Below are 144,179 nucleotides of genomic sequence, written 5' to 3' on the forward strand. Positions count from 1 at the left end.
TCCAATACGTGCTCAAAATACGGCAAAAACAACACAGCCTACGACCTCGCGGAAAGCTCTTCAAGCTTATAACACGGTAAAAGGTCCTCCCACTACAATGTTTACATGAAAAAAAAAATGCCGGGAAACAGATAACAGTTCAGAGCCAGAGTGCTCAAAATACGGCAATAACAAACACAGCCAACAACCTTTGTGAAAACTATTCAAACTTATAACGCGGTAAAAAGTCCTCCCGATACAATGTTGTAATAAAAAAAAAACATTGGCCGCACGCGCGCCTCGCGCTTAAAGTTCAAAAAAACAAGAAGAACAAGACAAGCCCGGCGGAGCGTGACGCGCGCTTGGGGGCGGTGGAGCGCATCCCAGGCGGGGGAGCGGACCCTTTGAAGTGCTCCCAAAAAGCGGATTGCATGGCGGCACGATGCGCGTGATTGTACGTGTGCTAGCCATGCAATCCGCTTTTTGGGAGCACTTTTCAAACCCCCTTACAATGGTCTCGCTTTGCGATCACTTACGCGATAGCAAGGTCGAGACCTAAAAACAACCTACACACTTCCGAGCCCAACACTAGATGGCGGACTTATGCTAACCATGTATATCTACAGCCATACATGTCCCCAAACATATATATATATATATTTTCGTTTCTCGATCTCCGCCTCACAAGCTGTCCCACCTCTTAACACAGCAGTGCTGTGATGTGTGAATCTGGATTGTCAAGTAATATAAGTTTTCCAAGAGATTATACACTCACAGAGAATTACTCAAATTATATTCTCCACATCACAAAAATAAACGGTTACAAATGCGTTTCGGCACCTGTCCTTTATCGAAGTCAGGTGAGCCAGCGTCTTCCAGTCATTTAAATACACAAAACATAAAGATTGGCTAGCAGCCTATGATCATCAACAGAGTGAACGCACCACCCTATTGAATTTTAACTCATTTCTAGTGGGTAGAATGGCAGCCATTTTAGCATTTATAAAATAATTAACACCTATAAAAAGAAAATCATAAAATTTCTTCGAGGTTACATTGTAAATAAGGCTAAATCTTCCGTTAACAAAGGCCAGGTGTTGAAAAGCGTTTTGTCACAGTTTCTTTTTTGTGATGTGGGAAATAAAATTATAATTAGATCAATTCTCTGTGAGTGTGCGATCTCAGGCTGGAAAACACACACACCCCCCAAACCGCTCACCTCAATGTCTGCAGAACATTTAAGCAAATGATACGTCACTACCATCCATGCTGCGCTAGAAAAGTGGCAAAGGATTTTGCCAAAATGTAACCTGCTTGTATATTCGAATCTGTGTTTTTTTTTTTCTTAAAGAGTTGTAATCTCCAAACTATTCTTTTTGGGATTAGCACCACTCCACACTTCCACCTTTATTCATGATAGTCTTTAACAGTAATTTTCCATTTTGCTCCTATTTTTCTCCATTTTCCTGTGTCCCGTTAGAACTGTAAAACGGTCATACTGTTTATGATCCTCATCTCTACCGCCAATGTCAAGTATTTCTGGCACAGTGAGCATTTGCACACACATTTTAGCCTAACATTGATAAATAACCTTTGTTCTTAGAATTTTTAACATGACCAGGCTATTGACTGACATGCATGTCCACTGATGATGGCACTGGAAAGCGACTGCAGAAAAGGCTTCAGTAAAGGATAGGATAGGATGGGGAATAGAAGTACAGCCCGCTGGTAATATAGGATGGACACAGCAGATGTTTTCTCCTTATTAGCGAAAGGAGAGCCTCTTGAGTTGCATAACAAAATTACATATTTGTTTCACTTGATCTAGCAAAAACCTGTAGAAATTGTTTCCAAAGAAAGAGAAAAAAAAATATTTGAGACAAGCAAACAGTGCACGGTTTTATGATCATCTAAATTAATGACGTTAATAAGGTTACAGATAGCAGATTGACAACTTATTCAAATAAAAACTAAAAAACACCTTTGAAACAACCTTAAAAGAACTTGTATGTCACCAGAACAGAACCCCACTGTTGGTTCCAAACTATCTGCGGTGCAAAATTGTGGTCATCAACAATGTTGAAGCACTGAATGTAAGCCCACAAGGGGCATATGTGTTGAAACCTATGGTCCTCAAATACATTTAAGCTTTCAACTATATTAACGACCAATAATAGGCACCAGCTGCACTATGTATTAGCCAGATGTTCAAAATGGTGACTGATGCAACAAAGTTGTGCTGTAAAAGATTGTACCAGTATGGATGCTACCATTCAATTCAGTCAAATCTCAAAATACAACTCAACCTGTACCTGGCATTGCTGGCACCAACGCCTACAACAAGGCAAACAGTATAAGCTCTACCAAGACCTTATATGAACTGACTTAAGTTTACCCTAGAACCGGATTTATTCCATGGACTATTATGACTTGTGTTTCATAGTTAGGGTTCACATCATGGTAGTGTCAACAAAGATATCTTCTACAACAATTGATAGCTCAGAAGTTTACATTAACATTTCGAAAAGTTGCACTCCACTTGCAACTAACAGCACCCAGCAGAATTGTTTTTGTTTTTTTATTTAGCTTGTCTGGCATTAGGCGGTCAGTTTGAGTAGGAAAAGCTGACTTGCGAGCATGCCAAAAAGTGTAAGATGTTAAGGCACTTCCATAAAATAAAGTTCCTTATGGGTGCACGTATACTTCAGGAATTAAGAAGTAAACGGTAATCTATAATGCTATCCCTTAGGAAGGAAGACCGGAAGAGGCACAAATATGGGCAAAAAAGGAACAGTGTTTAAATAATGCCATTTCCATCTCCTATACTACTGGCAAACTGCGAGTATTGACAACTATCATTGTTATTATAGCTCAGCTTCAAACTTTGTAGTTTATTTCAATAACAAACACCACCAACCCATACTTTAATGTTTGGATTAAGCCCCTGTACTTTTACAATGTATACAAATCTGCAAACTAGGTGGAGCATGTCTTTGCAATGGAAAGAGTGGTTCTTGTATAGTGACTAAGGAAGTATTACAACATGCGAGGGCTGATTTATGTAATATTTACATTACAATCATCTAGTCATACAATTTTTGCAGGATCATCTTTCATCATCCTTCATCATCCCTAGAAATGTTGGTAAAACAGAAAGGAAGGCCACAAGTATCAACCAAGCTAATGCTTATACATAATGTCATGCTTGAATAAACCAGATGTTAAATATGGCAGGCCTACTTTTTTTTGTTTTTTATTATGTGAATCCACTGCAAGCTACACCACCAAGCAATTTTCCCCTCAGTTTTCATAAAAACCATATCTGAACTGTGGGCAACACTGAGGGCATGCATTTGCAATATGCAAGATATGGGATATTTTATTAGAAAGAGAAAAAATAAAATCAGTGCTTTGCCTTGTTAAGATCAACATCTTGACAAGCAAACAACTCCTCAATTGGTCTGACTGTGGCATTGAAGGAAATTACCATCCCCAGTCAGGGAAAATGCAAGCTAAAGTGCATGTTAATAACGGTTTTATGTGGATGGCTTGCCATGGCTCTTAAACAGAATCATCAGCACTTCACAAACCAACAGGGTCAACGCTGGTCTCTATAATGTTGTTTTGCTTCCATTCCCAAGACCTAGCGTTGGCAATCCCGGTGAAAGTGATCAGCATTGGGACACAAAATGGGCAAATAGAAGAAGCCAGCCAACGCACATAAGCTCCTGCAGTTAGCCTATTTTCTCCCCAATTACTGCTGAACCTTTGATACACTTTCCTAGCAATCAGGTTACTTTGCGCCGCATCGCTAGATGTGTCCCCCCCCCCCCCCCCCCCCGATATCGCTTGTGTTTTTAGGAAGGATATGTTGATAGCGTATGTCTTTGCCAGAACAAGATTGCCTTAAAGAAAATATATAGACATCGTAAAACAGTTTAGCATTTCAGAAAAGCAGGCAAAAACATATCAAGGAAAGTAAAACCATCAAAGGCAGCGAATGGAGAGAATAGAGTCAAGGATTTGGTGGGTGAAAACAGAGGACATGCACAGATTGTAAATCAAATGTCTATCAAGTCCTTCAAAACCTACAAACACAGGCAAGCCCATCACACTTTGCTGGTAGAAGTATTGCAGGATGTATAAATGAGGGAACTAAAACCCCAAATTGAGGATTAACAGCTGTATCAATAAAGGTGATGGTGCTATTCAGCAGTCCATTTTTCTAAGTATCCCAGTGTCACAGTTTGAAATGGAAACTCCTCCATACACTTGAGGAGGGCCTTGAATGATTGAACTGTGCATGCAGTGAAACATCCATGGCTCCTCCACGCAGCCTGCATGTTCCTGGGCGAGGCCTCAACACCTTAGGAAGAACCGTCATTTTCAGGATATTCAGCAGGCGAGTCACATGACCAGACACTGTTCACTAGCAGCACTTGGCGATTCCGACAGGTTTAATCCATCAAGGTCAAAGTTCAGACCCGGTGGCTAGAAGGGGAAAAGAAAAGTGCACAAGATATATCATCTGCCCCAAAATGAGGAAATCAGGAGAAAATATTGCAGGGGTCATTGGAGGCTTTTTAAGTTTGTCAGTGCAATTTTAAGCAAACCTGTATATAATTGGTATGAAATACATTCAGCTAACTATCCTTATCCGCCCCACCACCCAAAAGTGGGTAAATATAACAAGCACTGACAAAGCCAATTGGTCTCACCTATGCTAGAGCTCTTGGCTTTGGCAATGTGTTTAAGCAATGTACACCAGTGTGACTGCTGTTCGGCATGGCTAAACGTTAGTGGCATGGGGTGAGGCAGAGTGAAATGTGGCACAATGGAGTAGCGTAGATTGGGGTAGCGTGGAGTGGGGTAGAGTGAGGTTGACTGGAGTGGTGTAGAGTGGAGTAAATTGAAGTGGTGTAAAGAGGGGTATACTTTAGTGGAGTAGAGTGTAGGTAGATTGTAGTGGGGTAGATTGGGGTGGGGTAGAGAAGGAGTTCGGTAGATCGCGGTAGAGTGGAGTGAGTGATAGAGTGGAGCGGGGTAGGTTGGAATGAAGCCGGGTAGGTTGGAATGGAGCCGGGTAGGTTGGAATGGAGCCGGGTAGGTTGGAATGGAGCCGGGTAGACTGGATGGATTAGAGTAGGGCAGATTGGAATGGAGTGGGGTAGCTTGGAATGGGATTGTTTGAAGTGTAGTAGGGTATGTTGGAGTGGGATAGATTACAGTGGAGTGCAGAAGACTGAAGTGAAGTAGATTGTAGTGGAGTAGATTGGGCTGGAGTGGGGTGGGGTAGAATGGGGTGGAGTGGAGTGGGGTGTGGTAGATTAGAGTGGGATAGATTGAAGTGGAGTGTGGTAGATTGGAGTGGAGTGGGCTAGATTAGAGTGAAGTACAGAGGGGTAGAATGGGTGGATTGGAGTCGGTTGGAGTAGAGTGTGGTACACTGGAGTAGAATAGTTTGGGGAGATTAGAGTATGGTAAAGTGGATTAGAATATTGTAGTGAAGTGTGGGGTAAAGTGGAGGGGTAAAGGGGTTGGGTAGAGTGGGGCGAGGTAGAGTGAAGTGGGTGGGGTAGAGTGAAGTGGGTGGGGTAGAGTGAAGTGGGTGGGGTAGAGTGAAGTGGGTGGGGTAGAGTGAAGTGGGCGGGGTAGAGTGAAGTGGGCAGGGTAGAAGGGGGTAGGGTAGAAGGGGGTGGGGTGGGGCACAGAGTGCAGGGGAGGGGCACAGAGTGCAGGGGAGGGGCGCAGGGGAGGGGCACAGAGTGGCAAGCAGTGTCTTATAGTGGAACGTCATGGCATGGAGTGACAGGGCATTCAGTGCAGCAGAGTGTTGTAGAATTAAGTGATTTAGAGTGAAGTAGTGTAAAGTGGAGTGGAATACTGTGGAGTATGCATGCTGTGATAGCGCACTGCCATTACAGACAACACATTTTCAATCGAAAATGGCATTACATTTGAACAGACATACAGTTTTAGTGCGCACAAATTATAATGTGTAGAAATGTCACCAAGTGTTTTGATTTGATCATACTAAAATATTTGTTTCTACCACACGAACAAGGGATGCTTCTTCTAAAGTCCCTCAGCAGTCTACTGTATCAATTTGTCAAACCTATTTACAAAGGAGATGCAGCTCTGTTGCAACAAGTAAAAGACACACAATTGATGGACGGAATGCATAACAAATCAAAATATTCACCCCCAGTCAAGAGATCTGGGTTAAATCCATCATTCTTTTGCTCACCATGCCACCCCAGTTTAGACCTGGTCATATGCAAATCAGTCTTGACCCTGTGCCTCATGTGAACAGTCCAGCCTGAACTGCCAAGCCAGGTCCTCCCTGGACTGGAAACAAGCATTCTAGCCCAAAACCGGCTCTAGGATACTGGTTTCCAGTCCAGGGAGGACCTGGCCTGGCAGTTCGGCTGGACTGTTCCCATTGGGTGCAGGGTCAAGACTGATTTGCATAAGGCTGGGTTCACACTGGAATGGCGAGCAAAAAAACGATGGATTTCGGCCCAGATCGCTGTACTGGGGTAAATGTATGACATTGTTCTGCATTCTGTCCATCAGTTGTTCTTTTTGCTCTTGCAACCAGTAGCAGAACATCATGGCATTTGAAAAAAAGCATTGCTTGCCGTCTGTCAAAACACTGGATGAAATATTTTTGATAATGTGCCTTTCACATCAGACTCCTGTTGGATTGATACCACCACTTATCTCCATCTCTCGGTTATTTGGGATAGGTCTGGAAACGTATCTGGGGTTAGTTCTTATCTTCAGTTTACTCCTGCTCCCAACTAGCTCCGGCACAGAGTCTTCATGTCTTTAGTTGTGAAAATTGGCATGGGAAGAAAGAGGAGCCAGCAACATTTTTGCTAATGTTGTGCTAGACTATTTTAGACCGAAGCCGCACCTTAGACCTCCAATAAGCACTGCCAGATGGATTTCCAGCTCCTCTGCTTCACAACCCAATCAGAACTCCCATTAACTAGAGCAGCCGGTTAACTAGAGCAGCAGCTCTACCAAAATCTATAGGCGGCATAGGACAAAACTCAGCAATTCACAACCAAAGGCAATCTTGAGTTGATTATTCATTAAAAAACATAACCATCAACCATAACAGCAGAAGTTAAAGTGACTTACAGTACAAGTCAACACACAAAAGGATTATCTAGTAATTGTAGAAAAAGAAAAGCTGGTCTACATCTAGTGAAGCCATATGATCCCAACAATGGAAAGGGCTATTTCATACAAATAGATTTCTAAAATTTACAAAACAAATATAAAGTGCGTTGGTGTTTGAATGGAGAAAATGATCAGAGGCAAAGGCTAAAAAGCATCAAATTTCAATTATCCTATAGAGAATGACAAAAGAAAATTGATGGAGCCCAACTTGAATTTAGTTAATAACCATCAATCATGGAAGCAGAAACAAAAGACATGTAAGTCTCAAAACCAGGTCTAATCTATAACAGATGTGACCTAACAGAAGATTTAATACGTTTATTGCAATAAAACATTTTTGCCCAGGTCTTTGTGGATGTGTAGCATTTTTGATCTTCCCAGATCAAAGCAAAGTTTTCTTACATATTTAAAAAAGGGATTTTAAGAAAACCATCAAGCTTCAAACAGCCCTTGATCATGTTCTGGTTTAATTCAGTTTCTGGATTACATCAGACCAAAATCCAGAGTAATAAAAGAGCTAACTGCAAATTATCTTCCAAATATGTAATCCCCAACTCACTGTGACAAGCAAACGTTGTAGTACCCTGTGCAAGCCCCAATAGCTTTTTAGCAGAAGTTGTTTTATACCTAGCTGGTACTGAAGATGCACTTGCTATTGTAGATATCAATTAGACACCAACAGTTTATCACCCATTTTTTTAAGCAAACCGAATGATTGCAGCTCAGGTCTGCAAAAACGGAAGTGTCTAAATTGCAACAACTAAGCTCATGTACCTAGATTGTTAAAGATAAGATCAAGAAAGCTAAACACCTTAATCTTGCCTATTGTATGATTTTAAGTAATAGAAGCCTCTAGATTTTAAAGATCTTCTGGAGCTCAGCCACATAACATGGGCCTTAGCAAAATTTGTTTCTATATGTAAATAGACAAGACGCTGCCCTTTAAAAGTTTCTGGGGACCAACTGACGTCCTTGACACAAGTACAGCATCATCTGCATAGAAGAGCACCAGAATATCTTGGCTACTCATTTTTGGGGCATCCTGATTTAAATTGGTTGGATGCTGCTCCAGCCCACTGGCATAGAGTAAGAAGAGGAGTGAGGCAAGAACACAACCTTTTTGAACCTCTCTGGCTAATTAAAAACAGCTGGAGTATTCCCCATTGGTCTCATATCACACTCCAGCAGCAAAATCCTGATAGTTATGCTGTTAAAAAAAATAAATCGATGATGTCTTTATCAATGTCCATTAAGAACAAGATGGACAAAAGCTTAGCCCATGGACACAGTCAAAGACCAAGCTTAGGTCCATGAAGGCTAAATATGAAAATCCTCCTTTAGTGACAGATTTATTAAGATATATAATTATTTTTATGTTTAAAACGTTTTTATTGAAACAAAACAAACCATGGGGGAGGGGGATAGGAGGTTAGGGTACATATAATACAATCAAAGAAAAAGGGGGGCAACTCAAGAGGGTTGGCGATGGATAGCTCGATGGGCCAGGGGAAAAGCACAATAAATGAAAGGCTAAAAATGCAATCTGTGGAATCCCTGCGTGCATATCCAACACCCCAAATCTGAGCACTGAAAGCCAGCATCAACTCAACGAGGCACAATCCACCCCCCCCCCCATCCCCCCATTAAAGAAAGGAAGAAAGAAAAAACAATATCCCACCCCCCCAGTCCTATGGTCCCGCTCCAGATTAGTCCTCACCAAAAGGCCCCGCACCCCCCCCCCTCCCCCCCGGAGGGCCCCGTCTCACATGTGATCACCGGCGGCGTCAACCTGAGAAGCCTAAGATACCTCGGGCAGGTGAGCTCCCGGAATTCGGTGGACAGCAGCGCTAGAAAGGGTTGCCACAGCTCTTCAAATTGGTCTATCTCCCCCGCCACCGTAAGCGACAGCTTCTCCATTCCCAGCACATGCCAAAGCCTATGCAACCAGCCCGTGATGGAGGGGACAGTGGTGGTGCGCCAGTGGATAAGGATGTTCTGGACCGCAGACCCCAGCGCAATCGCGATCTGCCTGCCCCTGCGGGACTTCAGTGGGTACATTAGGTCATTGGGGAGGCCCAGCAGGACATACGCCGGGAAGCGCGGCAGCTCTATCCCAAAGTGCTTATCCACCTCGTCCAAAACTTCCTTCCAGTAAGCGGTCAGCACGGGGCAACCCCAAAGAATGTGTGAGAGGGTACCCTCCTGCCCGCAGCCCCGCCAGCACCCCTTGTCAGTGTGTTTATGCATTTCATACAGTCTCTCCGGGGTGTAGTACCAATAAGTGGACACCTTGGTAAAGGTCTCCGTAAGGCCCGTGTGGTACGCAGAGTGCCGCGCCCGATACGCAATTTTGTCCCATTCCTTGTGGCGGAGTGTCCTACCCAATTCCCTGTGCCAGCGCTCCCTCCCCGGGTTGTAATAGTGAAACGGCGGGGGTTGTAGGTACTTATACAGATCGGTAATTAGCTTAGCGTCGGAGGTCCGGGTGGCCAGCCACCTCTCATACGGTGTAATTTGACGAGCGGCGGTGTCACGCACTTGGGGCTGGAGGGCCCAATGCCGAACCTGCATGTAGCGCAATCTGTCCAGCTCCGTCAGGCCGAACTCCTGGCGGAGTTGCTGAAAAGGAATCACTCCCTCCGGGCCATAGACCTGGAAGAGCGCCCTGCAGCCCGCCTGCACCCAATGGGAGAAAACTCCCGGCTCCATCCCTGGGGAAAAGTCCGGGTTGCCCACTATGGGTGTGAACGGCGAAGGGAAGGTGGTGAGGCCCCGAGCCTCACAGACTGCATCCCACACCCGCAGGGGGACCCGCGTAACGAAAGAAGCGTAAAGGTTAGGGGGGCGATGGGCGCGGCGCAAGAATGGAACCTCTTGTAAGGTGCGGCCCGCCACTGCCTGGTCTTGAAAGAGCCAGTGTTTGTCGGACTCCCACCTGCTCCACTCCACCAGATAACGCAGCTGTGCCGCCTGAAAGTACTTACGGAGGTCCGGAATACCGAGACCCCCCGCCTCCGGAGCAAGCGTGGAGAGGACCCTCTTCATTCGTGGCTTGCGGCCCTGCCACACAAAGCGGGAGATGTCAGCCTGCATTTGTCGTATCCAGCCCACCGGGGGCTGGAGAGGGAGGGCCCGGAAAAGATACAGTATCTGGGGCAACACCGTCATCTTAACCGCCGCGATTCGCCCCAACCAGGACAGTAGGCCCTTGCTCCAGCGGCCAAGCTCCTCCTTGATCTTCCTGCTGAGGGAGGCATAATTGGCCGTTACCATCTCCGGCAATGTGGGCGCCAGCAGAATCCCCAGGTATGGCACCGTGGACGAGGACCACTGCATGGGGAAGAGTCGCTGAAGGTCCCTCCTGGTGTCCGCAGCCAGGGACACGTCTAACGCCACTGACTTGCTCATATTCATTTTGAAGCCGGCCGCACAGGCAAAGGCGTCCAGTACCAGGAGGCAAGCAGGCAGCGACCTCCTAGGGTCGTCCAAGGTCAACAGGACATCGTCCGCGTAAAGACTGACAGTGTGGACATACTGGCCCATCCGGACCCCAATAGCGTCCGGGTTATCGCGAATCCTCTGAGCAAACGGCTCCATGTAGAGGGCAAACAAGAGCGGCGAGAGGGGGCAGCCCTGCCTCGTGCCGCGTTCGATGGCAAATCCGCCGGAGCTACACCCGTTGACCCGTACCGACGCCGAAGGATGCTTATAACAGTTGAATACCATGGTGCGGAACCTATCCCCGATTCCCAATTTCTTGAGAACCAGCTCGAGATACGGCCAGTGAACTCTGTCAAAGGCCTTCTCCGCATCAACGGACAGCAACATCCGCTCCCCCGGGATCCGCGAGGCCTTCTCCAGAACATGCGTCACCCGCTTGGTATTGTCAACCGTCTGTCTGCCGGGCACAAAGCCAGCCTGGTCCGCCTCCACCAATCCGGGGAGGTGCGGACCCAGCCGGGACGCTAGAATCCCTGTATACAACTTGAGGTCGACATTTAAAAGCGAGATGGGTCGATACGAACCGCAGAGGGCCCGGTCCTTCCCAGGTTTCGGGATTACCGCGACCGTCGCCCTCAGGAGATCCGGTGGGATGGCTCCCGGTTCGGAAAAGGAATTAAATAGCCGAGTAAGGACAGGGGCCACCGCCGTGCAAAAAGTCTTGTAAAACAACGACGTGTACCCGTCCGGGCCCGGGGCCTTACCATGCTTCAGCCGCGCGATAGCGGAAATCACTTCCTCAACATGGATATCTCGCTCCAGGTGGTCCGCCTGAACCGGATCCAGCACCGGAAGGGTCACCGACTCCAAGTAGCCTGTGGCATCCCTTGGCGAGGAGGGCTCCTCAGCATACAACGCCTCGTAGAAGCCGCGGAAAGATTCCGCTACCTCTGCGTCCCCGGAGACGGCCACCCCGTCCGTGCCCACCAGTTCCTTCACGACGCCACGCTGCTGCGTGACCCGGAGCCGGTGTGCCAAGAGCTTGCCACATTTGTCCCCCCCAGAGTAGAAGGCATGTTTCAAGCGCAGGGCGGCATACTCCGCCCTATCAAGATCCAGTGCCGACAGGAGCTTCCTCGCAGCCTTCAACTGCCTCCACACCCTGGGCGCCCCCGTGCGGCGGTGGACCTGCTCGAGCTCCCGGACCTGAACGGTCAGCTCGTCCCTCTTCCGTTGCCGCTCCCTATTTTCGGCTGCGGAGATAGAGATAAATTCCCCCCGGAGGACTGCCTTCAATGCCGCCCACTGTGTCGCCTGCGAAGTGTCGGTGTTGCTATTGTGAGTTAGGTAGTCCTGTATGACCTCTCCAATGCGCTGCACTACAGACTTTTTGTGTAAAAGGGTATCCCGGAGGCGCCACACCCCCCGAGAGGGGGAGGCCGCCGGCCACTGGAAAACGCCGGTGACTGGTGAATGGTCAGACAGGGTCAGGACCCCGATGTCCGCCGCCGTGGCAGCAGCACGCATCGGTCCACTCACCAGAAGGTAGTCCAGCCGTGAGTAGGTGCGGTGTGCGTGTGAAAAGTAAGAGTAGTCCCTATCCGTGGGGTGCATGGAGCGCCAAAGGTCGTGTAAATCCATTTCCGCAATCCGGGCCTTCACAGCCTGGGACAGTTCCCCCGTCTGCGGGAAGCGCTGCGCCGATCTGTCCATCACAGAATCGAAGACAATATTAAGGTCTCCCCCCAAAATGACGTGGCGGTCGGGAGAAGCAGTGACATCCACCAACACGGAGTCTAGGAAACGTTCTTGGTGGTCGTTTGGGCTATAAACGGAGCCGACCGTAAACGCTATGCCTCCTAAGCGCATGCGATACGCCAGGAGCCTCCCCTTCTGTTCAGCACACTTATACAAAACCTCCCCCCTAAAGGAGCTCGCTAGAAGAATGGCTACCCCCGCCGTCTTGTTCGCTGCCGAGGAGAAGAACTGGGTAGGGAACTTAGCAGAGCGCAGCCTATGGCAATCCCGGGACAATAAGTGGGTCTCTTGCAAAAGGCAAATGTCCGCCTGCGTCCCCTCCAGCAAAGATAAGATCGCTCTGCGCTTCACGGGGTTATTCAGACCCTGAACATTAAGGGTCACCACCTTTAGGGCCGACATTCCTCTCGGGGATCGGGAACGCCGTGCAATGGGCAGTGGATCAGCGGGTAGGGCACGCGGGGCAGCCGCGCGGGACAAGCCAAAACAGACCAAGCGTGGGCATGGACAACCTCGGACAGGACCTCCCCAACCCCAGAACAACCCCTACACCCACCCAAAACACAACCCTGGCAACTAGCCAAACGCAAACTCAAACACCCCATTGTCCCAGTCAAGCCCCAAAACGGGCAAGTCCGTAGAAAATAACGAAGTGGACGTCCAGCCACTCACCTCCATCTGCTCCCCCCCGACCCCCCCGCCCCGTACCCAGCAGTTAAAGAAGCTAAAGGCATCTCCCCCCGGAGTGAGTGTTAGGCCGTCAAGGCCACGCCGGTGGAGCCGGCCGAGTCCCTGGCCGCCGCCCTCAAAGCATCGGCCATGTCCGCCCTGATGGTAGGGGAATCAGGACGCCCTGCGCTGGCCGCTGATCGTCGCCTCGTCGACCTCCGCCGGCTCCGTCTCTCCGAGGGCCTCCACGACGGTGTAGCTCCTTCCTCCTCCGCCGCCGTAAGCCCCAGGACTCCACAAATGTCCTGCAAGGAGCGTAGCTGGTGTAGCACCCCATTCCACCGGAAGATCAGGCGGAAGGGATGTCCCCAAGAGTACGGCGTCTCGTGTTCGCGCAAAAAGTCAGTGGCAATCCTGAAGGACCTGCGTTTCTGCAGCGTGATGGCGGAGAGGTCCTGGTAAAGCGCCACCGGCCGCTCCCGGAAAGTCAGGGGCTGTTTCCTGCGGGCCTCAGTCATGATGCGTTCCTTCAGCGGGAAGTCGGGCAGGAAGGCCAAAATGTCCGGTGGAGGTGCCGATGACTGGCGCTGCCGGCCAACCCTATGTGCCCTATCAATGCTAATGGGGAAGTCCGCAGCTTCCCCCAGTATCTCTCGGAACAGGTCCCGCAGGTAGCCCCCCAGATCGGACCCCTCGTCTGCAGTCGGCACACCACGCACTCGAATGTTGTTCCTCCGTGATCTGTTCTCAAGGTCCTCAGAGTGGGCCTGGAGCTCAACACACTGCTCCCGGAGGCGGAGAACGTCCTGTTGAAGATGGACTATCTCCTCCTCCCGGCGCTGGGCCTCCGTCTCCACCGTTTCCACGCGCTCGCCAAGGCCCTCCACTTCCCTGCGCACTTCCCGGACCTCGCTGGCCACCTCCCGCTTCAGTGTCTGGAAGTCCTCCCTGAGGGAGCTGAACAGTTCCTCCATAAAGGTCCTCGTGACGGGTGGCTCCCCCCCAGTCACATCCGCCGAGGCCCGGGAGGACCCCGGCGAAGGCTGTGTTCTGTCCCGCAGTTGCTGGGCCCTGCCAAGCATGTCCGGCAGGGTGCGGTCCCCCTTCTTCGAGCCGCCTCTTCCAGACATCGCAAGCACTGCGGTCGGGCACAGGTCCAGCCGCCCTAGGGATGCCCAGCTGCTGGCAAGCGCTCGACGTGGGTGTCCCCCCACAAGCAGAATCGCTGCGTCACAGGTGACAAAATGGCGGTCCAGTCCGGTCACCGCCAGCTGCGGGTGCCCATCCGAGACAGCAATGGAAACTACAGTGGGGGGCTCCTTTTCAGCACATCCCCCAAAAAGTCAGCCCGGCAGCAGCGGCGATCACATACATCCACCAGCAAGGGCTCCAGTGAAGGCCAACACCACTGATCTCTCGGGGACAAGATGGCGGCAGGGCGGGGCAAGGCAGAACGACCAGGCCCGGCGACACCGCCGGGGCCCCCAAAACGCACAGCAATCAAAGAGGTTCCGCCACCGGTTCCAGTCTGTCACACGCAAGGGCCCAGACGGGCCGCCCCCATCAGAAGGTCCGCCGTACTTCGGTCAAGGGACAGGGGCCCCGCAGTGCGAAGTGTCGCCGACACCAGACTGAGTGCCAAAGTGCCCGTCCTAAGTCTCCCGCACCGTCGGGTCCCCTCCCGCGGCTCCTTCACCCTCCGTCGAGCGACGGGCCAGATTCCCTCCAGATCGCAACTTTCAGCACCAGGCCCAGCCGAGGCGCTCGGACAGCACTCCGATGCACTCCGCCTCCCAGGCCTCCGTCGCTCTTCGAACTCGATCGGACCTTTTGGGGGACTGCCCCCGAGGCGATCCGAACCAAAGCGGCAACAATGTGCGCACCAGGTGCTCCGCCACGCTCCTCTCACACGCTGAGCCTCAGCGGGGGGAGAAAAGCGTAAGAAAAGGGCTCAAGCTCGGCCGGGCCGGAGGAGCTACGGGAGGAAGCGTCCGCTCACCCCGCCATCTTGGCCACGCCCCTATAATTGTTTTTAATAACCAAATGTTATTGTTTTTTTAGAGATGTCTACGAGATCATACATCCAATCCATGATGTTCCCACCACTGGGCCAGATCTTGTAATGCTTCTGTGAGCATCCTCCTGGGGGGATGGGGGGGCGAAATGGGTGGGACCTGAGACTTCCAATTATGTGCAATGTCTTGTCTGGCCACCAACATGGTCACTCCACTAAAGGACTGTTCCATCCTCCTTCTCCAAACCTCCTCCAGTAGACCCAGCAATACAATTAAGATATATAATTTAAGACACTGCTCAGTCATTCCAAGCGCTTCCCTAAAACCACATTGAGACTCAGTTAAAATATTTTTCTCCTTCGCCCAAGTGACTAGTCTGTCCACGAGGACTCTGCTGGATAATTTTACAATAGTGCCAATCAGGGAGGTTGCATTTTTGGTGCTTCTCTTCCTCTTTTTTAAATATCACGACAATTATTGACTCAGGGAAAGGTTTTAGGCAAAACGGAATTAACAGCTGCATTGGTGATAGCAGGGCCCAAAGTGCCGCACTTTTCTTAAAGAGGTCCGCAGGAACCCTCTTGGGGTCCAGGACCTTGCTGCTAGGGCTCCCATCTACGGCTTTAAAAATCTCCTGGACACCAAAAGACATTCTCTCCCCATCTCTTTCCATGATTATTAGCTCTTTTGATACTAAGTTGGGACAATAGATCTCAATGAAATGGTCAACCCAACTACTGGCGGTAATGGGAGAGACAAGTCAAATAGCAAAAACAGGATCAAAAAAGGGGCACTGATCACTTTCCAGAAAAAATCTTCATCATTAGGCATACTAGCAGGACAGGGTCACTCTAAGACTTTGCCCAAATTGCTCCTAATATCACTTTATTGCCATTCTTTAACAACTTCTACATCATGCAACGTCCTTTGTGCTACAAGAAGTGAATTTTAAAGCTGAATGTAAGTCAGAGGGGGGGCTCTAGAACAGGTGCTATCAAACCATGTGTGTTTTTCCCAGGAATTGGACTCCAACTCTTCACTCCTAAATCATTAACTACATACACAAATCATAAAAAAAAGCTTCCAAGAAGCAATTATGTGTACTTCCAGTAGGCAAGTTTCCACATCATTGTGTTGGAGCCTAAATAAATCACGTAATAGTTCATCAGAGTTGACCAAATCCCATTTTAATTTTTTTCCATTTTCAATAGCAATGCCCTGGGCATTATGATGGTCCTATTAAGCGATTTACCCTGACCCAAAAACAACTTATACGTAGGGGATTATGATCACTAAAGTGAGTAACCAGTGCCGAACCATGTATAATACAATCACTCATATTGGAAATGACAAAGATATAATCAATAACACTTTCTGCATCAGAGTTGAAAGCTGGAATACAATACTAGATAAAAGCTCAAGTAAGGCCTTCCCTTGTTTAGATATTGAGTAATATGTGACTTTGAAAGTTCTTCTCACCTAGGAACGAGAGTAGAACTAATAGGTCCCAATTTAATATTAAAGTCCCTCCCCCAAATAACAAAGGGCCCTTGACCAGAACAAGGCATTTTAATGGATAGACTACTTGTGATTGCTTTAGAGAGCTAAGAAATATTGTGGCAATTTGAGTGGTTAAAATGATTATAAAAATTAAAGTGAAAAATTGAACCATGATTAACAAAAATAACAACAGCTTGAACGTTAGACAATCCAGTAGTCTACAACCTCACAATTCAGGAATGATGATGACCACATTAAATTTCAGAACGGTGGCCCTGCCCAAAGGGAAGATTTGGAATAGCCATCAATATATGGTACATTGGGAGCCCAAGTGTCTTGAACTAGAACATGAAAAGCTGTAATAAAAGTTAAGACATTCTCTGTTATTCATTTTAGATCAATACCCAAGAAATTAGTCTTGCACTGTTATCAAATGAGGCTTGGGCATGATCCATTTGGGAATAGAGTAGAGGATATAAAACTACATTTGGATGACTACTAAGTAACTTTGTCATATCATTGATCAAACTTGCAAGCAAAGTTAGATGAACGTTAGTCATTACTGTCCACAGCAGCTAAAGGTAAGAATCTAATGGATGAAAGTGAGTTTTCAATACATTATTATTTAGAAGAGTCGCAACATGTAAATTAAGAAACATATGTGGTTTATAGAAATGACCCAAAGGAACGCAACTGCTTGACCCTAATGACCCAACCAAAGCATGCTAGAGAACAGCCTGCACAAGAGTTTGATTTTTAAAATGAATGAGGATGCAATTACCTTCACACTTTTTTTGGCAATTAACCAATCCAACACCCATCTAGTCAAAAAGAATATCAAACATAATAAGAGGGGGCCCTAAAATAGGGTTTGTTCCTAGAGACCGGGTCAGAACTAACAGAGAATGAGATCATTCTCACTGTGAACAAATGCCACCACCACCCAGAGACGTTTTAATGCATGGGCAAAGTGGGCTCTGGCCCAGGGCCCCAGCCTTTCAGGGGGCCCCCTGACAGTCAGCTCCATTCTCCAGAGTTTTGCCCTAATGACCTTGAATATTTCCTAAACAGTTTGCTTTAAATTCTGTTTTACTTTCATTTATTTCTTATGTACCTGATGTGTGAGAGTCTAGTACAGCCATTTTGCAGAGAAATGTTGGGTTTATGTTTCATGCAATATACATAAAAAACGTTTATTTTAGATCAAAACAAGGCCTAACATATAAGAAATGGGAGGGCGTCACAGAGATTATTTGCAGTAATATTGGTGAGCTGCTGCTGTGTTACAATATTGAAAACACACATAACTATCCCTGAATATTAGATGTAAACACATTCAGGGCCTTATTTATGAGAAGTGATGCATCACTGTGTGAAAACAGGGATGCGTCACTTCTTAGTGCGCCCTCGTTGCGACATGATGGATGTGTCATATTTACTGTATGACTCATCATGTCGCAAGGAGTTACAGATATGTCAGTATTTCTGACGAATCTGTATGCGCAAAAGTGATGCATTGCTGGGGTGTGTCTGAAAATAGAGCAACTCCAGCAATGTGTCCTTTCACATGGGGCAAGCCCCATGTGAAAGGGCCTGCATCAGTCTTATGCCTGCTGTGTGGCAGGTGTAAGATATTGACGCAATGGCGTCCTAGAAGTGGCGCACTGAGTTCTCATAAATTTCAATGCGCCACTTCTACGAGGCATTTTGCGGGGCAACACCCACCCTGCATACATTATGCCTGGCGCAGGTATAATGCGGTGCAGGGGTTTACAAAGTGAAGCATCTGCATAGATGCGTCACTTTGTAAATAGGGCGTAACATTGCACATATTTTATGCTGCCGGTGCGTCACAAAAAGTGACGCACCAGCGGCATAAAAGTGAAGCAAAGCCTCATAAATAAGGCGCTTAGAATTTGGACGAGTGTTCCTTTGCACTGTCAGGGACCTAATGAAATGAAATTGTGTATTTAATAAAGTGCGCAGCTACTCAGACTAGAGAGTCCTGGCGCATGACAATGGGAGGAAAACATGCGTAAAAGACCCATCAGTTATCAAAAAACCAGGTTTTTAAGTTCTTTCATGAAAAAGAGTAGGTCTGTGGTTAGTCTCAGAGACTCAGGGAGGCTATTCCACAATTTTGGGCCTAGAAAGCCGTGGGATCTGCCTCCAATGCGGGAACTGCATATTTTAGGCATGATGGCCAGGTTGGCATTGGAAGAATTTAGGGGTCTAGCTGTTGTGTAGCGATTAACGCGCTTATTTATGTAGCCGGCTCCTAAGCCATGGAAAGCTTTAAAGAAGATGGTCATCGCTTTGAAGCCGATCCGTTCTTTTATGCGGAGAGACTTAAGAATAGGGGTCATACTAGATCTGGGTTTAGGTCTCAGGCTGCTGCGTATTCTACCACTTGTAGGCGCTGGATAAGGGATTTGGGAAGACAGAGGTACAAGCTGTTGACATAGTCAAGCTTTGATGTCACCAGAGTCTGCACCACGATCTTTCTGCTCTCAAGCGGTAACAGAGGCAGGAGTTTTTTTTAGCATCCAGAGTATGCCAAAGCAAGTGCCATTTAGATTTTGAATTTGAAATCACTTGGAGAGTGTCTGGTCTATGACAATTCCTACGTATTTGACTTTCTCCTTTTCAGCGGGCGGGAGCGGCAGATCTTTTGGCCACCAAGCGCTCCAGTCAGGCGTTTATGGATTACCAAAGAAAACAACTTCAGTTTTGTCAGGATTGCACTTCAGCTGATTGATCTTAAGGCAGTTAAAAACCTTTGTGAGGCAAGACCTAATCATTGCCCCGTCAAAGTCGGTTCCTTTTTCACACGTACAAATCAGCTGAGTGTCATCAGCATAGGAAACAATTCCTCTACCAGAAATGCAAGGGGGATAGATATATATTTAAAAGGGTAGGACTGAGAATGGAGCCCTGAGGGACACCTACATTCATGGCCGGAACTGGGGATGAGAAAGGGGGGAGCCAGATGTCCTGAGATCTATTTGCCAAGAAGGATGACATCCATTGTAAAGGCGGTCCCCCGCAGGCCGATGTTAGCAAGTCTCTCCGGGAGCCTCTCATGTGGGACCGTATCGAAGGCCGCCGACAGATCGAGCAGCATCAGAACAGCCTTGCCTCCCTGGTCCAGCTTACCCTTGAGAAATCCAGTCACTTCCAGCAGAGCGGACTCCATACTGTAGTTAGCCCTAAAACCGGATTGGGACTCATGAAGGAGCTTCCCATCTTCAATGTGTTTTTGGAGGGCCTTGTTTACATGCTTCTCTAGTACTCTGGAGAGGGTCGGAAGACGGGAGATTGGCCTGTAGTTGGCAGTTCCGTCTGTTTGGCTTTAGCCTTTTTTATCAGTTGAAGAATCTTAGCATTCTTCCATAATTTCTGCATGTTGCCTGAGGAGAGAGAAGCATTAAAGAGCTGGTTTACTCTGGGGTTTATGGTGGGAGATAATAGGTTCAAGATATTCCCTGGACATGGGTCAGTAGGAGAGCCAGACTTAATGCTTTGGAGAGGGGTCAGTGACTCTTCAAGCTGAAACTCAGGGAAAGCTAGTAAAGATGTAGGATCCAAGAGGTGAAATTTGCTATTAGAACTAAGGTAGAAGGTCAGTTCTTCCTCCGAGATGTTAGGGAAGGCTTGTTGGATCATGGAGATCTTTTTGTGGAAGAATTCAACTATTTACTTAGACCATTCTTCAGTGCATGGCCCTTCCTTTGTGCCGGCTCTCAGGGCAGTAAATGATTTAACTATGCTAAAGATTTCCTTACTCTTATTTTGGGCATTTTCTATCTTGGTTTGAAAGAGGTTTTTCTTGGCTGCCTTCACGAGAATGTAATGAGCTTTTAAGGTGTCTTTATACACCTTCCTGTCCTCAGGTAGATAGGATTTACGCCATTTCCGTTCAATTGTTCCACAATTTCTGTTGCGAGATCTAAGGGAATCGTTAAACCATGGAGCTGGTGGGGCTGACCTCTTTGAGGAGCAGCAAACAACCAGTACCACTGCATCAATGTTGGTTCGGAGCCATGAATCTATTGAGAGGGCGTCCAAGTCGGGGCAGCCAGACAGCTCTGGTGAGGAACGAACGAGGGCGTCTGCTAACATTGGGATGGATATTTTATGGAACGTCCTGTAATTAGAGACCCTCTGCCCTGTGTTAGCTCAAGGGGCTGTGGCAGAGTTGGGAATGACGAATTTTAATAGGAGGTGGTCAGACCAGGTAATGGGAAGAGGTAGGCTTACTGATATGTCAAAGTTGTGAACGATTTGGTCTAGGGTGTGGCCCTTCTCATGGGTGGCCAAAGAAACAGATGGAAACATGTTGCAGGCCTGCAGCGCCTCCAACAAGGAAATTGTTTGAGGGTCTTTTCCATTGTCCATATGTATATTGAAATATCCCAGAATGAGGCAGTTGTTGGATTTTAAGGCCAGGGAGGTGGTGGCTATATTAAGCGTAGTAATAACATTTCCAATAGCACTGGGAGGTCTGTAAATCAGAAATCCAGCTATGCTATGATGGGGGGATAAGGTACAGCAGAAGCCTAAGCAGTCTAGTTTTTTATTGTAAATTATGGCAACACCTCCCTCCTTCCCATTCGATCGGTCCCTCCTAAGAATGTTATAACCCGTAGGGATGGCCGAGGTGATAGTAGGGTTGGAGGCTTCAGATAGCTAGGTCTCAGTGAGAAATAAAAGATCAGACTGTTAGTCTAAAAGTAGGCCATAAATGTATGGTTCATGCTTTTGTGTAGAGCGACAATTTAAAAGGGTGGCCTTTAAGTCCTCTGTTTTCTTATTGTTTTTACACTTATTGTTGCGTGGGAGGATATTGGGTGCAAGTTTCCAGGGCTGGAGGAGAGTCCAGTTGCACTTATTGCATCGAAAGTCTACCTCCAACCTCGGATCAGCAGCTGTACAGTGACATAATGGTAGCCGCCTAAGGCTAAGCAGTTTTTCCCTATTGCAATATAGTGGAAGCAACTCACCGGAGGGGAACTGGGCAGCATGGCCGGCGCCGAACGCCTCCGGGCGCAGACAGGCTTACCTTCGGCGCGCCCGCTGTGCACGTCCACTTAGCGCGTCCGTTTGCATCGGGAATATATAGGCTAATGCCTATGATGCAAACTGGATCTCCAACGCAGCTGAGGAAGTGGAAACTGCATAGGCATAAGTGAGGAGCCCGATAGTAGCCCCAGCCCTCCGCACAATCGGCGTATCAGCCGCGGCGGACCAGGACTGGAGGAAAAGCGAAATGCGAATCGGAGCATCTAAGGAGGTGTTGGCAAGCAGAATCAAGTAAAGTGCAAGGGCGCATAGGTTGGAGAAATTGTTAAAAAGCACAGAGTAATTCAGCCACACATATACAATTTAAAAAGTATTAAAAACGTACTAGCAGGGCAGGAAACCCTGAATCCTACACCTGTAAACTGCACATGTCCATTTACATCGGGAATATATAAGCTAATGCCTATGATGCAAACTGGATCGCTGAGGAAGTGGAAACTGCGTGGGGAACAGGGGCTCAAATTAGATCATAAATTCAAAGGTGTCCTGAACAGGGGCCCCCAAAATATGTTTGGCCCAGGGCCCCCCAAATCCTTAAGATTTCCCTGCCACCACCACAAAGACGTCCTTGGGTAGGTTGATGCCAATAGGGTCATCAATAGTTGTACATAAGCGACGTTCCACAACAAGAATATCTTCATTAATGGCCCTAATGGCTTTTGTCAAGAAGGCATCCAATAGCAAGGAATGTTTTTTTTTCCTTAATGGATCCCAGCACTGAAGGGAGCACAGGAACCTTTCTTTTCACAGTAGCTAAAAGAATGCAAAATAAGGCAGATGAAAAACAGGAAGGCCAGCTTCTTTCGGTCAGGGACAGACCTGCCCTTGGCATGGATGCAGCCCGCAGGTGCCCTGCGCTGATGGAGAAGTTGACACTATTAATTATGCCATGTTCTGTCAATAAGGGACTCTGGTCGGTGAAGTGACAAACACGCATGAGTGAGTCTCCAAACAAGCACACATTCCACACTGCGGGAAAGGTTGGCAATATTAATGGCACTCCGTTCAGAGAAGTGGCCTCCTACCTCCACAACCACCACCAAGGGACTCTAGTAAGTGAAATTCTAAACACAACTGAGCAATTCAACAATCAATTGTGTGTCACAAATGTTACAATCCCATGTTTCATCCCGCCCAGAGTGCTGAAATATTAAGTTTCAAACAGGAAATGCCTGTAGTTAATAGCAAAAAACCCCAAGCTTAAATAAGGAGGAGGGAAGTATCACCATTACCAATGTTCCCAAAACAAGATTATGAAACCATACAGACCCGGACAACAAACCTATCCTGGCTTAAAGTAAAAACAGAACCAGGAATAAGTTAATTTGGCCATCTGAAATGATTGAGGGGAATACAGAACAGAGGTTTTGAAACAAAATTGTGCTATTACTGGCTGAAAAGAAGAACATTTGAAATAAGCTGTCAGGCATAGTGCGGAAATGGGAGATAAATGTTTAAGTAAAGAAATTGTGTTCTGAACCCTCCTTTCCTTAACCCTATTAAATAGTCACTAGACTTAAACTTCTCTTCCATTAATCACTTCTTAACTTTGCTAACTGTGTAATCTTCAACAATCAATTTTAAGGTGTTGCAGCCAGCTTTCCAATTATACATTTTATTTTAGTATTTTTACTGTTCATTGCCCACATTATTGTTTCTCATCATTTCTGTGAGTCTCCTCTCTAAGCATCAAAAAGGTGTTGTACAAGATTTAAAACTATTTCACACATTTCTGTGGCTTGTCCATGATTATCGTTCGTAAATTTTCTATTTTGAAAATTGTCATACGAGACAACAGATGAGCAGCAAAAGCGTGCCAGATTAATACACCTCAAAACATGTCTTACATTGGATATTTTGCTTCAAGCCCACTGAAACTTTTGTTCTACAGTTGCATGCTATTCCGAGCCATTCAACGTGGCTGTTTAAAACGCACATTATGTTTCTTTGCTTCAGATAGGAAAATGTTAAAGGGCGCCAGCTGATAGCGTGGCACTCAAAAAACAAGAACTGGGTAATCCTGGTTATAAAGGTTCCTACTCTTCCTCAAAACACTCCTGGATTCCTTCCCAAGTGTGGCCTGTTGCAAATATCGCAGAACAAAGAGTGGGGCTAAAATGGGTGGGAGTGTGTTATTATGTGAAGGTCTACTGTTGTTGCTAGTTTCCCCAGATATGGATGGACCCATTAGGGAAGGACTAACAGTCAAGAGGCGGAGCTTTTGTAACAGATTATTAGGAGAATCGACAGTAGACTATTTTCCAGCAAGCGAACAAAGACTTGCATTTGTTTAATAGTACATTGTACAGCAGATCGTGGCATGTTTTTCTTAAGGAAATCCTAACAGTTGCCTGACGTTTAGGAGATTTCAGAGGCTTTAAAAACCGCACTGGCCTAGACTGCAAAATCTTGATGAAAAGATCTATTGATACATTCATCAGTTTATGTTGGATGTACCTGCATGATGGCTTCTGAATGGGAAGCTTACCGTATCAGCAGTTACAAATATTGACCAAGCCATACTGTTGGCTACAAGGGTAGAGGTGGATAGCTTCTATTGTTACTAAAGTGGTTCAACAGCCAAGTTCTTTACAAGCTTTCTAAAACAGTATAACTATTATACCTTGGTAGGTCTGCATTTACTTAGGAGCCTTTACCCCACCCTGCGTATGCAGTTTAATTAAAACCTCATAATCTTTCATGTTTGATCAACATTTCCCTTTCAGCACTGTTTAAGCTTCAAACCCCCAATTTTATTATTTTGGAGAAATAATTATACAGTGCCGAACTTAGGGCAGCAGATCACTGTATAGAGCAACAGGATATATATGACACGTGGGATAAAAAGAAGAGGCACGTTTATACGCTTACAATGAGATTGTAAGCCAATAGCCCTTCTCTGCTTGGAGAAGTAGGGGGGAGGGATATGGGGGGGGGGACAGTAAGTAGGTTGTGCAGAGGTGAATTTTGAGACTTTTCCTGAAATAGTACAGTGAAGGAGCAAAATCTGAGAAGCAAAGGGAGATCACACCACAGTCTTGTTCCATATGTATTTTGGGGAGTCATTTTGATTTCTAGCCAGCCAAGGAATGTACTCATAGTAGTGAACATATCAACCTGTGAAAGCAGTTTAGAGTTAGGTTTTCTCAAGTAGAGTGCTCTACAGATCATATAACAACCTTTGAAGGATTCTACCAGGGTGAGGAAACCCATGCAATTCTTTCAGGGTACGAAAGATACGTTCAAACTTTCTTTAGCTGAGGTACTGTATAAAGAACTGCTTTGATTGGTGTCAAAGATAGCTCTGGGAGCCAGGGAGGAGAGCATTGTCTCGGTCGATATACGACAACAACATGTACAATACTTTTCTTTGTTGTTCAGGTAAATCAAGACAATCAAAAGTATGCACAACTTGTAGTTCACTTCGATGACAAGTGGTTCTACGTTGGAAAAAAAACCCCAGTAAGAACTCAAGGAAGCGATGCCTGGGTGGCGTGGCTCGGTACCTCGAATTCACAGTAAGCAAGTTAATCTCACAACGTCATAAACAGGACTATTACAGAAATTCTGACAGCAACCATCTTAGAGTAGCTAGATTGAGGGGTCAGTCATATGAGCTGAGAACTCAAATGAAGACATCTGAAAACCAGCAGCACTTTGCCACTAGCACAGTGCATGTCAAGAAATGGTACTAAATATTGAAGACCAGAGAGTTGTATATTTTAAGACGTTAATGTATACAGAATCTGAAGTGGTTTATGGGCAGATGCATCTCGTTGGCGGTCAGTGCAGCTGAAAGCTGAAACCCAGAGGGAAATGAATGATGTGGTTTAAATTTGAAATGTGTCCCACTGCACACAACCCAACTATAGTGGATAGAAACACACCCTGCATGTTGGTGTGCAGAACTCGCACTTTTGCTGAATTTCTGGGGAGAACAGTTTGATAAATGTCTTTAAGCAGGTATTCTCTAAACTGTACTAGTACTATACAGTGTGATAGATCGAAGTTTGCGTCCCAAGTATAACTATTTTATTAATATTTCAAAAGCATACATATTAGGAGTTAACAAAAGAATAGAAAGTGAAGAAAGTGTTAATATTCTCAGTAGCAGGCAAAGTTAAATATGGGAAATTTAAAATCTGGCTTGAAGAAAACAAAAAGAGGCATGCAAAAGTGGTACACTGACAATAATAATTTGTTTATTAGTCATTGCCCTACCAAATACTAGGGCTACTGTAAGCAGAGATATTTACTTACTTTTAAACTGTTTTTTCTAAGTAGCAGACCTCACCACAGAGGGCAGCGGAATGCTTTATAACAAACTGAATAACAATGACAAAAGAACATCGAGATCACATGCAGGTCTCATTATTGTGGGTGACAGGTGGAATCAGAGGAAGATGTTTGGAAGGCTAACAGACTGGAGCTTTGGTGAGGTTCTTCTGGGAGTTTTACTGGGTCATGGCAGTGAGTCATAAGAATAGAGAGTCCTGCAATAGAGAATCTTAGATTCTTTAGATTGTTGTAATTTAAGTCTTTCTTCTTGTATTAACTAATCTGCTAGCTATGGATTGCTCATCTTTGGGTAAGTTAATAACCAAGGTATAGAACGTTTTAGGCAGTGGAGCACACAGTAAAGGTAATCCTGGCATTTAAGGCCGATTAGTGAAGATTGGCGGGTAAAGATTAAATGATGTGATTTCCTTGAGATAGTTACAAAAATTCTAATATATCCTTGAAAAGTTGGAAAAGCTCTCCAGATATCCTAAACTCAGTTGGCTTAGGAGGTTAACACATCATCTGCAAAACTCTGCGTGCTGCTGAAAGAGCATGTTTGAACCCCAGCCAATTCACACAACCTTTCACCCTTTAAAAGGCTGATAAATGGACTATTACTGAATTAAGAAACAGTGAAAATGAAAATACACAGTTTTGCGTAGCTATATCCAGGTCCAGAGAAAAACTATCATCATCACAGCATAAAGAAGAAGTATTTGTTTTGTTACAAGACAATCAAGAAACTAAGAGCTTTTGATATTTAGAAGGGTTAGATCAGTGGGGCCTTAGGCAGGTGAACAAAATCTACAATTTGCAGCACACTTTTAGGATACAATGATTATGTTAATTATGATTATTAAGACCTAAAGGAAGGTATTTTGAAAATTAACTTTGTTTCTGTGATTGTTAAACGTGCCGGGGTATTTCGCCAATAAACAACTCTTGACTTGTCTTTAACCTCTCCCTGGGTCACATTTTCCGCCTCGACCTCCCTGAACACTCGATGATCGAGAACATAAAATGGGAAGGTTTTCCAAAGTGATAATCCAAATATTAGCTGCATGCATATTTTAATGGATGTTTCTAACTGCAGATTCTTACCTTTAGCAGTTTTGGAACAGGAACAAACTTCATCCAACCCCTTAATTCCATTTAATGAAGCCCTGACTGAGAAGCTTATGGGCACCTGGTCTAATCCCTGTTCCTGCCCGCCAGTGAACAGAAAGGGTTGTCAGGCCGGTGACAGGGAACCCTGATTTATTTGATGCAGAATCCTACATCAGAGAGTTTGGTGGTTCAAGCTTTCACCAGTAGGGTGAACCCCAACAACTCTTTCAGTCAGAAAGGCCAGACAATCCCAAAGCGGATGTTTCCTTGGACCAGCCTAACCTGGAGGTCAATCAACGCTTGCTTCTTGTGGGGAGATATACATCTCCATGCTTTATAGGTCATAACTGGCGAGCAGCCTGCTTCAATGAGATCCGCGGGCATCTCCGAGGATGTGCAAGCCTCTTTAATGGACAAGCTGTTTGATGGGTCTCGCCCATTTGGTGAGATGGCAGATTCGGCATTGGAACTCTTTAACGTAAGCTGGGCCCCTGTGGGTTCGCTAGGTCTTTTTAACCCTGTGAGATAATAGTCAACAGTTTTGTCCCTTTTGAGGTTGCTCCAGAAAGTTGGTGAACCACCCACACCAAGGTCAACTGCCCCTGCAACAGGTACTCCAGTCCTTTCGGAGTCTGAGGCAGGGGCTGGATCAAGCAGACAAACCCAGGTCCTCCGGTCCTCTGCCGTTCGCCTCAAAGCAGCTTAAGTTTGCCATTAGTGGTACACAACCACCCTGAAGGAGGCAGGATCAGACATTTCTTCCAAGGGTGGCAAAATATTACATCCATCAAGTTGGTCCTCCAGATAGTCCAATGAAGCTGTGCCCCACTTACCATTTTTGACCCGTCACACCTTCCACACACACATCTAAAAATCTCGGAGGAGCACTTGCCCACCTTGCTTCAAGAAGTGCAGCCTCTTTGGTCCAATGGAGCTATAGAGGGTCGTGGCCCAGGAAATAGGAGACTGGCTGTAACTCCCATGTTTTCCTCATGCTGAACGTGGTGAGCCTTCGTCCTATTTCAGATCTTCACCCTCTGAATACCTTTTTGTGGAAGGACAAATGGAAGATGCTCTCACTGACTCAGGGTCTTTCACCTGGGCCCAGGCAACAGGATGGCAGTTTTGGACCCGCAGGAAGCTTACTTCCATGTCCCTGTCTTGCAGTTCCACAGATGCTACTTGCAGTTCATGGTTCCCAGTGCTCCTGGCCCACCATGCTCCTCTTCAGCCTCACTGGTGCCCCTTGGGTATTCACGAAAGCGATGGTGGTGGTCGCTGGAAACCTTCAGAGGCTGAGAAACCCAGTTTTCCACAGCCAGGCAACTGGCTGTTGAAGGTGGGGTTGCCAGAGTTAATTGTAGACCACTTTTAGATGATGGTGAATCTCCTTACATCGCTGTGGGTTCTTGATCAACAGCCCAAAACCACACCGATTCCTTTGCAGAGACCCTTTCATTGGAGCCATTAGGGATACGGTGGGGTTTCTGGCCTTCCCCCAACCTCAGCGAGTTTGCAACAGTTAATCTATGATCCTGATGTTTCTGCATCAGTCCTGGATATTGGTGAGCGTGACTCTGAAGCTTCTGGGCCTCTTAGCACCCTGATCGTCGACTATGCCAGGTGGCATATGCAAGGTCTGCAGTGCAACATGAAGTCTCAATGGGCCCACCACAAGGGGAACCTATCAGATTCCATCAAGTTTTAAGACGAGACTGCAAAAGGTGGCAGACCCTTCTTTCAACCCTAACCAGAGTGGATGGTGGTGACAGATGTGTCACTGCTGGGATGAGGAGGTCATCTGGGAGAGGTGGAGATCAGAGGAGAGGACTTTTCTCTAGCACAGACCAGTGCCCACATCAACCTGCTGAAGTTGCAGGCCATCTGCCGGGCACTGAAGGCCTTCCTACCATCCATCAATGGGAGGCTGTGTTCAGGTGCTCAAGGACAACACCACTGCCATGTGTTAGTGCAAAAACAGGGTGGGTGGGGTGGTGGATCCAGTGCCAGATGGTGCTTGGTCTCTGGAGTTGGTTGGACAGACAGCTACTTTCCCTGCTTGTGAACAACCTGAGGGATCTTTGAGCACCAAGGCAGACAAGCACAGCTGCCGGTGCCTGGAGGATCAAGAAGGGCAGTTACACTCAGAGGCATCTTCCAACAATGGGGAGAACCTTGGCTTGACCTTTTTATCACCACCGAGAACGGGCAATGCCAAAATGTTTGTGCGCTGGAGTTTCCAAGACGTCTCTCTCAGATACTCATTCTGGATAGAGAGAAGTAGGGACTCCTGTACACCTTTCTGCTGCTGCCTAGAATTCTAAAGCAGACCATTAACGACTGGGCCCCAAGTCATCCTAGTGGCTGCAGACTGGGCAAGGGGAATGACGTGCCTGGAGCTTCTGAGCATGAACATCTGTCCCCTAATCAGGCAACTGATTTGGGAGGATCACCTGTTGCAGTAACTTGGCAAGGCCCTACGCCCAATCCGGCGCAATCTGCACCTCCATACATGGAGATTGAGTGGTGGCAGCTAACTTCATTTGATCTTCCTCTTGAGGTCGAGGGTGTCATCTTTTCTGCACGGCGTCCCTCTACAAAGGATGTCTATGCTGCCCACTGGTGTGCAGCCTGGTGTGACACCCACATTATCAACTTGTTACAGGCCAAGCTGTTGGATGTTTTGTTGTTTGTTTTATCCCAGGCCCAGCAAGGACCTGCTGTTTGCACAGCTAAAGGTTATTTTGGAGCCTTTTTACATTTACCAGACCAGTCGTCCTTGTTAAAATTAACTGTTGTGATGAGATTTCTAAAAGGTCCAACTCATTTGTGGAAGAGGTGTGGCGCCGCGGCCAGGGCGACTGACTCCGGAATCTGGGGATCACGGTTCGATCCCCGGCGCCGGTGGCAGATTAGCCCAGCACCCATGTAACTCTGGGCAATAGCTTACTTAATCTTCCTGACGGCCCCCAGCGCCTAGAGACCCTTACGGGTGATTGTTCGCGCTTTACAAATGTGGATATTATTATTATTATTTGTTTCCTCCCAAACCCTTTGTGATGCCTCAGTGGGAACTTATTGTGGTACACCCATTCCTCATGTGCACGCCATTCAAATGCATCCAGAGTTGATCACTACGCCTCCTGACTCTAAAGACTGATTCTGGTCACTGTGATTTTGGCTCATCAGTGAGTAAACTTGTGGTTCTCTTGGTGCAGTAAACTTATACCACCTAATTCCGAGACAAAGTGGTAATGTAGACCACAACAGCCTTTTTACCTAAAGTGGTTACTTATTTTCACAGTGGATAATCCATCACTCGTCCAAAGCTTTTTGCGCCACCTCCCCCCTCAAAGGAGGAGGATATAATCCATCAGTTGGATTCTAAAAGAGCTTTAGGCTTTCACATCAATTTCAACAAGGACTATTGAGTGGACTATCAGCTCTATGTGCTGTTCTCTAGGGTAAAGAAAGGCAAGGCAGTGCAGAAAAGGCTGTCAAAATAAATAATCATTTGTATCAAGATCTGCCACACGCTGGCCAAGCAGCAGCCACTGGAGGGGTTGAGGTCCTATTCAACCAGGGTGAAGGCTGCTACCACTGCACTGGCACATGGAATGCCTGTACTTGACATCAGTCAGACTGCAACGTGGGAATCAGTACACACATTCACAACGCAGTACTGCTGGACAGACAGCTCCGACTAGCAGGGCATTTCAATTGTTTGGTCCTACAAGACTTTTTGATCTGAGCCATTCCAAAGATCCACTGCCTTTGGAGGTACTGCTTTGTTATATATTATAAAGGTAAGGAAGCTGCAGGTATTAGTATTCATCAGAAAAACAGATTAATATCCTTTGGCAATGTTTTTTCTGGGGGATACTCTATCAGATGCATCACCGCACTCCCAATTCTGTGGAATGGTCTTGCTTTCAATCTGAAAAGGTCCTAATCTAGGAATCTGCACACTGGTATAGCTGATTATTTGTGGGCTGTAGTAGTTGTAGAACTCATGATGAGCTTCCATTGGAATGCTAACTACTTCAGCCTATTTAAACACTCCTTGAAATCTCATTTGGTTGAGATTAAGCTCAACCAGCGAGATCCCCTTTTTCACCACTTTGAAATTCCTGTGTCACTTTCAGGACCATTTACCCTTAAAAGTATCAAACTCTTTCATTAGAAGGCCACAAAAGCTCTGATTGGTACTTTGATCTCTTGATGGTTGACTGATATGCACACATTGTTTAAACAAGCTGTAAATGTTATATATATATATATATAATGTGCTGTGAAAATTACTGCAAGGCGCTTCAACACTTAGGGGCCTTGTTCAAGCCAAAAAAAAAGAACTTAAACAAATAATGTTTCATAAAGCCATCGTTTAACTTTTTTTGACACCACTCCCTCCAAATCAAAATAGGTTACTCTAAATTTTAGGATTTTATTATAGTACCGCTTGCAATACCAATGGAAAAAGTTGTGACAGAAAAACACATTATCGACCATCATCTTCTCTGTCGCAATCCATCACATTTTGATTCGATTGCAGCAAAGAGATGAAGACAGACTGAACATTGGTGTCTATTTGAATGAGATCGGTAGAAAAGCTAAAGAATTGAAATTTATAGTTTGGAAAAAAAGTTTAAAAAAAGCAGGCCAGTTAGAAAAAAAAACTTACAAATAGCAGGACATTCGAATTAGGTTAGATTTAGGGTAAGGGTAGCGTTAGAATTGAAATATGGATTAGAGACAGGGTTGAGGCAATAGTGTTTTTCACCCTCAAAAAGCATGCCCTGTGCAAAGTGGAACGTTACTTGAATGTTAAAAACCAAATTGCAGAATGCTAAAATTACAATGCGAGTCACAGCTGTATCTGCAACTCACATTGTAAGCAATACAATTCTCTCGACTAAAAGAGGTAAAGAGCTTTGCACATGTGTGATTCTCAAGGAAATGCATCTATGGTTTGGGACGAACACAAAAGACGCAAAGCGCTGAAAAGTTAACTGACTGTCCATGTCAGTCCAGACCCTTCACACAGAGTAAGCTGTCCACGAGGGACTGTTTCCATTCCATTTGATAGATATTGGTTTCAGAGGTGAGATTGTGAAGGTTAGTGTAAACAGAAGCAGTCAGCAATCCTATGCATTGCTCCAAGATCCCACCTAATGTCCCTTACAGAAAAACCCTCCTTTTTTGGGCATTCCCAGCATTCTTTTGAGGGGTGGTGCTGCAATTCTGTCTCATGAATATTGTTTAGCCACCATTTCTGCATGTCCTTTCGACCAGCTTCTTTGAAATGTGTGATATAAATACACATATAAGCCAGCAGAAAGTATTGCCCAAGTCTCAATTGAGAGCTGTGAATACAGAAATGCAATGCACCCCAGTCAATATTACATTTGTCTAGGTTTACGGGTAGTGTAAAGGAGAGGATGAGGTTCTGGGTTAAGGTCAGAGAGCATGGGTTTGGCTATATAACAGCATAGAGAATCTGATGGTGTTGTGGGCAGTGTGGGGTTAACATTTAACCAAAATTTACGATTTGACAAATGGAAAATATTTCTAACATTTGGCATGAAGCTTAACTTCCAAGTCAATCTGAACTTCAGTTTTGCAGTTTGATTTGAACTTTTGCCTTTTCCAACTCCAAATTTCTAATTTTCAGCCTAGGTTCACATTGCCCCGCCCTTGATTTCCTCCACTACTACAAAATCTGGTAAATTATGGTGCACAGAAGCATCTCTCAGAAACTTGTTCTGCCATTCAGAGACTTCTTTAACCATAGAGAACCTCAAGGGGAGAGTGGTGCAAAATGACATCCCAAGTCTCATCACCCACACTGTCAGCAGTATGCTTGAAAAGCAACACAACTTCACTAAACGCAAGATACAATCCCTAAGGATCAAATAAGAAATGAAAGGGGCCACCTCCGGCAATCAAACCAAAAGTGAAACAAAGGCAGCCAACCAGGGCATGGCAAGAAAGACGTAGAGGTTGCTTATGAGGGGCAGTGTTGAAAGTGGACTTTAAAAAAACAGAACATCTCACCTATAGGACATCAAAAAATTAATTACACCTGGATTTCTGGACAAGTGTTTTTCCTCCTATAGCAATTCCTCTTTACCGGGTAAAACGATTTGGTTCAACAGTCAAGTGCTCTGAGCCCTAACATAGCATCAAAGGGAAGCACACTTACCGTTTCACCAGCTAACTCCTTTGGAGGATGCCCCAAGTCTTGAAGCTGAAAGCAGACAGATTATGAGAGGGAATATTTGAATAAGGAAAACAAAAATAAATGTAATACACCCTATTACTGCCACGCTCCACCCCTATGTGTGCAGATAACACTAGTACACAACCTAGAGCAGACAGTTACTCATGGCAACGGCTTAAGGGTCTGCTACCCGTGACTTTAGGTACAGTCACAAAGTTTGAGGTAAAGGGAAACTGGAACGGGCAGAGTAGTATCAAATGGATTCTCATTCTGAATTAAAGGCCAGTCAAATTAAGACTGCTAAAGATAGGCACAAAAGAGCTAAAATGTCCCATTTATCAGATAAAAATGCTATTTAAAAAAAACAACAGTGCCTCAATCAGGTTCATTGTTTACTCTTACATTGCATCGGCCTTTTACCGTCTTCGGCCAACAACTATGTGAATCACTTCATTGTAATCTTCCATTATTACGGCTCTGAGGCCAAACCAGATACATGGTACAAGGGCTAATCCAATTTACAGCAAAATGTTCCGCCTCTTGTAAAAAGGACAAGAAATGCTGCTGTTGCTAGCTTTTTAACCTTTTGCTTAGTCATTCATCTTTACATCGCCTCAAGTGCTTGAATATCCCCACACCCTTTCAGAACCTTTACAAAGACTAGTGAGGATTCCTTTTTAATACCGGTTCATGTAATAATGTTATCAATTAACAATTATATATGCTACATATTACATGTGATGCCTTTCCAGATGGGAGAACGAAATAGTCTCTCAAAAAGAGCTAGAGTGGGCGCATCGGTCCATTATGGGTTCTGGAGTAGTGTGCTACTCGCCGAAAAAGCGATTTGGTGCCTCGTCAGGGGTAGTAAGCGCTATATAAAAGCAATTACAATACAATACAATCTGTATCCAGTAGTTATGACGAATCCATTAAAGGTTTGGCTACAAACACTTAGTCATAGAGCTTCCTTCGCTCATTTCTTTAGAAGGTTTTAACATGGCAGATCCAGTGTCCATATGGAGACGTGCTCCCAGGACATACACAATGCCTCGATACAACAAGGGCCACTTGCTCCATCACTCACACAGAGAGCCACATTATTTACCTTTTGCATTAGATCCAGCACCAGCTCAAACCGGGCCTTTTGGGCAACTTCGCTGTCACTGGGCTGCTCCGATTCAAACTGTTCGCAGATTTTGCCCATGATGCTGTGCTGCTCCTTGTATTTATTGAATTGCTCCTCAGGCACGGCTTCTCGGTGGGTTTGAAGCCACTCTGGATACTAAGACATGAGAGATTATTAATGCAAAGTTGGTGCCTCCATTTGGAAGACACTCAAACTTGTGAAAACTATAACAATGCCTTAAACAAGGAGAAAACCATTTTGAGGTTAGTAATTCCTCTAACAAAAGCTCCACCATAAATACAAATAACAGCTTTATTATCAGGAAGGTAGCAGGTCTTCCTGGTATGGGCCACCAAGATCTGTAACAACAAAATATTCAGAGATGTAGACAATCATCATCAGCTTCAGATGGGTAGTCAAAACCAGATAACATCCTCAGTAACAAGACCCCATTCCATTTCGGGCTAGCCCATACGCTCATTCGCTTTACTGAGTTCCACAGGGCTGGACTAATGAAAAAGTAGGCCAAGCACCACCTTGACAAACACTGGCATCAACCGACCTCCCGATATTGCAATGCACGAACTAAATGAAAAGTAAAATGGTGAAAATAATGGTGAACTGCAACTGCCAGATGGCACTAGAGCCACGCAACTACACCACTGAAGGATACAGTCATATATTTTGGAGTCAAAGTTAGACAAACTAACCTCGCCGTTCTTTACATACCTCAAAAATGGCTTGGGTTTTATGCCATGGACAAAGCTACAAATATAAAGGCAGCGAGTCCTACCAGGATAAAGAGTTAGTTTTTTAGGTGTCCGCGAATGTGTGTCTGATGTTTAATGTGTGTCTGTGGGTGGGTCAGCTGTGTGCAGTATCTGCATATGTGGATGTGCGTGTGTGTACATAAACACTTGTGTGTGTCATTGCGGTGTGTGGGCGGTAGTGTATGTGTGGTAGCATATCTGCCACCTATAACGGTGAAGTGCATGCAGGGTTCCTCCTGCACAATTCATCTCACATGAATAAATGGGTTTCTTGCAGCACCTTAATATCAGCCCCAATATTTTGCCACTGTGAAAGCATGGATTGTCTTCTGTTGGATAAACTGAAGCTCCGGTGTTAATTCAACTACCACGTTAACCCAAGAGTTGCTGCGTGTACATATCTTTCCTAGGTAACCCTTCATCACCCACTTCCTTGCAACAGTAAAATCAGACATGCCAGAGAGGCCTGTCTAATTACTCACTAACTTTAGAACGATCTTATTAGGCAGACACCTCATAATTATATCTGTAACTGAAAAATGAAGAGGTTTGCAGAATTTTGTGACGTCTTGGGATGAGGCAGGGTCAATTACTTGATTGCCGATTTAAGTGGATACATTACTAATACCAATACCTCAAAGCACAGTTCCAAAACTCCTTATTCATTTTTAAAATACTCGAATCCTGTTTACACTCTATTTTATATACCCCTCATTTAGATCAGCTAGCCCTTGTTGTTCCAATCTAAGGCAGGAGTAATGTTAAAGCTACCAAGATGGTGACCGGAACGGACACGGAGTAAGGGTGCTCTGTGTCACAAGCCCCCCCGGCACCATCCTGACAGCTCCCGCCCTACACCGTGGGCAACAACAGATCAGCATGGCCCCACCTGGACAGGCTCCGCCTGTAGCAACGATGGACTGAGCGTTTTTCCGGAGCCCAATTGCTGCATAAGGAGGAGGACATATCACAACTGCATGCAAGCTTGGTTCAGAAAGGCAATAAACACTCTGCTCATTATTGCAAAGATCCCCCACCGGATTTCAGATGGAACGAACTGCACGATTAATTCAATCAATCAATCAGGATTTGTAGAACGTGGCTGCTTTACCCATGAGGGTCTCGAGGCGCTGTGGGGTACTGCTGCGGGATTCAGCTGTACGTTCCTATTGGTTGAACATCCATGTCTTGAGGTCCTTCCTGAACTGTTGGAGAGACGGGGTTGTTCTGAGATGTAGGGGGAAGGGTGTTCCATGTCTTAGCTGCCAGGTGGGAGAAGGAGCGGCCTCCACTGTTCGCCTGACAGATGAGCTGGGTACCTGCTAGAGAGAGGGATCTAGAATGGAGTTCTCTGGTAGGTTGGTGGAAATTCATTCATTTATTGAGGAACGCGGGTCCTTCATTGTGTAGTGCCTTGAAAGCGTGGGATTATTCGAAAAAACAACAAAAATGATATGGAGGAACAGATATCCAAAATAGTCAAAATAGGGTACAAATAATTACTCCTATATATTAGTTCAATGTCCAGTCAAATTCATACATATTGTTTTCAATAAGTCACATTCATTATTCATTCCAGGTCAAAACCATAATTTCTTAGTTCTAATCTGGTTAGGACAAATAGTCTTTTTTTGTTTGTATCAACTTTAAAGAGAACAATCAGACAAAAATATATACACCATACATATACCAGACATACAAAATTACAACAGATCAAAAAAAAAATATTGATTTCCTAGACCCCCAGTGTCCATTCCAAAAATACATTGCGGTCCACTGTAAGGTAATCCTTTGCACATTAGAGGTATCCTCTCTACCTCAAAGCTAACTTTATTGTGTGCAAGTCCGTTATAATATCACAATTCAATATTCAACCGATTCCTCCTTCAGTTGTCGACGCGTTTCAGCCATACTACTTGGGCCTCATCAGGACAGGGGTACGAGGAACAACTAGAAAATATTATGGTCGTGCCGGAGTATAGGAGAGGGGCAAATCCTAACGTCACGTGGAGTCATCTCAATTTGTTAATAATCCAGCCCTACTTCTGCGGCTGTAACAATCCTCCAGTGTAACCTATCTCCGCTACAGGGCTAATCTTAAGCCACAAACGTGCCCTTTAACATTCATTTATTTATTGCGGCCCCATTCAAAGTATCTCTCTCTCTCACTACCGTCTCTGCGTGAGCTGGAACACTTTACTGCGGGCTCCGTCAGCATGGGTGAGCAGCTTGAACTGGCATCTCTTCGTGACTGGTAGCCAATGGACTTTCCTGAGGTGAGGGGTGATGTGGGTCTCTCTGGGGAGGGGGGGGGGGGTTAGGGATGGGTATGGCTGCTGTGTTTCAGATGGTCTGGAGTTTCCTCAAGAGTTGCTTGGCCGATTACTTTGTAGAGGAAGTTGCCATAGTCGAGTCTGCTGATGACGAGGGCTTGTGTGACACTTCGCCTGGTGTTGATCGGGAGCCCACTGAGGACCTTACTGAGCATTTGTAGGTTGAGGAAGCAGGCAGAGGGGACAGTGCTGGCCTGCTTCTTCATGTTTTAGTGTATGGTTGCAGAATATTTACTGTCCTGACCATCAGTTTTGAGTTTGCACACCGAGGAGGTATATCATCATAACAATGACACAATATAAGGGTGGCGGGTTCACGGAGGACAATGTGAGTTTGGGTAGTGTGGACAATGTGGGTTGGAACACATACATAACATGACAGGATGCCTAACTGCGCGAGTACCAACATACAATATTTCCTAGAATATTCAGGGAGTGGCCACCCTTGGTGTCGCCATATGATCCATTTCTACCCAAGACCTGGTTGGACACATATCTCTTTCTTACAAGAAACACATGACCGCCATGGAACCTTTTAAACTGCAACAGAGATGGTGAGGTCAGATCATTGGCACCTCCTACTCAGCATATGCCCAGAAGGGGTCCTCATTTGGGTGGCTCCAACGGTCCCTTTGACAACCAGTTAAACAGTGATGGATCCAGACAGCAGATATGTGGTAGTGGTGGTGACGCTAGATATGGCACCAATTGCCCTATTGGCGCTTTTTGCAGCCAACAGTAACCAGCAACAGCTCTTAACACAACTGCTTCCCATGACAATACAGAACCTGGAGGCACCATCAATATGGTGAGGGGACTTCAATGATATACACAAAATATCCTTAGACAAGTTGTTACGCCCCCTGCAGGGGATGGCAGTAATTAGAATGCCTGTGCCTTCAGGAAGTGGCACACACAAAGACAACTACATGACATTTGGTGGTCCATGAAACCCATCACCAGAGAATACCAATTTTTCTCCCCGGTATTCCAATTACATACTAGGATAGATGTACTCTTGGCATCTCAGGTCCTATCTACCAAATACCTGGGCCGCACACTGCCCGACCACAACCCCCTTAAATTGATGGTGCAATGGGGCAGAACGTGAGCTGGACACTGTACACGCCGGCAGTACAAGATAGAGTATTACGAGACACCATAGGCACACATTATTAATTATTTCAAGGAAAATAAGGGGAGGGCCTCAAGCACCTGGTCTATAGATAAAAAACCTCCTGTGGGGTAAGACACGCTGCAGATTCAACTCCTTGACCACGAGTGTGCCAGACGGGCAGCGGAGGTACGGGTGGAGATAAAAGCGGGAAACAGAGAGGAGGTCCCTCCACTCAGGAGGGATCACAGTGAGGTAGAGGCCAGACTTGTGGGAAACTAAATTATGCAGCGAGAACATGTGGTGGGGTATAGGGAGGGGCCAGTATTTTCATGGCTCCTAAAGATTGCAGTCCCTAGGCCCCACATAAATGCTATTAGATCCCCAACTGGGTAAGTTTCGAACATGCTGTCTGAAATTTATAAGGGTTTTTTAAAAACATTTTTTTTATTATTACACCTCCTTCTATCAGGAATAACTGGAACAAGCCTAACCCCCCCCCCCCTTGCAGGAGTACCTGGAACCTTCTACCCATCCCAAGACTTGGTCTCCTACAGTGTCATACCCTAGACAAAGTACTGTCTGTTGAGGAAATAATCCTAGCATCAACGGATAGCATGCAACAAAACTCCTAGGATGGATGGACACCCAGTGTAGTTCTTCACCACTTACAGAGCCACTCTCACTCCAAAAACATATCAGGGTGTACCAACAGGACAAGGACGAGGGCCAACTCCCACTGTCAATGCGAGAGGTGACGATCGTAGTCCTTCCCAAACCAGGAAGGAACCTGTTTGAGCTCTCTTCTGAATACAGAATACAAGTTCCTCGGGAACGTCATTGCAAATGGCTTTTACCATAACTGCCTACGCTCATTCACCATGACCAGAACAGTTTCTTCCCAGGGAGAAATATGTTCTTAAACGGAAGACGTCGCTTTCAACTCATGGAAGAGAACCATCAGGCAACACCACGATAGAAAGCCTTATCTCTTGCCGTCGAGAAGGCATTCAACACCCTAGACTGGCTCTACTTGATAGAAGTGTTGATGAGAATGGCACTTGGCCTGGAATTATTGCGCTGGATAGCCCTTCGCTACAACACTCCAGCAGAGATCTCTCTGCCCATGTGGACCGGGTGGCCAAATAGGCAGAGAGATCTCTGCTTCTATTGAGGAATATATGTCGTTACTACGCATTCCGTTGCAACGCATGCCTTTACCACGCATGCGTTACAACGGAATGTGTTTTCCACGCTTTGCCGTTACCTCGATTTTACCTTTACTCCGCTTTTTCTTTTTTTGGGGGGGGGGCCAAGCCCCCTTTCTTCTTTTTTTTTCCTTTTTCCGCAGGTCTCCGCCGACACTGAAAACGGACTGATGCTTTTTTTCGGATTAGGATGACGTTGTTCCGTGATGACGTTGCTTGCGTGGTGAAGATGGTCGTTGAAGCATCACGCGTTGTGAAGACGTTTACGAGGTAAGTGTATCGTTGTAAACGTAATGCGTAGAAAATGCTTCGTGGTAAAGGCTGTTTCCCCTATTGAGATACATAGGTATGCCAGACAGGGTTATCCACTTTTGCAGATCATTTTGGGGCTGGCTCTAGAACAACCTGTGGGGTTATTTTGCCTACAGGGCCCGCAATGGGTCAAGGCAATGACACTGTCTTAAGTCAAGTCAAAGAAACTTTATTCGATCCATTTAAAAATACCGATCATGAAAGTAAATTGTGTTCAAATCAATTTGCATATTTCCTAATTTGATTTTAACACCAAACATGCTAAAAAGACTAATAATATTAAGAATACATTTCATAAATACTACTTAAAAATATCCGCGTTACAGTTGTATTAGTAAAACTAATAACCAGTTCATTAAGATTCACAAGGCGTGTACTGAACGGTTTTCCTTCTCCTTAGACATGCCAATAAAAAGGTAGCTAATGAAAAACATACAAATGGATCCGAAAGTTTCTCTAAGTATAATAATGCAGGACATTGGTTAAAATTCATTTTCTTTAAAATTCGACATAAAAATCTGGTTTGTTCGTTTTTATAAACCCCGCAGAAAAAAAAGTACATGAAGATCAAACTGCTCTGATCCACAGTCACAGGGGCAAGGTACCAACCCAGCATGCCTAAATCGCTTCACAGGGAAGCCCAGCATGAGTGGGATTAGATTCGGCCGAAATCTAATCAGGATAAATCTGTGCTGCGAATTTCTTATATGCTCTAAGTATGAAAAACCCCCAGCTGGTATTACCGGGGAGGTATGGTACAGCATCACAGTAGCTTGGGAGTAATTTACATTTTGGCGCTCATGTATCAATTTTGCTAAGAATATAGACCTCAATTTCCCCTGTGTTATCATATTACACAAACCCAGGTTAACAAAAGGTTTTCCCAACCCTAGTGACATCAGTGAAGATCTCACATACCCGAGCCAGGAATTTTACAAGGATTATCCAGATCTATATCATTATTAATTATGACCTGGGTCAAGTTCACTGTGTCCCTGCACCAGATAGAGTGCTACAAAAGTACCGGGGCAATCTTAATATTGTCAATCAAATAAGGGATTTCTAATTCAAGATGGTAGTTGTAATTTGAATATGAAATTGGGACGGCATACAGTTTCTTGTAGAATCTATCCTTCAAAGTTTTGAGTTGGATTACCGTGGCCATACCCCTGCCCCATAAGTTGCTGCTGTTACTATCTTTGCCAGGTATCCCTTTTGTATTGTCGATGGTGGTTTAGACCCCAGTCTTTTTGCAAAAGTTCTGATTGCTTCCATACCCTGCTCCTTTACTAAAACCATGTTATTCACCATAGGTGCCCATGACTTTATCGAAGTGTACCCCTAAATATGGAAACGAGTCTACAATCTCCAGTCTCCGTGAACCTATTATAAAGTTTTGGGATCTTCTTGAAGATGGGGTCCCTGTCATAAGGACAAAGGACTTTGATTTGTTCACCTTCAAACCCAGTGAGGACATGAATACAACACAGGCAGTTATTAGGCGCTGAAGGGACACCCCTGTTCTTGCAATTAAAACTGAATCATCGGCGTATGCTAAAATGGGTGTAGGAGTGGAGCCAAATTTGGGAACGTCTGGGGTTACTCCTAGGAGAGCTGCCTCAACTCCATTGGCGTATACAGAGAATAAAAAGGGGGCGAGGACACAGCCCTGCCTAACACCTCGTTTAATCTTAAATGGACGTGTTAACTCTCCCTCTTTTCCAAATCTAACACAAGCAGTGGCGTTGGAATACATTTGTCGAATAAAACAGATTATAGCCTGATCCACCCCCAACTTCTCCATTATTTACCAGAGTTTTGAATGAATTACACAGTCAAATGCTTGACTTAAACTCATAAATGCCATAAAAGTCTGGCCGGGCTTCGCTCTAGTGTATTTCCCAGTAATTAATGATAAATTGAGGCACTGGTCTATAGTGCTGTCTCACTGTATGCCGATGATGTGTTGGTGTACCTTAGAGATGTGAACAGAGAACTCCCCCAGTTGATGAATGTACTAGAGGATTTCAGTAAGGCCTCAGGCCTAAAAAGAAATTGGGCGAAATCCTGCTTTTTTCCCATGCACTCCCTTACGTAGCCAGAGTGGGAGGCACTGCCTTGCCTGGCTGTGGAATGATGCCCTGACACGTTCCGGTAACTGAGCGTGAACGTTTATCACACGGACAATGATCTTATACATGGCAATTTGGGAGCCGTGGTTGCAGACATGTGCAGCTAATTAGGATTTTGGAACTCTCTACCACTTTTACCAATGAACAGGGTGGCAATACCAAAAATGCTGCCATTACCGAGATTATTGCATAATTTCTCTGCCCTCATGGTTTGCTTGCCCAAATGCTTCTTGTGCAACTTGGGCACCGTTCTATCGGACTTGATTTGGGCACCCGATCAGAAAAGGGTGGCGCTAGTTAATCTCTATGCTCCAAGGGGGACCTGGAAGTCCCGAACTAGGAGCGGTATTATGCAGCCGCACAGCTGCAATAGCCGAAGTGCTGGCTCTCAGCCACCCCCAGCCCGAGCGGTGGATTCTACAGAGGGAAGTAGAGGACTGTCCTATAGCAGACTGGATTATCAATCCCAGACGGGTCACTCAACACCCCTGTCACTTGGTCAAGACATCTAAGCATTGCTGGCACACTTATGGCCAACTTAAGCAGCGCCCACCTCTTGACTCGCTGAACTTACTGATGTGGGTCTACGTATGGTGGCCAAACACCACAACACAAGAGCATGGAGAGAGGCCTGCCTCACGAAGCTTGGCAACATTAATGTCCAGAAAACCTTACTGTCCTTTCAGGAACTTGTTTGGTCTGGAAGAGGGACAGTTTCTGTTTTATAATGCATGGACAGCTGTGTAAGGCACGCTGTGGGGTTGGGAGCGAATGGAGCCCGAGCCCGACCCTGTCCCACCCTTGCAAACCCTGCCCATGCATGGCAGTAACAGGTGAGCGGCTGCATCACTATACAGAGGTAAACAGTGTTTACAACACTGTCAGAACAATAAGGTGCCTTTACAACACAGTCAGTTCAACAGCCGCATTGTTACCCCGTGTTTCATGACAACGCAAGTCATTACAACGACTTGCTTTAGGGAACTTTCGGTGTTGGATTTTAAATCACCTGTCAGGAGGAGGATTTCCATCAAATGGTATGGGCCTGCCCAAATATTGGGCGATTCTGGGAAGCGGTGTCGCCTAACCTAATAGAAATTACTGGCTGGGCACTACCAGTTGACCCCCCCTGTGGTGCCTTCTGGGAATCACAATCTGCACATACAAGAACAAATATGCTACAAAATTAATTGACTTAGCATATGAACTATTGAAAAGGCATATAGCCATGGCATAGAAATCCCCAGACGGCCCCCCCCCAAGGCGGCTTTGGCTACAAGACCTGCTCAAATGGTTAATGTAGAGTTCCCAACCTAGCGCACATAGATAACACACTGGAGGAATGCACCACAATAGGACGCTTGAGACATATCTAGAAAACCTAGCAGCTAAGTCCCCCTATAGCTGCAGGCTAATACTACCATGCCTTATCTTCAGAGAGATGGGGACTTTGAGCCTGGTATGCAAGGTGAACAAAGAAAAATGCAAAGCCAATAGTTATCGCCTTTGGAACATATTGGCTTTGCCAATGTCTTGCGGCGATGCTACACAGCATTGAGCTTTTTCTGCAGGCTATGCAGCACTGTATGGAGGTCGTATCATTCCACTGCTGAGTGCATTTGTAAGGATGTATGCCTGCCAACTTATCAATGCAGGACTGTTTGTTTTTAATTTTTCCGTTCCAAGATGGCGGAAGCCACTAGGATTGGTAAATTAAAACATTTAAGATTCATTTAGCATGAAAGCACAAAAAAGGTCTCTGGGTTGAGGGGTTTTCAGAGGAGTGAATGGGGGTTAGCAGATGGGGCACGGAGGGGAAAAATATTGTACAAAGAAGAAAGACGGGCATGGAAAGAACCACACATGCAGACAAAAGCGCAGATCTCGGGGAGAGACAAAAATAGCATTGGGGAGAATGACGATTCTCCAATTACTATGCAGAGAGAATCTTAATTTCATTAAAGACAACGGAGGCTAACATTATGCACATACTTTTATTTGCTGCCCAAACATGCAGCCCTTTAAAGAACATTTAATACATCACAAAGTAATAGAATGTTCAGACAAGTAGTGCAAGTATCCTGTGCACTGCATCATCTTCCTCTTTTAGCTGCACAATCCAAGTGGTAAATCGCTTCTTCCTCGGTAAGAGAAGGTTATTACGCATTATGATCTAAAAACAGAAAGGATTCCCACAGTAAGGAAGTATTGGAAAGAGTAAGAATGCAGGGGAAAAAACATAAGCATTATGCGTAATGAGTTAAAACATTATTAATTATAAACAGAATACCAAACAGTATAAACACAACGTTAAATGCAAAGAAACCCAAGTTCCTCGGGAGAGAAGGGTGGGATAATGTTATCCTCCGTTGTCTTTAATGAAATCAAGATTCTCTCTGCATAGTAATTGGAGAATTGTAATTTCATTACAAGACCGGAGGCTACCATTATGCATGGTTAAACCAATCAAGGCTACATTATCAACATGCTCTACTGGTCGTAAATAAAACTGAGCGAAAGTACTAGTATTAGACCGGTCAGCAGCTTTAAGAATCTGTGAGGGAACCCCCTGCGCATCAAACCTTAGTAGCCATAGCGCCTCTTGAAGAGTGAGCACTAAACCTAGCGAGAACTACACCTGCTTCTTTCATAATTGAGCAAATCCATCTTCCTAAAGTAGCAGTTGAAACTGGTTTATGTGGTTTAACATAAGGCAGGAGTAATTGATCGATGACATCCGCTCTATGACTACGAATTTTTATGTCCTACTCTTTCATGCAGTTAACCACACACAGTTTTTCACAATAGTGGAAAAAGGGGTAAAATATGGATTTCGACACATTCTTAGTTCTACTCCAAATGTCGAAATGAACACCTTCAGAAGAATAGAACCTGTTAGAAACTTCAAGGGGAATAATGTCAGAAACCCGCCTAAAGAAGATTAAGCATAGTAAAGTAGCAAGTTGCATGGAGATTGGCATGAGAGAAAGTAGGGTGTTGTCTTGCCAATTACAGAAAAGTTCAAAAATCAAATTGACATTCCAAAGACAATTATAACATGATTTAGGGGGCATTCTTAACCTAAACCCTTTCATGACTCTTTTAATTAAGGCATTACTACCAATCGCTAAAATATTTATCAAAGCATGACCTGAAGAGATTGCGGATCTATAACAGTTTATAGTTCTGTAGGAAAGACTTGAATCAAAGAGATGTGCTAAACAGTTAGCTATCAGTTGAACAGGGTCTTCCACAGGATCCAAGTTCCTCTCCAAGCACCAACTACACCTCTTTTTCCAGATGCCCAGGTATCTTTTCCTAGTGCCCGGTGCCCAAGACTCCTCCAGTAAGCTTTTAGCCTCCCCTGGAAGGCCAGGATATATCTCTCTGAACCCCTGAAATCCTCCAAGCAAGAAGGTTAATTTTCCCTTCTAGAATAAGAGTATGTTCCTCTCCGTCTGGGCCCAGACGTAGACCCAAGGATGCAGGGATAAAGCGTGGAATGTCTATTGAGAGTTCCATTGCCCCGGGAAACCACACCTGGGACTCCCAAAAGGGAGTTATTAGAATGATATTGTTGAGTTCTTGTCTCGCTTTCCATAGCACTCTCCTCATCATGGAGAAGGGGGGAAAAGGCATACGCCCTCATCTTCCCCCAGTCTTGTAGGAAAGCATCCACCACCAGGGCATACGGGTCTGCCTCCAGTTGAAGTAGGACTGGACCTGACAAGTTAGTCTGCTGGCAAGGAGGTTCAATCGTATTGGGCCCCGAAGATTCTCTATCAGGGAAAAGAGCTCTGGATGTAGCATCCAGTCACTGAAGTCTCTGAAATACCTCGAGTTCCAGTCTGCTCTCACGTTTGATACCCCTGGGATAAATTCTGGCCAGAGAGTAATTTTGTGTTGCCAGCAGAAATACCAGATTTGAGCTGCGAGATCTTATAAAGTCTTGGATTTGGCTCCCCCAAACTTGTTTATATAGGATACAGCTGAGAAGCTGTCTAGATGAATCAGGGTGTTGGAATTCACTAACTGCTCCCTGAAAATCATTAGGGTATTCAAAACCACTAGCATCTCCAATTTATGTGAAGAGAGTGTTCCCCTAGTGTCCATTTTCGCCAGTTTCCATTTTTCCTAACCATGCTCCCCAACCACGGTTGCATGATTCTAGAATGAAGTCCGGCAGATTCCCAAAGATGGCCTTCCCATTCCAAGCTTCTAGGTTTATCTTCCACCATAGAAGGTCCTCTCGTCTGGCCTTGGAAAGGGGTAGCATGTCCCCGTACCAAAGACCTTTCCTTAAGCCCCATGCCTTCAATATCTGGAGGGATATGTAGTGGAGGGGGCCTAGGGAGACTGCCTGAATTGATGAGGAAAGAAGACCCAGAACTCGTGCTAGGTCCCTCAAAAGGAAGGAATCTTTGGATAAGACTGACCTCTGTTCCTTCTTTATCTGTAATACATTTTTGTATGGTAAAACTAACTGTTACAGGATGGTATGTACCTTGAAACCAAGAAATTCTAGTTCCTGAGAGGGAATCATGACAGACTTCTCTGCGTTTATAATGAATCCCAAGTTTTCCAAGAGACTTGTAGTCCAGGATAAGTGAGTTCGTACTTCTGATTTGCTCTGCTACATAATGAGAATGTCCTCCAGGTAGATAATGAGTTGAGCTCCTCTTTCCCTCAGAAAGCTTACCACTGCACGGAGAACTTTGGTGAAGCACCATGGAGCTGAGAGAGGCCAAAAAGGTAGACAAATGAATTGATAAAGAGTTCCCTTCCAAAGGAAGCGGAGGTACTTCTGGCAGTCTCTGTCCATAGAAATTGTAAAGTAGGCATCCTTGAGATCCAACTTTACCAGCCAGTCTTGTGTCTGTAAAATATCTCTTAAAAGATGGATACCTTCCATCTTGAATTGTGTGTAGACCAAGAAGGTGTTTAACACTTTGAGGTTTATTACTGGACGCCAGCCCTTGTCTTTCTTTTCTACCAAAAATATTGAGCTTATGAAACCTTTCTGTTGCATCTAGAGTGGCAACCCTCTGTAAGGCTCCTTTCTGTAACATTTGTGACACTTCTGAATCTATCAACTTTGCTTGATCTACATTCCCACACATTTCTCTGGGGATTTTCTTTTGAATTGGGGTATCCCAGAAATCTATCCTGAAACCCGACACAGTTTCCAGAACCCAAGGGTCTTATGTAATTTTTTTGCCAATTGTGGGTAAAAAAAACCTTAGTCTCCCCCCACTTTTAATGGTTTGTAAAAGGTAGTCCTGCTCACCTTAGTATCCTTGGTTAGAAGGTCTTGATCTTCTGCCACGGGATCTTGCACCTCTTCCTCTTTGAGGGAAGAAATTGGAGTTTTGGCGAAAACCTCTGGTGTAGGCAGAGGGGCCTCTCTCTTCTTGTAAGAAGAAGTTGGACCTGTAATTTCCATGGCTGACAGTCGGTCCTCTCCTGTCAGCCCGTCTGAAAAGGGGGTGTGAATTGAATACTCTTCTCATGTTATTTTGAGCCTTACTAAAGGCTGTAAATGTTGAGATGTAGTTCCCCAGGGATTTCACGAAGTCATCCCCAAAGAGAAGTCCTTTTGCATTGCCCATATCGTCTTTGGAGGACAGATCAGCCAGTTTAGGATTCATCCTTAATAGGACAGCTTTACGTCTCTCTGTAATTAAATTCGAGTTTGCGTTGCCTAGAAGGCATATTGCACGCTGAGACCACCATCTCAGGAGGTCGAGGTTCACTGGGGTGTTATTTCCCATTGCTTCTTCGGCCATGTCCAAAATGAGTGTAAGCGGGCCGAATACATCCAGGAGTTTATCCTGATATTGTTTAAGACATTTCTCAATGTCTTTTCTGGGATCTTTCCCATATTTAAAAAGGAATGTAATTAATTCCGGGTCCAGGTTGGGAGTGTTACAGACCTTGTCCTCAGTAGAGGGCCAGGGCCATTCATTTCTCATTAAATTGCGAGTCTCCTTGTCAAGGCCTTTCCTGGCCCATTGATTGAGGTATTTGGCTACGTGGTCCATAGGCCATCAATCAGCACTGTGAGGGTGCCTAATAGTGGTAGGATCAAACATCTCCCCCCAAAGGGATCTTTGATCCCAGGGGAAGTAGAAGCTTGTTCGAGGTCATGATTAAGCATATCGGTAGTATCCAGGGTATCTCCTGGATCAAAGATAAACTCATCCAGTTGTGAGTCCTCAAAATAAAGGTAGTCCGCACAGGGGTTAAGGGCATCACTTCTTTCTCTTGTGCCACGCAGGTCACTTCTTTCTATCATGCCGCTATCGGCTACTTTTCTTTGGGCCCCTGAAAGGTGGCCTTTTGCTATTGTGCTGCAAGGAGCACCAATCCCTGTTGTAGCGCGGAGGCTACCTGAGTCAAAGGCATGGTTAGAGGCCTGATCTAAGTGCTTCCTCTTTTGGGAAACCTTTCCCCATTTACGGGGTTCTGAGGTAGAAGGGGAGTCCCCATTTGAGAGGGAGAAAAAAAATTCTCCTCAAGGGGGGCTTACCCTCTTCCTCTTAGCTAATGCGGCGTCCACCGCCTCTTTTACCGAGGATCTGAGTTCTCCTCTATAATTTTTTTAATTTTTTTATTTACCCCCCATATTATCCCTGTTTTGGGGGTTAATAGTATCAGAGTCCATTATAAATAAATTAGATAATAAATACTATGTCCCAAAAATATTACACATGCGTGAAAAAGGGATTATTCAAGTATCACTCATTTGTAAAAGTTGATTATGATGCTTTTTCCTCCCTAAGAAGGTTAAAAGGAATGGGTAATAAATTGAAACGATAAATCACCATAAGGGGGAGTCAACGCACTGAAAATATGATTAAACTGCTCTGGTGAAGCTGTGCCTGTAACTGACAACTTTCAGCTTGGGCGCGAGCTGTTGCCATGGTAGCATCCCACCCGGAGTGTCAACAGAGAGGAAGGACCTGCCGTCCAGGAAGAGACACTCCGGACGAGATGTGCACAATAGACACTGTTGCCGGGACGCATGTTGTCCGGTTACCAGTGAGTTCCTTTGTTGCGGGGGGCCGAACCAGTCTGCGATGTGCATTTTTAAGCTTGTTGTCTTTTTCGAGGGGGCGCAACGAGAAATATCTTGTAATCGCGCCCTCTGTAAAAATAGACCAGTTTGTGACGGAAATACTCCGCCCAGGGATTAATTTGTGGCGAAATTACTTTACTGGAAACTATTATAAAAGGAAGCCTCAAACTTAATAAAGGACAATAAAACGCTTGTAAACATAAGCCTAAAAGGCCTTACCTGGCCCTCTTTACAAGGGAGGGTGTGCTAGAACAAACCAAATTGTGTATAAATAAGACACAGTAGCAAATTTTAGTTAAAACAAATAAACATCAATTTGAACAATTAAATAGTAATAACCATTCCATAAATGAGATAGAGAAGAAGCCAATACTTGGTATTGGAAAATATACAAACTATCGATATTTAAGTATAAGACAAACTAAAAGTGTTTCAAAATTGAGAAACAGAGCTGAAATACTTATCTTGATGGGCAGCTAATAAAAGAGGAAGATGATGCAGTGCACAGGATACTTGCACTGCTTGTCTGAACATTCTATTACTTTGTGATGTATTCAATGTTCTTTAAAGGGCTGCATGTTTGCGCAGCAAATAAAAGTATATGCATAATGGCAGCCTCCGGTCTTGTAATGAAATCATGTGAAAGTGGCAGCAGTACAGGGAGACGCACACAAGGGCAAGAACAATATTGAATGTGAGGGGGTTGGGAGGAGAAGTACACAAGAGAGATGAACAAATCCTTCATGGAGTGCCTAACAAGGAGAAAGAAAAAAGGTCCCCAAAAGTGATCAGATGAAGCACAAAAGCCAACCAATCAGAAAGATGGTAAAGAGACTTTGCTCCAGGATGAAATAAATAAAAGACGGACACACTGGGACATGGAAAGCCCCTGAATATGAAGAAAACAAACGAGTATTAGAAGAAAACCCCTTCAGTGGTAAGCAGTGGGAAACTCCTGTACGTTCTGGGTAAACCCACAGATAGGTATTTTGCCCCAGACACCTTGCGCTGCCTGGTAGATACATCCTAAAAAAAAGTAAGGTTGAAACAAGCTATGTTGTCCTTTAATATCTTAGCATCATTAGAGCAAAGACAGGATCTTGTGCTATCCATTCCACAACACTGATTGTCAAAAAAAGGAGAAAAAAAGAGCACAATCTATAAAAAAAGGTACAATGGAGATAAATGCTATCAATAAAGGCTAATATGAAAATATTAAGAAACTAGCTGAAGCTGCTTAATTGGAGGTAGAGGAACTTTGCAGGAAACTGGGCTTTTGTTGCAGTTATCCCACCACTTTTTCCCCCCTTTTCATCTAATAGATTTTCAACTCTGATAGTGCACCAAGGACAGCTAACCACACCTCAGTGCCAGTGCTCCTTCCCCAAAACGAGGGGTTGTCAAATTGTGCTACAATTGGCTAAGCTATAAGTCCCTAGTAAATGGTACACCAGGTACCTAGGGCATGAGTGCTAAAGAGGATCCCAAAGGGCTGCAGCATATCTTATGCCCCCCTAAGGGACCCACACACAAATTCCACACATACTGCTACTGCACACTGCGTGATATGGTGCAAACCATGAGTGAAAACATGACATTGCACACTCCTGTGTGTCATGCTAAACACACTGCATCTAATGTAAGTAATTCACCCATATAGCAAGCCTTTGAGCCCTAAAGCAGAGTACATTACATTTTATGTGAGGACATATCTGCATGAAATGTTATGCCCCTGTGATCCCTAGTTCTATTACTGGATATTGCAAGTAAGCAGGGAAGCCATCTTAAGGTATGTACTGGGCACTGGTCAAACGTTGGTATCAAACACCCCGTATTAATAAACCCACACCGATTCCAGTGATGGATGTTTTAATACAAATGCAAAAACAGCTGATGGACAGAATGCAGAACAATGTCATACATTCACCCCAGTACAGAGATCTGGGCCTAAATCCATCGTTTTTCTGCCTACCATACCATTCCAGTTTGAACCCAGCCATATGCAAATCAGTCTTGACCCTGTGCCTCATAACGATGGACTGGGGGTGAATGCTTTGCCAATGTGCAACATTCCGTCCATCACCTTGTGTGTTTTGCTGTTCACCCTATGCGGGAAGGGTATGCCCAGACGTGAGTCCTGTGCTCACTACGCCACTGGAGTCAAGCTATCCTGGCTGAAGAGGGGTGAAACCCCGAAACCGGTCCTAGGATGCTTGATTCCGGTCCAGGGAAGACATGGTTTGGCAGTTTGGGTTGGACTGTTCCCGTGAGGCACAGGGTCAAGACTGATTTGCATATGGCCATGTCTGAACTGGGGTGGCGTGGTGAGCAAAATAACGATGAATTAAACCCAGATCTGTGACTGGGGGCGAGTGCTTTGCCAATGAGCAACATTCCGTCCAATCACTATTTATTAATACATGCACCCAGAGAGTACATTAAAGGGACCTACTGAAACCTACCACCCTACCAGTGCGCTGACTGGTCTAATCCAACCTGCCACCACAGGCAAGTTTCTGACACAGTGGACTCACGGATACCGCCTGCAGCCTCTTTGTGCAGGCCCCCTCTACCACGAGTGTCTCCGGTGACCAAAACCCGATGCCTCAGAACACCTTGCACTCAGCCAGCCCTGGCCTAGGAGAAGGGGAAGGGGAACAAAGGTGTCCCCACGTGCCCAAGCATCATGAGACCGGATTTCCCTTTTTGATTCAGCCGGATATAAATTGGTGTTAGAATTGTTTAGTGAGTTTGTGTCTCACTCACTGTCTTTGTGTGTGCAATAAATGCTTAGCACTACTCTCTGATATGCCTAACTACTCGCCCACACTACCACGAAAGAGCATTTGGGATGTCATTTGCATCTCTGTAAACTGGTTGGGGTTGGCCAGGACACAGTGTACCTCTTTTTGGTCCACTATATAAAGAGCCAGTGTCCTACAAACTCCCAACCCCCTCCTCTTTTACATTGGTTTGTTCTTTTTTAGTATGGGGAACACCCCTTATCTATAATATATGATCTACTGGCGGTTGCCAGTAGATAGTTATAGTTAGGACCGAGTTCCCATAGGAAATCTGAAAATTCTATTTTGAATAACTTTGGCGCCGGTTGACTTATCTTCGTGACATTTTCAAAACTAATGGGGCGCTCCGCTCCTACCCTGAAAGTCTCGGGGTGATTCGTCAAGCGGGGGCTGAGAAAAAAGGGGGGGTCCCAAAACGCGTTTTCCCCATGCATTTTCCCATAGGACCTTTAGTCGAAGGTACAGCCCGAACGGCTGAACAGAATTACTTGAAATTTGGCAAAGAGGTAGTCCTCAGGTCAGGCATGTGCCTTTTGCATATATGGGGTCAATCTGTTCAATAGTTCCTGAGAAAATTGCAGTTAAAAGTACATAAATATCTATATGCGCGCACCGTGCGTGCACGGTGCTCGCACTGAGCGCGCACCAAATGTCCGCGAGCGTAATTCTGATTGGTGGTTAGATGTCAGTCAACATTCTAATCGGTCGAAATCAGGAAGTGTCAGATGCCATTTTGTGTGTGACAGTGAAAAAGAAAGGTGGAGAACGTGAAAAGGGGGCAGGGTAGAGAGTTCCTGACCCCCTAGCCTTTGTCAGGGGGTCCCTGAAGGACCCCGAAGGGTGAAAAAAACATTTTTATTTTAAATCGCGGGGTGCGCGCACGGTGAAAAACCCTTAAAAAAAAAAAAAAACATTTTAAACTGTTTATAGAAGATATTAACTATGCTGTTCAACTTTATCCAAATTAAAAAAAAAAGAGCTGAGCCATTCCATGTTACAGGATACAGTCAATCTATAACTATATACATAGGTAGTTTATTGTAAAATAAATATATAAAAAATATAATACATACATAAATTAGCATTTAAAAAACCTTACAAATTCACTGAAAAAACCATAGGTTTCACACACGTTATAGTTAGAAATTAGCATTTAAAAAACCTTGCAAATTCACTGAAAAAACCATAGGTTTCACACATGTTATTGTTAGCTGGACATTTCACTCGTAAAAAACCATTGAAATTCCCCCGTTATAGTTAGTTCAACTATAACTCGCGCGACCGCAATCCACTGCTGATGACGTCACATATTGCATCACTCATGACATGGTCAGTGACATCACTCATGACATCTCAAATGACATCACTGATGACATCATCCAGTGAATATGTGTCTTTATGAAAAATAAATATTTTTTATATATGTATATCTAAAGGTTAATGGAAGAATAAATGTGTAAATAAGTGTCTAAATGGATGTTTTTTTTTGTAAAATTAATTGTATAACTGACTTATTAACAGTACCTTAGTGAATACAGTGATGTAATATGTGACGTCATCAGCAGTGGATTGCGGTCGTGCGAGTTATAGTTAGCTGAACTAACTATAACGGGGGAATTTCAATGGTTTTTTACGAGTGAAATATCCAGCTAACTATAACATGTGTGAAACCTATGGTTTTTTCAGTGAATATATATTAATCTTGTATTGCAACAACACCCACTTTGGTTTCCTTAAATTAAATTCCTCTGATGAGGCAGGGAATCTCATTTACTGCAATTCAAGTTTTAAATGCCATTAAGTGGCACATTTTTATAATTCTGAAATTTCAATTGAACTCCCCTCACTTTAGAAATGTATATTCTGTACAGTATCCACAATGTCCAAACCCATAATCTATACAAAGCAGAGTACTTCTGTGAATTATGTAGTAGTCTACAATAACCTCCAGTGTAGCCAACTCTGTATTTGCAGTGTCTAACTCTCCACTTCTTTTTAACAGTCACATGCTGCTATTATCTCTAGCTCATGTTGACTCTTGACTATACGAAAAGCGTCCTGTTTACCCCTGGAGCTAAGTCTTTGCTATAAAAATATTTAAAATAATCTCAGCAGAACTCTGTCTTTTTCAACTTGGACGCATACTCTGGATATGGCATTTATTGGGACAAATCCAACCTCTATCAAATGGGAGATTGTAAAGACATACATTTACAGTTGGCTGCCATTAAACAACTTCAGACTGGCTTCAAATATTTAGGAATTAAGATAACAGGTTAAGAATGTTTCCTGGGATGGGACTCTGAGAAGATGCAGTGCGATTGAGCACACTACCACTTTTACTTATGGGAAGGGCCGTAATTTTCAAAATGATTACCTTGCCCAAATTGCTACAGGTGTTGCAAAACAGCCCCTTCCCAATACCAGAGGGTGCCTTCAACAAAATAGAAAAAATACTGAGAGAGCTACCCTGGAATAAAGGCACACCAAGAGAAACCTTGAAAACACTGTAGCGTTCAGTCTACAATGGAGGATTAGCAGTCTCAGTTGTGAGGGCTTACTATAGAGCCATGCAACTCCAAATTATTAACAAATAGGGGTTTACACTGCATAGTGAGTGGGCAACCATGCTAAGGCGAGTGGTGATGGCGCCACCCACGCACCTCCCCTATCTGTTTGTAGGGGAAACACAGGTCACACCTGCCCACCCCTACCCGAACGACCCTAAAAGCATGGTACGATGCGACAAAGGCACTGGGTTGGAAGGGGAGATCAACCCTAGCCCCTGGCCACACCATTGTGGAAAGGGACGACGATGAAAGAAATAGGCTAGCTGACAATCTTCAGACAGTGGGAGAGGATTTGGATAGAAATGCTGGCAGACGTAATTGAGAAAAGATAAAATCAATTGAGGACATGCAGGGAGAAAATGAACATTCTCAAAAGTTCAAATATCTCCAGTTGGCCTACGTGTTCAGGGGTGAGGATGTTGTTGACAGTGAGATTCATGAATACAGCCCACTGGAACTTGGGGTGCTGAGAGGAAAGATAACTAACACATCAACATCCTAGCTATAGTGGCTTTCAATTAACAATACTCCCGACGGCTTGAGAGGTCTCCAAGACAGATGGGAGGCAGACTTGGGGGTCATGGAAGACACTGACTGGGAGGCAGCATTGATGCACCTTAGGGAGGTGGCCATCCAGATTAGGTGGAGACTGGTCCAGTTCAACATGCTGCATCGGACATACTACTATAGGAGCGAGTTGTCCAAGATGGGGAGAGCACCTAACCCAGATTGCCCAAGATGTTTCACGGGAAGGCGTTGTTTACAAGGATGGGGGTCTATAGTTCTGCAGACATTCAGGACCTGCCCCAGAGTTCAGGGAAGATAGTACAGGAGAACTGGAAGCAGTGGATATCCCGAGGATGCCCCATACGGTCATTCTGGGTATCCCAAACGATGTAGACCTCCCCAGGAAACACATTTATTTTGTATGTTGGGATGTATGGTAGCGAAAAGAGATGTGGCAAGGAGGTGGGGTCCAGCGCCACCCTCAACCAACCTTACATGGGAAGAGGGCATGAGCAGTTGCATGGCTGCCCCAAGAAATTTGAAAAGGATTGGGGTCAATGGCAGACTCATTATGGATTCAGTGAAGACATGGAAGAGTCAACAGGTGAAGCCACACCGCAGAATACACAGGATGTGCCCCCTCAGGGGTTCTAACTCATATCACATTCATACACCTTTGAAAACGTTGTGCGCATTGTATGGTGCCAAGAAAAAGCAATTACGAGTTTATTTTTTTGTATATGGAGCTGGTACTGCACTAGAGACTACATACAGTCAGTCAGTTAAAACAGTATTAACAGCAGGAAAGATCTCTCAAAAACTCTCAAGTCGTAAGAGCAGAAGTATAAACGTGGTATGACAGACACCAACCAAGACACAGGAAAAAGTACTGCATTTTATGGAAGCAACAGCTCTCCAAATGCTGTAGCTGCAGTTACAAACCAACTGCTATACAAAATGCAGTGCTTTATCAAGTGAGTGGCAATTAAATTTTTCAGTTCAGTTCAGTCACACATTACTTTTACATATATTTTTGCGCAACTAGGCATGACTTGTAGACCCCTGTTCCTCAACGCTGAATCAGTTCACAGAGTAGACTTCCTACCATGCTGCACTTTGGCACTAAATAGCTCGGAGACATATAATTTTACTCAGGAACCACACAATTTCACACTTGCTATTTAACAATAATGTAAAATTGCTCTTACTTTTTCAGTGATCTCTTTGAGAGATGGGTAGAGTACGTCTTTGGAGAGCAGGTTCTGCATAATGTTTTGCATAATGGGAAGGATGTTGCCCTCACCTTCTCCTTCATCCAACCCGAGGCCTTCCATCGCTCTGGCTACTTCTTCCTCAGACAAGCTGGAATTCTTTACAAATCAGGAAGTAAGGAAAGACAACACATGCATGACATTTCAAACACAATTCCTTTCAGTGGAAAACAGTGTAATCTGTGCATCAAAGTTAATGTCCACACAAGTGATTACAACAAACAATCTTTTTCATCTAAGCATTCAGCTCCTAAAGTGTGCTTTGCACACGAGGGGGGCGTGGCCAAGCCGCGGTCAGAGATGGCTGCGTTGCTCTGAAGCTCCACCGGCCGTGTTGGCAAACATCCTGTAACCCACTACTTAGAGTGATTCAAGGCCTTTACAAATGCTACCGATAGTTGTGGACTGGGCCCTGGACATCAGGGGCCCCTCGCCGCCGGATATTTCAGCCTGAAGCGAAAGTTACGACTCGGGCGGCGTCACTGCCCGTAAATCCAAAATGGCGACGCCCGAGAGTGAACGACGGCCCGGAGAGAGTACAGTGGCGCTGCAGTGATCAGCAGGACGTCGAACTTCTGTAGGGAGGTGAGCTGGCGGGGGCGGACTGGTGCGCTACGTTTGGGAAAGCCTGCGGACACAGAAGATCGCTAGAGGGAACTCCATAGGTCTCCGGAGGGCGGATTCCGCTACGACTCCTGAGCTGCGCGCTGACCCTGCAATTGAGAGGCGCTGGGACTGTGCCCGCATATACGTCTGCTTGTGAAATGAGCACCAGCGCTGAGATTCTGAAATGTAATGTACATAAATTGACTGCCGGTTTTGCCCCCTGCCGGTCTCTCTGCCCATCCCCCACCTCCATGCCGGGGGTGCCTGAGCCACTGCATTCTCGCCTGTAATGGGTCCACCATATAGCGTACTGCACGCAGCCACACAGTGAGTACTCCTGATCCTTGCTGCCACAAGAGGTTATGACACCCTCAGCGAACTGTTATCCTATTGAAGTGTGCCAGCTCTTAAATAAAGACAAATAAGCGTGGGCAGCGCCGGCGCCCAGGGATTGGTGGCACTTATATGGGCATGGGCCTTGGCATGTCGGAACCTGGGAACAAGTGAAATCGCGCTGTATGGCCGACCATTGTGGGCGCTGTTTCTAACCTATGAACTCTTAAAGGCACCTTCATGGCGTCTGTGCTCAGCCCTGTACACTCTCTCCTGGGCCTATATAGACAGGCAAATCAAGGCATGGGCTGCAAAGATCCGAAACAACGCCTGCTGCCATTTGAAAAGGTGACAGACACAGATCAAGAACAGCCTAGCGAGATGGCGGAGGATGGACGGAAGGCGATGGCCCCCCGAGGAGTCCGGAACTCAGATGGGGGCCCTCCTGCAGGAGATGCGTGCTGGATTCGAGGCACTGGATGTTCACTTTGACGCATTGGATAAGAACATTACAGATATGGGTGTCAAAATCCAGGCACATGATAGACGCCTTGATGTAGTGGAGTCCTGCACCTCTGATCTTGAAGATGGCGTGGCGCAATCCCTCAAGCGGCTAGAGCGCGTCTAAAAAATCCTCAAAGACGTGACGATTAAGAACGAGGATTTGGAAGCGCGCAGTCGCCGAAATAACGTACACATTCTTGGGATACCAGAGTCCACAGCTACTGGCCGTATGGACACCTTCGTGGAAACGGTCCTTATAGACTTATTTGGTAGGGAGGCGTTTACGGCTGGCTTTGTGGTGGAGAGGGCACACCGGTCTCTTGGACCCAGGTCAAATCCTGGATGCCCTCCCAGACCGATAATAGCTCGTATCATGAACTTCAGGGACCGAGACACGGCACTGCGTATGGCACGTGAAATTGGCGAAACAATTTGGCAGGGCTCAAAACTTTCACTGTTTCCCGACTTCACCATTATGGTACAGGAAGCCAGGAGGAAATATACCGGGGTTAAGGCCACCCTGAAAAACCTTGGACTGAAATATGGAATGTTATACCAAGCCAGGCTCAGGGTTGAAATTAATGGGAAGGCCCGCATCTTCGACAACCCTACAGAAGCGCAAGAATTCTGCCACAAGTACAAAGCTAACAACGCTTGCACTAATGAAGAACACAGAAACTCCCCCCGCCCGCTGAGTGGGCCGGACGCCAGTATGGATCTATTCTCCGGAACGGGCCATGGATGAACTGCATCATAGTTTCCATTCTCAGATATTGGTTAAAGGTGTATACTTCTTTTTAGTTCACGTTGCCTAATGGCGGTCGGGGCGTTGTCACCACCCTTGGTGATCATTGTAAAAATGCTATATGTTGTATTAATGCACATTTTATGGAATGCTTTTTTGGTAATATTGTTGTTCCATATCTTCAGTTCTTGTTCAGCAAAGAAGGGTTTGCCTCCTAGGAAGGGCAAAGAGGCTGGGTGGGGGGGTGGAGGAGGGAGGGGTGTTAAAAAAAAAAAAAAAAAAAAGTGTGCTTTGCACACGGTAAGTAAAATGTGATTTATTCTTCAATATGGATGGTCAGACTTATCGAGTGTCTGTCATTAAGACACATGAGACTGGACAACAAAAATGAATAAAGCAAAGGTGCCTTGAGTTCAAATCAATGTTCAGGCAACCATTTGAAACCAACAGCATAATGGGTTCAATAAACGTTGTCTGCTGTAAGAAAAGGGGACTTCTGCAATTGCTAAACATTTAAAAGGTAGAGGCTTACCTGCAAATCGGTGGCATTTTTGGCCAATCCTGTAAGTGTGTCCTTCAAACAGGAGGAAAACTCCTGCTGCGACGTTGGATCCCCACCTGTTGGGTAAAAGGTGGATATGGTCAGAAGAAATAACTGCACATGGTGAAATTCAAATCCTTAAATATTCCACCAACCACAAAAATGCAACATTCAATAATCTGAATGTTCTGAGAGGCAATTATTTTAATAAAGCATTTTTTTGGCAAGACAGTCCATGTAGGTGCACAATTGATAAGCCTCTTACATCTTCCTAGTACACCAAGTTTGAACAACAACTAGACTGATGTCTGACAATCTTCTAGTGCGAGACTTGAAGTGTTATAAGCAGTTTTAGTCTCTTTACCCCTTGTATTGCTACAGTAATAGAAAACAGAGGTCAGGATTCTAATTACAAAGTCAGTGATATCTGAACCTCCATGAACACAAAGTGATTCCCTCCTTCCACTCCTCTCTATTTGATAATTATAAAATGTTGGTTAGTGCAAGTATATGGAATGCTTAGAAAAGTGGGGATACCATCACTTCTCCCTAAACTGCAAACCACAGTCAATAGACAATTCAAGCTGATGTGCGAGTCATCTTCAAAAGATAGGACAGCGTACTCTGAACTCATTTAATTGGTCTACAAGCCTTACTTGATTAGAGAAGGTTACTGTGCCATCTTAGAAAATTAACCCGTAGAGGCTCAGAAACGTGTCTGTGTGCAGAATGTTCACCCATTGGTGGGCGATTATGATTACCTCATTGTGGTTGTATATCCCAACTGTTTCAGGGTTCTTTGATTAGGAGGTCATATGTCAGTTTTTTTGTGTTTTTTAAATAATTTGCAGGCATAGGTACATAAAAAGCTTCAGTTATTTCTTCTATGCATCTACAGTTGGTACAAATGTTCCACTTTCCCAGAAGCCTATTTAGTTACAAATCATTCCTGTAGGCGTTTGGAGCACACTTTGACTGTGTTACTTATAGAGGTCTCCTCCTAAAATCAGGTATCCACCTTAAATTACTACAGAGTGAGCAGCTTTACAGTGTTGAAAAAGTGTTCATCTGGGCATCTTTTTGCAGTCTTTAACATCTCAGTCTTGTCGAAATTGCATCCAGACTACAGTTTTCTCTATTCACATGTTGCGGGGTACTAACATGTTGGAGGGGTCCCGCTAAAAGTCACTTTCCTGAACTGATGCTCCTTGAACGTCAGCACCTGTGCACTATCCTTGCTATAAGTCTTTGTGATTTTGGGCAACATCCTCAAACAAGCATTGGCATAGCCAATAGGTCTCACTTTTGGGACCTTATAAGTATTTAGTTATGCAGCACAACATCCTTGGTGCAACAACATCAACTGTTGCATGTTTAAACACTTATAAGGTCCCAAAGGCGTGACCGATTGGCTATGCCAATGCTTGTTTATTTACTTAAGAGCCTGCTGTTGCATTGCGGTAAATAATAATTGTGCTTATGGGAAGGAGACACAACATATAGTGCTGCGAGGGCTTGGCTTGGAGCAGGATGAAGGCGCAATAGAAGTCAGACAAAGTGTTGGTGGGAAAGACAGATCAGCTGAAGGAGTGAGTGTATGACAGCAAAGAAAGGAGGGAGAAGAATAAACTAACGCGATAGAAATCAGAGCGGCTAAGCTTAGGTTTACCATGGTGAAATCAGTTCTTGTTCTGAGTCAGTTGATACCATTGACTCAACAAGCCTGAAAACAATGTTTTTCAAAATAATATAAAAAAATAACAGAGGTCTGGGCGTTGCAACGGGAAGCAGGCTTGCAAGCAAATAGGATGAAACAACAACAAAAGGGAAAAGCCACAAGGAACAAAAGCATTAAAAATGCAATTAGTCTCGCCTTCCATGAAGTTAAAGCCATTTGCTTTGCTATATAATACCATTAGCAAAGCAAATGGCTTTAACTTAATCAAAGGCGGGACCTATTGCATTTTCAATGCTTGTTTTATAGAATGTGGTTGTAAAACAATGGGAGAGGCGGACCAATGAGGAGGCGTTTCGCGCTGCCCTAGTCCGCCAATGAACATGCTGAAATTTAGATTCACACTAACCGGAAAAGAAGGAGCAAGATTAGAGTGACACTGACAGATGTGAAGAGGTGTGTATAGTGTGTGCAGAGCGAGACATTGTTGCATAGGGCTAGGAAGGATCATTTTTAAAAAGTGAAGGTCCCTCACAATTGGCTCATGGACGTGAAGGAGAGTCAGGGGCAGATGTCACAGAGAGGTTGAGTTTGAAAAAGTGTTATAAAATGGCCATTGGTCGATGTGAAGAGGTGATAAAAGGTCGACATGTGAGGGGCGTTGAAAGGAGAGGACTACTCTGAAATGTGAGTAGTGTGGGGCGGGAAGAAGAAACATTTACAGATGTGAACGGTGAGAGGTGAGCAGCTGGGCAGATGAGGGCACCCGTGGGAGAGCAGTGTTCTGTGTCGGAGGAAAGTGTATGAAAGGGGTAAAGCGAGAAGCACTGACAAATGTGAGAAATGTAGAAACAAAAAGTACCATACGCGGAGTGTAGCGGAGAGAAGCAAATGCGTCCCACAAATGTAAGGAGCGTGGTGAGAGAAAAGGGTTTCAGGCGTATAGAGGAAAGTGAAGCGGGAAGGGAGACTGACAGAGGTGAGAGTGGAGGAACATAGGAAAAGCATGTTGGACAGATGCGAGCAGTAAGAGGAGGTGATCAATGGCAGGTGGGTTGAGAGAGAGGCAAGTTATGCTGACTGTTTTGGGGACTATGGAAGGCACAGAGACGATAAGACCAATATGTTTACTGTATGCGAGGAGTGTGGGGGCAGAGCTGAGCTGTAAGAACAAGCCCGGGAGTTGTGTGCGTGCAAGTGCGCTAAAAGGAAATTATTTTGAAAAAGCACACGAGTGGTGCGTGTGCGCACGGCGGAAAAAGTGAAAGCAGCTGCAGCGTCCCGCAAGTGTAAGGGTGTTCGCGACCATGACGAGAGAGGAAAGCCAGATGGCGCCTGTGCGCATACCCGGGCGTGTAACCGCACGCTTTAGGCCACACAAAAAGCGTGTGGTCGGATTTTAAGCCCACTTACAAAAAGTCTCTGTGGAGTAGCGCATGCGCTGGCTCAGGTGAGACCTAAAAAAAATCACCAACAAAGCAGCCAAGCTAAAATCTTGGACACTCGATAAAGCAGACCTGGCCGGGAAAAAGCACGGCTGGACAGTTTTAAAATCGCACACTAACTGGGGTCCCCAACCATACCTTACGGGCCATATTTCTCAAACCATCCAGCATTTTTTTCTATTAATTCGCATGGGAACTTTTCCCTTAAAAGATCAGGTCCCGCCCTGGAAACAAAGCTGGCCGAACTTCCTTTGCCGTTTAGGTGGCCAATGCAATGAAAGCCTATTACATCTTCTGTGCATTGGCCCTGCAGTTAAACAACTTGGACAGAAAAACCTCTGCCATGCCTTTCGGGCACTCAAGATAAAATCCTGCCATAGTGCAGTGACGACATTATCGAATAGTAAATCGATCCAGCTTTCCTGCAGGGCCGCCAAGTTCCTATTATAAGCGAACAAACTATGATCAGCACATTCTGCTATGCTAGATAAGGAATTGCGCCTACAGGCACAAACACAATTGACAAAGTAACTGGAACTTGTCAGCCAACCTAGGCGGCTATACCTTATTACAAGGTAATACACAGTTCTCATCCATCAAAGGGCCCCTAGTCCTTAAACATTCGCCCGGACAAACCTATACCTGTCCGGGTTCGCAAATTTCTGAGGAATTCTAACCAGAAGTTGGCATAAATACATCCAGGGGTTTAAATGGGTCGGTACTCACCGGTACGGAGTACTGGCACTTCCAAATGTTCCACCCGTCAGTACCTGCACTTTTCAATAGTCAGGGAGAGACCCTGCACTGATGAGTAGGCGTTCAATGACCATTCAGTTGAAAGTGCATTAGTGTCCCCCACCCTGCCCCTTTGCTGGTTAGTAATCCACTCCCATTTGGGTATTGCACTGGCCGTACTAAAAGCAAGTGGCAGGGCAACACAATCCCACACCTTCGCCAAAGCTGGCATTCCATTCATGTTTTTTTTTTCTTCATCACAGGAGCTGATTCCCTTTGTGTGCCCCTCTAACACTAATCGCTGCATTTACATGTTAACAGCAACAGATCAATGGGTAATGAGTGTGAAGGTAGCCCTGCCCAAAGAGCAATGAATAGCAGGGAACGCTGCAGCACTCCAGGAACTGGATCTGGTTGGGGTAAAAACGAGCTAAACATAGAAGGAAGGGGGAGGGAGGAATGTAAAAAAGTGAGGTGACCGCTGAAGTTAGGATTGCCACTTTTTTTCAGATAAAAATACCAGATATTTGTTCAGTCTGAAATGGGTGCCTAGAAATGGTATTTTATCACAAATTTGTGTAAAGTAAAAAATCTGCTGTATTTCTTGAAGTAATTGGTTTAACTATTGAAGAACCACATGCGATTTTCATCGATTCGCCTCTTTTAATGCCGGGAAGCAGTCTGATCAAGAGAAATGAAATTACCTTTAGCCTGAAATTTAGTTTAAAACGCTGCTTTGCAGAATTTACAGGGCCCCGACGGCAATTTGGGCAATTGCTCTTGCGTGCAAGCTTTCATAGCTTGGAAATATGAAATACTTTTGTATTTTTGAAGTGATTAAATGATTTATGCTTTTATTTACTGGAAAAAAATATCAATCCTGATTAAGCAAGGGTTATTTTTTTTTTTTTAACAAGCCTTTATTTAAAAATACAGCCCTCAACAGTAAGCATGCTCTATCAGCAAAAATAACAAAATATAGCACAACAAAATACTGGCCAGGTGGGAAATTTAGGGTATGGGTACATCATGGAGGGGAGAAGAGGAGGCAAGCGGGGGAAAAACAGTGACAAAATGTAAGAGATTTGAGGAGAGAGTAAGCAGGAGGTGGGAGTAAGAAGGATAGAACCAGGGAGAGAGGATTAAAGGCTGGGTAGAAATGGGAGGTGAATCGAACGGAGAGGAGATGTGGATATAAAGATACTGAACCAGCAAGAGACAGGAGTAGCCTGACCATAGGGAAAAGGGCAGAGGCAATGATTTTAATGGGCCTGTACTCACAGGTACTGAGTACCGGCACTTCTTATTTTTATCACTATAAGTACCAGCACTTTGCTACTGCCTAGGAGAGTACAAGTACACATGAAAGGTAGGCTCATTGGCTGCTGGTGAGCACTAGGCTGTCCGAGAAAATGCTGTCTCTGACAGCCAATGCACTTCTGTAGTCCTAAGCTCAACCACTGCTGACTATTCAACATAAACTCCTTTGAATGTGTGGAATGCTTTTGTGTACATGTCTGCTTGTTTCTTTCTGTGTGTGTGCACGCTTGAGAATACATAGCATTGTGCCAAACAACAACAAATAACGGTATTAAGAAGTTGCAAATATTACAAAACAAGAGTTAACATACTATCCTGTTTGGCTTTCATTTTGTGTAACGATTTAACCTGTTTTGTTTACATAAATGCATTTCTGTTGCGTTTTGAGATGTGCAGCAACTGGAATAGAAGCCGCTATGTATCATCATGTCTTGCCCTAAGTCCCGCCTAGAGCCCCGCCCACTTGCCACAACTCTAGCTCATTTTAACGAGTACCTGCACTTATTTCTTTCCATTTAAAGCACTAAATACATCTGTAATCACCGGGCACACTTGGCAGTTGTGCACTTTAATGGACACATCGGTCTCAAAGTATGAGGACATTTCTTTTGCACAGCATGATGTTTTAACAATGAGGTTTTTTTAACAATGTTTTAAGCAACTATTTTAACCTTCCTGTGTGGTTTGGCTTTTGCAACGATTTCAATTAATCTGCAAAGAAATGTACTTATTGCTAGAAAAACACCTTGAACATAGATAAGTACTAATTCTCACAGCCGGTATGAAATATGGAATTCACAGCTAATGCAAGACGTAGATGGGGTAGCTGTACTATGTGTAGACTGCATAACCCGAAGGCGATCCAAACCCGATTGAAGGACTGGGTTTTATGCTTGCATCGAATACGTGCCCCTGAATAGTACCACATGCAGAAATCGCAGCCAAAATCCGGTCTGGCTTGAAGTACAAAGATAAGCAGGAACAGTAAATTCCAGAATCTAAAAGCACAGGGTTGCCGTCATCGGAAACTACGGCATGGACTGGGTGCAAAATTCACAGCCAGGGTTAGATCAAAAACCCTCAACAAGCACTAGAATCAGAACTAACAGCAGGTTCAAGGTCAAGAGCTGACACTGCGTACTGTATGAAAAAGACATACCCGGAAACAAAAACTGGTTTCGTAATCTAATAAAAACCAGTACCATATTTAAAAAGTGAATGTGTAATGTAAAGTGGTCTGTTGTAAAGTTCTCTACGCCCCTCGGCCAAGTTCTTGTTCTAAATAACTACAAAAAAAAAATCAAACATAGAACTCAGACGAAGTGTTAGATTCATACTTATAGATCGAACACTTAAGTTCTTACACGGACTGTCGGAAATTCAGCCTGATGCCCACGATCCTTTATTGATATTTTTAATTGGTTGATATTCGTCCCTAATGTTAGTACTTCCGGGTCGCTTAACAACCAATCCGTTGGTATTAAATAATCAAGCAGTTGTTTGGCAGGTAGCGGGACTAGTAATGTGTAAAGTGACGTTGGATTTGTAGGATCTCAGCCAATCATGGTGCGCCGAAACAGAGTTCCGAAAGCGCTCATTGGCTGTGGAGTCAGCACAAGAAACACTTCAGTCCCCACGTCCTTTCTAGCTAGAATGTGGTATTGCTTTGCAAGGATGTGTTGTTGTATGACCTAAAATGACAGCCGGGCAAGCCTTTTTTTTTATGGTGCTTTCAGTCCTGCCTACCAGTGGTGGTGCCGGTCAAGGGTTATCCGCAGGGCTTTAAGTGAGGATCTGGTCTCACGGTTAGACTGCCGAAATTGGAGCTGGGCAAATCACTTAATCTTCCCGTGTCTACCAAAAAACAAGCAATGGCCGTGAAAGTAATGCGGCCGCGAAAGTGAAAGTAATGGCGAGCGATGCGGGAAGAGATAAAAAAGGCAGATGGCGGCTGCGCACGTGCACGCTCACATGCACGCAAGCTTTAGGCCACCAACAGCCTGTGGCAGCACTTCGAAAACCCACCTACTAAATGTCTCGCAGAGCAGCGCATGCGCTGGCTCAGGCGAGACCTAAAAACTTAGCCTATGTATTAGAATAAAACACTAGCAGGACAAGCTTGAATAATCTCGGTTTGTGCCAAGCTGTAGCCTACAGCAAATGCATATAGGACCTCCATTTTTTTAGTGCTTTCATTTGAGCACCTCTATCATGTAGAAGCAAAGCATAAAATAAAACAGTTATGTGTCCACTCACCAACTTTGCTCGCAGCCTCCGATAGCTTTTGGAACTGCTCCACCAGATGTGGTTCCTCTTGCGCCAGTTCTTTCATTGCTTTCTCAAACTCCACTTTGGCTTGAGCGGCCATCTCGCTATCAAACAACTCATGGAAGAATTTTTCCTGGGATGCAAATATGGCACCCTGACAAAGAAACAGCATTTAAAAGGGAAAGAGTGGCTAATGAATATTATGGAATATACACAAACAGAACATAAAACCTCTCAGTAGTAGTCACAAGGATTTTCTGAACATCTAATGGCGAAACAATTGATGCATATTTCTGCAGTATGATTCAGAAAGTCACAATGCTTCAATAAAATCCTCCATTCTACAGAAATTAGGAGGTGTTAGCATTTTTAGACGGTGGGGGTTCATGGACAGGGCCAGATTGAAAAAACATTTCTCAGTTGGCCACTCTTTGGAATGTCTACAGAGGGGACTAGCCATTTGAAAATAATAGAGAAGGAAGCATAGTGATGCATTGCAGGATTTTTATTAGCACATTATTACACAGACAGAATTTGATTTGTAGTTACTGAAAACAGAGGTTTAAAAAAAATGTTAAGTACCTAAAAGAAAGGACAAAAGAAAGGCTCTCGAAAGTATTCTTTTGTAATGAGACATTGCCTATCGAGTACGCACCTCCGTTAGCCAGGTCCTGGTGCCATGTTATTATATTTAAGATATATTAGGCACATGGGTTGAAAGTGCACCAGTAAGATAGTGAATCTAGCTCTGCTTCTTGGACTAAGGAGTGCATCACTGTGGCCCTGGGTGACTGCGGATATTTCTCACTACAGCAAGTTGAAAATATGTATTCTGTTTATTGCTTGTGTTCTACAAGAAGTTCCAACATATTAGTGGACCGCCTCGAAGTTATCAATGTCTACACGGTGGAACACACTATCTAACACCAGTATACTGGATAAAGGTACTCCTCAAGTGTCTGGCCTAGAGATTAAAAATATTTAGAAATAGGTTTGCATAATAGAATGATAAAACTGGTAGTCCTACAGATGTATCGGATGAAGACCCTTTAAACCTTCGATGAATCAGAATGTCCACCTGAAGTATTTTTTTGCCACATGGTCGTAAAATGTACTATTGGATAGTTGTAAATAATATTGAAGTTAAATAATATTGTTATGCCTTAAATTCCAATACCAGTAACATGTGCCCCTTAAAGAGATAAATGCTTTCTGCTCTGTGATGATGATGAATTGATTACAAGGTGCACATTATATTTTCAACTGCTTTACCACTTTTGTCCTTTTGTTTTATTGTACTACTTATTTTTTGTATTACACGACTATTGGATAACATTTATCAATGAAATGTGGATGCTAGTTTAATCCGTGTTTTTGTTCTTTGCACATTATTTTGACTACCCAGATATTTAAAACACTTCTCAGATATTTAACTTTCACATTTACTCTAGCTAGAAGAACAATCAAGCAAGACTACCCAAGTGGATGGTGTGTGTTTTCAAACGTATTGTTCTAACAATAACATTTAAATGAAGCTTCTTGAATTTTTTTAATTCATAAAACTTCCATAGGACTTTGTAGATTAGTTGTGTTTAACTGTTGCATACTTCTAAAGAGTACAACAGAGACCCCAGCTAAATGCATACCTAGCACTCTAGTTTTTTCTCTGTTTCGCTGCAGACAGTATTTTCACAACAGGACTGTCCCAAGGACACTGCCATCTGTCACAATATCAGGTAGCCCTAACCCAGTTTAATAGCAAAAAACTCAAAGACATGACCTGTGAGCATGTTCAGAATTCTCCATGTGGAAGGTGGACTGAAATCAAAGGACCAGTGTTTACATCTTAACTGGGCGAACCAGCTAGCTCCAGAAATAAATAAGCATTGTCTAAGTCAATTGGTCTTGCGTTGCAAAGAAGTTAGCAGACTTTTTGGCTTTTCCAATTCTTGTTGCTGATGCGGAACGAAATGCCAAAACACCCACTGCCGCATGAGGACTTATGTGCTTCTCACTGTACCTTTTTAATTCACAGTTAAAATATGGTGGGTGTTCATCTTGGGAGTAGTTAACTAACATAAAAATGGAGGGTAAACCACATTATAAAAAAAAGGAGCAGTTCAGTGACAAACTATCGGTTCCTCGAAAAATGAAAGCAAAAAGGTAAAAAATGGTTCAGGAAGGTACTGGAAAAGCAAACAGTGGAGTGGGGTAATGGGAACAGCAGTGTGGAAAGCCTGGCAGCAGGAAGCATCAAAAACCAGGGAGGGACGGAGAGCTTTTGGGAGGAAAAAAGCTAAGTCAGACAAGAAGAGAGGAAGAAACCGTCCAGCTGGACCAGCAGCGACACAAAGAGTGGGGTGGCAATGTGTGGGAGAATCAGCACACAGTAGAGAGCAAGAAAACAAAAGCACTCCCATGGAATGCTGAAAGAAAAAGAAAGAAATATTTCTCACTACTGCAATCCGTTATAGGATACGAGTCATTCAATCAAAAGGATGGTAAAGAAAATATGCTTCAGGGGAAAGACAACTACAAGAGTAAAGAAAGACATCAAATAAAAATCAACTAAATGAAACCGATAACGCCAACCAATCACAAGGATTGAGATGACCCAAAGCCCACTCTTAGTATGGTACTGCTTTGACAACAGACAGCTCTCTGTGGGAGAGCCTTAAATATTCGATTTGGACTGCATTACTTCTCACTGAAGAGGCTGTGTATAGGCCACAAAGTAAATTCACTCCTTTCAAGTGACTCCACAATACACTAGATTGTATTTCCTTCTCTTGCCATGGAGTCAGATTGCCACCTCTGCAGTTTCCGGTCTTCACTTACTTTTTTTTTTAGGTGAGAATGCATTTAACATTTCTTAGTTCTCTGAGAGAAAAAGAGGTTTCGTGTTATAATAAATTGTATCAGAATACAAACTAAATTATTTGTAAAGTACTAATATCACTCTAGCATCTTGGTGCTGCACATGTCCCAAATGACCTATAAATTTGTATGTTTAGGCATTGATATGACCTGCACTTTAGTGGAAAATTTGAGATCCTACCCTTCTAAGATACTCAGCAACCGAGCTATGTCTCACACCAAAGAGAAAAGAGGCTGTCAGACACAAACCAGTCCCCCTTAAGCACAAACATTGCTTATGTATTTTGGTAGACAACTAGGCTACAAATGGGAATGGTTTAACAGGCCAAACATCACAAGTGTGCAAACAGCATAATTGGATATTAATACAGAATCAATCATCTGAAGGCAGGGCCGGACTGGCCGTAGTGGGCACAGGCATTTCTCCGGTGGGCTGCTATGATGGGGGCCGTTTTAGGGACCCCTGGGGGCTGTTTTTGTTACCGGGCCGGCAATATCGGCCCCCTGTAACAAAATCGGTCGAAGCCGGCCGTAGCAAACAGCTCGGCCGCACCCCCCTCCTGGGGGCCAGCCGAGCAGTTTGCCAGGGCCGGTTTGGGTTCCCAGTCCAGCCCTGTCTGAAGGCAAGACCCCATTTAGCCATCATCCAATAAAAATCGGGGACTCTTGTGCAATCACATATCTGGAGGCAAGTTCAGAGCATAAAGTTGTAAACGTAAGAGTTAGAGATCTATACCACTGTGAATTAGTAACTTCCACACCTTTAGATGTAAATTCTTTATTACACGTAAATTCCTTAAACTGAACACTGTTTACTCAACACCACAAACCTGTTGTTTGGGTCCCAGCATATAATTTGCACCCTTGTATCACGCTATCAAGTGTCCACTCAACCTACTCTTAAAGATCTTCAGCTTTTATTTTAAACATCTGCTTTAACGACAATACATTCTAAAACTTTAGGTTGTGAATGATATTTCGATCTCTTACTTTGGCTGCATCCCCAGCAGAATTCTTTGGGCCATCATCAACCGAGGTATCAGCTTCCGGCTCTGAAGCAGGCTTGGTCTTCTCAAAGTCATCAAGAGCACCTTTGAAAAGAAAATCAGCGAAGTGAACAACTACACAACATGGTGATCATATTAGGAAGACCAACATTTGTGAAACAGTAGAACAGGGTGTTCTAGCACGATGCCCATTTTCTAATTTCAACCTACAAGAAAATTGACTACCACTATTTTATTAGGGCAAGTACATATAGGCAAGTGCATTCTTAACTCCCCATCTCATTACCTTGATGATATATACATATCTTCTGTATCTATTTACAAGATATATCATCAGGTGAAGTGATAAGAAATTAAGAATAGTGCATCTATGTAGGAAGCTGAATATAAAATGAGATATATTGTGCAAAGAGTCCAGTGGTTCCCTTATAAGTGGAAAGGGCTTGCTCTAGCAATCCCAAGGTGCTCTTCTAGGCGATAGTGTGGTTGAGCAGCCTTAGGCTTATCAGAGAGGAGTGTTAGACACATATCTTTGCATATACTTAGCCACTAGAATTAATCCAATCAGGTAAGTGCATTTTTGATCTAAATACTTATGCATTTAAAAAAGTCGACACTTAGGATAATATTGCCGCTTCTGAAAAATGCACTAAAATAGAGAGAATAAATACAGCACTCAGGTAAAGTACAACAATTTACGAGACCAATCTCTGGGACTTAAGGTGAGTGGAGGGAAAGGTCCAAGGCAACATCAGCCAGACACCACCTGCAGCACTAGGGCGGCCAAATGCAGGGGTGCAAAATAGCCTCAGTGCCCAATGGAAGTCGATAGGGATAGGCCTTTGCCAAAAAAGGCTGCAGGCTATGACTGGGAGGCCATTCGGTATGAACTAAAAGAGGGGCTCAGGCTTCAGGACCGGGATGCTGGAGAAGGGGGGGGGGGGGGGGGGGGTAGGGACACCTTCGGGCTTCTTCTCCACGGGCCAGGGGCGATGGGTGCAGGTGTCCTTAGGCGTCGGGTTTTCCTTACTGGGAGCAGTTGTTGTAGAGGAGGCCAGTGAACAGAGACTGCAGGCGTCGTCAAGAAGTCCACAGTGGGGAGACCCAAGGTGGGCTTAGAGTCTGGAGGGTCTGGGGGACTACGTTAGCACCGTTGGTCCACTTCAGCACGAGCTAGGTGGCTCGGGTGCAGTGGCGTTTTCTGGCGTCAGGTTTCTGCGGTCATGGGGCCTCACAGCTCAGTCTTTAGTGCCTGCAGGGGGACAGGTTCACTATCCCACTGGAGTTCTTAGTTTCAGGGTGAAGTACTGGTGGGTCTCCCAGGCTTTGGAGACTCCGCAGCTGCAGGACAAGTTGGCTTTTGGTACAAATGTCAAATTCAGCAGGCAGGCCAGCAGGGTTGGCGCCAAGTCAGTTGCTGGATCTTCTGTTCTTGCTCTTTGTGACTCTTCACGTCCGTCCTCTTCTTTCAGGTCATCAGAATCTGCTTCTCCACGGCCAGGGGCTCCCCTAAAAACTGAATATAGGGGCGTTAGGGGAGTGTGGGGTAGAAGCCAATGGCTACCTAAGCTTGGGGTCAATACACCCCCTATATGATTACTTCCTGTGGGAACTGGGCATAACCCTGTCCCAGAATTCCTTTAATTTGCCATCTTCAAGATGGCTAACTCTGAAAAGTTGTGTCCATTTCAGGTAGTCCACCTTAGGGGTGGTACTAGTCTGAGGGTGGGCACGTATTCCTGACTAGATAATTTTATCACCTGTCCAGGTGCCAAAAGGCTCAGGACAAAGAGTCAGCTTCCTCTCCTGTGAGGGAGCCAGATGCGCATTTCAAAGGTGGTGGCTTTGTTGAAGCTCCCCTGGTTTGGATTGCTAATCAGCAGGTCATCCTGTGGGAAGGGGAGTGAACACCCTCTTCCCAAGCAGGCTTTGTTTCTGATCTCCAGAGCAAAGGTCCTCACCCTTGGGGGTCAGAAACTTGTTTCTGGCAGCAGGCTGGCAAGAACCAGTCAGTCAACTCACCAGAGGCTGGTAGGTTTTCAAGGGCACCTTTAAGGTACTCCGTGTGTGCATCAGTGTCGGTTCATTAATACGAGATGTTTGATACCAAACATTTTAAGTGAAGCCATTGTGTAGCTGGGGAGCTCGTTTTCACAAGTGTCCAGCACATTACTCAAAATGGCTTCCCTGTTCACTTGTACTGGCAGCAATAGGGCTGACCAGCACTGTGGCATATCTGCTCATGTAGTTATGCCCTCACAAGTAGTATAGTGCACCCTGCCTTAGGGCTGTAAGGCCTGCAGTAGGGGTGATTTACCTATACTCCATGCAACGTCTGTAGGCATGTTACACAGGGCTGTGTGCCATGTTGTGTTTTCACTTGTGTCTGCACCAAGACACGCAGCCTGCAAGGGCAGTCTGTAGGTGTTTGGTGAGGGGTCCTTTAGGGTGGCGCAATTTGTGCTGCAGCTCTTATGGACCCTCTTTAACCTCCTTGCCCCAGGTATTAAGGGTACCACTTACAAGGGACTACAGGGAGTGCCAAAGATATTGCCAATTGCAGTACAATTGTACAGTTATTGGGAAAGAGATCTGGTTAGCAGGGACCCAGTGCATTTCCAGTCGAAATCACATGAAATACCAGGCAAAAAGTAGGAGTGACCATGTCAAAAGGAGCACTTTCCTACAATCCATAATCACCAATATATACATACCTTGATGATATAGTGGAAGTTGATATTCTGCAGTTGAAATTATTGTAAATTGGTATTTTTTACTTTGGTAGTCTGATCTACAATCATATGACAGTACTGTCTAGATCACGCTCCTAAAGCGAAACCTCATTAGTAAGACTGAACTTGGGTCTCAAAATCCTGTTACTCCAGTACAAACTCCAATGAACTGAATTGAAAATATGTGCTAGTTTCAGTGCACTACTGTTTCATGAGAGCCATGCCCATCTGTATCTGTTCCCAGAAGTCACTAGATGCAACTAAAATCTGCAACAATCTTTGCCAGCCTCGAACCTTGGAAATATTGTGCAAACCACGCCTAAACAATAGAGCGCTGTATGAGGTTAAGAAGCACAATTTCATATGATGAAATTGGCTGAGAATAAATGCATATTGTCGTCTGTATTTAGCCTGGATCTCTACTAGTCAACACCAGGTCACAATGTATCTCAGCACTAATACCAAATGCATTTCCTTCATCAACAAAATACTAATTCTGTCCTTTGTCTGACACCCGGTGGCAGGGGATCTTGCTACGAGTTTCAGAGTGTTTAAATGTAGGTTCAGCTCTCCGAAGACAATAGCGCTTCTGTAATACTTTTTCGGTGCTCTAGTCCCATTTGTAAGCTAAATGTATACTGTACAATCTTTGTACTTGCACAACTAGAATATACAAGTTTGTGTGCCCCTTTTAGGCACTTTCAATAGTTGCCCTCAAAGATTATAATTAGGAAAAGTTTCATTTACAAAGAACACAGTTTAGCGTGTACCAAATATTTGAGATTGAATGTCCAGAGTTCGATATAGCAGACTGAATGCAATATTGTACATTTTGATGTTAGACAAACCTTTTCTAATATGTGCAACACAACTCTGTTGGCTCTGGATCTACTGCAATCGGATCTGCCTATAGCATGCAGGGCACATTTTTAATCAGTAGACGAACTAAAATAGACAAATATTTCAAGCTCAATAAGATTAAATATTATTGACGTCTAATAAAACACCCATTTTCAATAACAGTGAAAACAACTCAGTGGTACATGCTTAACAAGTTGTCAATATTGTCAGCAAACTAATTCATATGATCCATTCACTTTTAGGCAAACTAGTTTTAAAAAACTACTTTGCTTCACCATTTGGAACTTACAGCACAAGCTGATACGGTATCAATGTAAGCAATGGTGCATTTCCATTGGAAAGAAAGGATCTAAGTTGCGTGGCTTTCTAATTGCTCTCCAGTTTAGTGCCTACAAAGTAAGGCAAGAAAATCTTCACTTTTTTTTTTTAGGTGTGAGCACCCGCAAACATGCATTAGAAGCAAAATGAATTCCCAATTTCAAGACTTGGTTGTATGACGTTACAACACATTCTGTTTCAACGCATGCCTTTACCGCGCATGCTTTACAACGCAAATGTTATTACTATGCATAACGTTTACCACGAATATGCCTTTACTACACATACCTTTACAACAAATTTGGTTGTAAAACCATGAATGTTGAGGGAATATTCGTGATAAAGGGTTTTTCCCTGACTCCTGTCTGAGTCCTAAAACCGGTCTCTTGCCCCCCCCCCCACTCGATCTGGCCCCCAGTCCATTTTTAAAAAATACCCCTCACCTGTACCCCTGCACGACCCCCCCCCCCCCCAACGGCCCTCAACCCTTCTAACAAATACCCCTCCCCTGCAAGCAAGCAGACCCCTGTGCGACCCCCCCCCCCCCCCCCCAACGCCTGGCCACCAGCCCATCTAAAAAATGACCCCTCCCTTGAGCGATGACCCCTGCGCAACTCCCCCCCCCCCTAAAAACAATTTGCATGAAAATACAAATATTAATATAAATAAATAAATAAAAACGACAAATTAATTTAAAATCCCCTTTACCTCTTCAGAGGCACGGCGCACATCGTTAAGAGGAAGCGAAAGGGTCTCTCTGTTTCCTCTAACAACGCTGATAGCCTCCACCCTCCTTGCCACACATACCTTTACAACGTAATTTGTTGTAAATGCATGCGTGGTAAAGGCTATGAGTGGTAATGGTGCATGCGCTATAACGCATGCGTGGTTAAGGATATGCGTGGAAACAGCCACGTTGTAATTGCCGTTTCCCTCACGACTTTGTAGTAAACTCACAAGACATCAGGCGGAAGGCAATCCCCATGTATTTGTATCTCAAACGTATTTTGATTTATTTATATATAATGAACTTATAAGCTTTTGTTTACTTCAGAGTGCAAGGTAATGTCTGCAGTCTCCATTCCGAAGAAAGGGAGAACACTTCCAATCAAGTGGGATTAATACCGGAGTGATCTCCACCCATGAGGTTTGTTTCTAAGTGAGGACCAGAGGCTTCAGATTATGCTTCCTCTTTCTTTGCTGTTTATTAACATACTTTTCAGAGCAGTTAATTACATTTCAACATTTGAAAAAACTACATTTCCAAATAGTCTTCTCGTGACATCAACAGTACACCAATCAGGCCATGACCCTGCAGGTATAATGACTAGGCACCATTTCTATTCCCCTTTCTTTGCTGCTCCGCTCAAAGGTAAGTACCCATTTGTTTACTCTTCTGGTCATAACTCTTATTCGGTCAGTAAAGTGTATTCCTTTACTCGCAGTCATTACATATGATCCGCGCACCCTATGGGCTTGTTGCTGCTGGACTTACACCGGATATTGGTGCTCATGAGGCTAGAAGCGGAGCGCTAGTCGCTCCGACTATCGTCCCATGTCTAGCTTGCCGTCCGTGCGCTACTCGCACTGCGGGAGACCCTCCGTACATCGGGTAGAGGGGGCCATGATGCCTCGCAAGCAGAGCGCCTGATCACTGAAGGGCCTGTCTAGTGCTTCCCCTACGCCTGCATGGGCAAATTACAGGCTTTGTGTCACTTTAACGTAGCTCCTGCGGCCTTATTCTATTTCCTTCTGACCAGGGCTGCCCCCATCCCCCTCAGCTGCTTGTGCCAGCATTACGCCGGTCAATCACCCTTACACAATAGTAAAAATAACAAACGATGGGCAGAATGCTGAACATTGCAAACATTCATCCCCAGTCACAAAGATCGGGGTTTAATCAGTCGTTCTTTTGCTCACCATGCCACCCCAGTTTAGACCCAGCCATATGCAAATCAGTCCAACTCGAACTGCCTAGCCAGGTCCTCCCTGGCCGGAAACAAGCATCCAGGGACTGGTTTCGGGGCACGCCACCCCAGTTTGAACCCAGCCTTGACTCTGTTCCTCATGGGAACAGTCCAGCCCGAACTGCCAAGCCAGCACCTTCCTAGAATGGAAACAACTATCCTGGACAATTTTGTATTGCATTTTCACCCTAAGTGGGAAGGGTATGCCCTGACATGGGTCCCGTGCTTGCTACACCACCGGTTTCAAGCTAGCCTGGCTGATGAGAAACCGGTCCCAGGATGCTTGTTTTCCGGTCCAGGGAGGACCAGGCAGTTCGGGCTGGACTGTACCCAAGGGGAACAGGGTCAAGGCTGATTTGCATATGGCTGGGTCCAAGCTGGAATGGCAATCAAAATAACGATGGATTAAACCCAGATCTGTGAATGGGGGTGAATGTTTGACAATGTTCAACATTCCGTCCACCATCTTTTTCTGCAGCATTACACAATGTCATGGCAGGGCGCCAGTTTTTTGATAATGAGGAGGCATTTGATAGTGAGGATTATCAGACCCTCTTTGAAGACAACCTGGTTTAGGCCTTCGATGACTCAGTGACACACTCAGTAAATAGGGCTCTAGCAGCCGCCCTCCAACTCTTCACTAACCACCTCCAGCGAAATGCCCTTAACTCTGCCCCACCACTTGCCCTCCCCTCGCAGATAGTGACCAGCTCTCCGAGGACTGGCCCCACATTGCCACCATGACACACATTTCATGGTCATACTCTGCATGCAACTTGCCACCAGAGGAGGTAGTCCCTTCTCCTTCACACGACCCGGACTCGGAACCCCCCTCTTCACCTCCATCTGACACCGATGACTACCTCCACACTGCAAAAGCGCTGAAAGAACCTGCGTGACTATTCCCGCCCCTCTATCTCCACCCAACTCCCCCCTAGACTCCTCTGGATTTTGACTCAGACTCATCGTCCACCCTCGCTCTTCGGCCTGGGCCCTCCTTTCACTGGTTGTACACTATGTCCATGACCTCATGCGTAAAGGTTACAAAAATAAAGTCCACAACAGGCTACGTTCAGAATACCCACTGCCCGACGTAACAAAGGCAAAGTCACCCCGGAACTAGGCCCCAACCTGGTAACCTTTTTAAAACAGTCTTCTAAAGACCCAAAGAAGAGGAACAGGTCATAGAGGGTATGTCAAGATATGGTTCTCGACTTGACAGGGCCCCTTTGCAAGATAGTAGAGATGGCAGTTACCGGTAAAGAAACGGGCTTCCCTCCATTGACCCAGACATATTAGCAGGGTGACCCAGATGGCCTTGTGCCTTCTGGGAAATGTTAACTGCGCCCTTTTGGCAAAGCGCCGCAGATCCATTCTCATTCATTTAGACCAGAAATTGGCGGAGCTAGCCAACGTTGAACTGGGCCCAAAAGCAAATTGTCTCCTCTTCGGGCACAAATTTTTGAGAGACACCGGTAAATTTGTACTGATTTTTACTGCTTTAGACAAAGCACCGTCTTCACTGCAGAAAGTGTTCCGTACCAAACCCCTTTCTGGGCAGGCCGGCCGATACAGAGGGTGATCCACCAGCCATTCATACTCTTCAGGCCTTTCCAGAACTTACCAAGGCGAAAACCTCTCCTACAGCGTTGAGGCACGCTCCTCCTTTTATACCTCCAGAGGCCGTGGAGGGTGCAGCAGTTACAACCAAAAGGTCCTCCCAGAGGCCAAGGAAACTTCAACACCTCCTCAGGTGCTTCAGGTAAGCCTCATTTGTTCAAATAGGGAGCAGGTGTGAGAAGTTGGCCTGGTATATGATGTTCACTAGTTAAAGTGACCACCTTGTACCATGCCAAGCAACCCTTATGGTGTGGTTGTAAGTCAACCTTTTCGGACTAGCTGCCCTAGTGGTAGCGTAGGCTAAGCAGTCTTTGAGGCTAAACTCGTTAAAGCGTGTTAAGCAGGCTGTTTTACCAAATGTAACCCCCTTTTATACCGATGAAAGGACACCACACAGATATATATTCAAAATATATATGTATTTATTTCTCAAAGTAACCCCTAGACTCTTTATGAGCACAGGAGCACAAATCGTTAAACAAGACAACGTTATAATACACAGAAGTTGCACTTTATATGGATGGGCCCTGGTGGCCACTCAAACCATATACTAAAATAGTGGTATAAGTACCACGAACAGGAAAGGGAAAAGGCCTAGGGCCTCTAGAATCGCTGGGCCTACAAGGAGCTAACTTTAGTTAGTGACCAGGAGGTCCACGGGTTGCGTGTGCAGTGAGGAAAGTCACACGCGTGCTCCCATAGGTTTTCAATGGGTCCGTAAAAGTTTAAAAGTTACTGCAGAAAGGGTCTTCTGGATGGACTACGATCTCAAGATTCGAAACACAGACACTAGAGATGATTCTCTACACTTGGGCACCGGAGTGCCAGCTTTACCTCACCCACAGGAAGCGGGTGCATAGGTCTCGAAGTGCGTCGGGTTTCTTCTATCGATTCAATGGAGCCTGATGACAAAGATGCTGCAGGCGGTCGGTCCAGAAGAGCTGCGTTGGATCCAAGAGTGGATCGGAGTTGTGGAAGACCTGAAAGCAGAGGGGACAGTGTTCACAGTCACTAGCCAGTGACCGGCGTGGCACCAGGTAGGTACCAGGCGATGTCAGGTGCAAACAGGTGGTGAAGGGTAGCTTGTCTCCGCAGCCACGTGGTCCCTGAAGGTCGACGACGTCCAGGAGTCGGTTCACGAGCTGTCCCACGCAGGCTCTCGCTGGCGGCGGTGTCGGCGACTCAAAAGAAGCAAACAAGCCTTGGCAAAGGCAGGAGTCGTGGAAAGAGAGGAAAGCTGATTGTTCTGACCAGCAAGGTCAGAGGGGCTGCTCTTTTGGAGAGCAGCTAGGGCCAGTCTGGAGCAACCAGACCAGCGTCGTGGATTTCAAAATAGGTCGCCAAAATGGCCACTAGCCAACGGGCCAGGGACCGGGCAGGCGCGTCGAGATGCAAAGTGCAGAGGGGCCCCACGCAGATCGTGGAGATGCTGGAGGGCTCACCTTTGGTGCAGATGCTGCTTGGTGGTTGGGCTTCTCAGGACCCAAAGCACAACTTGGAGGGAGCCTCTGTTGTTGCGCTTGCAGCTTGTCGTCGGTCTTTCAAGATGGCTGGCTCCACGTGTCTCGGTGCCTCCACGGGTTCCTTCTTCTCAGGGACTGTGGATCGGGCGGTGAGAGGTCTGGAGGTCCAGGTCTTGTCGGGCTCTGGGCTCGGGCTCCGGCAGGAGGCGGCGGCAAAGCAGACGTTCAATAGCTGGTTGGTGCTTGCGTTAGCAAGATGGTCACTCCCTGACCATAGGGGAGATTTCCTTCAGTCCTCTGTGCAGCAGAGCGTCGAAGTTCCCGTCTTCTTCTTGTGGTTAAGTTGATTCCAGGATGTCTGAAGTCTTAGGACACAGCTCCTACCTTTAAGCGGATTCTAGGGGCCGGACTACCTGCTAGGTCCCTCCCTAAGGGTGGGACCAGGAAGGGGGGTGGTTACACCCCCAATCCTTTGTCCAGCTCGCCCCAGGTCCGGGGCTGGTGTGCCCCAGGACCGGTTTGAACTGGCATATGCACCGAGGCTCCTTGTGAGCCTCAGGCATGTCTCATTCCATTCAAGCCCTACCTGACCAATACACAAAATCCTGTCTGGGGTGGTGCTCGCACCTCCCCTGGCAGGAAACCCTTTGTCCACGTCTCCCAAGCTGGAAGGACTCCCAGCAGCAGGAGGGCAGACTTGTATCTGTGGTGGCAGCATCCATTTTGTGGAGCTGAGGCTATGTCTGATTTTACCCGGGTTTCAGGTACTGTACATGTCGTGTCCCTCTAGAAGGGTGGAATGCTAACCCCGTCGCCAGAATTGGCGAGGGGTTAGTATTCCAATTCGTATGACACCTTACTCGACATGTTTTGATAAAGCCAAACCAAAGATAGCATTTAACCGCGAGGTTCATAATGCACTTAAGAGTATATGGTATGACGATATCTGGAAACAGTAGAAGGAAGTGGTTCCGACCACTGCAGACAGGCTCAGCTCATGCCAGAGCACCATCTCACATGGAACCAAGCACTCTGCCTTCAGGATTGTTAAGGCCTGCCATAGGAGTGACTTATAGGTTAACATGTGTCCCATTTAAGGTTAGGCATAGGTATACTACACCTAAGTAAGAGGTGGTTACACCAACTTACCCCAGCTGAGTGATCAGCCAGTTGTGTCAAATTTGTTAGGCCAAGCCTGGGGTGGCATAATACATGCTTCAGCCCCTGGCAGGCCTTAGATACACCAATGCCCTGGGTACCTAGTGTACACTGGTACAGGGGCTCACAGGGTGATCCAACCAATTGGGTATGTACCTAGGGTACATGGAGTCCATTTTAAAGAGAGAACAGCCAGGCTGAGATCCTGAATGGCAGGATCTCAGGCCAACTAAGTCGAAAAACCAGCTAGACACTAGGCAAAAATTTGGGGGTAACCATAGTCAGATATCCACCTTCCTACAGCAGGACACAGAGCTTCCTCCCCAACTGGTATTCCATCACTTGTGGGTTCTGGAAAACGTCTTCAGGTTCAAAATAGAGTTGTTCGGGACACCTAATAAATCCTTCTTCCCGTGAACTCTCCTTTTTTTCCCCTTTAAGATCAGTCTTTTATTCTAAACGAATTAGCCCAATTACTTCAGAAAGGGGAAATTAGTCACTGTCACCCCAATCCCTCGGGGGGTTTGCAGCAACATCTTCATGGTCCCCAAAGAAGAGAAAGGCTCGCATCTGGTCATCAATTTGAAGGATTTGAATTCCTGGACTCTTTAACATCACTTCAAAATGAAGGGCATTCATCTCTTCAGAGCTCTCCTTGAGGACTGGGACTGGATGGTCTGCCTCGACCGAAAGGACGCATTCTCTATTCCCATTTTTCCCCCTCACCACAAATTCCTCCAGTTCGGGTAGGACGGCTAATGGTTCCACTTCAAAGTCCTTCCTTTCAGTCTGTCATCCGCACGAGGTGCTTCATCAAAGTGATGCAGCTAGTGGTAGCGCAACTTCGTGCCAGAGGAGTGCGGCTTATCATACATCTAGACAATATCCTCCTGATGGCGCAAGACAAGCACATGCTGTTGACCCATCTTTCTTGGACCATTCAGTTGCCCCAAGATTTGGGTTTTCTGGTTAATCGGAAGAAGTCAATTCTTTACCCCTCCAAGTGCTTAGAATTCCAAATAGATTCAGTGTTGACCCTCCTTTCTCTACCTCAACCAAAATTAAAGCTGGTCCAGAAGGATAGTCTCATTGAGCGTTCTAGCCAGGATCGTGGGCCGGTTAGCGTCCTCTATACAAGCAATATTCCCAGCTCCCTTGCACAACCGAGACCTCCAGTGCCTCAAGACCCACCGTCTTCTACGCGGTATCTCCTTTTCAGAGACAATCAGTCGCACACTGGATACGAGGGCAGAATTACTATTGCTGGCTCAAACACATGGCAGCCTGGACTGGCAGAGCCAAACGTCGTGATCAAATCCGATGCCAGTCAATAGTATAGGGGAGCAGAATGCAGAAATATTTCTACTGGTGGGCAATGGAAGCCTGAAGAATCGCAACTCCACATAAATTGCCTAGAGCGGTTAGCGGATTCATTCGCCATCAAGACTCTTGTGCCTCACACTTCCAGCTGTTGTGTACTATGGAAGATGGACATCTCTGCTGTCCAGTAAATCAACAGACTGGGCGGGACAAATCCTGGGTTCTGTGGAGATTGACAAAGAATGTTGGCATTTGGCCTTTACCACTGCATTACATTGATTGTGGAGCATCTCCCAGGGCACAAAAACACTGTAGCCAACTGGAATTCCAGGCATCTCCGGGACGCTAGCAAGTGGAAACTACACCTGTCCATTTTCCTATTACTCCAGACAGTGGGCCCCGCGCGACACGGATCTGTTTTCCTCTCGTCTATCCAATCAACTTCCAAAGTTCTTTTCCTGGCATCCGGATCCGATGGCTCTGGCCACAGACGCCTTTCTCTAGGACTGGCATGGTCCCCTACAATATGCCTTACCTCCTTTCCTCTTGGTACCATGAGTGACAGCCCAGTCTCGCATCCAGCAGACAGAACTAGTCCTGATCACTCCACTATGGAGATCCCAACCATGGTTCCCATTCTGATGGAGATATCCTGCGATTGTCTTTACCAGATCACTCACTTCCCAGATCATCTTCTGAATCCATCCAGGCTTCGTCATCACTTGCTAATGCACGGCCATCTATATTTCATAGCATGGCGCAGTTCAGGAACCCAAAATTAGAACAGTGTCTAGACCGGGGGATAGGAAGATGTATAGATTTGAACCACTGAACCACTGATCTGAAGTCCCACTCTCTCAACTTCACAATAATAAGGTTACTTGACTGGGATATTGCCCCTCTAGGAGAAATAAACTACAACGGGGACTAAAGGGTGAAATCACCAGAATAGCTTGATCACCATGGCATGCAGGAAAGAGAACCAAAACATGCGTAGACACAAGGGTATTGCCAGAATGAGAACTAGCAGATTCAAAGAAATTCCGGACAACTTGCTGACCACTAAGAAAGCTGGAAGAGAATGATGGATTTATTAGGGATATTGTATGCTCAGCATACCCACATGCAAGTTCATTGGAGCAAATAACCTTGCTGCTGCAGCTAGGTCCAAAGAACCAGGAAGGCAAAGGGCGCCATGTTGCCCAGGACCCCGAGCTACATCTAAACAGATATCAACATTAAGTTGAGAGGAAACCGTCAGCATGGTCCAACTAAACTACACAGAGGACACAAGCCTCTGAAATGACTCATTCTCGGATACCTGACTAAGTGCTGCACACCAACTTCAACTTGTTAATGAAAGCAGACAGTCACAAGTCTTTGGAGGAAACAGGGGTCATTGTATCGGAGTCACCATACCACCCGCAACTCTCTTCCTCCATCTCTGAGAATATTACAGCACCCTGGAGGGTACCTAAAGGAAAACTTTGGATTGGCTAATTTGGAAGGTTGGTTTTGTTTTCAGAATTGTGATGTCTGGCTTCCAATTCCTTGTAGGATAACTTCAATAAGATGGGAAGTCTTTTGTGCCACTGTCTGTGATGCAAGTTTCTATGGGCAGCAGTGGAGACCCCAGGCATATACTACTCCACCTGAAGTTCTAGTATCTACACAACTGAAGTTTATCAACTCCCTCCTCAACAGTGCAGAACAATTTATTGTTTGGAGTCTGGAAGGCAGGACATGGTCATGTGGACACCATAGCTAACAAGTCCAAGGGTGCCGAAATACACCATTCTAAGAGGAAAATCTACATTTTTGTTGGTATTATAAAAACGCATTATTCGATCACATACATTTTTAAAATCATTAAGAAACACAACAATATAGCTACAAGCATATAAATGTATTAATTTCAACATATGTAAAATCAGGAAGGCATGGCCACAGATTACTACAACATAACATTTCCATGCCTTTACAGCAAAACATAAAATAAACAGGGGTTTCTGTATTAGAACCACAATCACATTGTCTCTTAGCCCTAAACCTCAACACCAATCTACAATCAACCTATAACAGAAGAAAAAGATAAAATCACTTCTGCATCAGTACGTTATTGCTCATTGCATGTTGAAAATGATCACAGGTTGTGAGTAAATGGACATATCTATGCAAAGAGAAATACACCTTATATGATTTTAGTGGATAAGTAGTCCATATTGGTTTCTCAAAATCAAATTTTGATTTGTCGTTGAATACATGTATTTCACAAAAATCTTGTCAACGCGCCATTGCCTAAGGGGGTCCTTATTCCCAAGGTATCCAACCACTGCTCACAAAAATGAGTATGTATCAGTTATATATTGACTAATTGGCATTTTAACTAGAATGGATAAGCGTTTTGAGAAAAAACTTCACTGGGTGTGGGTCAACTTATAGTATTCGAGAAGTTTACTGATTAAGAATTCAAGACGGGATAGGTGTTCCACCATTATTCACATAGATGAATTAGTTATGCATTACATATGCATTGTGTGTTACATCTCTCAAATTCTCAACACTTCTGCATAAACCGATGCAATGCTGCACCTTACGAGGGAGAGGCAAACTACAAATGAACACTTAACCAAATGCCAGTACAAGCACACTGAAGGTTCAAAGTATTGAGAGCAAAGTCCAAGGAGTTGATTCTGTGTCACTGTAGCAACGCGCTTCCAAAACCATGAATAAAATAAATAATAAAAACACACCACAGTAATCCGCTATAGATACGACTAAGCACACTGCAAAAACGGGAAACCAGGCATTAATTTCACAACCCAATGAAAAAACTTACAATAGTTTGCCGAGCTACCAAAGAATAATTCTAGACCTTTATGGGCTTCTTGTCTTTCTCAAAAACACCATGTTTAGAGCAGGAGCGTTGTTGCTTTCATTTGCAATCCGTGATAAAGATGTGACAGGAGTCAGAAGGTGGCTATGAAGTTTAATAACTGTAACCCTCAATTTTGGTCTTTAAATTGCACTACAATGTGGACTAGCAACGCTAGGAGATCACATAATGCAGTACACTATTTGATATTTGTTCCAGTTTGTATCTCTCGGGTTGTTTGTTTGCTGAGTTGGGGGTGTGCTGCTGTTCCCCGCTGCGAGCCTTACCTGGTGCGCCCTGTGTGCCTCGACATCTTGTTTCTTCTGTCCTCCGCCGCCGCCAACACCTACGCGGCCGCTGAGTGGGGACATACTACAATCCCCAGCAGCCTGTGCGGCAGGAAGCCCGCTGACAGCGTTTCCCGCGCCAGGAGGTGCTTAAACACCAGGCATCTCCTCGGCAGAGCGGGTTGTTTGTTTGCTGAGTTGGGGGTGTGCTGCTGTTCCCCGCTGCGAGCCTTACCTGGTGCGCCCTGTGTGCCTCGACATCTTGTTTCTTCTGTCCTCCGCCGCCGCCAACACCTACGCGGCCGCTGAGTGGGGACATACTACAATCCCCAGCAGCCTGTGCGGCAGGAAGCCCGCTGACAGCGTTTCCCGCGCCAGGAGGTGCTTAAACACCAGGCATCTCCTCCGCGTCGCGGGACGCGCGCGGGCGACGCCGGGCTAAGCCCGGGCAAAGGGCGGGCCCTCTGAAGCCCTCAGGAGCCGAAGGAGGCCGGGTCGGGCCCACCCCATTGACTTGTTATCGCTCTGATAGTGTATGGATAGATCTGGTATGTGCGGTTATCATTATTAGAAGTGTCACTATTTATTGGCTGGTAATACAGAGACTATTGTGCCCTTTGCCTTTAATTGGTTGTGCAGTTATATCATCGCATCATGAATGAGCCGTCTAAAAAGGGTACCCTTGATAGGTATTTATTGAAAACTAACTCTGGTTCTGACCGGGATGCTACTCTTGCAGAACTTAGGGCTAGGCGTCGCTGCTCTATTGAGCATATTAAAAATATGTCATTAGCTACGGCCACTCTTTCTGAAGCTGCCTGCCCAGACAAGAATGTCTATTCTCCACAAGAGTCCCCGCAACCCCTGGGTACCAATGACTCCTCAACTTGTTTTAGTAATTTAATCGTAAGGGATTCATGTAATGATTTGTCCCTAACTGCATTTCCTTCTCCTATTGATATAAGTAATATCCCGGCTGTACCAAATGAGCTGTTGGCTCAAGTCATCGAGTCGCTACCCCCTACTGACATTGCATCTAGCCAGCCTACATTGTCAGGTCCATTGCCCAGGAAAACGAGGAAGATAGATTCTGAGCCACGTAAAAGCAAAAGTAAAAATTCATCTAGTAGTAATTCCACTGTAGCTTGTCCTGGAAAAGATCCTACTCCTTGCATTGTGAATTCATCTTCTCCCGGTAGTATTGCTTCTTGTTTAATTCAAGATGCAACTGCTGTGGATTTATTGGATAAAATTGATAAACTATTAAATACACTTATGTTGCCAATTGTTGAGAGTTTAAAGACTATCGAAAGAAGGTTAGAGAAAGTAGAAACTCTAATGGGTAACAAGAGGGACCTAACTATGAGCTCTGCAGGCCCCCCACTTACACTTTCTACTGTCTCAGCTTCTGTCACATCATCTTCTAATTCACCATTAGGTGAGATAGTCTCTCAACCTAATATAAGTATAAGCAAGGGAAGGGATAGCTATGCAGATAGTACTATTAATTCTAAATTATCTTGCCCAACTATGGCTAGGAATAGTGCAGTAGTAAACATCCCAAAGCAAGGGGGTCCATTGCCTGATAAACCAGGTCACAATACGGATTCCTCGGCTAAGTTACGAGGTCCGTTTTCTATTAATTTACCACCAGAAGCTGTCCCTTTGACAGTTGTGCTTGCGGGGTTCCCACGTTAAAAACAGATGCTGCTGAAGGGTACCTACAATTAAAAAACAAGGTCATCCATTGGCTAGGTCAAAATCGCCCTCTTCCTCCGCATATCAATGGGGAAATTTTGCACGTAAGGCGCCTACCTTGGCTGGGTAATACACCAAAAACCATAAACGGGGATGTTATCCTAATTAATTTTAGGGATCCTAGAGCTGTTGCTCATATTTTAAATTGGAACACACACTATAGGAGGTCTCTTATTACAACATGGGAACTAACCTATTTTTTCCCAAGACCAAGGCCAGTTGCCTTCTCTGATTTGGGGGGCTTATCTAATACCCAATATACTCCCTTGATTCCTCTGAGAAATAGATTCGAGGTGTTAGAAAGCTTAGAGGATGTAGATTGACTTAATAACTATAAGTCTATGACAGTACCATCTGATGAGTCACTGACCAATACACATATCCACCGCAATGAGCTCAGGACTGTACCATTTGCAGCAGGGGTAGAGTATAGCTCCAACCATCTTATTGACCCTGATTCGCCTACACCAGATAATGTCATGGTCAATACCCAGGATTTAACGGGGAATCTATTCTCATGGAATATTGCTGGGTTGACCTCCAAAGTGGAATCCATGGAGTGGATGTGCTATGTTAATAAATTTGACCTATGCATATTCCAGGAGACCTGGTCTTGTGAACCCTGTTTCGTGCAGGGATATTTGAATTACTCTGTCCCTGCGGTAAAAGGCCTGAGGGGTAGACCAATGGGGGGCTTAACAATATGGGCTCGCCAATCTTTAAAATTGGCCATCAAAGTTGTTGATACCAAAAACAAGGATATACAACTAATTAGATTGGATTCAGATAAGCTGGGCAGTGTAGACATCTACAATGTTTATGTTCGGAGCAAGAGGAGAGGGAGGTCTGAGGTATTAGAAGCCCTGGTCAGTCTTATTGACACACAATCGTCGAACAATAATATTATCATTGCGGGTGATTTTAATAGCACATTTGAACCCCTGATAAGTGATGACGAATTGTTTGGAGACGAGGAGGATCGACTATGGGGCGTTCCTAAACTAGAGCTCCCTCCCATTGCGCGCTGGACTGCTGATGCTATTGGCCTAAACGCCCTATGCTACCAAAAAGGACTAAGAGCCCTAAATGGCAGGACTAGTGGAGATAGGAATGGTGCAAGCACATTTGACAATGGCCGACATAACAGTAGAATTGATTATGTGTTATGTAGTTTAAAGCTATGGCCATTGATATGTGATATGATGGTCGAAGGGAGGCTCGAGAGCGACCACAACCCCTTGTGCCTAACGCATAAATGGTGGTCTCACATCAACTTGTCCGCAGGATCTCCTGTGCCCGTCCCCCCCCCGGACTGTTCCTACTAACGACATGCGGAGATTAAGATGGGAAAAGGTAGCAATTAACCATCAGGCTATTGCTAGCATCAATAGTCATGTTGACTCAGCTATACTAGACATAGAGTATTGTAACACACTTAGCAATGGCTTAGACAAGGTAGAAGGAATTCACAATTCTCTTTTTGATATAATCAAGGGATATTTCCTTAAACCTGTGAAAAACAAAGGTGACAGAGCTCCAAAGCCTGCTAAATGGTATAACGAAGAATGTAGGGAGTCACGACTTGCTCTGGGTAACGCTATTAAGGGAGGGCAAACAGCTTTAATTCAAGCTGCTAGGAAAAACTATAAAATTAGTATCCTCAAGGCTAAACAAGCTTGGGATGAGCACCATTGGACTGAGCTAAAGGCAGCTAGTGACAGCAGGGATTCTCGGCTGTTCTGGCACATTGTTAGATGGGGAAAATCAGGTGGCCCTGAGTCCCCTCATAACAATGTCCCTGAAGCTGAATGGATAAAATTCTTTAAAAATCAATATGCTGCTTTTAACATCGTAAACCCGCACGAGACAATTAGTGTAGATCTCCCAAAAGAAAATTTCTTCTGTCCTGGTGAAATTATGACGGCCCTTGATACGGTTGCTTGTGGTCGTGCCCCCGGCCTTGACGGAGTGCCAGCGGATTTATTTGTTAATGATAAGGAGCGCTGGTGCTTGTATATCCATCACCTTATTAATGCTATCGCTCTGGGTGTAACAGTTCCAAAATCCTGGCAGGGTGCAGTAATTATCCCTGTCTTTAAGAAGGGTGATCGATCCCTGCCGGGCAACTATAGGCCTATAAGCCTCATAGATACCATCCAAAAGGTAGTGGGTCGTGTGATCGTCAATAGGCTCCTGGATTGGGCGGAAGAGACCAATGCCCTTTCAACTTTCCAGGCTGGCTTTCGACGATCCACAAGTACGGTGGACCAGGTCTTTCGTTTTACCTTGATACAATGGAGGACGGTTGTGCTCGGCAAAGGAAGCCTGTATGCGGCCTTTGTCGATTTACGGGCCGCTTTTGATCTTGTCCCCCGACTAAAGCTATGGACGGTCCTTCAGAAGCAGGGCATTCCAAGCGATTTACTATCTATGATAATGAGGCTTCATGAATCTAATTACGCCAGAATCCAGTGGGGTGGTTTAGGTTTGGTAACTTCGGACTTCCCTGTTGAGAGGGGCGTCCGACAGGGTTGCTCGATGGCCCCAGTTCTTTTTACACTTTATATTAATGATGTTGTAACACGTATGACTTCTGCACAAGTGGATGCTCCTTTTTTAGATGGGATTAAAATCCCCATTTTAATGTTTGCTGATGACACGCTCATCCTATCTAAAACCCCTAGTGGATTGCAGTGTGCTTTGTCTATCTTTGACAAATTCTGCGGTGAGTACGGCCTAGAGGTAAATATTGCCAAAACTAAGCTGATGACTTTTAACCCTTATCGTAGTTCCAAGACAAAAATTACCTTAAATGATCGACCGCTAGAGGTAGTGAACAACTTCACTTATTTGGGTATGCACATATCTAACACGAAGAGCTGGCGGCATCATATTGAAATCGCAACAATTAAACACAGGCAATTGGCCGGTGCAATTAGCTCAGAGCATAGAAAATCCCTGACCAAACCTGTAAAACCTGTTTTACAGGTTTATGAAGCAAAAGCTCTGGGTTCTGTACTCTATGGCGCAGAGCTGTGGGGTTTTGAGAAGATGGCTGCTCTCCAATCTTCAGAGAATAAATTTCTTAGGGGTATAACAGGTGTTCCCAAAAGCACTCCACTGCTGCCCCTCAAGTATGATTTGGGCAGAAGAGCCATTTTAGATTTGGCGCAGCTTCGTCCAATATTGTACTGGCGCAGGTTATGGACAACTCCTGCGCTTTCTCATTATGCAGGAGGTTTTTTAGACATTATAAGAACCGATGTCCATCATAAAATTGGTTTGAGCACACTCTGGGACGATCCTGTAGGTTCTACCTTCCCTTCTAAAAGTACACATAAGACTATCTACTGGGAGATGGTCGCCCATCGGCATTGGAGTAGCTCCAGCACTGGTAACATGACTGGAGAGTTCCTAGAGGCCAAGATGTATCCTCATCTTGAACCTTACTGGGACATTATAACAAAGCCCAGAGACAGGAAGCTTCTTTTCCAATTGAGAGCAGGTGCACTCCCCCTCAGATCTTTGACGTCAAAGTGGGAAGTGGGATCCAGTGATGGCTGTCCTGTTTGCGGTACTAATAAAGAAACCATCGGACATTTTTTATTTTCTTGTAAAGCTTATGCTTCACCAAGGCGTATATGGCTGTCCCCGATGTGCAAAAATATAGGAACTACTAGTAGCACTACGTATTATATGCACCAGTACATTGACCTGGATTTCGGTTGCCACTGCAAAATACCTAGGTTGGGCGTGGATGATTAGACTGAGACTGCTAGTCGCTTGACAATTCTCTTGAACAGGGAGAGACTGCTAGTCTTTCGACTATTCTCCCCCTTGCTATTTCTTGCATTTTACTACTTGTACTCTGTTTTTAAAATTATTGTTAATCAATTCTTCCTGTTTTTAATAATCAACATCCACTGTTATTAATGCGGAATGTTTTACCCAGGGTTTTAAACAAGTCTAATTGGTTGAAGTTAACAAACAACACCTGTCGCTAAATCGACTACAACGTTTCCTTCACGGACGTTATCAAGTCAGAATTTGTTTATGTATGCATGTATCGAATCATTATTGAATTTAATCGTTTTTTAACTTATTTTATGAAATGTATTATCGTAATTGTATTTTGCTTTTATGAATGATATTCGAATAAAGCATACTTTGACTGACTGACTGACTGTATCTCTCTGTACTAGGCTTTTTTACTCTAATGCAAGAAAATATCCCCCAGTGTTAAGTTATACCAAGCCCATTTAAGGGGTGGCAATATCGAAAACGTTGTGGTGTTCCAATTCTAAGTGGGAGTCAAGATTCTGTGAGTGCTCTAAATTGAGGTGGGAGTATTGTCTATCCAGATTAGCGTGTTAATGGGACAAAGGCAAATGGATATCATCCAGCAGGGGGTAGAAGGTGGATAATACATTGTGAAGGATGCCAAAAAGGGTGTTTTATCCTGTAGACTGCATAAAGAGTGAAGGGATCAAAGTTATGGGTGTCCATTAAGGGCACAATGTAAGATGAGGAAAAAAGGGCTTCCCATAAGATATCCAAAGGGAGACAACATGTGTGGGTTGCTCCATTGTGTATGTGGACCCCCTTTTATACAGCTGTCTCAGGTAGCCAATTATGTGACCGTTTGAGGTGTCCGACTGGTGGATATTCTACAGAGTACTAAAACTAAAGCAAGGACACGGACATCCAATGGATCAACATCCGGGAACAGAAAAACGGCAGCAGAGACTGCCATCTACAGAGGAAATTCTAATCTCTTGTGTGTCCCATGGAGGACCATAGCCTCCTTCTAAAGTCATAGGCAAAAGTCTGCACCTATGACCACGCCAGCTATGAGCTATTTAGCTCACTGACGAAGAAGGGTAAGTCAATCTACTCACCCTTTCTACTTCTTAGGTGCTCTGGAAATAAGACAACCTACTCACACGCTGGTCCTGATGAAGGCCACCTGACTCATATGAGCATTTATTGGGCGAAACAGGTCTACCTTCCACAAGGTCCTGTGGACCAGTAACTAATCCACATAAGCACCACCAATTCTTTATAATCATATCCCTCTCCTGAAAAATAAAAGGTGATTACAGGAAAGGAGATATTTTTAACCACTTTTCACGACTGCCATTACCCAGTCTCCCTACTGGTGGAGGGTGGTTAATCACTTGGAGAATGGAACCCTCAAGTGATTACGACCCCATGATGACACTACTCACCTTACAACAAGAGTGGAGAAATTACATATTCCGCATACTGTTAAAGTGTGTTTGAGGATCTCCGATAGAATTTCTTTGAGACTCTGGTCTATTGACACAAGTTATTCATTCCCCATGAACGATAAGATTGATAATCTGGAAGCTGAATGAATTGTGCTTCTCTCTCCCTGTTATTTTTTCATGAGCATCCAATAGAATGTCAATTTAATGCTTTCTTAGCATTGTTGAAGTGCCATCTTGTAATGGTGCCATGCAGTGCTTTAAAAGTGGGATGAAAGTGGTTAGGGGAGTGAGGAAGGTAATCTAGAAACGATGGCCAAAGAAGCGCAACTAAAATTCCTTACAAAGAGGAATGCTCAATTTAATTAAGGCTGTGTCTTAAAACGTATGAACTAGAATCCTGCGCTTCGCATGGCATGCTTTCTGATCAGTATTTGAGAGCCTGTCTGTGAGCGTAAATCAGTATTGCATACTGAAACATCACAAGAAGGAACAAACACCAAAAACAAGCCAGAACCGTTTGACTTTTTACCAGCTCTTGTTAGCCGTATCAGATAAATGAGTAACAAAGGTTTAGCTTTGAAGTGTTCCAATAAAAATAAAAAAACAATCTGAGCGGGTGAACCAAGCATTAAGATCTATAGATCTATAGGGGGGGGGGGGGAATAGTGTCTGCAGCACTCCTGTTTGCTCCTTCAATGCACTTTCCTCGTAAGACACTTACTTACACCCTTTTTTTCCCTCCCGGTATCTTTCTAAAATCTTCCATCTGCATAACTCAAACGTCATGCCTTTCTATTCACCGCTGTCTTTTTACTCTGTCCTTCTGCATGTACTTCCTCGCCTCATTTCCCTTTCACCATGCCCTCATTCTCTCTTCCCACACCTTTAAACACAGCATTTTATTTTCCTTTGAAGCCGTCAACAGCTTTCTTTACCCGTTTCACAAACTTTAACATTAAATTGTGATTACAACTGGTACGCCTGTTACCTTAACTTTGTGTCCATTGCCATGGATCACCCCCACATCCTCAACCCACTCAGCCAGGAGTCAATAGAAACATCAGAAATATATTGCACTAAGAAACATCTCGGGAGAAAAAAAATCAAATACTTATAGGGAATGGATAACGAAGTAAACCTGAAATGTAAAAAGGGACTGCATTGCAGACATTGTTCTAGAGTTTGTTGAAGATTCGATCAGTGTTTTATTGCCTGTAAAGTTATGCAGGTGAATATCTGTCAAGGTAGTAAGCAGTTTCATAGTCAGTTTTATACTCCAGAAGTGTCTGGGAGTTCGCGATACCGGCCCAACTAAAGCCCTAGTGTCGCACGATTTTTGACATTCCCAATTGGCAGTCTATATCAGCACCCACAAGGGGTGACTTTGCAGGATGGAAAGGCTACATCTAAATGATTTCAAACAGGGGCCCATGGCACCTGCGCGGCGAGTGCTAATACGCTGCTGTCGACCCCACATTCACCCCCCCCCATACCATTTCGAGATCTTACTGTCAAGCAAGTCTTCCAGTTCCTTGTCCTCTGCCCCGGCACCCGCCATCTTTGCTACCCCTGGAAAAGCCGGTGAGGCGCGGGGACGGGGCTGCTTCTACAGTGCCATGACGAGACCAGGCTGACAGCCAATGGTACAAAATACAACCCTTTGGCCCAAAAAAAAAAAAAAAACTCGGCATGACGTGACTTGACTCCGCCTCATATTGTGACATTTCCAAGTGGCGATGTCATAGACATAAAAAGCAGACTACAGCAACAAGAAAGGAAAAAACCCCGGCCCGTGGGAAAGAAGATGCTACGATCACCCTTGTGATTCGGAAACTTAATAACAGTCAATAGCTTGCAGGTGTAATAATTATATAATATTTAAGTTTATTTTGTACGCTGTTTATTTTAAAGGGGGCCTCATGTCATGAGTGACTTTGAAACGATATCTTTTTTCCTTAATCCAAGAGCACTATGAGTCAATAGCCTGCAGGTGTAATAATGATAATATTTTAAAGTTGTTTTGTTAGGGAGTTTATTTTATCGGGAGCCTCATGTCTCGAGCGACTAAAAAACTATGTATTATTTTTTTTTAAAGCACTATGAGTCAATGGACTACAGGTGTAATAATTATAATATTTTTAAAGTTGTTTTGTATACGCCGTTTATTGTATAGGGGGAGGGCTCATGTCACGACTGGCTCAGAAACTATATATTTGTTTTTTTAACCTAAGAACACTATTGCATGCTTACATTTTTGAGCCCCTATTTGCAACGTGAAATAGCAGAAAACAAGTACAAAATGCAACGGTTGTTGACTAAGATCTGTGCTTTAGTGCACATACTCACCAAAAGGGGCGGTGAACTGGGGGTGGTGTGTGTGCGGGCATAAGAGCGAGACTAAGGGGTCCATTAGGATGTAGGGCGGTGGGACCACCGCGGCGCTGGCGGTGCGGAAAAATGCCTTTTTCCGCCCGCCAGCAGCGGACATCACGCCCGCCAAATTAGTATGGACAAACATAGGCCAATTCCCTACCACCGCGGTGCGACGCGCATCGCCACCAAAGCGCGCCCGCCACCGCGGCGGTGGGAGCCAATGGAGACTCACCGCCATGCAGAATGACGTCCGCCCCGCTCCACAAATTAGGATGACTCAAGCAAGAAGACGCACCGCAGGGGAGACACCGCCCAACCAGAGTCGGCGGAAGCTTGACAGCGGAGCACGAAACCAGAGTCCCGGTCACGACCGCCATGGACCAAGCTCTACACATCTTTCCGGTGCTGCACCTGCTACATCACCAGGAACTCATGGACCATCGCGGACACCGCCGCAGGTACGCAACCACACAACACACGGCCTGACACAGGGTCCAAATCCACATAAGACACCCTAGGGGGGACAGGGACACATCCACAAGGGCACCCACATATCACCCACCTGCCACAAAGTCACCCCGCTGCATCCTGGACACACAGCTACCGCCACCATGCAGCAATGTCCCGGCCACGTCACCGCAGCGGCAAACACAAGCAAATACATGCGCACAATGCAGAAGGCAGGGCCAGTGCCAGGCATGGGCAGGGCACCAGGCATGGGCAGGGCACAAAGACCACAGGGACACACCCACTCCCACCACACACTAGCACACCCCATGAAGGCACATGTCATGTGCCCCTCCTGTGCACCCCATGCACAACAAGAAGCCAGGGCAATACACACCCTGCACCACACAACAAACACTCATGGAGACACACAATGCAGGAGTGGCTGCACAGGAACACACAACACACAGCACAGGGCCAGGGAAACACACTCAACACCAATATCAATGAGGACAAGCAACAAATGAACACATACAAGGAATCAACATCCAAATGGACACACAGCCTGCACAGTCACACATACATACAACTACCCCGCAGGAGCACACCAGCAGCATTACATACAGGGTCCATCTACACACCTCAGGACTGACAAACACCAGTAAGAATCTACACACATACCCCCCTCACACCAGCAGCACACAACACCAGTGCCAAACACACTGAAGGCTGGCAATACTTGACAGACAATACATACATAAACAACCACACACCCTGGGCTCAGCCACAGACATCACACACACACACACACACACACACAGGGATGCCACCACAAATGTGGAAACAAATACAACAGATAAACACATAGCCCAACAGAAACACACACAGATCAACAACAACAACAACAGACATTCCCTGTGCAGCTAAACTGGGGAAAGGCAATGGGAGCACAGACACTACAGGAGTGCACAACCCCATCACCCAGGAACAATGCACAGACAACATACCACAACACACACAAGAAGTACACCATCACAGAACAACACAGCCACAGCAAACAAACAACAGATGCACAGGCAGAACAATCACATAGCAAACACAGCACGGCATCAGGGGATGCACACCAGGCAATCACAAGGCAACATAAACACACAGCACTGCATGCACAACAAGCGGTGTGTGCACTCCAAGCATACCAGACACACACAGACATCAGTGACAGAACAGCAACCCACACAATACCACACAGCACCGCACAAAGACAACAGCACCCACAGGAAGTGAAGCAAAAACACAAACAACACACATACATACAACACAACACCCAATAGATGCACAAGTCTGGGACACAAAGGTGGAAACAACTTGACCACAGGACTGGGCAGCACACACAGTTGAAGTGCATAGGAGCAACCATGACTGACAAACAGCACCAGAACATCACACATGACCCATTGGGGAAATGCCCTGAGTGACACATTGATCCGGGACAAAGAACTGCACCACAAAGCACAGTGGCACAAATGAAGTCATGGGGAGGCACACACACATACAAACCAAGGGGCCAGCTCACACCAAAGTGAAGTGTACTGCATGTCTGTAGGGGACATGGCAGGAGTGTACCATACACAAAGAGAGGGAGTGCAGACCCACAATGGGTAGGCAGCTGAAGCACAGATAGGGGATGGCATGACAACACACACAACGTGCCACACTGGAGGCAAGAAGGCACCATCTGACAGCAAGGCATGAGAAAACACAACGGCAGTGTTGAGCAGCAGGTCTGCACAGTCCCCACAAACAGCCAACAGATACATGGATGTGCAACAACACACAACGCTGACTTGCCAGTAACACTCAGCATACTCACAAGTGACAAAAACAACAAGTAGGCGTCAGACAGAACTGCAAGGACACACCAACACAATGCACAGTGCAGAACATACAACTCACACATGGGCATACAACCACAGCCACAGGGATGAACAATCAAAACAACAGGAACACAACTCTTGGGTGACACATGTGTGTAGTCGACATTGCAGAGGCATGTACACATCAATACTCTCCACAAACTCACCCCCTTCACACTGCACACTACCTGGCCATCCAAGCGCACAAATGGAAAGTAAGCCATGAGACTAGGATGACTGGCCATCACAAGATGACCACACACATACACCACTGGGCACACATGTTTAGTTTAGTTTAATACATTTATAGAGCGCTTGGTTACACCACAACGGTGTGTCCCCGCGCTATGACGCAGGAGAGAGAAAGTTGCAAGAAGGAGAGGCGCTAGCTATGAATCTATGAGAGTTCAGTCTTGCTGTACAGCCATGTTTTTAGTTGTTTGCGGAAATGTCTTTCAGAAGTCTCTGTTCTCAGGGTTATTGGCAGAGTATTCCAGGTCTTTGCAGCTAGATACCTGAAGGAGCGGGCTCCTAGTCTGGCTTTGTATATCCTAGGTATTTTAACCAAGGCCATACCCGAGGATCGCAGAGTCCGACCAGGTTTGTATTCCGTTAGGAGAGAATGAAGGTATTTAGGGCCGGACTTCATGAGGATGCGATGGCCGTAGCACAAAGCCTTAAAAATGACCCTCTTTCCCACTGGCAACCAGTGAAGTTTTTTCAGGGCATTCTCTGAGTTTGCTCATCTGGGTAGGCCAAGTACTAGTCGAGCAGCGGCATTTTGTACCCTCTGTAGTTTAGCTAGTCCCCCCTTCGTGGTTCCAAGATATAGAACATTGCCATAGTCCAGTTGTGATGTTATTGTCGCATGGACAATGGTTTTTCTGGCACTAGAAGGCAGGAGATTTTAATAGCTCCATAGCATTTGCCCGCAACCCTATGTATCTGGTTGATGAAGCTCAACTCGGAGTCAAAGTAAATTCCTAAATTTTTTACTTCAGTTTTAGGGTTGGGCAGTTGGCCTAAAGAAACTGGCCACCAAGCAGATGACCAAATGGTTGGCGATCTACCCACAACCATTACCTCCGTTTTGTTCCCATTTAGTTTGAGGCAATGGTTGGACATCCAGTTCGCGACCTCTGATAGGCATTTGGAGAAACGAGTGGCTGCTTGCTCCTCCTTTTTTTGACAGTAGGACAATTAGCTGTGTGTCGTCAGCATATGAGACAATTGACACATTATGTGGTTCCACATGCTCAGCCAAGGGACTTACATATAGACTAAAGAAGGTAGGACTCAGTATAGAGCCCTGCGGGACCCCCTGCTCAAGAGGCATGCTCTTTGATAGGTAAGGTTTCTGAGCCACTCTAAAGCTACGTTCAGAGAGGAAAGACATCAACCAGCGCAAGGCCTTATTCCTGATGCCACATGCTTCCAGTCTTTGTAGGAGCAGCTGATGAGATACAGTGTCAAAAGCTGCACTGAGATCAAGAAGGATCAGTGCAGCAGTATCCCCTTCATTGGCATGTTTCCTCAATGCTTCCGTGGCATAGAGTAATGCCGACTCAGTTGAGTGAGCGCTTCTGAAACCTGATTGTGAAGGGTGTAATAGATCGTATTTATTTATATGATCAGTTAATTGTTTATTAGTTATTTTCTCCGCAATCTTTGCTACAAAAGGCAGTAGAGAGATTGGGCGTAGGTTTTCAAGTACAGTATGTTTAATTCGGGGATTCTTTTTCAAATGTTTAACAATAGCCTGTTTCCATTTCACGGGGACCAGACCTTCTTGGAAGGAGCGAGAGATAATGTCTAAGATATGTGGCATAATAGGGTTGGCTCCTTCCATAATTATATCCGGTCTTGCAGCATCAAGGGGGGAACCAGATTTTATTCCTCTAGCTATATCAGTGAGTACAGCTAGACTGTGTATAGTAAATTCGCCCAGCGTTCCTCCTGCGTAAGATTCCTTATCAGAGTCAATAGTGCTGGTACCTAATCTGGCCTCTATAGGGAAAGTGTCATAGATGTTCTTGACCTTAGTGGCAAAGAACTCTGCAATCTTATCACAATTTTCCCTGGAGGTAGGATAATCATCCAGCTCCTTATGTGTTTTTAGCGACTTCAATATGGTGAATAATTCTTTAGGGGCATTCTTGGCTCTATTAATTTTTTCTGTATAGTATGTACCTCTGATTTTCTTAATTTGTGAGTGATATTGTTTAAGCTCGTACTTGTACTCTTCTCTAGCCTTATTGCAGTAGTTGTTCCTCCATGTTCGTTCAAGCTTTTTACATTTCTTTTTGGCTTCAGCCAATTCTTTATTAAACCATGGTGCGGTAGCACCAATCCTTTTCGGGATCCTTGTGCTCCATGGTGCTATTTCATTAAGTGTCTCGGAGATCCATGAATCCAGTTGGTCATTTGCACGATTCGTGTCATTGTCCGATCTGGGTTCCCTTTCTATTAATGCCTGAGAAAAGGAAGTGGAATTAAATTTGTTCCAGTTCCTTGTAGTTATTTTCTGATTGGGCTGTTGGGCACATAAAGGAAGAACATGCATACATGATGACCCTGGACAGCCTGCCTTCAATACTGTGTGCAGAAACCCACTCTGTGCTGGCAGTGACCCCCCCCCCCCCTGACATGTGTACAATAGAGCCAAAATGAACTAATCAAGTAAATGACTACTGCTAACCATTCGAAATTTACACCATTGCCACCACAAGTATCTGGGTCAAGAAGAAATGAAGACCCTGTCACCCCTGAAAAAAAGTAAGTGAGCCCAAACATTGACCATGTTGAAGTCCCACACAGACCATGTGGCACAGTAAACCATTTACACACAGCAAAATAACTTTATTCAGTAAGGACACTGACAAAATAGACAACAGGAGAAACTGTCTTTATTCACATATTGCACAGATAGGTACCATGAGAAGAGAACAGCAAGGCACAAGATGCAGAGCATGTCCATGAGAAGCTGCACAGGCAGGGGGCACACAGCAGTGAACGACAAGGCCAGTGGCAAGTCCAGGGTGCAGACTGAGTCCATGAGAAGCTGCACAGGGAAGGGTCCAACACAGCAAAGAGCAACAGGGCCAGTGGGCAGTCCAGGGTGCAGACTGAGTCCATGAGAATCTGAACAGGCAGGGGGCACACAGCAGTGAACGACAAGGCCAGTGGCCAGTCCAAGGTGCAGACTGAGTCCATGAGAAGCTGCACAGGGAAGGGTCCAACACAGCAAAGAGCAACAGGGCCAGTGGGCAGTCCAGGATGCGGACTGAGTCCATGAGAAGCTGCACAGGGAAGGGTCCAACACAGCAGTGAACGACCAAGCCAGTGGGCAGGACAAAGTGCAGACTGAGTCCATGAGAAGCTGCACAGGCAGGGGGCACACAGCAGTGAATGACAAGGCCAGTGGCCAGGACAAAGTGCAGACTGAGTCCATGAGAAGCTGCACAACGAGTGTGTGTGACTGTACCTTTCCATGGTCAGCAACACAGTCAGGGGGCAACAATGTGCAGTACAGGCCCACCTGTGTGAGACACAGGTGTGTGAGTGTGACTAACACTCAGACCTGGCTGTCAGGTGTACTGGGAGCTGGCTGTGTCTCTGGGACTGTCGGGGCACTTGACGGGGGAGAGAGCGGAACAGCTGAGATAGAGCTATCAGTGGCTTGGCAAGCCAGAGGGCTGCTTGGACCAGGTGGTGTAGTGGCACGTGGAGGTGGAGTCATGCAGACGGGAGTCACAGTGTGGCTGGGAGATTGTGGAGGGGTGCCCTTCCACTTCTTGGGGATCCTAAATGGCTTGCCTGACTTTGGATCAATGGGAAGTGGTGTGGGCACAACAGGCACACTTACCACCACTGCTGCAGCAGGTGCAGGCGCTGGCAGCCCCTCTGGTGATGTGCTGGATCCAGCGGAACGCTTTGCCTTGCTTCGCCTCTGCCCCCCCTTTCCCTGTTTACTAGGTGTTACCCCTACAGTGCCCTCCGGCCTCTGCTTCACTGGCCTTGGAATGGGAGTATAGGTGGTTGGTGATACTGCCTTGGAGCCCTTCCTAGGTGTAACCTTGGCATGCACCACCTCCTTGGTGCGCACAGACACTGTACGATTATCTTTGCGTGATGCTTTAGGGGCAGGATAGTCCTTGGATGGGGATGCCACTGAGGCATGTGTGCCTGAGGTCTGCTGCTTTGCTATTTGTCCACTGGTGTCGCCTGACGGGCTTTTCTCCCTGTGCTCTGGTGTGCCTTTGGTCTTCTGTGGGGATGGTGTCTGTGCCCGGGACCGCTTGGGTTGCTGCTGCTGTGTGCTCCGTGTGCTGTATCGTGAATTTGATGTATGTGGACCGTGGTCACTATCGTCAGACGTGGCCACTGCCAGGGGGGTAGACAAAGGGACTGGAGCTGGACTCTGAGTATGTGCCTGTTGCAGGGCAGGCGTCACTGTTGATGACAAAGCCTGGACTGTCCGGTGCAGCCCACCCACGTCGGAATGTATGCTCTCCATGAAAGCAACCACCTGGGCCAATTTCTTGTTGTGGTCAATGAAGGCATTGAGGAGAGCTGTCTGGCCTACACACAGCTGGCACAAAAGGTCCACAGACTCAGCACTGATGGCAGCAGAGGGGGCAGGGGCAGCGGTGCCAGGGGTAAAGGACACTCTTCCCCTCTTACTGAGGCGGACACGGGCAGCACCAGAGGAAGTGGCTGGGAGGGTGGGCAATCGCCGCTGTGTGGTGGAAGTCGATGCAGAGTCCCCATTCCCTGTGCCCTCCAACATGGATGCATCACAGCTGGCATCGGATGATGTGGTGCTTTGTGTCTCAGGTGGGACTCCTCCAGCAGAGCCCTGTCCCCCTCTGAGGCACTGGTTACATCTGTGTCGCTGGGCTCCTGGGCAGCTGTGGTGCTAGTTTCACCCCCACTGGTGTCCGTCTCCTGTCCCTCCATAACCACAGGTGATGCTGCATGGGAGAGAGAGATGTAGGGTCAGGTCAGTGGCAGCAACAGAACAAACACATGCAAGCAATGCACGACAAAAGTTGACCAAATCTACATGTTGCACACCACCCTGTGCAATCACATCGTGCAAACTCACTACATAGACTCAAGCAGTGTGTGGAAACAGGATACTCAGGCATGAGTGAGCCATGTGATGACCACACAGCACAACACCCTGCTTGTGGCTCTGTTCAAACAGACACACAACTAGTTCTGAGCACACCTAGGGACATGATGGGGGCACACTACTTGTTGCCAATGACAGAACTGGATGGAACAGGAGGGGACAACACAGACCCAGACTACAACATGACAGTCCACAATGGCCATTGGCCCATGCCACCCACCATGTCGTACCTTGGGGACAATATAATGCTGCACATTGCTGTAAGATGTTTAGGCCTCCCCAATATGGGTGCATGCAATGGACGCATTGATGTACGCACAGTCAGATTGGCCACACTGCCGTTCCCTCCCATGGGATTCCCAAGACTACACCAATGCAGAAGAAACCTGAAGAGCACAACTCAGAATGTAATGTGAAGGCCCAGCATCCAAATCACCTTTGTAAGTACAGGTAGAGCAAATGCATGCCACAGGCACCTAGGCCAGCAGCCACTTACATGCCACAGCATCACACTACCTACATCACAGAGGCCAGCGCAGGCAGAGGCTCTGTACACCTGCAGCCACTCCCAGCCAAATTCAGACTCCCCAAATGCTCACCCCTGGCTTGCTGTTGATGCTCCTTCAAACATGCATCCAGCTCAGGTTGTGTCACCGCCAAGATGCGCCCCATTAGTGGTGTCATACTGCGCCGTGCCAGACGCCCAGTGCGAGGAAGCAGCCCCAAGGTCATCTCCACCACATTCTTTGCCAGCCGTCTGATGTCGTCCCATCTCTTGTGACAGTGGGTGCGCCGTCGGTTTGATACCCCCAGGGCTCGCACCTTCGCTGCAATGGCCCTCCACACGGCCTTACGCTGGTGTACCTTGAGCTGCAGGCATGGGAGACAAGAGTGGGAAATGATCAGTGACACAGTGCCATGTACCGACATCTATCAATATAGCAGCAAGATACAAAATCATCACATATCCAACGAAATTGCCAATCAGAGACTATAGTACAGCTCACATGGGACACCTACATGGGAAAAGCAGATGTTAAAGCATGTAGGTGTGAGGGGGAACACAGTCCCTGCACATCTCACGCACATGCCAGATGCCAGCACTGAAACACCCATGTAGCCTGCCCACACTCCAGTCCATTTTTGGCTTGAGCAACACATACATCACATGTCAACCTGTGTTTAGGGGTGGACTCACTGTGTCCAAGACTGCGCAGCCAGCAATGTCCCTGTCCTGTGAATAGTTGAATGTGTCATGGTGGTCACATTGAGGGACATGATCACACAGATACAAAATGCCATTCACAAGGGCAGTTGTGTGCAAAATACAGTGCTGAGATGGCCCATAGCTTGAGTGCAATGTGAAGACTGATGTCCTACTCTGTAAATTGAGTGAGGTGTCCTTGTCTTTGTAGGCGGGGACTGTGCAGGCCAGCTGGGCTCGCACTGTGAAGGGCTACAGGGGCACACACAGCCATCCAGCCAAGCAATCACTGTCGTGACTACAGCATGAATAACCTTCTGTGTCACTGTATGGCTGACAACACAACACAGGTCATCATACATACATGTGCAGGGAGGGAAAGCTGTGGCATTGGGTACACACACCCTCCCACTGGAGACAGCATGTCAGGCAGTGCATGACACTACCCCACACTCCCAGGCACCAACTGCATCAGTCCAACTACATGTGTGGCCCCCCTGCCCTACCCCACAACTGTTGAAGACTTACCACGACATTTGGGACACCATATAGCCTTGGGTACTGTGTGAGCACCTCGTCCACCAGGACCTCCAGCTCCTCGCTCGTGAAGGGACTGGCACGGATCTTCTCTGTCCTTGCCATCACTGTGGACGTGAGACAACAGCGGCGGAATTGGGTGGTGAGGGTTCTCAGGCAGCAGTCCCTGGAGGCAGCCGCAGGTGAGGGGTCTCAGGCAGCAATCCCTGGAGGCAGCAGCAGGTGAGGGGTGTCAGCAGCAGTCCCTGGAGGCAGCAGCAGGTGAGAGGTCTCAGGCAGCAGTCCCTGTAGGCAGCAGCAGGTGAGGGGTCTCTGGCAGCAGGCTCTGGGAGCAGTGGAAATGTGAGGCTCACTCCCACACGAATATAGCCCCCTGGAGTCGTTTCAAAGGTGCCAAGCTGCAGCGTTGTAGGACGTAGTGCTGCTCTCACTCAGTTCAATGTCTCTGAATACAAATAACTTTATTTACCACCCTCGTAATCACGTTATCAAGACCGATAGTAGTTGCAGGTTACTAGGCAACGTCACGCGCCTTCCCCCATCGGCACATTATGGTTGGATACCCTAGATTGGTCGTTCACTAGCGAATCGGGTTTAAGTATCCCCTTATCCCGACCAATCGCTGTGATCGTACCAAGCAGACAGGACTCTGTTCGCCTGCTGCAGTACTTCTCGGGATATTCGTAAACCCGGAAGCAGAAAAGAGGTAGGAGCAGCGTTTTTAGTTTTCGGCATAGGACATTTATAGACTTGATAGGTTATTTCCCCCTCGTGAGTTGGCTATATCATCTTCCTCCTTTTTATATATTTTTTGGAATAGTTGACTGGACTCGTGAATCCGAAGCGACAGCTATACAGCAGTTTGAAGCTTCCATAGGTGTTGTACATTAATAGACCCTTACATCGCGCTACATCAAGAGCATACAGAATAATAGTGGGCAACTGCCTCCGTGTGAGTCTTTTCTCACAGGGGTAAGTAAAAAACTTGCGTATTTTCTTGATAATAAGTAATGGATAATGGTTGTGACAAGAATGGTTTTTCTCGTTCTCACACAGCACCCGGCTGGGTACCTGTGAGTATTTTATCTATTCACCTTGAGCACGGTGTCACTGTACACTTAAACGCTAGACCTGCCCCGGACGATAAGGTAGATAGGCTTATTACCTACATTCTTCCAACACTCCTTTTCTTTGAGACCATTGGTCTCCTCTTTGACAAATATTTTCCTTATCCCCCTCTTTAGGTGTCCCTATATTAGACAGTCCTGACGAGACCCTTTAAATTGGAATAGGGTCGAAACGCCGTTGACGTGATAGGCAAATCACTAAATCAACACTTAGAATGCTTAAGTGTTGCTAATTTGAACTATTAATTGTTTGTGATTGCCTTTGTAAAGAAAAATGGAAACCTTGTTTGTATGTCGCATTTTATGTTATTTGTCTGTTTAGGTTTTTTTCATTGGGACACTAATTTGTAATTTGTAATTTGTACGTTTAATGTCAATCTGTATTGTGTATTTATGTCCACTTCCTATGTAAATATTCTCGTAATATAAAAGAAAAACATTCTTCACGAAAAGATCTAATGTGTATGGCTTTGCCTTTTCTTCTGACATCTCTCCTAACCCCGTTTTTTGATTATTATTATAGAATACATACTGTATTGATAAATATTAATCAGCACGAGCTATTGTTTCCTTACAACACACAATACCCAGGCTCCTTGTGGGTAGGGTTTCCTTGTTTCCCAATCAAGCAGCAATTGGTGGCCCAGGTCTGCCTCTTTCAAATGCATCCAATGACCGCCTCCGCGGTGGCGGAGCACGCCTACCGCGATCTCCAAAATTGCATCATGCCTCCGCAATCATGGCTCCCATTGGCTGTAAGGGCATGCTCCATGGCGGTGACACAACGCAGTGGCCCGGGGTGCGCTACCGCGATTTCAGTGGCGGAGCATGCCAACTGCCATGTCCCCATGTCTCCATGCCTCTCACTACCGCACTTGTGTAAATGGGGGTGCTGGTGACACACCGCCGGGGCCAAGCGGTAGCTACCGCAATTTGGGTGCCATACATTGACACGAGGCTCCGCCATTCAGGTGGCAGAGCATGCCGACCGCCATTTCCCCATGTCTTCATGCCTCTCACTACCGCACTTGTGTGAATGGGGGTGCTGGTGACACACCGCCGGGGCCAGACGGTAGCTACCGCGATTTGGGTGCCATACATTGACACGAGGCTCCGCCTTTCAGGCGGCGGAGCATGCCAACCGCCATTTCCCCATGTCTCCATGCCTCTCACTACCGCACTTGTGTGAATGGGGGTGCTGGTGACAAACCCCCGGGGCCAGGCGGTAGCTACAGCGATTTGGGTGCCATACATTGACACGAGGCTCTGCCATTCAGGCGGCGGAGCATGCCAACCGCCATTTCTCCATGTCTCCATGCCTTTCACTACCACACTTGTGTGAATGGGGGTGCTGGTGACACACCCCCAGGGCCAGGCGGTAGCTACCGCGATTTGGGTGCCATACAATGGCGATGGCCATCTGTCAAACATCAACAGTGCACAGTGCCAACATGTTCAATGGCACATCATTGTGCACACGATGCCAATGCTCAATTCACTCCACTGATGGCTACACATGCCATGTTTGTGTGTGTGTAATGTAGATTTGCCTGTACCCACTCACATGTCACTTATGGATTTGGTGTAGACAGGACAGTGTTGTTCTGGACTGTACAATATGTACACATGTCAATGTGTTGAGGTCCAGTGACAATCACAGCGATGCTCGTCTCAATGAATGATGATCTATTTAGCATTGCCTCTCATGTCTGCTCATGAACACATTCGTCATTCCAGCGCAGACTGTGGTCATTGTGTGTTGGATGTATGCCAGGTTGTAATGACGCATTAAGGTGTGACAGGTGCAGCAGCTAGGTATGAGACAGTGGTTTTGATAAGTTACACATATGCTGGATGCTATACTCCCAGGCGTGCCCATGTGAACTGTGGCCATATCCCTATGTGTATTCACATTGACCAAGGTGGTGTTTGAGGTACTTGTCTTGTGTAAGTTGACACGTGTGCCCTTTGTGTAGCTGAAGGTGTCACTCCATGTAAGCTGGTCTGTTAGTCACTATAGATGTCAGTCATTGTTGTCGTTGTGTCGTCCAGAACGTGATATGTTGTGCACATCTCATGATGTATTGCATTGAAATGTGTCCACTATCATCTCAAATAGGAGGAGGCCAAATTTGACTCGTCACTTGACGGTGCTGGAGGACACGGAGGATGTTGCGATCATACGGAAATGCTGCCTGGACAAATCCACCCTGAAAACCCTTTGTGATCTTTTTGAACCCCACCTGCAGCCCCGCAGGGCATATCCAACAGCTTTCACCCCTACTTGTGAGGTGATGGCAGCCCTGCCTTTTTTTGCCACTGGAGCATTCCAGGAGACTGTGACCAGCGCTGGTGGGATGTCACAACCGATGTTCAGCATGGTGCTGCGTGATTTATTGTCTGCCATGATGCTATACAAGGACATATACATCCATTTCCCCAGGGGTGCTGAATTGCCAGCTGTGAAGGGAGACTTCTATTCCCTTGGACACATCCTCAATGTTGTTGGGGCCATTGATTGCACCCATGTCGGTCTTGTGCCTCCACAGGCAAGTGAGCACATTTACCGCAATCGCAAGCATTACCACTCCATCAATGTGCAGGTGGTGTGCCTGGCAGATATGACCATCTCGCACGTGTGTGCCAAATTCCCAGGCTCAGCCTATGACGCCTACATCCTGCGTAACAGCATAGTGCCCCAGCTGATGGCTAATCTTCTTCCCGAGCGTGCATGGATTGTGGGTGAGTATGCCTAGTCGTGTGGCGTGCTGTGTGTGTGACCTGCTGCCCTGAGCCTCAGCGACGTTGCAATGTCTATTTGTGTTTGTCATACCTAGGTGACTCTGCATATCCCAACCGTCCCTGGTTGCTGAGCCCACTGCGGAATCCCAGGCCCCCGGCTGAAGTCCGCTACAATGAGGCCCATGGGAGTACACGTCGTGTGGTGGAGCGTACTTTTGGTCTGCTCAAGTCACGTTTCTGCTGCCTGGACAAGACCGGAAGTGCACTTGCATACTCGCCCGGTGTGTCAGATTGTTGTGGCATGCTGCATGCTCCACAACCTAGCCATTCACAAGGAGATTTCCCTGCTCCTGGATGATGGTGAGGACCCAAGGCCCCAGCCTGCAAACCAGTGATGAGGACAGTGGAGAGGAGGAAGGTGTTGACCTCCGTGAACAGCTCATCACCCGCTACTTCACTTGACGGTGGGTGTCAATGTGCAACATACCCATTGTCTGATGATATTGCTGTTGTCGTGAAGGGGCATGTGAGAATTGTAGCATCAGCCAGTTGTAGACTCAGTGGTGGTTGGAAATGTTTCTGGGACATGTCATTTGGGAACATCAACAGGACGTGTATGTTGACACTTGTTGGCCATTGTGACATGTGCATGTTGGGTTATCCTGATGGTAGGGGTTGTGTGATGTTTGTGATGCCACTCCCAGACCAGTGACAGTTGTTCTGTTGTGTTTCCCTAGGTGCCTTCCACTTATCCTTGCCTACATACAGCCCATGCTCCTGGTACATTGTGATCATGTTGAAGACTGTACATCCTGCAATAAAGACGGAGCAGACACGCCAACATGTGTGTGAGGATATTTTATTTACAATGGTGAGATGCGAGGGGGTGTACATTTCCATTGGGGGTGGGGTGGAGCAGTGAGTTGACAGTTGTGGTAGATGAGATAGTCGAGTAGTCACCACATTGCTGGGGTGACCCAGTCCAACAGACAGATGCCATTCACAAGGCAGAGTGGGGAAGGACAGTCCAAAAAGTCAATGCAGTGGTGGAGAGGGTTGCCATCAAGGCTGGCTCTGTGACTGGCGTCTGGCAGGTGCTTGGCCTCCAGATACTCCCAGGGTCTTCTTAGGACGGCCCCTTCGTCGTTTGGCAGGGGGGGGGTCCCTGCTGCTGGGCCAGTGGGGTCTGAGGACTCACCACTCTCTGTGGGCGCAGGGGAGGATGGTGAACTGTCATTGTGCGGCCCACCAGAGGGAGGTGGAGGTGTTGTCTGTGGCGCATGCCTGTCCATCAGTACCGCCACTTGCTGGCCCAAGAGGTCCACGATTTGTCCCATGCGGGTGTCGATGGACCTCATCAGCAGGATGAGCTCGTGCAACAGTTCGTCTGACCGGCCCGTTCATCCCTGGGCCTGTTCCTATGCACCCAGGACTCTGGTGATGTGTTCCAGGGAGTGGGTCCCAGCCTCCTGGTGTCCCTGGGTGACCCTGCCCCTCCCACCTGCCCTGCTGCTACGGACCTGTTGCCTCACCACTGTGGGCACCGTATCCTCTCCCTGCCCTCCTCCGTTGGTGGTGTGTGCTGGTCATCCTCTGGGACAGGGAGGGTGTTGCAGGCAGCACTGGTGGTGGTGGAGATGGTGGTGGCGGTGGCCGCACAGGCCGTGACAGCAGGGGTCTGCTGTGGAGTTGTTGGCGCAGATGTGGTGGGGGGAACGATGGGGTCCTGGGACCTGTTGCTCCCTGGCACACCAGATGGGCCGGCCTCGAGCTCATTGTCCATGGAATCCTGGGAGTCAACATCCGGGAGTCCTTGTACTGGGGGTGGAGACTGGCTCTGCAAGTTGCTGGTGTTGTCCTCTGCAGTGAGTTCTTGGTCACCTGTGGGTCAGATGTGAAATGGTCATTGCAGTGCACCCGGCAAGCTTTGTGTTAGCTGTATGTCATTCACTTTTTGTACACTGCACAATTGACATATCATCACATTGTTGACTATTTGCAGTACTGTGCTTCCTGACATGATGCAGTGGTACAGGCATTACTTGTCCATGGTGTGAGGTGTCAAGGCATACCATGCGACCCGTGCACAATTGAGGTTTACAGGGACTTGTTGCCACCTAGGGCCTGGCACAACATGTGTTTCATTGAGAACTCATTGTTTATTTGTCTGACCTAGCAGACGTCACATCTGGCCATGGACTAACCATTGTCATCTCCTGCATCCCTTTTTCCTGTCATGTGCATATCTTGATTTGTACCACCACACATGCTTTCTTATTTTTCGAATGGTCCTTGTTGCACTTGCCTCATGGCGATGCACATGTAACTAGGTGCTGTGCATGGTTGTGCCCTGACTTTCTTCTACTTGTACATTGGTGTGTCACACTTTGGTGGCTGCGACAGTTTCCTTAGCTTACCTGTGTGCACACTGTGCTTGGCAATGGGGTAGGTATGCCTCTTTGTGCAATGAGAGGGCTGGTGTTGTCATATGGCACCATTTAATTTTTGAAAAATTGGTGGGTGCACGTACTGGCTACTTACCTGTAAGTTTGTTTGGTGTACTGCAATGGCTTCAAACTGCTCCTGGGTGGGGGAGTGCTCCATCCTGCTCAGGTGTGGGACAGAGGGAATGTTGGGAGTAGTGGTGCAGGCCTCCCACCCAAAAACACCCTTCCATGGAAGATGGCTTCTTACCTGTAAGTTTGTTTGGTGTACTGCAATGGATTCCAACTGCTTCTGGGTGGGGTGGGGGAGTGCTCCATCCTGCTCAGGTGTGGGACAGGGGGCATGGTGGGAGTAGTGGTGCAGGCCTCCCCCCCCCCCCCCACAAACAGCCTCATTGTGAAGATGGCTACCTACCTGTGAGTTTGATGTGGGTTGTGTAATGGCTGACACATGCTTCTGGGTGGGGGGGAGGGATCCATCTTGGTAGGCTGTGGGACAGGGGGTATCGTGGGAGTAGTGGTGCAGCCCCCCCAACAGCCTCATTGTGAAGATGGCTACCTACCTGTGAGTTTGATGTGGGTTGTGTTATGGCTGACAAATGCTTCTGGGTGGGGGGAGGGATCCATCTTGGTAGGCTGTGGGACAGGGGGTATGGTGGGAGTAGTGGTGCAGCCCCCTCCCCAACAACCTCATTGTGAAGATGGCTACCTACCTGTGAGTTTGATGTGGGTTGTGTAATGGCTGACACATGCTTCTGGGTGGGGGGGAGGGATCCATCTGGGTAGGCTGTGGGACAGGGTGGTATGGTGGGAGTAGTGGTGCAGCCCCCCCCCCCCAAACAGCCTCATTGTGAAGATGACTACCTACCTGTAAGTTTGTTTGGTGTACTGCAATGGCTAGCAACTGCTTCTGGGTGGAGTGGGGGAGTGCTCCATCCTGCTCAGGTGTGGGACAGGGGGCATGGTGGGAGAAGTGGTGCAGGCCTCCCCCCCCCCCCCCCCACAAACAGCCTCATTGTGAAGATGGCTACCTACCTGTAAGTTTGTTGGTGTACTGCAATGGCTTCCAACTGCTTCTGGGTGGGATGGGGGAGGGCTCCATCCTGCTCAGGTGTGGGACAGAGGGAATGTTGGGAGTAGTGGTGCAGGCCTCCCACCCACAAACACCCTCCCATGGAAGATGGCTACCTATCTGTGAATTTGATGTGGGTTGTATAATGGCTTCCAACTGCTTCTGGGTGGGGGGAGGGATCCATCTTCGTAGGCTGTGGGACAGGGGGTATGGTGGGGATAGTGGTGCAGTCCCCCACCCCTAGACACCCTCCCAGGGAAGATGGCTACCTACCTGTGAGTTTGATGTGGGTTGTGTAATGGCTGACACATGCGTCTGGGTGGGGGGAAGGATCCATCTTGGTAGGCTGTGGGTCAGAGGGTATGGTGGGAGCAGTGGTGCAGCCCCCCCTGCAATCAATCAATCAATCATGGTATTTGTAAAGCGCACTACTCACCTGTGAGGGTCTCAAGGCGCTGGGGGGGGGGGGGGGGTAGTTTCGCTACTGCTCGAAGAGCCAGGTCTTGAGGAGTCTTCTGAAGGCGAGTAGGTCTTCGGTCTGACGTAGGTGGGTAGGTAGGGTGTTCCAGGTCTTGGTGGCGAGGTGCGTTACAACGAACAAATGATGGACAGAATGCTGACAATGCAGACATTCTCCCCCAGTCAAGAGATCTGGGTTAAATCCATCGTTCTTTTGCCCACTACGCCACCCTAGTTCAGACATGGCCATATGCAAATCAGTCTTGACCCTGTGCCTCAGGGGAACAGTCCAGCCCAAACTGCCAAGCCATGTCTTCCCTGGACCGGAATCAAGCATCCTAGGACCGGTTTCTGGCTATCAGCCGTCATCAGCCAGGATAGCTTGACTCCAGTGGCGTAGTGAGCACGGGACCCACGTCTGGGCATACCCATCCCACTTAGGGCGAAAAGCGTTACAACAAACAAATGATGGACGGAATGCTGACAATGCAGACATTCTCCCCCAGTCAAGAGATCTGGGTTAAATCCATTGTTCTTTTGCCCACTACGCCACCCCAGTTCAGACATGGCCATATGCAAATCAGTCTTGACCCTGTGCCTCATGGGAACAGTCCAGCCCGAACTGCCAAGCCATGTCTTCCCTGGACCGAAATCAAGCATCCTAGGACCGGTTTCTGGCTATCAGCCGTCATCAGCCAGGATAGCTTGACTCCAGTGGCGTAGTGAGCACGGGACCCACGTCTGGGCATACCCATCCCACTTAGGGCGAAAAGCGTTACAACAAACAAATGATGGACGGAATGCTGACAATGCAGACATTCTCCCCCAGTCAAGAGATCTGGGTTAAATCCATCGTTCTTTTGCCCACTACGCCACCCCAGTTCAGACATGGCCATATGCAAATCAGTCTTGACCCTGTGCCTCATGGGAACAGTCCAGCCCGAACTGCCAAGCCATGTCTTCCCTGGACCGGAATCAAGCATCCTAGGACCGGTTTCTGGCTATCAGCCGTCATCAGCCAGGATAGCTTGACTCCAGTGGTGTAGTCAGCACGGGACCCACGTCTGGGCATACCCATCCCACTTAGGGCGAAAAGCGTTACAACAAACAAATGATGGACGGAATGCTGACAATGCAGACATTCTCCCCCAGTCAAGAGATCTGGGTTAAATCCATCGTTCTTTTGCCCACTACACCACCCCAGTTCAGACATGGCCATATGCAAATCAGTCTTGACCCTGTGCCTCATGGGAACAGTCCAGCCCGAACTGCCAAGCCATGTCTTCCCTGGACCGGAATCAAGCATCCTAGGACCGGTTTCTGGCTATCAGCCGTCATCAGCCAGGATAGCTTGACTCCAGTGGCGTAGTGAGCACGGGACCCACGTCTGGGCATACCCATCCCACTTAGGGCGAAAAGCGTTACAACAAACAAATGATGGACGGAATGCTGACAATGCAGACATTCTCCCCAAGTCAAGAGATCTGGGTTAAATCCATTGTTCTTTTGCCCACTACGCCACCCCAGTTCAGACATGGCCATATGCAAATCAGTATTGACCCTGTGCCTCATGGGAACAGTCCAGCCCGAACTGCCAAGCCATGTCTTCCCTGGACCGGAATCAAGCATCCTAGGACCGGTTTCTGGCTATCAGCCGTCATCAGCCAGGTTAGCTTGACTCCAGTGGCGTAGTGAGCACGGGACCCACGTCTGGGCATACCCATCCCACTTAGGGCGAAAAGCGTTACAACAAACAAATGATGGACGGAATGCTGACAATGCAGACATTCTCCCCCAGTCAAGAGATCTGGGTTAAATCCATTGTTCTTTTGCCCACTACGCCACCCCAGTTCAGACATGGCCATATGCAAATCAGTCTTGACCCTGTGCCTCATGGGAACAGTCCAGCCCGAACTGCCAAGCCATGTCTTCCCTGGACCGGAATCAAGCATCCTAGGACCGGTTTCTGGCTATCAGCCGTCATCAGCCAGGATAGCTTGACTCCAGTGGCGTAGTGAGCACGGGACCCACGTCTGGGCATACTCATCCCACTTAGGGCGAAAAGCGTTACAACAAACAAATGATGGACGGAATGCTGACAATGCAGACATTCTCCCCCAGTCAAGAGATCTGGGTTAAATCCATCGTTCTTTTGCCCACTACGCCACCCCAGTTCAGACATGGCCATATGCAAATCAGTCTTGACCCTGTGCCTCATGGGAATAGTCCAGCCCGAACTGCCAAGCCATGTCTTCCCTGGACCGGAATCAAGCATCCTAGGACCGGTTTCTGGCTATCAGCCGTCATCAGCCAGGATAGCTTGACTCCAGTGGCGTAGTGAGCACGGGACCCACGTCTGGGCATACCCATCCCACTTAGGGCGAAAAGCGTTACAACAAACAAATGATGGACGGAATGCTGACAATGCAGACATTCTCCCCCAGTCAAGAGATCTGGGTTAAATCCATCGTTCTTTTGCCCACTACGCCACCAGTGGCGAGGTAGCAGAAGGATCTGCCGCCGGAGGTTGTTCGTTGGATGCGGGGGACGGTGGCGAGGGCGAGGCTGGCGGAGCAGAGCTGACGGGTGGGGGTGTGAAAGCTGAGTCCGCTGTTCAGGTAGGCTGGTCCGGTGTCGTGGAGTGCTTTGTGTGCGTGGGTGAGGAGTTTGAAGGTGATCCTCTTGTCGACTGGGAGCCAGTGTAGGTTTGTAAGGTGGGGGGTGATGTAGCTGCGGCAGGGGACGTTGACGATCAGTCGGGCGGAGGCATTTTGGATGCGCTGTAGTCGTCGTAGGTGTTTGGCTGGGATTCTGGCATAGAGTGCGTTGCTGTAGTCCAGCCTGCTGCTGACGAGGGCCTGTGTCACCGTTCTTCTTGTTTCGGTCGGGATCCACTTGTAGATCCTGCGAAGCGTGCGGAGGGTGTTGTAGCAGGAGGAGGAGACGGCGTTGACCTGTTTGGACATGGAGAGGGAGGAGTCGAGGATGAATCCTAGATTGCGTGCATGGTCGGTGGGTGTCGGTGCTGTCCCCAGAGTGGTCGGCCACCAGGAGTCGTCCCAGGCCGAGGGGTTGGGTCCGAGGATGAGGACCTCCGTCTTGTCCGTGTTCAGTTTCAGCCGGCTGCTCCTCATCCAGTCGGCGATGGCCTTCATTCCGTCGTGGATGTTGGTTTTGGTGGTGCGTGGGTCCTTGGTGAGGGAGAGGATGAGCTGAGTGTCGTCGGCGTAGGAGATGATGTTGAGGTTGTGGTGGCGGGCCACTTGTGCGTGGGGGGCCATGTAGATGTTGAACAGCGTTGGGCTGAGGGAGGAGCCCTGGGGGACGCCGCAGATGATGTCGGTGGCTTCGGATCGGAAGGGTGGGAGGCGGACGCTCTGGGATCTGCCGGAGAGGAAGGATGTGGTCCAGTCGAGGGCCTTCTCTTGGATACCGGCTTCTTGGAGGCGTGTTTTTAGAGTGCGATGGCAGACCGTGTCGAAGGCGGCCAAGAGGTCCAGGAGGATGAGGGCTGATGTTTCGCCGTTGTCTAATTGGCGCCGGATGTCGTCTGTGGCAGCGATGAGGGCAGTCTCGGTGTTGTGGTTTCGTCTGAATCCGGATTGGGACGTGTCCAGGATGTTGTTGTCTTCGAGGTGGCGGGTCAGTTGCATGTTGACGATTTTCTCGATGACCTTCGCCGGGAACGGGCACAGGGAGATGGGCCGGAAGTTCTTGAGGTCCACCTTGGGCTTCTTGAGGAGGGCATTGATTTTGGCGTGCTTCCAGCTTTCCGGGAATGTCGCTGTTTCGAAGGAGATGTTGATGACCTTCCGTAGTTGGGGGGCGATGGCTGCGTCTGCCTTGTTGAATATGTGGTGTGGGCACGGGTCTGTCGGAGATCCTGAGTGGATGGAGCTCATGACCTTGCGTGCCTCGTCGTCGCTGACGTTGGACCAGGAGGTAAGGCGGTTGGCGTTGTTGGTGTTCGGAGGAGGGGTGGAGTCTGGCGTGGTCGGGTCGGTCGTGGTGTTGAAACTGTCGTGGATGTCAGCGATCTTGCGGTGGAAGAAGATGGCCAGTGAGTCGCACAGTTCCTGTGAGGGCGGGATGTCGTTGGTGTTGGCGCTGGGGTTGGAGAGTTCTTTAACGATGCGGAAGAGCTCTTTGCTGTCGTGTGCATTGTTATCCAGGCGGTCTTTGAAGGAGGACCTCTTGGCTGATCTGATGAGGTGGTGGTGTCTGCGGGTGGCGTCCTTGTGGGCTGCGTGGTTGTCCGGTGTACGTTCGTGGAGCCATTTCTTCTCCAGTTTCCGGCATGCGCGCTTGGAGGCCAGGAGCTCGTCGGTGAACCAGGTGGCTCTCTTGCTGGTGTGGCTGTTGGAGGGTTTCTTCAGTGGGGCGAGGGTGTTGGCACAGTCGTCGATCCACTGTCTGAGGTTGCGGGCTGCGGCGTCTGGGTTGGTGGGGTCGGTGGGTGGGTTCTGGGAGAGGGTGGTGAGCAGCTGGTCTTCGGTGACTTTGCTCCAGCCGCGGCGAGGCAGCTGTTGGGTGCGGTGGTGAGTGGTTGGTTTTTTGAAGGTGAAGTGAATGCAGCGGTGGTCGGTCTAGTGGGGTTCGGTGGTGTGGTCGAAGGCGACGTGGGTGCTTGTGGAGAAGACGGCGTCCAGCGTGTGGCCGGCGGCGTGGGTGGGTGCAGTGACGAGTTGTCTGAGGCTGAGGTTGGCGAGGTTGCCGATCAGCGTGGTGGAGTTGACGTCGTTGTTGTTCTCGAGATGGAAGTTCAGGTCCCCGAGGAGGATGTAGTCCGTGGAGGCGAGTGCGTGGGTGCTGGCGAGGTCGGCGATGGAGTCGCTCAACTGGGCCCGGGGTCCGGGGGGTCTGTAGACGAGCGTTCCTCTGACGGTGGTGTTGGGGTCGGTGTGGATCCGGAAGTGCAGGTGTTCGGCGGTGTTGAGGGTGGACTTGTGGACGATGGCAATTCCTCCTCCGATGCCATTGGCGCGGTCCCTGCGGGTGATCTTGTAGCCGTCTGGGATGGCAATGGCGATGTCTGGTGCAGAGGAGTCGTTCCACCACATCTCGGTCAGGAAGGCTACGTCCGGGGCAGTGGCGTCGAGCAGGTTCCAGAGCTCGATGGCGTGTCTGCGTGCGGAGCGGGTGTTGAGGAGTATGCAGCAGAGGTGGTTGGGTCTTGTCCTTGATGGTTTGGTGGTTCTGTCGCAGGTGAAGCTGCAGCTGCGGCAGGAAAAGGGTCCGTGGGTGCGTTTCGGGGCAGCCGGTCTCGGCTGGTGTTGAGAGCGTGGATGGAGTCGGCGTCGTAGCTGAGGCTGGGTATGGTGCGGTGGGGTGCGCGGGGTTGAGGGGTTCTGGCGTGGGGTGCTGTCCAGGCACGGACGAGCGCAGACGGGCTTGCCTCTGTCGCGCCTCCGACGCGCCAGCGGCGCGGCCGCACAGCTTCCTGCATTAAGAAGGGGTGGAGGGAGGGAGGAGCAGCTGGGAGGCGGGTGGCGGGAAGCGAATGGGAGAGGAGGGGGGCGGGGCCGCAGGGGACGCAGCGGCGGGAAAGGAATGCGGGGAGTGCGGGGAGAGGGGCGGCGAAGAACTTAAGGCACAGCAGAAAGGAAACAGGCAACAAAAACACAGGCAACAGTTATTTAAGCAGCGCACAGAAAAACAGGCAACAAATACAGGCAACAGTGACTAAAGCAGCGCACAGAGAAAACAGGCAACAAATACAATACAAATACAGGAAACAGGCAGCATATCAGACCGAATAGTTACCGCCCACAACTGGGCCACCAGGGATGAGGCGCAGGCGGGAGCCTGCGGGTGGAGGAAGGCCTCGAACTCCCAGCAGCAGCGAGGGGCAGCAGACAGAGGACACAGCACCAGCAGGGAACGCTGGAGCGGTGGGGGGAGCGTCCTGGCCTGAGAACGCTTCTGGGTGGGGTGGGGGAGTGCTCCATCCTGCTCAGGTGTGGGACAGGGGGCATGGTGGGTGTAGTGGTGCAGGCCTCCCACCCCCAGACACCCTCACTGTGAAGATGGCTACCTACCTGTGAGTTTGATGTGGGCTGTGTAATGGCTGACACATGCTTCTGGGTGGGGTGGGGGGAGGGATCCATCTTGCTGATGCTGTGTGCCAGGGGGCCTGGTGGGAGTTGTAGTGCTGTCTGTCTGTACACATGCCCCCATGGTAATATTGGTAGCTACGTTTGGGGTGAATGGGAGTGGGTGAATGTTGGATCTGTGAGCCATGTTTTTGCGAGTGTGTGGTGCAGATGGATGGTATGTGTCCTAGGTGGTGTAGCTTTGTAGTTGTGCAAGACAGTACATAGCAGAGTGGCGGTAGTCATTTGTTTGTACTTACCAGCCTCCACTCCCCCTGCTACTCCTGTGAGACACTCTGGATGCAGTATGGCAAGCACCTTCTCCTCCCATGGTGTGAATGGTTTTTGTGGAATGGGAGGGCCACCGCCAGTCCTCTGAGCCAGCTCACGGTTCTTGCTCCTCCTCTCCTTGACCACCCTCTTCAGATCATGCCACCGCTTCATGATCTCCTTTTTTAGGTCTCGCCTGCGAACGCAGCGCGAAGCGCTGCTCGCAAGCGAGATCTATTGTTGCTGACTTGCCTCGGAAGTGGGACAGGAGATGTGCACGCGCAGGCTTTTGGCGGATTTGAGTTGGTGTACGCGCCTACAGCCACGCGGCGTGCACATCTCCTGTCCCGCTTCCCTCGCAAGCCAGCATGCAGTTTCTCAACACGCACGTCCTAGGCACCGCGCAACCACTATGTGCTCCTGCTCCAAACCACCACACCCCTGTGCCCTCCGCTTCCCCCACCACCGCTCCCATCCGTGTCCCTCACTCCTGGAGCAGGGCTGCTGCTGTCCAAGCACACATGCGGGCGGGATTCCTCCTAGGAGATAGAAAGCGGATAACAAACCTCGGTGTTTCCTGCAGTACTGACCAAAGCTCCTTTCCTCGGCTGCCTGCGATGAGCGACAGCAGCGCACAGACCGACGGACAGGAACAACCAGGGACTGAAAAGCGGCACCCAGTAACTGTCCTCAGACTCAGACAGCATAACGGAAAGCAAACGGACCTCAGCCACCACCCCGCCTCTGCTCTAACGTTCCTGCTGTGCGTAAAGGGGCGTCGTTTATGAGCATAACCGAGCGCCGCCTGCAGCAGCACCACCGCGACTCCATGTTTAACTTTCCCCACCTCCCAGAGACCCAGAGTCGGCCAGGCGCGGGGCTGTCCCTTACTCACACCTAACACACCGCAGCCCCACCATGCCTGGCATGATGGACAAGGGGATTGAGTTCCTGGGGAGGACCCGACCCAACGGCGCCAAAAGCCCCTCCAACGGGCTCATGAGCGACGAGAGCGGCAGCGACGACGAGCACGGTGGGAGCCTCGAACGCTGTGAAAGAGAGGTCATGGAGGGCTGTGTGGGGGAGAAAAAGAATGCTTATCAGGCTCATCCCCTTGCTTTTGTCTTTCTAGATGTCGGGATGAGAGTGTGGCTGGATGAATGCTTAAGACTGAGGGAGGCCAGGATGTTGTAGGGTGGTGTCATCTACTCGTGAGAGGTGCCTGCGCTCTGCCAGTACTCATTAACTAATACTTTAGCCTTGTGCCCAGTCATTCATTTTTTAATTCATTCGTACGTACGTGACCTGCGCATGCATCTACTCGTTCACCAATTGACTCGTTCTCACAGTCTCCTATTCTGCCTGTGTTACCCTCGGATAGGTTGTCTATTGTGACCACATGGGCTAGTGTTTCCGAATCCACATGGGCCAGGGTTTTGGAATTTGACATGTTTCACCCTCGGAGAGCCTGCGGCTCGTAAAAGTCGCCTTCGCGGCAGGTTTAGGCGGTGATCGGAGCCCTCCACCCGGACAATAAGTGGACAAACCTCGTCTAGGTGTCAATGTTTTTATTCAGCTCAGGGCTTTTTCCTCGGTACATCTCAGATGTTTCCTTGGAGCCAGACTGTAATAACAAACTGCAGTGTTTGGAAGGATGTTGTTGCTCGTTTTTGTTACCCCCTTTCTCACTCTGCCCCGTACCATGTCTTAAGAAAACAAGCATTTGCAATGCAATAGGTCCCGCATTACTGAATGTTTGAGCTATTTGTGTTGCATTATTAATAGCAATGCCAATAGCTCAAACTTTAATAGTGCGAGACCTATTGCATTGCAAATGCTTGTTGATCTTGGAGTGGTCCCTACTGCATTGACCCTTTGGACTATCCTTGCCCACATTTGTGTCCTTGTGGCTAATAGTGTCTGTTGGACCAGGCTACAAAAAAGCTGTAGTTCCACTCTGACTATCTCATCTACCATGACCTTCAACTCACTCTCAGTGAATTTGGGCATTTTCTGTGTGGCCATGGTGTGTGGTGTGCAAAGTGATTGTGGGTGCAGGAGTGTGAGTGGTGGTTGTGGTTGTGCTGTGTATGGTGTGTGTTGTGCAGGGGTGTTAGTTGTGCTGGTGTGGAGGTGTTGGCGGTGCTGTGTGTGGTGTGGCTAGTGATGTTGTCTCCTTTGCCTCTCCTGTCAGCTGTGGTATGTGTCCCTTCTCTCCTGGAGTTTTGCAAGGGATTGTGGTCAGGGAAGGGGCTGGTTTTATACTCAGCTATGTGGGTGTGTCCAATTGGGGTGTTGCTGACAGGTGTGTTGTCCTGGCATTTGTATTTTTCGCTTTGCCATGTGGTTGTGTCATCGGGGTGTGTTTTGTGTATTTGGGGGCCATGGCTAGCTTTCTGTGTGCACTTTTTGGCCTTCTTGTGGGGTTTTGGCTTTGTCCGCCATATTTTTTACAGTTTCTCCGCCGCGGTGGCTGTGCTTCAGCTCTTCCGCTGGCTCTCCCATTCATCCCATTGGGCGGTCGAAGACGGCGGTACGTACCGCGCGATCGTCGGGGATATCCTAATTTACGGTGCGGTGTCTCCACTATACTTGCGGCGGGTTGGTGTTTTCCCGCCGCGCTTCCGACCCCCGTGGACGGATTTTGGCCATCTCCGCCCGCTACAGGCAGTTTTCTTGGCCTCGTTCCGCCGCGGTCGGATTATTTTGGCGGTTAATCCTAATTTGGCCGCCGGTTTTCCCACGGTGCCGATGGGCGGTTGTTTTCCACTTCCATGGCAGTCGGGGTGTTTTTCCGCCCGCCATCCTAATGGACCTCTAAGGCTGGGGCAAGGGGCAGGCTAGATTTTGGACCTTTCCAAGCTTTGTATGCAAGAAACTGCATGCATCCTAAGAAAGTCAGAAGTATCTGTCCAATAGTTATGACACTAATAACCATTTACACATCATTTACTAATAAGTCTTTATTACTCCCCAAAGTAACCCTGTTTTATTACAACCTTAAAATAAGAAAAGATTGAGGAAAAAACAGTATGGTTCCAAATGTATGCCTTGTCCTTTGCATGCAGCTCCTTGATGCATGGTTATAACTCACTAAGCATTATGACAAGGATTTTAACTCTGTAAAAAGTTTTAAAAAAGACACAAATTGTTACTTTTTTGCTCTTTTTATCTTTAAGGTTAATCATGAAATGGGTGGAGCGGGCAGGGATTTACATTCAAGTAAAAATATATTATTTAAATTGCTGATGAGCAAAGATCTTCAGTCATTTAAAACAAAAGTCATGCTAAAAAGCTGTACTGTCCTCAAGAATGCACCCCAGACCCTTGCCCATTAGGTTTTACAATCACCTCTCAACACCCACTGTGCAAGATCAAAGGCTAAACCAAACACCCTACGTCCACACCCCTGCTCTGATGACTTGCATAGTACCACAGGCAGATTGATGTGTCCTGGAAACAAGAGCTGCTGTTCTGACGCTCTTGTGCCATCTCAGCCCAGGCTTCCACTGTGCATCAGTGCGGGACATGTGCTGCCGAGGTACGAGATAACCACAGGAACCCAACCTGCATCAAGGGCTGCCCCTTATGAGTATGGGTACTCTCCTTGTCTGAGGAGAAGTTCCGGTACACAAGGGGAGAAACTTAAAAAGTGCCGGTACTCAGTACCAGTGAATACTGACCCATTTAATGCACAGACTTAGATGAAAGGAAAGGGCAATAGGTTCACATGGTTCACTAACAAAATAACGGTGTTAAAAATATAGAAGTAAAAAATATCGATGCAAAAATATAGAAGTAAAAAATATCGACTCCCTATACTTAAACAGGTAAGTACAAAAATATTGGGGGATAAAATATTGATGTAAAAAATATAGTTGTACAAAATATCTAATTTTATATATATTTAAAATAAAATAATAAATATTAAATATGTTAAATAATAAAAGATTATATAAAAAATAAAGTAGATTCAATATAAATTAAAAAATATATAATAAACTTAATTAAAGAAGTTAAACACACATACATAATAATTCAGATATATTTACTTTAAAACATATTAATCAGCTATTAATTGTAATTAATTTTATAATTTTAAAATGATATAAAAATGTACAAATATATATATTTATATATATATATGCGTGTGTGTTTGTACCAATAACATAAAATCTAATTAAAAAAATATTCTATTATAAATTAAAACATTAAACTATTTAAAAATCTTCAAACCTAAATTTCCCACTCCAATGAGTGCAACAGTAGGAAAAGTGTTGAATAGCGGAGGGGTAAAAATTACTATTCCCACTCCAGTGAGTGCAACAGTAGGTAAAGTGTTGGAAAGCGGAGGGGTAAAAATTACTATTCTCTCTCCAGTGAGTTCAACAGTAGACAACATGTTGGCTAGCGGAGAGGTAGAAATTACTATTCCCACTCCAGTGAGTGCAACAGTGGGGAAAGTGTTGGATAGCAGAGGGATAAAATTACTATTCCCACTCCAGTGAGTGTAACAGTAGGGAAAGTGTTGGATAGTGGCGGGATAACATTTACTATTCCCACTCCAATAATTGTAAAAGTAGGGAAAGTGTTGGATAGCGGAGGGGTAAAAATTACTATTCTGACACCAGTGAGTGCGACAGTAGGGAAAGTGTTAGATTGCAGAGTAACAAATAATATTCTCACTCCAGTCAGTTCAAAATTAAAAACAAACAACATTTTAACAACAATAAAAATATTTAAAAAACAAAATACATTAAAAAGTATATAATATGTTAAAAATGCAAACACAAATATAACATATTATAATGTTAAATACATATAACAAATACCTACAAATATTATATTAAATAAAATAAAACATAATTTCTAAGCAAATTAATATTTTAAACTAAAAATTATTTAGAAACAAAAACATTAATTTTTACATAAATGTAATTTTTTTTATTTCCTACCCTATAACACCACTCAATTCACAACCCACATCTAAATTAAAAAGAAAATGTACTTCTGCAACTAACATAATTAATTATTATGAGCATAACTTACGCATATTAATTGAGAGTGCACGGGAGGGGTCCTTATCAGAACATTTTCTGGGGTTTAAAGACTCATATCATCTAGAGCTTGCCTTTGATGATATCGGCCCTTCGAAGTTATATATGCAATGGCGATATAGTACTCTCCCCCTCAGGGCGTACACAGACCGATGGACATATCCCCAGCCTACAGTGCAATGCCCAGCCTGCGCTCATCCGCGAGAGACTGATTTGCATATTATATTCTTTTGCCCAGCTTATCAAAGAGCAAGGAACTACTGGCTAGTCCCACTCCTCAAAACTTTTGGCTTTAGGCAGCATTCCTCAGCATTTAGAATTTTAAAAACAGATTCATCGGCCCCAATTGTATTTGCAGTCGCAAAATTTTTAACAGCAATGTGGTTTAGCCGTAACCGATGTATTAAGCTAAATATAGCTGAATGAATATTTTTGACGATTCTAGACCAATTGTCTTATGATTGATTTTAATGTAATCATGCGTGATATTTTTTATTGTCTAATTTTCAATTGTATACTTGTTGCACTCTTTTATGGTCCTAGTGACCGAAATAAATATGAAAATGATAATTAATTACCAATTAAAAAATATTATTAATTAAAAAACAAATTAAAACTCATAAAAATTCTTTTACTTCCCACACTTTACCCCTATAATCCCCACAAACCACAGCAAAAATTAAACTGTAAAATTAGTTGTACAATTAAAAAAACGTATTTTCAATTAAAAACTAATAGTATTTAACAACTAATTATAAAATAAGTGAAATGTATTTACTCCCCACACTGTACCCCTATAACAATAAAACCCACAAACAAAAAATATAAACAAATACCCTAATTAAATATAAATGAATTCATTAATATTAATTAACAACTAATTATTGATTAATTAAACATAAATTACTTCCCACCCTTTAGCCCATAAAACCCCCACCTAAAAAAATCACACAAATTTCCATAATTCATTATTAATTAATTGGTTAATATAAATTAACAACTAATTATTAATTAATTAAACATAAATTACCTCCCACCCTTTACCCCTATTAACCCCACAAACCACACCCAAAATTAATTACATAATTTCTGTAATTAAATTTCTATCAATTAATTAATATTAATTAACAACTGATTATTAATTAATTAAACATAAAATACTTCCCTTTACCTCGTAAACCTCATAACCCACACCTATAAATATCACAAAATTACCATAATTAATTATCAATTAATTCATTGATATTAATTAACAACCAATTTATAATTAATTACAAATAAATTGCTTCACACAACTAACACTATAAAATCTAAATTAAATAACTAAAAACAAATCATTAATTTATTATAATTAAATTACTTCACACCCTATTCCCCTATAAACCCACAGCCTGCTACGGAACTTAAAAATGCAAAATGTAATTAAAATAAAATTCATATCTGCTAAAAATGTAACACATATTAAAAAACATAAACAATACATATACAAAAAAATACATAAACATACATTTAAAATATAAACTAAAATACATAACACTAATTAAAAAATTTATATTTTAAACCTCTATATTTTTGCATCCAATATTAATGAATCTAAATTTTTTAAAACAATGTTTCTTACCTTAAATTCGATATTCTTGACCGCGATATTCTTGCTGTCGATATTTCTGAATAAAGATATTTCCAACTCGATATTTGTGTAAGTCGATATTTTCAACTCGATATTCTGTCTCACCACCAGGTTCACATGTCACAAGCGGACTGCAGGGTTGCTATTCCGTCAACCTTGTTTATATTGTGGCATTTATATACGAATGTGTTAAATTTAATATAATTGCTACATTTTTCTTCAGAATTGCACTGTAATCATTCTGATACTAGAACAGAGATCTTAGGTTTCCAAGTCCATACATGCCAACAGAACTGATTCAGGCTAGGGACTCCTGACATTTGAAGCCAAAAATTACTTTATTTGTCATTTTTTGAATGAACAGAACACTTGTTCTTTTCCAGATGATGTTCACTCGCCAGAACAGACCAGTAGGTTGCTAAAAATAGCTTGACCTGATAAAATCTGACTCGCCATTGCGTGTGGGCGAGTAGATTTTTGGAGACCTGTATAGTTATAGTTATCTCAAAAAACTATAACTTGTATCCTAAGGTAACTATAACTCACGACCTCACCATGCATTGCTAATTATCCCTCATATTACATCAGTCATGACATCTTCTATGACATAATTGATAATATCACTGCAACATTTGCAATAAAATTGTTGGTGAGAAAACTGTGCATGGCGCAAGTTATAGTTACCTTAGGGCACGAGTTATAGTTTTTTGAGATAACTATAACTGATGAATTTCTATCGTTTTATGGTGTAAAATCTGAACCCAACTATAACAACCCTGTAACGTTTCCTTTTTTTGTGAATTTCTAAGTTTTTTTGTATTCTATTATCTAACTATAATGTCCTTGTAACCTTTGTTTTTTCAGTGATTATCTCTCTGTCTCTCTCTGTCTCTCTCTCTCTCTCTCTCTCTCTCTCTCTCTCTATATATATATATATATATATATATTTTTTATATATATATATAAATATATGCACACATAACACATGAAGCACATTTACAAGCTGTGGTCGCATAACATGATATTTAAATATGTGTGTGAGCTACATAATATTAGCAATTGCAAGACCTCTACTATGATTCCCCTTGCCCTGGTCCCCACTCTGGTGCCGATTCCGATCCGGTAAAAAAAAGTTCAGTACGACTCGTATCCGTATATTTTAACGTACGAATCGTACAAGTCCCGTCCCACAGGTGAAGTACGATTCGTACGTGAAAAATACATACGAATCGCTTCGGGAAAAGGTCTACGAGAAGTACCTGGACAGTTTTACATACAAATTGTAAAACTGAAGTCCGAGCGCACAAGTACGATCCGTACCGCCCTTCCGAATATACAAGCGTATGTAAAACGTCCCGTACGGAGCGAACTCTGTACCACTCGTATCCCGGGTAAACTTGTGCCCGGGATATGAGTCGTACAGACCCCCCCCTTCCCCCCGCATATGTCCGCACGTCACCCCCGTATGTCAGCACCGTACCCCCCGTATGTCAGCACCGTACCCCCCCATGTCTGCACCGTACCCCAGCCCCGTACTTGGACGCACCGTACCCCAGCACTGTACCCCAACCCCGTACTTGGACGCACCTTACCCCAGCCCCGTACTTGGACGCACAGTACCCCAGCACCGTACCCCAGCACCGTACCCCAGCCCCGTACTTGGACGCACCATACCCCAGCACCGTACCCCAGCCCCGTACTTGGACGCACCGTACCCCAGCACCGTACTTGGACGCACCGTACCCCAGCACCGTACCCCAGCCCTGTACTTGTACGCACCGTACCCCAGCACCATACCCCAGCCCGGTACTTGGATGCACTGTACCCCAGCACCGTACACCAGCCCCGTACTTGTACGCACCATACCCCAGCACCGTACCCCAGCCCCGTACTTGGACGCACCGTACCCCAGCACCGTACCCCAGCCCCGTACTTGTACGCATCGTACCCCAGTCCTGTACTTGGACGCACCGTACCCCAGCACCGTCCCCCAGCATCGCGTATATATGGACCTTACAACAACATTGCGTATGCGACCACGGTACAACAACATCGTGTATGGACGCACCTTACATACGCGAAAACGACTCGTACTGAACCAGGACACTGTAAAACAGCACAAGGAGGGTCAATTCGACTCGCACAACACCACAAAACACGTCTACAGTACAAAAAACATCAAAATGACTGACCTGGCACATCCAAACAGGTAAACAGAGGCCCAAACTCACAACCACCTCTTATAACACACCCACCAAAACTTCAAACTGAGGCCCACTCACAAATGGACCAATAAAAAGGGCCCACACACACAAACCATGAGCCTTTGCAACAGACTCACAGCAGCTACAGAGCACACCCCAACTGCACCCATACACCTTAACATATACACCTTCACACACACTCCTTCACACATACCCCCTCTTCACATTCCCACACACACCTTCACATTCACACCCACACACCCACAACCATCCACACCCTCACCCCACACCATGCCCACAGACAAGAATCCAAAGTTCACAAGGGAGGAGCTGGACATCCTTGTCAAGGAAGTCATCAGAGTCGAGCCACAGCTCTTTGGAACATTGGTCAGACAGACCAGCGTAGCCGAAAATCATGCCTGTGGCAGAGGATCGTCGATAGGGTGAATGCTGTTGCGCCCATCAGAAGGACCAGGAATGAATGCCAAGCCAGGTGGTACGATCTGCGGAGGGCAGTCAAGCGGAAAATGAACTAGGACTACGCCCAGAGCAACATCACTGGAGGTGGGCTGCCCCGCAGACCGGTACATTACCATCCCTGGGAGGAGAAGGTGATGGCCCTGCTTCCGCCGGTGGGAGTACACGGAGTCGAAGGAGTTGCAGAGCCTGGTGAGTACACAAACAACTTACGTAACATGGGGGTAATGGCATCCACACCCCAACTACACCAAATGCACACAACTACCCCCAAACCCTCACCGGACACCACCGCACTCAAAAACAACACTCATGCCACTAACATGTGTATGCCTCATCCACAAAGCAAGGCCATGCCATGTCCCAGGCTACACGAAGCACAAACCCAAGACTGGATGTCCGGGATGCTGGGAGGGTGGGGCTCACAAAACACATTGTTCAACTCAGAATCAGACACCATTGCCCTCAGCCCATATGGCCCAGGTACATACCCATGCACCATGCTCAATGCATAGGGACTGGCAAAGTACTGACAAGGTAGCTGACACTTGGCCCTGCTGTAGGCAGCACAAGGCCCTCCTGTGACTACTGTAAACTCAAACACCAACACCACAAGCTCAGATATCTAGGACAGGAACTCACACTCACTGTCATGGCAGCATGCACCATGAGGGGACAGATACATCACCTGGGAGACCCACTGCCAAATCACACTACACCCACCAGCAGGCCCTGTCACACACACCCCTTACACAAGCACACCCCCCCGGAGCAGGCAATGGATTTACCCACTCTCACAATGGACATGTGACACAACAAGATCAATCCATAGCCAAAGAAGCATCCAAGCCAAAAATCTACATGTCAAACACTCAGGAGAACATATCAATCTGTCCCCCGCAACATACCCATCCACAAGTGAACAGTGAGGGGAATGCTAGGCACATACAACTACCTGGAGGAACTGTGCCAACTTGAATATGTATGAAACATGGATGTCGCATGAAACAGCATTAACATTGTCTCTCTCTCACACACAGGGCAACGTCATGGATCTCCCCCCAACAATGGGGGGGAAGAATCACAGTCCCAGGCTCGGGAGGAACCTGATCCCACCGGCAGTGACGCCTCTCAACACTCCGCGGATGACCCCAACCCACCTGGACCCTCTGGTGTCCAAGCCCCTGCAGCACCTGCTTCAGGTACATCTGTGCCAACCACCACCCCCATTCCTGCCACATCCCAGGAGACACCCAGGAGCCCTGCCCGCACTGAACAACTGAGCCAGTCTGACCTGGAGGGACAAGGTTCGCCGGGCACCCAGGAGGAGGCAGACAACCCCGCAACTGCCATCCCTCAGGGGTCCCGTAGACCTGATGTGCCCACAACGGCAGGCCAGGCTCGTGTGGGCAGGGGTGGTGGGAGTGGAGGCAGGCGGAGGCGAGAACCTGACCAGCCAGCTGAAGGGACCGGTATGTCACACATACGCAACATCATGGACGCATACCGGCGTGACACCAGGGCCATCAGCCAGGTATTGGAGACCCTCACAGAGATTAAGAACCAGCAGGCCGAGCAACACGCCAGTCAACAACAACACCAAGGACGGATGGAGGCAAGACTGGCTGAGCTCCTGGCGGTGCAAACGGACATAAGCCGTTCACTCCGTCGGATCGCCGACAACATGGGCAACCCTCCCTGTGCCACCAGGCTAAGACCACCACCAGCCACAGGGAGGGAGGAGCAGGAGGATTCGTCCGACGGAGCGTCCCAAACATCGTCAAGGCCTGCATCTGAGGGTCCCGCGAGGAAGGTGGGTCATCCACGGAAAAGACCGTGAGAGGCAGCGGACCATCCACATCTCCCAGGTCACCTGGCCTGGCACCTGGCCTTCATGCGCAACAGCAGCACCTCATTCACTGACATTCTCTGCCACATGGACTTGCTGGTCACAGTCTGACCAATGATGACAAGCACCGTGTTCTGGACTCTGATGACTTCAAATGCCAAGGATGCCATCTCCCCCTGTGAACTTTGGATTCTAGGCACACTGTATAGCACCTATTTTTTCCCACAATACACGCCCCCCACCGAGAATAAAACTACATTTCTTTAATTAGATGTTGCAGTCATTTTGCATGAGTCCACAACATATGTGTGGGGAAATGTCAAACTATGCCTGAGTGTTGAACTAACTCCAGCCATCCATACCCTGGGATCTGAGTCCGGTACAGGACACACATGGGTCACAATGTATCATCCAATACAGACATGGAGCACAATACTCACCCGTGATGGCCTCAAGCTGCTGAGGGGGGGCTTGCAATACTGTGCGGACAGACCAATTTGGAAGAGTATCATTAAGGTGTAGAGGTCATGGCTCATGTGGAGGTTCCCGGGGAGGGAGTCCCAGGTATGTTTAGCCAGGTGGGAGAACTATGTCCTGCATGCTGGAGTTCGGTGGATGTGAAGAATGTTGGCCAGGGCAAGGTTGGATGCACGGAGTTGGCCCAACGGGGTCTTGGATGACAGACGTCCAAGGTTGGTTTGGGGTCTGGGGTTGTGGACTGCCTCCTGAGTGTGGGTGAGGAGTGTGAAGGTCATCCTGCAGCAGACAGTGATCCATTGCAGCTATCTCAGGTGGACGGTGATGTGGCTGGGGCGCGGGATGTTGAAGCTGAGGTGTGCAGATGCACCCTGGATGTGGACAAATTTTCCGGGAGTTTGGCTGTACTTGCTCCGTAGAGGGTGGGGCTGTAGTTGATATGGCTGGTGTCGTGGACCTGGGGGACGGTCTGTCTTGGAGTGGATCTATCTGTGGGTCATGTGCATCATGCGGAGGGTGTTGCAGCATGAGGTACAGATGCTGGTGAGTTGCATGGCAATTGTGAGCGATGAGTCCATGATGCACACCATCTTGTGTGCGTGGCCACTGGGTGCTGGTGCAGTGCCCTGGCGGGTGGGACACAAGGAGTTGACCCAGCTGTAAGGGGACAATCCTCAGATGATTACCTCAGTCCTGTACAAGTCCAGCCTCAGGTGGCTGATGTTCAGCCATTCATCAACGGACCTCATGCCTTCTTGAAGGTTGGAACTGGCAATGGCTGTGTCTTTGGTGAGGGTGAGGAGCAGCTGGCTGTCAATGGCATACGAGATGATGAGGTTGTGTGCGCATGTGATGGTGGAGAGGGGGGTCATGGACACATTGAAGATTGACACGCTGAGAGATGAGCCCTGGGCCATGTGCCAGATGACGCCACTGTACTACATGCTGAAGGCTTGAGTCCCACTCCCATGGCCTTGCTGGTGAGCTACTTGGGGATTTCATCCTGGTCCATCCCCTGGATACCAGTGTTGGAGATGTGTGAGCTGACAGTGTGTGAGCACATCGTGCATAATGCTGTGGAGAGGTCAAGGGGGGTGGCCTCACCATTGTTGAGCAGGGCAAAGTTGTCGGTGTTGGTGGCAATGATGACGGTTGCAGTGGGGTGATTACTGTGGAAGACGGTCTTGTGCAGGTTGCCTGGAGCTCTTTGCGTGGAGGAAGTTTGTCAGTTGCTCGTTGACTATCTTCCTGATGACATTTGCTGGCTAGGGAAGCACGTTGAGGTTCCTTGAGAGCCAGCATTCCTTCCGTCCATTGTCTAAGAAGGGCCTGGGTCACTGCATGCCTCTATCTACCATGGAATGTGGCTAACTCCAATGATACATACATGACGTGCTGGACGTGGGCTACAAGGATGGGGAATGATGTGGTTGAGATGTTGTGTGGGAAGGGTCCTGATGGAGATCCCCAGGGGATGTTGCACATGAGCCGGGTGTTGTATCTGCTGATGATGGAAGTCCAAAACCTGAGGGTTGGTCCCACGTATAATAGTGCGTTCTGCCTCTGTGTGCCAAGGCTTGCGTGTATGTCCATGAGCTTGCAGTGGTAGAAAGTTGCAAGGGATTGGCTCAGCCTTGCAAGGGTGGGGTGTCTTTTGGATGGAGAGCTGATGTCAGTGCACTCACGATGCTGATGAGCTCCTTGATGTCGTGCGGTTTTTTGGCCTCGGCCCCATCTGAAGGATCTCCAATTGTCCTTGCTGATGATATGGTGATGGCTGTGTGTGCCGTTTTCCAGGGTTGTAAGGCCACTGATGGTTATTTGTGTTGCAAGCTGTGCACAAGAGTCCTGCTAGACGTGTATGAGTCCAGTAGGTCTGCCTTGTCCCAGGTGGCTTAATTGTTGATGTGCATCACAGGAAAGTCCGTCAACGTGGCTAGATTGTTGGATCAGTTACTGATCCAGTGTGTGAGGTTGCAGGGTGTGGCGGTGGTGTTGGTTCCAGTGTCCCACATAGCATGTCTGTGTTGACTTACATCAAGCATCTTTGGGGGATTGGTAGCAGGTTGTGTGGCAGTGTGTTGTCCATCGGAGACGTGGATGCTAATGTGGATGGACCAATGATGGATGCTGGTGTGGTTCTCATCCAGCCAGAATTTCCTGGCCCACAGCCACATGTATCCTGTGGATGTGAGGGCGTGCGTGACGATGGACGTGTTGATGGCTTTGCGGAATTGTGGATGTAGGCCTGGAGATCTGTAGATGAGTGTTACTCTGAGGGTTTGCAGGGGGTTTGTGCCAAACCGGATTTGTGACCCTGAGTGCATACTTGGGAATAGATATCAATTCATCCTCCGGGATTGTTAGTGCCGTCCCTGCGGGTGCTCTTGTATCCGTCTGAGATGGCAATGAATAAGTTGTGTGCTGAGGATGCTTTCATCCAGGTCACTGTCATGAAGGTGATGTGTGGGCCTGTTGTGTTGAGGAGGTAACAGAGTCCAATGGCGTGCTGGTGGAGTAGGAGGGACATGACCTGGTTGATGTGACAGGGCCTGGAAGGCGGGGCAGCGCTGTGTAGGCAGTTGGAGTTGCACACTCAGCATGCGAAGGTGTGGTGTGTGCGCTTAGGGTATGCCTGAGAGCAGGCGGTTGATTTTCGCTTGGACGTTGCTTGGAGGGTGGCTGCAACATGAGACTGTTGTGTGATGTGGGTCATGCAAGGACATGAGGGTCGTGCAATGTGCACGTTGCATGCGCTGACGGTCCTGCCTTTGGCACCGCGTGGCCGCAACAGTGGCACAGACAAGCTGATGACAGCCTAATGAATGGGTGGAGGGAGGAAGGGAGGAGCATCTTGGAGGCGTGTGGGTTACAGAATCTGGGAACTTGGTGGGCCCTTGCCGCAGGGCCCGCAGCAGCAGGCGGCATGTACTGGAAACTAGGCCAAAAGTAGCACACAAAGACAAGGATGTCAGAAAGGACAACTGCAACAGGCGTATGTAAAGGAAGGAGTGTCAGGTTTACTCATGGCTCACCCAGAGAAAATGGATGAACAATCACCAAAGATGACTGACACAGGATCAGGAAACAGAAGGCCGAGCTGCGCACAGGAGACACACCCTCAGCAGGCGTTGACGGCCCGTTGGGGGGAGCAACCTGCCCAAATACATACACAACCATGGACTTCATGCACAATAGAGATTATTAGCCATGAAGAACTGCATGCATGTTGCCGAACTACACATACACTCATATGCACAATCTTTGACAACTATGCCAGAGATGACGCATGCAAAGTGGCAAGAGACCTGCATTGACAGAGATGAGGCACTTCGGAGGGTGAGGAACACCTTTATTACTCAAGCTCACACTAAGGGAAATGCATCAATATGAACAGACTCACAGGTCATTTGACTGAACATGTGGGACCTACGCTGGACACCCCCTTCACAACACGGATGTTGTAAATCCAAATGAACTGGCACACAAGTTAAGGGGATGAGCCAAACACCTCCTGCTGCACACAGAGAGGCTGCAATTCCCCATTGAGCCTGTCATGGGGATGTCCCACACTATGTCCACCCGTAGCATCCCGTATGTTTCAGAGGGAAGTTTTACACACATTGATGCCTTCATCAGAATCCAAAAACCATTACAGATAACTGTCACGAAGGTTGACTGTCAATTCATGGGAGTCATGCTACAGGTTATGTGCCCCATGGTGAGTCGACATGTATGCATGGTAACACAACATGCACAGAAGCAGTCCCCACACATTCCAAACACGTACCACCCCCAAAATGCCTTGCTGCAATCCTTACCCAAAATGACATTTCCCCATGTCCGTGCATGGAACGCTGATTCAGCACACGTTGCAGTTCTCATGAGGAATAGCAGGAGGACAACGATAACACGAGCAGACAACATGCGCAAGAACCTGGGAATGACAGACACACAAGAAGTCAGCTAAAAGATTTTTCTCCGCATACATAGTCATATACTAAACATGAACAATGTTGTCCCCATGCAAATTTAAAAGAAAGTGTCTCAGCTAAAATGTGTGGAATGACATTATCACTCGAGTGACACATCAGAACACACATCTAAGTCACTTAGCATACAGTCAGCTGGACACACACATTGCAACACATGCCACCCAAGGCTACAAGCATGCACACTCAGACCCAGTGACTCACCATTATGAGAAGAAGTTGTGTATGAGCTGACTCCGGATATCCTCCTCCTCCTCCTCCTCGTCCTCCTCACTTGCCTCGTGACCAAGCCCTTCATCCTCCACGGGTGGATGTTCCTGCTCATCTTGCTCCAGGATGAGTGGCACTGCCTTCTCCACTGCCATGTTGAAGATTTTGCAGACCTTCGCCGGTGCATATGGGCGGGACCTGCCTGTCTTGTGAAGGCACCGGAATCAGCTTTTCAGGAGGCCAAACGTCCTCTCAATCACTCGCCTGGTCTGCCCGTGTGCATTGTTGTGCCGGTGATCTGCAGCTGATCTTCGGTTGCGGAGAGGCGTCATCAGCCATGGCATGTTGGGATAGCCAGAGTCCCCTACATGGAAACATCATGTAAATAAGTGGGTCAGGAGATGCCGTAAGAGCTAAAGATACCGCAACACACAGGACAAACAGAGTATACCCACCAACAAGACATGCTCGTTCGTTGTGCAGCCGCAGCATCATTTGTGGCACCCTGCTACGCCTCATGATGTAGGCATCGTGTGCTTACCCTGGAAAACGTGCACAGACATGGGAAATCAGCATGTTAGCAAGACACACCACAAGGGCATTTTTAGAGTGGTAATGTTTACGGTTGCGATAGGCTACCTCCTGTGCCTGTGGTGGTACCAAAGCCACATGTGTCCCATCAATGGACCCAATGACATGGGGCTTCCCTCCCAGGGCATAGAAATCACCCTTGACACCTGTCAACTCCTCAGGAGTCGGAAAATGGATGAATTCATCAAGGTGCTCCAACATGGCTGCCAAAACATCACGCAGGACACGGCTGAACATTGTCTGTGTCATGCCACCAACATCAGCTATGGTGAATTGAAACGTACCTGTGGCAAAAAAATGTATGGCTGCCATCACCTTCATCTTGGGGGTCAGGGCAGTAGGATACCTGTGTCGCGGTTGGAGGTGTGGTGCCACCTTGGCGGTCAAGTCCTCAATCAACTGTTGAGTGAATCTGTAACGTCGGATGCAGGCACGTTCCCTCATGGCACCCAAGTCTGGCATTGGTCGGGGGACAGGCGGTGCCCTGCAGAAAATTGTGATGAATAACGAAGATTGAGAGCATAACAACATCAATGTCAATGAACAGAGCACATGCTCAACTGCTACTACACATCTGCTAAATGCAGAGTCTGGTGTGTGCAATACATCCAGGGCACGTATGCTAGCTTGGTGATACTCCTACGAAAAGCCAGATACACCCGTTGATTGGCAAGTCTACATGACATGCCCTGAAACGAGCCGGGGGCCAGTCTGAGTGAACAGCCAGAGACATCACAGGAGTGACATACATCCACATAGCTGCATTTAAAGGATGTCATCTCATACAGACAGCTGACGGCACGCTAGATGCACAGGTCACATGGAATGTCAAATGTACAGATCCAACACATTGCGATGAAGGGGTACACGTGAAAACAGAAAACACAGACATTGAGACGATGCAGATATGTCCTCATGTGAAAATATCATGTCCGATGCATACAGACCCTGCTTACGTGGGAATCCACAAGTGGCATGGTGTGCGTAGATGTGTGCCATGCCCATCTCCACACAGACACATGTTGGATGCAGCAACAGCAGATGTAGTTGACGGAACACTAACAGCAAGCTCATGGGAACACATGACGCACACATGACATAGTCACATCGGGGCACGCTGATTGTGAAATGTCAGTTGTTACTGTCCCTGTCCCTGGCATCAGGGGACAGTTGCAGGTGGTGGTGACTGTGCCATACCAGTGATGCTGTGCTTGACACGTTTGTACTACAAGCACACATGTGCAAAGTGTGAAGGGGAAGTGTGCCACATAGTGCCCCATCACACATGACATGTGTACACAGGTCATCACACATCAATTGTGCAACTACATGAGGAGACATGTGCAATATCACTGCCTGACACACCTAGGCCCTCCACATGAAAGTCTGCAATAACAATGACTTGATGTACAGCCTTGTGCGAGTCGGAGACTTCCATTCCTTTCCTGTGCGCCTCCTTTAACCAGTGTAAGCGTGTGAAACGCACCGTACACGCGCTCTCAGAGCGTGTGTACAGTCCGTATCACTATTGTAGTGGTGCCGTAGGAGTACGCGTGTTACGGACCGTACACACGTCGTGTGTACTGTCTGTATCACTATAGTAGTGGTGCCGTAGGAGTACGCGTGTGTGTACGGTCCGTACCACGCGTACTCCTACGGCACCACTACTATAGTGATACGGACCGTACACACGCTGAGAGCGTGTGTACGGCCCGTACCACGCGTACTCCTACGGCACCACTACTATAGTGATATGGACCGTACACACGTCATGTGTACGGTCCGTATCACTATAGTAGTGATGCCGTAGGAGTACGCGTGGTACGGGCCATACACATGCTCTCAGAGCGTGTGTACGGTCCGTATCACTATTGTAATGGTGCCGTAGGAGTACGCGTGTTACGGACCGTACACACGTCGTGTGTACGGTCCGTATCACTATAGTAGTGGTGCCGTAGGAGTACGCGTGTGTGTACGGTCCGTACCACGCGTACTCCTACAGCACCACTACTATAGTGATACGGACCGTACACACGATGAGAGCGTGTGTACGGCCTGTACCACGTGTACTCCTACGGCACCACTACTATAGTGATACGGACCGTGTGTACGGTCCGTATCACTATAGTAGTGGTGCGTAGGAGTACGCGTGGTACGGGCCGTACACATGCTCTCAGAGCGTGTGTACGGTCCGTATCACTATAGTAGTGGTGCCGTAGGAGTACGCGTGGTACGGACTGTACACACACGCGTACTCCTACGGCACCCCTACAATAGTGATACGGACCGTACACACGCTCTGAGAGCGTGTGTACGGTCCGTATCACAATAGTAGTGGTGCCGTAGGAGTACGCGTGGTACGGACCGTACACACACGCGTACTCCTACGGCACCACTACTATAGTGATACGGACCGTACACAGACTCTCAGAGCGTGTGTACGGTCCGTATCACTATTGTAGTGGTGCCGTACGTGTACGGGTACGTGTGAAACGTACTGTACATGTTTTTAGGAATCAAAAATTAAATAGGGGACAAGTATTAGGCCCAAAATGCATGCTGGTTGTCATAGATACAGAGATTTCAGTTGCAATGTGACCATCATGTGGGCTTGAAAAGTCAGTTGGGCCAAAAATTACAATGTTGCAAAGTGGTGTTTGCCTTGCTATGATGCTCAAAATTTGAACCATGCAAATTTGTGTCATTGGTGTATGTTTAAAGGGATTGGAGGAAACGTAGGATGCAAATGAGTCTGACCAATCACTCTGTACTCCTGTAAATGAAAGCCCCCAGCAAGACAGATATAAGTCAGCCAGAACCGATGAGAGGGCACTTGCCTGCACAACTTTCCTGTCGACCACACTGCTGCTGTCTGTGCTTCCTCTGGCCCCATGTCGCGGACTGTGGAGAGGGCCCAGCCATTCACACTTCAGGAGAATGAGGCCTTGCTGAATGTCCTCCTCCCACAGTACCCCACCCAACCGGGAGACCAGGGGAGCAGGTGAGTGCTGACCCCACTACCTTTGACTGTGCACCTTTTTTGTGACTGTCACTTCTGGCATTGTGTCCAGGTGTGACAGACATGCAATGTGGTTTAGAGTGGGTCCCGGGGGGGGGGGGGGGGGGAAGGCTTATGTCTGTCATGCAGAGCAGAGCACTCCTCACTTGCATTGTGCTTACTGTGACATTCACTGCATAGTGCATGACACATTCAGCCTGGCAAATCCTTGGTTGCATTTTTTGGCTATTGTCCTGAGGTGATTCAGTGTTTCCCCCGGTGTGACAGGTGACTGTACCCACAGATGTGTATGAGTTGAGTGGAGCTGTGGTGAGAGTGTCCAAGTGATGTGTACGCCCTCCTGGACATTGATGTGTGTGAAGGTTCCTTGTCATGTGGGTGAGTGTCTATGTGAAGTGTTGCGCCACAGCTGCATGGAGGAGGCAACAGCTCTACCCATCTGATTTGACAAGTAAGCCGTGCTGTGTGTCTGACTTGCTGAGCTAGCCCAACACCTGTGACACCCCACAGGCAAGTGGCACATGTGCAGAGTGAGGTATGTATCCGCTGTTGCCAATGGCAGGTGATTGATCTGTGCCTGTGTGTGTCTGTGTACTCTGCTGAGGTTGTGTCAGTGGGCTGGGGCATGTAACTGCTTTGAGATGCTGTCCATCAGCCTGGTGTTGCATGTGATGCACAGTATGTGCCATGATCAGGGAGTGTGTCGCACCCCTCCTGCCACCTGTGTAGTTTCAATGCCATGTAGTGCATTGGGGCTTCCACAGAGGCCAATGTCTATATGAGTAAGATGCTATTCCTTGGCAGCATCCTATGCCCTGTTCAACATATCATCGATGTTCAAATGTGTGTCTCTGTGACATGGAGCAGGTGTAGTGATATTGTCTCACTTTGTCATCCTCACAGGTAACTGCCTACGAGAAGGGGGGATCTGGAAGGAGATCGTCAGGGCCGTGAGAGTGGCGGGGGGTCGCAGTCGGCGCCTAGCCCAAGTCAGAAAACGATGGCAGGACATCTGGTGCTGGACCCGGCGGATCGCCCGGGTCCAGCTGGGGCTCTCACCTCCACGCCCCCACGGCGGGCGCCGACGCCTGACCACCCACATGATGTGTGTCCTGGCGGTGGTCTTCCCTGACCTGGATAGGCAGTTACAGGAGGGACAGCAGCAAGGAGGGGGTAGGTACATGTCTGTTTGTTGTGTTGTGTGTCCCCAGCTTTTGGAAGTGCTCTGTAGCCTGGATACACTGCCAGGGTTTATATGTGCAGTGCATATTCTGTTCCCCAAAGTCAACCGGTGCTCTTATTCATCCCTTCCCCTGCTTGACATGTGTCCCCTGGTCTGTGTGTAATCACAATTGCACATGGTCATCTAGCCTGCCAGTTGATCCAAGTGCACATTGCTTTCTGCATCATGTGGGAGGGTGGTCTGTGACATGTGTTGGTACCTTGCCTGTGCCCTGTCCTGTTCACTCTGTTGGGGGTCCATATTTGTTGGCACTGATGATGTGTCTCAACATGGGAGTGTGAGGTTTCAAATGAACACACTTGCAGCATGCATGGCCAATGTTGTGGCCACAGACATGATGTGCATGAGTGGGAGATATGCATAGTGCCAGGACGGTTGCTCATGTTACAGTCAGATCATTCCAGGAACAAGGAGCAGTGTGCCCACTACAGTCCCCTGAGACACCCTTGCCTCATAATCATGTGTGTCATCCAACACTGTGTCCATTCTCAGTGTGTTCAGCAAATGTTTGCCTCTGTGGCATTGTTCCCTGGCCTCATTTGTATTTATCCAAAGTGTGCTACATGTGTCGACTGGACAGGGAGACCCCATTTGGCTTGTGCTTACTCACACTGGGCAGTGCCTGTGTGTCTATTCACAACTATCTGTCGATGGTTGTTTGTCACAAATATGTGTTGGCAGCCTCACAAGGTGATGTGGAGTACATTTGGGAATTCTTGCTGCACATTTTTGTAAAGCCTGATTAAGAGGTGTCACTTCTTGATCTGTCTCAATCACATTGTCTCAGGTATGGGGGATTTGTGCGGGCGAGGCCTACATGGCCAGACCTTATGTCTCCTTGCCAGGTCTGACCTGTGTGTGATAATTGGCTGGACAGAGACTCAACGTGCAGTGTGTGAGAAGTTGGCCTGATGTATGATGTCACTAGTTCTAGTGTACACCTTATATCAGTCCAAATACCCTTATGGTGATTGGTTGTAAAGTCAACCTTATAGACCAGCTATCCTAGTGGTAGCATGGACAAGAGCAGTCTTAGGCTAAACTCTGAATGGCATGTGAAGCCAGCTGTGATACCATATATAATCCCTTGAATACCAAATGAAAGGACACCACAACAGATATATATATAAAATAAAGTGTATTTATTCTAGTCAAACCCTCAGCACTCTTTATGAGATTAGAGGTAAGTACAACACAGTCTTATTCAAGCATACATTAAGTCACACAGGTAAGTAATACAGTTAGGCCCTAGGGGCCACGCAAACCATATACTAAGTAAGTGGTATAAGGACCACTGTCACGGAAATAGGATAGGCCTAGGCCTAGGGAATCGCTGGGGCTACACTATACTACCAAAGGTTAGGAAGTGGGAGGCCCACGGGATTCAGGTGCAGAGTGGAAACACTCACGCGTAATGCGTAAATGTCAATAGCAATAGTACAGTTTAGAATTAAATAGATTTAGGACACTTCCGGAGTAGCTAGGAAGTCGAGACTGGAAAACTAGACACTAGGATAGTCACTATCCTGATGAGCACCGGAGTACCCAAGTTACCTAGCCCACAGGCTGCGGGTGCATAGGGGTGAAGTTGCGTCGGGTTTCGTCGTCGACTCCTATGGATGCCTGAAGAAAGATGCTGACAGGCAGTCAGTGAAGAGTGTCCGGTGGATCCCAAGGCTGGGATCAAGAAGAGAGGAAACCTGCAAGCAGAAGGGACAGAGTCAAGGTCACTAGCCAGTGACCGCGTGGAACCAGGAAGGAACCAGGCGATGTCGTGAAGATTGCAGGTGAAGGTGAAGCTTGTCGCTGCAGCCACGAGGACCAGGAAGCGTCGAGGACGACCAGCACCAGGAGGCGAGCTGTCCCACGAAGGCTCTTGCTGTCGGCGGCGTCGAAGTTGGACTCGGACTCACCAAGCCTTGGCAAGCGGAACCCACGCAGAACCAAGGACTTGCTTCTGGTGCAGACCAGGAAGGTCTGGGGTGCTTCTCTTTTTCAAAGAAGCAGGAGCCAGTCTGGAGGAGCCAAACCAGCGGTGAAGATTTCAGGGTGCGTCATCACAAAGGCCACTAGCCAGCGGGCAAGCAACCGGACAGACGCGGCAAGCAGGAAAATGCTGAAGGGCCCCACGCAGGACTCGTGGAGTGTGGGGGGCTGATCTTCGGTGCAGATGGTGCTTGGGGTTGGGGCTTCTCAATCCCCGGTGCACAACTTCGAGGGTGCCTCAGAAGCTGCGCTTGAAGATACTAGCCACTTTTCCCAGGTAGCCGGTCCCACGTCGCTCGTCGCCTCCACGGATCTCAGCTCGGCTGTGGATGTGGATCAGGGTCGGAGAAGTCTGGAAGTCAAGGCTCTGGTCGGGCTCTGCAGTCGGTTCCTCGTAGAACTTGGGCAAAGCAAAGGGTAGTCTCTTGATGGTGCCTGTTTGCACAGGGTAGCCACTCCTTGGCCACAAGGGAGATTCTTCAGTCTTCTTCTTTCGTCGAATGTCGAAGGTCCAGAGTTTCTGTTCAAGATTGCAGGTTCAGGATAATCTAAAGTCTTGAGGCCCAACTCCCACTCTTATACTAATCTGGGGGGCTGGGATACCTGCTAGGTCACGCCTTATGGGTGGGACCTGGGAGGGGGTGGTTACACCCACTTCCCTTTGTCCAGTTTCGCGCCAGAGTTGGGGCTGGAGTGCCCCAGCGCCGGTTTGAACTGGACTATGCAAGGAACACCTTGTGTGCCCCAGGCATGTCCCATTCCTTTCAGCCCACCCTGCCCCAATACACTAAAGGCTGTCTGGGGAGGTGCTAGCACCTCCCCAAGCAGGAAACCTATTGTCCAGGCCTCCCTGGCTGGGATCACTCCCAGCAGCAGGAGGTCAGACTTGTGTCGTGGCAGCAGCATCCATTTTGTGATGCTGAGGCTTTGGTCAGAGGCTAACAGCAAAGTAGGATTTTAACATGTCTCTCCCTCTAGAAGGGAGGAATAATATCCTCATCACCAGAAATGGTATGGGGGTATTATTCCAAAGTGTTAGACACCTTACACGACATGTTTTGATAAAGCCAAACCATAGTTACCATAACCGTTTAAGATTATAAGGCACTTTAAGAGTATATGGTAGGCTATATCATAGAACAGCTATAAGGACATGGTTCCGAAAGCTGCAGACAGGCTCAGCTCATGCTAGAGCACCATCTCACATGTTACCAAGCACTCTGCCTCCAGGATTGTTAAGGCCTGCCATAGGAGTGACTGATAGGTACACATGTGTCTATATATAAGGGTAGATATAGGCATACTATATCTAAGCAAGGGGTGATTACACGACCTTGCCCCAGCTGAGTGATCAGCCAGTTGTGTCTGATTGGAAGGCCAGACCAGGGGTGGCATAATACATGCTGCAGCCCCTGGGAGGCCTAGGGTACACCTATGCCCTGGGTACCTAGGGTACTCTGTACAGGGTCCAATAAGGTGATCCTTACCAATTGGGAATGTACCTAGGGTACATGGAGTCCATTTTAAAGAGAGAGCAGATAGCCTGAGACCCTGAATGGCAGGATCTCAGGCCAACTAAGTCGAAAAACCAGCTAGACACTAGGCAAAAAGTTGGGGGTACCCATAGTCAGATATCCACCTTCCTACACAGTGACCCAGTGATGTTGTGCAGGGTTTAATGTTTGTGCTTTGCAGCATGTGTCAATGTTTAAATACATGATTCCTGCTCATTCATTTTTTGCACCTGTGTGTGGTCAAGATGCTACGTAGTTTGGTCTTTGTGTGCTGACATCTGTGTGGACATTCTGGCTTGCCATGGGGGTGTCTCCTCAGTGCAGGTATGCCTTTTTACAACACAATAGCAGACCCATTAGCTCATGCATTGTCCTGGGTTTGGACATGTGTGCCACTCCACATGACAGGCAGTGGGTAAGATGTGTTGGCAACTGTGTCATCAGGTAACGGATGGCCATGTGACAACTGACATAATTCAAGTTGTTAGTCACAATGTATTGTACCTTGGCACTCACAACACTTGTCAACAGGTCTTCATGTTTTCTATGCTTTAGTTTGATGTTTTGTTGTTAAGAACAATAATGTGCCTGCATGACAGATGTCTCCCAAGGAAGTGCACAACAAACCACCTTTACACTTTCAGGCAACACGCTGGCACAATTTTAAAGAAGGCACCTTTCTAATGAGACTGTTTTTCAGATTATACATATACATGTTCCCCCAGTGTTGTGGAAATTGGGTAAGTCCTTGGTTGTTGGTGATACCAACTTACGAGTGTCAAGTCATCAAGCCCTCCGTGGGCCCATGTATACGTACTTTCGCAACAACATTTCTTTCTAACAGTGGCTTCTTTAAAGAAGGCTGCCAGCTTCTTCAATGACTGGGTAAATGTAGTTGTGTGTGCACCTCCTTGGGAGCCATCTGTTATGAAGGCACATGTGTGTTCTGTTCACAAAATGGCACATTCCCACATTCTGACCATGTCGATTGTGTCAAGTATTGTGATTCCCAAGGGACCAACTTTTTTTCGTTTTGTGTTCCAAAGTACTTACAGGTCTCTGAGTGTGCGGACACCTTTGGTATTGAGGTGTGTTACTTTGCCTTGGGTGCACCACTACTGTTTCTTTCAGGGTGAACAAGAGGTGGCATGACTTCATTGTATTGCTGTGCTCACCTGTTCCCAGACACTAGCTCCTCAGTGTTTTCTCATTCAAGTTTTGGGCTGGTATGTCCTATTGTTCCTTGTGTCCAAGTGGCATGGTGGGTCTACCAACTGGGGAGTACAGGGCCTGCATATGTGCAGAGTAATCTAGCTGTTACTCATGATGCATTGCCTGATATGCACTGTGACCTATTGTTTTTGTACTCATGTGTCAGATGTATACAGGTGACTGATGTTTTTCTGTATCTTCACCTTGCCCACAGCATCATCATTGGAAACCGAGGGAGACACCTGCACGGACCTGGATGAGAGACCCAGCACCAGTGCCACCAGTGCTGGCGAGTCTGCGGGAGCCAGTGGCACGGAGGGCGAGGGGAGTCAGTCAGAGGACCTGGCTGGTGGCGATTCCAACTACGACGCAGACGGGTCCGAGGTTGACCTCATCGAGGGGGCGGAGGCTGCTACAACACCTGGCAGCAGCCCAACATCTATCCCCGCCTCCTCCATTCCCATCACCGCCCTCCCAGTTGCTCCGGTCCCTCAGGGGCAGGCACCGCACCCCCTGCCCCTGTCACCCCTGCTGCCCTCAGTGCAGAGTCTGTGGACATACTGCGGCAGTTGCAGGTTGGGCAGGCATCGGTGCTGACTGTCCTCCATGGCCACACCACACTGCTGACACAGATGGTGTCGTTCATGGAGGGCATGTCAGCATCGATGTCTGAACAACGCAGGTTTCTACGGTCCATGGACTTTTCACTGACGGCAGCAGTGAGTCTCCTGCAGCGCTTCGTCCCCCCCACCCCAGCCCCATCCACACTTCCCTCTCCCATACC

General features: G+C 46.9%; 1 protein-coding gene across 1 annotated transcript; it reads right to left on the reverse strand.

Moving 5' to 3' along the window:
• Window positions 1–1,865: 1,865 nt before the first annotated feature.
• On the reverse strand, window positions 1,866–93,824 carry PEX19 (peroxisomal biogenesis factor 19). Its single transcript, XM_085638361.1, has 8 exons — window positions 93,627–93,824; window positions 70,511–70,611; window positions 66,632–66,797; window positions 59,192–59,277; window positions 56,409–56,570; window positions 34,352–34,528; window positions 33,226–33,270; window positions 1,866–4,470 (listed from the first exon to the last, which is right to left on the reverse strand). Exons 1-8 carry the CDS (start codon window positions 93,673–93,675, stop codon window positions 4,387–4,389), a joined length of 870 nt encoding a protein of 289 aa, XP_085494487.1. The 5' UTR covers window positions 93,676–93,824; the 3' UTR covers window positions 1,866–4,386.
• Between the last annotated feature and the right edge of the window lie 50,355 nt (window positions 93,825–144,179).

Source organism: Triturus cristatus, chromosome 12 (genome assembly GCF_964204655.1).
Source record: "Triturus cristatus chromosome 12, aTriCri1.1, whole genome shotgun sequence".
Classification (NCBI taxonomy): domain Eukaryota; kingdom Metazoa; phylum Chordata; class Amphibia; order Caudata; family Salamandridae; genus Triturus; species Triturus cristatus.

What these genes read in the sequence shown, in the direction of transcription:
- PEX19 (XM_085638361.1), bottom strand. Translation starts at nt 93,675, where the DNA reads ATGGCGGGTGCCGGGGCAGAGGACAAGGAACTGGAAGACTTGCTTGAC. An exon ending in ACTGGAAGACTTGCTTGACA is followed by an intron (nt 70,612 to 93,626) that starts GTAAGATCTCGA and finishes TTCTTTTCAAAG; the next exon opens with GTGCTCTTGATGACTTTGAG. An exon ending in AAAATGCCACCGATTTGCAG is followed by an intron (nt 56,571 to 59,191) that starts GTAAGCCTCTAC and finishes TGATTTGTAAAG; the next exon opens with AATTCCAGCTTGTCTGAGGA.